General features: G+C 50.1%; 1 protein-coding gene across 1 annotated transcript; it reads left to right on the top strand.

The window, feature by feature from the left end:
• The first annotated feature begins 45,657 nt into the window (after positions 1 to 45,657).
• JAKMIP1 (janus kinase and microtubule interacting protein 1) lies at positions 45,658 to 118,601 on the top strand. The gene is made up of 20 exons (XM_052641718.1): positions 45,658 to 45,786; positions 54,114 to 54,608; positions 62,207 to 62,416; positions 63,264 to 63,383; positions 67,408 to 67,554; positions 68,465 to 68,605; positions 70,315 to 70,374; positions 84,000 to 84,128; positions 85,309 to 85,437; positions 86,788 to 86,871; positions 90,047 to 90,109; positions 92,020 to 92,118; positions 94,945 to 95,046; positions 95,785 to 95,838; positions 96,367 to 96,432; positions 103,468 to 103,536; positions 104,905 to 104,982; positions 108,387 to 108,590; positions 115,298 to 115,363; positions 118,551 to 118,601. The coding sequence occupies exons 1-20, from the start codon at positions 45,658 to 45,660 to the stop codon at positions 118,599 to 118,601; spliced, it is 2,496 nt and encodes an 831-aa protein (XP_052497678.1).
• Positions 118,602 to 121,896: the final 3,295 nt, after the last annotated feature.

Here is a 121,896-nt window from a genome sequence, read left to right on the forward strand (position 1 = left end):
TTCCCTCCTCTGAGTGCTGTTTCTTCTGAAGATTTTCTTTCTAAGCTGAGCCTAGGAATTGAGGTCCAGATCCCAGGCATCAGGGGGACTGCGCCATAAAGTCTTAGTAACTCAGGTTGGAAGGAGTCTCAGGGACCTTGGCACCAAACTCTGCTTGGGCTATATTGACGTTCTGAGTTGAACGGAGTTATTTTTTTCTTTATTTCTGAGATCCTCTGTCCATCCATCCATCCATCCATCCATCCATCCTTCCATCCATTCACCCTCCCGCCTCTTTAACCCCATCACCAGGGTATCCCACGTGGCACTCTGTGCTGAGGGATAGAGACTTGGGTGACCTGTCCCTGCCCCCAGGAAGCTCACAGCCCGCAGGAAATGAGGAGGCAGTCTAGATGACAGCCTCAAAGATGGAGAGGCAGAGGTTACGGGTGTTGGGGACAGAGAGAAGTCTGTTTATTTTAATGGAATTGACTGGAGTAGATAAAGTTGACGGTGAGGAGCCCTGGAGGGAGGTGACGCTGCAGTAGCCGGGACAAAGGAGGGAGGTTTGGGAAAAGATGGGAATGAGAAGGGGTCCAAGGCCAGAGAAGAAGCAGGTGTTGATTTTGGGAGTGCAAGCTTGAGAGTGACTGTCTGCTTCTCAGTTCAGCTTGCTCTGTCCCATATAGAAAAATACCATTTTCTCCTCTCTCCTGAACAGTCTGTACTTGTCATTCCTAGCTCATTTTGATTCAGTTACAAACGGAATTATCTTCCAGTTTTATCCATGAATTGGTTATTGCTGGTATATAGGAAAGAAAGCTATTTTTGTCAGTTAGACCTATTCCTCTACTCCGGGGGATTCTAAAAGTCGCATTAGTATATTTAGTCCCAATTGGATGTTTAGTATATTTCATCTTCTTGGTGCCATTGTCACTTCTCTGCAGCCTATTTTCTTCTCCCTCTCTTTTTCTTGGCCCAAACCGACCCTACCCCCGCTCCATTTCCTGGTTCTTCTCTCCCTCCCACCATTGACAGCAGCCTTCCACCTTGTCTTTCTAAGAATCCTCTTTGTTCACACAGCCGCCTTCCCCTGCCCCTAAATGGAAATACTTTCTTGGCTTATCCTGCTCATTAGAGCTGTGATGCCAGTGAGTGTCTCGACTGGGGGCTTTTCCCCTGAGAAAAGGGATCACTCGATTTGTGACCAGCTTTTCACACAAAGAAATCTTGCCACGGCCTCTGCTGCTTGGCTTTATTTAACGAGTCTCTTTTTATTCCCATATTTATGGATTATCTCCCTGTCTGATTGTTCCCTTAGGAAAGATTCTAGAAGTGAAGCTACTAAGCGAAAGCAATCCGTATTTAAAATTTTTCACAGGGGTTGCCAAATGGCACTCTAGAAGAGTTGTGCCAGTTTGTACTCACAGGAGTGAATGGGAATAGCCATGTCCCAGGACCTTGCCAACAGTGCAGACCTTTGCCAGCGTGATAAGTGAGAATTTTCATTCCTAGTCTCGTTTTTGGATTTCAGGAGGCTGAGCATCTTGTCGCCTGTGTGCTGGCCACGTGCTTTTCTTTTTGGAGAATCGCTTCTTCATTGTTTATACTTAGTTCTCTGTTGGCACGTCGCTTAAAGCAGATTTGATTTGTAAAGCTTCAAAACCTAAAGGGGATATTAACCCCTGGTCTTTAATATGTTGCAATAATTTTTTTCCCATCTTGGGCTCTGATGTTTTCACTCTGGGATGCTTTTCCCCACCAGAAGTTTAGCCTTAGTGCCCTCTGTGGACGCTTAAACTGTTGGCCTCCTCTAATACTTGTTTTCAGGAGATTTCTTTGTTCTGTGGTTTCTTTAAACAAAACAAACAAAATGTATTTTTATTTTATTTTATTTTTATTTTTGAAGTTTTGAAAACTTTTATTTTATATACAAAGAGCTAGTATTATTTCCGCCTAAGGATGATGTGCTGGATGAGCCATCTAAGGAAGTTCGGTTAGTCCAACTTAATGAAGCCGATGTCCTTCGCATACTGGCGGGAACACTGGCAGCACATATTGAGGCTGTATTTTCGGATCAGACTGTGCCGGTTTGAGCAGACCCGGCAAGAGGGAGAACCCTGGCTGAATTTTCTCGGATGGCTCCAGTAGAGCTGCTGGTGACCCATGTTGCTTTCACGGCTGCAACGAGGTAAAAGGCCAAAATGTATTTTTAAATTGAAGTATGTTTGATTTACAATGTTTCAAGTGTGAAACAAAGTGATTCAGATACACACACACACACACACACACACACACACATCTAATCTTTCAAATTCTTTTCCATTATAGATTGTTACAAGATACTGAATATAGTTCCCTGTGCTATACAATAGGACCTTGCTGTTTATCTATTTTATACATAGTAGTGTAAATATCTGTTAATTCCTAATTTATCCTTCCCCCTTCCATCTTTCCCCACTGGTAACCATAAGTTTGTTTTCTAAGTCTGTAAGTCTGTTCCTGTTTTGTAAATAAGTTCATTTGTATTAAGTTTTTAGATTCCACATGTAAGTGATATCATATGATATCTGTCTTTCTCTGTCCAACTTACTTCACTAGTATGATAATCTCTAGGTCCGTCCATGTTGCTGCAAATGACGTTACGTCATTCTTTTTTATGGATGAGTAGTATTCCACTGTGTATATGTAAATATATGTATGTGCATATATATCTATACATATAAGATGTGGTATACGTATATGGGTATGTGTATATACACATATGTATATGTATACATCCGTGTATACCACATCTTCTTAATCCATTCATCTGTTACTGAAGCTTTGTTTTTATCTCAATGTGTAATCCACATGAAAGTTGTTTTACTTTAAGGATCTAGATAGATACCCAGTTTTCTTTGTTCCCAAATAGCTTGTCCTCTATCCCAGTCCAGTGGTAGGGCATTAGCTGTTCTCTCTCTCCCCATTTATGTGGGTTAAATTCCTGTGTCTGTCCTTGGATCTGTATTTTGAACTTTCTCTCCCATCTCACCGATCTGTCGATCAGCCCACATGGTATCCCTCAGGAAAGAGGCACAGACTCCCAGCTTGAAGTTTTCAAACCAGGTTTTCCTTTCCTTCAAAAAAGATAGATTTCCTGTCTGAGGATGACAATTCTGTGGGTGTGTGTGTGAAAGTCGCTCAGTCGTGTCCGACTCTTTGTGACCCCATGGACTGTACCCCGCCAGGCTCCTCTGTCCATGGAATGCTCCAGGCAAGATTACTGAAGTGGGTTGCCACTCCCTTCTCCAGGGGATCTTCCTGACCCAGGGATCAAACCCAGGTCTCCTGCACTGCAGGCAGATTCTTTACCACTGAGCCAATCTGGGGAAGCCCAGAAAACCCTGAGAAGTGATCACCCCTACACCTCCGACCCTCTGGAATGTTCTCATACCTTCTTCTGCCTGATCATATCTCATCAGCGGCTCCAAAACTAAATTTTTATTTAACTTACAAACACTGGCTTGCCACCTCCTCTGCCAGACCCTGTACTGGGTTAGCCACATGAATTAAGCAGGGGCTTCAGAAGCCACGGCCCCTGCTTGCTTTCTTCACCCAGCACAAAGCCTCTGTGGATCTGTGTTCACTCGCAGCACCTGTGACATTTCCTACCTGGCAGCTGGTGGGCAGGCAGACACCACAGCTCCACTGCCATCCTGGTGCTGGAAGGTTCTTGGCCTTCAAGGGCTTCATGTTTGAGGTTGTGGGAAGCTGGCAGATGCCCGGGGTTAGCTGGGGTGTCTGGAGCACTCCCTCTGTGCTATCTTTGTCCACAGTCCTGAGAGCATCCCTGGGAGGTGCTCCACCCTCATCATCCTCGCTTTCCAGGTTGCGGGCTGGAGACGGTGAGGCGAGGGCAGAGGAACCCGGCCAGGGTCCCCCACAGAGGAAGGGGTGGAGCCAGCCTCCAACTGGGGTCCTGCCTCGTAGCGCTGTTCTCTGTTGGCTTAGCCCTGGAAATGTGGCCCAAATAACTCCCGAAGCTGTAGAAGCTTAGTTAGCTCTTGTTCTTTGGGTTGAAAGAGAGTGTTCGTCACTTAGTTGTGTCTGACTCTTTGCAACCCATGGACTGCAGCCCACCAGGCTCCTCTGTCGATGGGATTTTCCACTCAAGGATACTGGAGTGGTTTGCCATTTCCTTCTCCGGGGGATCTTCCCAACGCAGGGATCGAACCTGGGTCTCCCGCGTTGCAGGCAGATTCTTTACCGACTGAGCTTTGTTCTTTGGGGGAATAAAATGCTCCATAGAAGAAAATCTGTGCCAACCTAGTGCTGTTGCTTTAAGTGAGGACATCCTGGGAGTGGAATCCCTCATGCAGACGCACTGTGGGAGGCTCCGTGCCGGGTGCTTTACAGAGAGGCACCTCTAACTGCACAGGGAAAGGGACGGTGTAGACAGCGAGCCCCAGTCTATGCACGAGGAGGGGGCGCCTCAGGGAGCTTAGGTGGCGTGTCCAGGGCAGCCCAGGGGGACAAGGTGGTGTTCTGGTTCGAGTTCCTGGCCCTTCACTGCTCTGACAGTTTGTGCCACTGGCTCATTAAAAAGGTCTAGATAATGGTAGATTTTAGTCAAAGGAAGGCAGGTGTTACAATGGAAAGTAGGTGCTAAAGTTTCATCTCTAAGTTTGAGATGTTCTACACATTTGTATCTTTCTAAATGTCATGAATCACCTGGTATAGACATTGCTACTCTCCAGAGCATTTTCAAATGAACCTCATTTGGTTCTCAGAACAACCCTGTGCAGTGGGCCAGATTCGCATCCCCATCCCTCTTTTTGCACATGAGGGTAACCAGCCTGGGGGACCCGGCTCTCTTCTAACTGTGGGACCAGATACAGCACGTGCAGGGCTGTAGAGCATTAGCCAAGGGGTGTCAGTCCTCCAAGTGCCGAGAAGTCACAAGAGGACCAGTAGCTGTTGCAGACAGACCACGTGCCAGGATGAACCTCTGGGGAGTGGTGGGGCTGGGATGAACACAAGTATGGGCCAGAACCATCCTCTGGCACATCCTGTGGCCTCCAGGTATGTAGAGAAGGCTTCCAAATGATGCTGTCAGAGGTTTCCCAGGTGAAGACAGGTGAGAGACTGTCATTCACATCAGATGATGGGTTTGCACCTCAGCAGCAAAGGGTTGGATGACCAGGACTACTGGGGCCTCCTGCAGCCAAAAGCTCAGGACAGATGGCATTGGGCTGATTTTTGCAAATCATAAGAGAGGGAATGCACAGCAATCTGTTAGCCGTATTGGCATCTGACTTGAATTTTTTTTGAAATCAGAATGATGTACTCAGTTCTCGTATTTGAATAAATCTAAGATGACACCAACTGAGAGGTGCTTTATTGTTTTTTTGTACCACTAAGGAAAGGGAAGAAACAATGCTGCCAGCTAAACTGTGACAGAGCTAGGTCGTAAGACACATTCCGTGTCTAGAGTGAGAGAGCATGCAGCTCAGAAGCAAGGCACACGTCAGTGTTCATGTGTTCACATGCTGGTGGATCTTGTCGGAGGGCTGACTTTGTGCTGGGTACAGCAAGGTGAAATTATGTGCACAGGACCCCTATTGTAGGTCCTCTGAGGCACACAGACTGGTCAGATACTTAGATCTGCCAACAGCTCATGGCAGAATCGCTTATGGATTGATGGGTTCATTCAGTCACCAAAGATTTCAGGAGCATCTGCTGTGTGCCAGACACTGTTCTAGGCACTGGAAACCCTGAGGTGAACAAAACTGCTCACGGAGCTGACCCTTTAAATGACAGTGGATATTCATGTCCAGCAGTGGTTCTCAAATGTTACCATGCAGAAAAGCCTGCACATGAAGATTCTGATTGCCAGGCCCCACTTCCAGACACGGTCTGGCACGAGGTCCAGGATGTGTGTGCGCTCAGTCGTGTCCGACTCTGTGCGACCCCATGGACTGTAGCCTTCCAGGCTCCTTGTGTCCAGGGGACTTTCCGGGCAAGAATCTGCTGGAGGAGGTTGCCATTTCCTTCTCCAGGGGATCTTCCCCGACCCAGAGATCAAACTCAACATCTCTGTGTCTCCTGCATTGACAGGCGGGTTCTTTACCACTGAGCCACCTGGGGGGCCCTCAGGTCCAGGAGAGACCCAGGAACTGCATTTTCAGAGGCACCCTGGGAGATCCAGGGACAGGAGGACTTCAAACCGAAATGTGAGAAATAGAGTTTACAACTCTTATCAGCACATTGAGGACTTCATAGCAGCCCACTGCGAAATGCTCCACAGTAGCTCAGGGTATTTGCTAATATTTGGATGTTTGGCAGATACTTAGTTTGTTTCTTGGTTTTCCTCTGGTGAACAAAACATCCATGAATGTCCTTGCAGCTAGTTTCTTTCGGGAACATCGGGTACTGTGGCTGACTTTCTAAGGATGAGGTATGGGTCTGCTGTAGTTCTCCTAGCCACCATATCTGGCTCTGGCCTGACTGTCTGGCTTCCTGTCCCACTTGTTAGCTGGGCACTTCTGAGCAGCTTCCTGAATCTTCCCCTGATTTTCTCATCCCTAAAACAGGGCAATAATAGTAGCTACATTTTAGGGCTATTGTAAGGAGTCAGTGTAGGTGCTTAGAGCAGGGCTGATAAATGGAAAGGCTATGTTATGTGCATCTGAGCTATGGTGGTGGTGATACCACGTTGGTGTGTGGGAGGGGTCCTGCTTTCTCTGCCCCTGTCTGTGCACAGCAGTGACTCTGGAAGGAAGCTCTGGATACCAGCAGCCAACCAGCTACGATTTGATGCTGGAGACTCACTTTGTCATCATGGATCCAACTTCAATCTGTCTCCCACATTGTCACCAGAAATTTCCTACCACGTTGGTCTGGATGTGTTTTTCTGCTCATAGCTCCTCCCTGACTTCCCACCCTGTGTGAGAATGAACTGTAAATTCCTTCCACACTGGACAAGGATGGAAGGCCCTGTAGAACTTTGCCCCAGCCCCAAAGAACACCCCCACCCTACCCCGTCCCATATACTCTGTGCTGTCCTGAGGAGGGAGAGACTCTCTGAGGGGAGACTTCCTGTGGGAGGTGATGGTTGAACTTGGCCATTATTCCTGGGCCTTTGAGGAATGAATAGGAGTTTTCCAGGTGGAGAAAGGAAGAAGGGCTATCCTGACTGCTGAACCAGCACATGCAAAAGTGTAGCTGAATGTTTGGGGTGATGTCAGTAGATCACTGCGGCCAGGTGTGGGGTGTTGGGATGGGGCTGGGTAGTCAGTATATTGAGAAGGTTGCAGCTGTGAGCTGTATCGGAAGGCGCTCCCAGTGCTGGGTTGCAGAGTTGGGGCACAGTTCCTACATGCAGTGGGCCTGCCATGCCAGGGCTCTTGAAATCATGCTAAGTTTCCCTGCCTACCTTTTCGTTAGTGCCTTTTTCTGAGCTGCGATTCACCTCTCCGTTCATCTTCTATTTCTAGTATTTAAAGGGCTGTAAACATCTGACAGACGCCTTGCTCAGTTGCTAAGGACGCAGAAGGCTTCCCTTCAATTATTTAGCTCGTCGTGAAACTGGGGCTTTGGAAGGCGACCAGTCTCTCTCTGCGCTCTTTGTGGTAAATCCCTTCTGGGAATGCAGATGCGACATCTTGGAGGGCTTTTCTAGCAAAAGGTTTTGCTGTGAAAGCGACTGAGTTATTAAAATAACTTCGTGGGCTAAAACCATGCAAGCAGAGGGTGGAGACTTAGGAGCAGCTTCCCCGAACGCAGCCTCGGCACTTTCACTGACTTGCTTTTCTTCCTCACCCGCCTGGTTTTTGGCTCTGCATCTGCCCCCCTCTCCCTCTGGGGTGGCCATCTCTCTGAATGCAGCATTTATCAGCTCTGAGGAATGCCAGCTGCTGCCTCCCACCGGGGGTGGTGGATGTCGGTCACGTCGGTCAGAGATGGAAGAGAGATGGGCCGTGGATTGTCCCTTGAGTCGAGCAGCCAGTATTTAGCCTGCATGCTGTGACTTAGCATGCATGCATGCATGCTGTGGAGCTAGTGGTAAAGAATCCACCTGCCAATGCAGGAGACGCAAGAGACTTGGGTTCGATCCTGGGTTGGAACGATTCCCCCGGAGAAGGAAATGGCAACCCATGCCAGTATTTTTGCCTGGGAAATCCCATGGACAGAGGAGACTGGTGGCCCCCAGTCCATGGGGTGGCAAAGAGTCGAACGTGACTGAACAACTGAGCATGCATGCATGCCTGCATGCCTGCATTCTGTATACAGGACACGAAGCCAGGCTTGGTGACAGGAGATGGAATCCAGACTTTCAGAGCTAAAGAGGCCTCGGGAGGGAGTGGTCATTTCATTGAGTATTTCTCCGTGGGGCACACATGGCTCTGTAGGTGTGCGAGATTTTAGGTGGCACTTGGGTATTTTTTTTCAAGATTTTTTTTTGGCGTGGACCATTTTTAAAGTCTTTATTGACTTTATTACAGTATTGCTTCTGCTGTATGTTTTGGCCAAGAGGCAGGTAGGATCTTAGCTCCCCAACTAGGGGTCGAACCTGCACCCCCTGTATTGGAAGGTGAAGTCTCAACCACCTGGCTGCAAGGGGAGTCCTGACATTTTATTTTAGTAGGAATTATTTTTGTGTGTATAACAGAAAATATACCTAGCCCATCAAGCTTGTGATTTTGTGGATATTATTGCTTAGAATCAAGCTGAAGCAGTGTTATGTTTTTAAAACGTCAGTCATTGTAAAGAAAAATATTAAGCAATTAAAGGGAAGTTGCAAAGGGGCATGAGGGAATTTTGGCAGAGGTTCCCCCAAATATTCTCTGTCTCAATTGCAAAAGCCCTCTGAGGTATCCACTTAAAGCTGATTTTTAAAAAGTAGTACACGTTGTATGTGTTTTATGCAAAAAGTACAGCAGCTGCAACTGGACGACTTGAAACAATGTCCAGCCCAAATGTGCATTTTTCAAAGGATGAAGTTGAGGCCCAGAGAGAGGCGATTCATGGCCCAAGGTCACACAGCACTTTGAAGAAAGTGTAAGTTGCTCGGTTGTGTCTGACTCTTTGTGGCCCCATGGACTGTAGCCCACCAGGCTCCTCTGTCTGGAATTCTCCAGGCAAGAATACCAGACTGGGTTGCCATGTGCTTCTCCAGGGGATTTTCCCAATCTAGGGACTGAACCCAGGTCTCCCTGCATTGCAGGCAGATTCTTTACTGTCTGAGCCACCAGAGGCCTATGAGGGAAGAATGGGAATCAAAACCCAGGGGTGATGGCAGTCAGCTCAGAGGCGCCCTTTCTCACCTCAGATCCACCTTGCCTCCAAGGCCTGTGTTAATAGGAGGCTGGAGTGCAGCAAGGTCCGGAGTGGAGGCTGCCCTGGAGGGGGAATCTGAGTGCTGGGGACGTGGACCAGGTGTCTGGGCCAGGTGCACAACTTCCTGGGTGGGGCTCGAGTTTGAGACCTGGTGGCTGCATTTGCCTGCTTATTTGTCAAGGAAGGCGGGAGTGGTGGATGTGCCTGGGTGTGGCTGGTTACAGCAAAACAGATGGTCCTCAGATGGGCAGGTCGGTGGTGTGGGTTATTAGAGTTGCTTAGGAATAACCACTTCTTGAAGAAGATTCTGAAGACATCCCCATGGCAAGAGTGAAGGTCAAATAACCAGAGTTTAGATTAACTCGGGAGTTAAAGCGTCACTAAACACTGTCAGGTCTCAGATGTTATGACTCTCTTGTTGACCTCCTGTGTTTTGAGGTCTGACCCAGCTCGTCCGGTGCCTGGTCTTACCTTTTCATTCATGGCACACAGAGCAGCTCTGAGATTCCTCAGCAGGTTAGAGGGAGGGTGGGTGCGGTGGGGGTGGGGGGACACTGAGAACAGAGGCTCCAGGCTCAGGTAATGCAGCTTTCTCCAAGGAGGATGAAAGTCAGGCTTGGATAAGGTGTGTGTGTGCTTAGTCACTCAGTCGTGTCCGACTCTGCGCGACCCCGTGGACTGTAACCCGCCAGGCTCCTCTGTCCCTGGGATTCTCCAGGCAAGAACACTGGAGAGGGTTGCCATTTCCTTCTCCAGTGATGAAAGTGAAAAGTGAAAGTGAAGTTGCTCAGTCGTGTCCGACTCTGTGCGACCCCATGGACTATAACCCGCCAGGCTCCTCTGTCCCTGGGATTCTCCAGGCAAGAATAGTGGAGTGGGTTGCCATTTCTTCCTCTAGGGGATCTTCCTGACCTAGGGATCGAACCCGCGGCTCTCGTGTCTCTTGCGTTGCAAGCAGATTCTTTACCCTCTCAGCCATCAGGCTTAGGATAGTTCATCAGAGCAGCTGTGGGGTGTCATGGCCAGAATTCAAAGAAATTTGGCTTTTTTTGCTGCCCTTTAGGGCACCGTCTGTTGGTTATGTGGTTCTATTCCAGGTAGAATGATTGGTCTCGTTCTTCCTTCCTCCTTCCTTCCCTTCCTCTCTAAAGTGGTTCACGGTCTATCAGCCAGAGTGGCGAGGACTATAATGGGTACCGTGTCATCACAGTAATGTCAGCTCATGTTTGTGAGTGTGTGTCAGGCGCCCAGTGCTGTGTTAAGCTTTTACTTATATTATTCCATTTACTTCTCACAACAACAGTGAGAGTTGGGTATGGTTATTTAAGATCCCATCTTCCAGGTGTGCATCCCCTTGAGCTCACCAAAAGACCATCTGCTTGAGGTGGCGATGGGTGTCTTCTGTCTGGAGGCACGACTACCCTGCTAAAACAGAGGAACATGAGTCTGGGGTGTAGACAAACAGGAACCTGTCACTGTTCCCTAACCATTGCTGTCTAGGGAGCTAGTTTTAGAGACCGGCATTTTCAAAGGTGCTTTGCAACGATTTTGCTTCTTATCAGCAGCATCAGGGCCATTTTCTGGGACCCAGATGGAGCCTGTTGGGTTTCAGGGAGGAAGCCAGGCAGATGCTAATCCAGGTGCTGCCGGTTCCCTGGGTTATTCATCACCAGAGAGAGGCCGTTTTGGGGAACGCTGCTCAGAAGCCAGGAGTAGAAGCATGTGTCTATTCCTGGACGCGGAAACCACTCAGTTCAGCAAGCAGGGCTGTGTCCCTGCTGCATCAGGAGCTGGGCAGGGCCTTGGAGACGCAGAGGTGGGTGAGTGCACACGCTGCCCTTGAGGTTCAGGGCACGACAGTCAAGGTTTAGGTGGACCGAACCCTGATGGGTGGATGGGGCTTCCCAGCCCGTGATCTTGGGCGGGTTACTTCATTTCTCTGGGTCCCAGTTTCCCCTTCTCTGAAATGAGGGGTGCGGTGGGGAGAATGAGAGCATCTCTTTCAAAGAATTATGGTGATCACTGAGGATGTAGCAGGAGCCTGCTCTTGGGAGCTACTCCTCTCTCTCTCTCTCCAGAATGTTCTGCGCTGTAGAAGCAGCGTGGGGGACCGTCGCCATCTCACTCACCTGTTAACCTCCAGAGCTGGGCATACAGCAAACTTTGTAGTATGTTTATTGAAAGAATGAATGTGATTATGGCCTTGGAGAGTTTGGCATTTAGGCGAGTGGAGACCTGGGAAAATGAGGTGTATTCGGGACAAGCAGGGTTCTGAATGGAGGGGGCAGAGCTGCAGGGGTTGGGAGACCCGAGGCCTGGGCGGAGGGTGAGGAGAGCAGCCTGGCTGGAGAACAGGTTTCTGCAGGGAGAGCTGGGAGTGGAGTGGGAGAGGTCAGCTGGGCCGCGCTGCAAGTCTTGACCACCAGCTGGATACTGTCTGAGGTTCTGAGTCGGTCTTTTGAGCCTGAGGAAGAGATGTTTGGGCTTCCCAGGTGACTCAGTGGTAAAGAATCCACCTGTCAATGTAGGAGACGCAGGTCAGCGTCTCGGGTCCAGAAGATCTCCTGGGGAAGAGACAGGCTTCCCACTCCAGTATTCTTGCCTAGAGAATTCCATGAACAGAGAAGCCTGGCAGGTTACAGCTCATGGGGTCACAAAGAGTCGGACACGACTGAGTGACTAACGCAGACAAGAAATGTTTGGACTCCCCAGGTAAAGAATCCACCTGTCAATGTGGGTTCGATCCCGAGGTCAGAAAGATCCCCTGGAGGAGCAAATGGCAACACATGCCAGTATTCTTGCCTAGGAAATCCCATGGATAGAGGAGCCTGGCAGGCAACACTCCATGGGGTCAGACATGATTTAGTGGCTGAACAGCAACAACAAGAGATGTGTATCCTCACCTTCTCCAGGCCTGGTGGCAAATGGAGGCCTGCTCCATGCTGGTTGGGAGCTGAGAGGTGCAGCCTCGCCCCGCTCCCCAAGTTTACAGCCTGGTCAGGAGAAAAAGACCCCACAGGTAGAAAGAGAACTTGATATCATTTGGACTTTGTGAGCAGATATATAAATATTGAATTTTAAGTTAGGTGATTGTTTTTTTTTGCCATATTGTTTTAATTTGGAGGAGAGATGAAGTGAACTTTCCTTCCATCCTGAGCACAAACAGTGCTTCGCAGTCAGTTATGGTTTCAGATCCTGGACTCAGCGTTTCTTACCTGGGTGGCTTTGGGCCATGTCACAATTTCATGGAAACGCTCTTCTCTCATCTGTAGAGTGTGAGAGTCATTCTGTGAACAGAAGACTTGAGGGTCCAGTGGGATGGCCCCACAGAGCCGGGCCTGGATGTGCCCGTTCACTGCTGGTCCTTCCCTTCTGGGAAGAAAAGCTGCAAAGACACCATGTGTTGGGGAGAGGATGGGATTGTAAATTAATTTTGTTTTCTTTTCTGAACCCTTCAATTTTTTTTCTTTGATTAGCATGATTTTGCTTTTATAATTAAGAATATGACTTACAAAGAAAAGCCATAACAGGCAATCTGCTCAGTTGGACCTTTGCCTCTGCAGACTGGCCCTGTGCCCAGTGATGGCAGGTGTGGGACTCAGGAGGCCCTGTGCCCATGGTGCCACTCCAAAGCTTTGAAACTTCCCGGGCAGCCAGGAAAGGAAGACAGTTGGTTGGACCCTGGCACCTTTGCAAACCTTCCCTAGTGGCTCACTGGTAAAAAATTTGCCCGCAGTGCAGGAGACCGGGGTTTGAACCCTGGGTCAGGAACATCCCCTGGAGGAGGAAATGGCAACCCATTCCAGCATTCTTGCCTGGAAAATCCCATGGATGGAGGAGCTTCGGGGGCTGCAGTCCATGGGGTTGCAAAGGGTTGGGCACGACTGAGTGAATGATCAGGCTCTCATCTTTGCAAAACCATGTGTTCACATGCTTTTCCTGCAGTCCAGGAGCTGAAGCTTGAAAACCCTCATTTGCTCAGGGAGAAACAAATGCAAAGTGGCACCAGTCTTCTGCTCCAGAAACATCTGCTGGGCGTGAGCCAGCACTGGGGGCAGTAAGTCAGTCGGCTGCGTGGAGTATCTCATCAGGAAACACACCGGCCCTGGCACACTGTGGCCATCACATCATCGCACTCCACTCCAGCCTGCATTCAACTTGGAATATGCCATAGAGTTCAGTTAGCATGTACATGTTACCCAACCCACAGCAGTTCCCGAAAGCTGTTCTGCGATGAAAATCCTGCCTGACCTGTCTCGCTGTTCTCTGAGCTCCTCGTCTGCCCACGTGCACTGTGGTCAATCCTGGAGCACAGAGCTGACCTGACCAGGTCCTAGCACCTAAGGAGTGGATGTTCAGAGGAGGTCAGCTCTGCGAGGGCAGGGATTTCTGTCTGTTTCACAGTCTCAGTGCTGAGAACCTCGTCCTTCAGAGTAGAGACTCAATAATCCTTTGTCAACCAGATGAATAATTATGTGGGAACAAGCAGTAGCTGACGCCAGCCCAGCATGGCCAGACGAGCCCTGTCAGAAGAAAGCACAGGAGCTGTGGGTGCCCTGAAGCAGATTACGGAAGCTTCTAGGGGAGGAGACTTGTGAGCTCAGGGGAAGATAGTGTCCAGACTGAAACAAGACCCCTGGTCAGAGGGAGGCACAGAGGCAGAAGCCACGCCTGGTGGGACCTAGGAGCTTTGGGGTGAACTGTGTGGAAAGGTGGGCATTTGGAGAGCTGACCACATGGCATCAGAGGAAGTAGAGGCAGGAGGTGGAGTCTTGGGATTAGGCTGAACCCATTGGGGTTAGGCTGAACCCCAAACCTGGAGGACCCTGTGAAGCCATCTAGGCAGAGGGATGACGTGATGGGAACCTGGAGGACAGTTGGAGCCCCCAGAGCCTGGGAAACAGCTGTCAGTTCACCATAGCGTTGCCCAGACGTCCTTTCATGTTTCTGTGACTGGCTGAAATCTGTTCTCTGTGGACAGCCAGTCTGTGTTTCTTTGTGACTTACTGATGTGCACTTTAACTCTAAATTAGGCCCCTTCAGTGAATGAGTTTTAAGAGTTGATCCTTGCAGAATCCCGACAACATTATTTAAGTAAAGTGTCATTTTCTCACATTACTTCTAGCTTATGTTGGGAAGAGCTCAGACCAGGGTTCAAATCCTGCTCCCGTGATGTGCTGGCTGTGTGACCTGGGTTGGTGGGTGGGGGGCATTGCTGACCTTTCTGCGGTTCAGTGTCCTGAGCTGTGAGATATGGGAGGTGGTGGGTGAGGTGACATTTATAAGGGATAATGCGTGGAGCGTGTCCACCGTAAGCCCCGCTCATCAGAGATGATACATCTGATCCGATGGAGTCAGTGTTGCCTGTATTGATCAGACTTTTCTAATTAAGGTTGGCTTCAGGGAAGAGGTTACCCAGTAATTGAAGGTCATTTCCTTCACATGTAGTGGACTGCCATATGCACAGAGGGCAGCTGGGTCTAGTGGGCAGGGCCAGGCTTTGGCATGAATCAGTCCCGTGTTTGAATCCCTGCGCTGCCACGTATGAGCCATGTGATGTCTCTGGGCCTGAGTTTCTAGTTTCTTAGCCTGGGAACTGGGCATAGTGATAATTTCCATCGCGTGAGTGTCGAGGCAGAGATGAGAAGTCCAAAGTGGAAAACTGGACGGGAGTCTTCTGATTGCGGGTCTTGCAACCTCCACCTTATTTACCTGGACTGGGTTTTCAGGATTACAATTGTGTGTCTTTTAGATGTTCCATTTATGCTAACGCTTAAAAGCCAAGAATGACTGCTTATAACAGTCAGCGCACAGATTTGTTAGTTAAGTTTTTACAAGTTACAAGGTGCCAAATGTGTGCCTAAGTTGAACTTGTCCAAGCTGCCTCCCTACGTGAATTCTAGGTTTTCCATCTAGGAGGAAGCATACTTGCTGCCCTGGGGCAGCCTGTGTCTTTCAGGTGGGGTCAAGTGGGGCTTCCCTTGTGGCTCAGCTGGTAAAGAATCCACCTGCAATGTAGGAGACCTGGGTTTGATCCCTGGGTTGGGAAGATCCCCTGGAGAAGGGAAAGGCTACCCACTCCAGTATCCTGGACTGGAGAATTACATGGACTGTATGGTCCATGGGGTCGCAAAGAGCCAGCCACAACTGAGTGACTTTCACTTTCACTTTTTCACTTTCAAGTGCGAGAAGACCCTGGAGAAACCACCACTGCTGTGGATGTCCAGAGCAGAGCCTCAACCCTGGCATCCAAGCTGCATGTTGGAATCTCCTTGAAAGCTTAGAAAAATGCCCATGTCTGTGCCCTACCCAGTCAGTCAGTCAGTCAGTCAGTTCAGTTACTCAGTTGTGTTCGACTCTTTGCGACCCCATGAACTGCAGCATGCCAGGCTTCCCTGTCCATCACCAGCTCCCCAAGCTCGTTCAAACTCATGTCCATTGCATCAGTGATGCCATCCAACCATCTCATCCTCTGATGTCCCCTTCTCCTCCTGCCTTCAATCTTTCCCACCATCGGGGTCTTTTCCAAGATCAGTTCAATCAGATTCTTTCCGGTGGGGTCAGGGATGGTATTTTTGAGTCCTGGGAGATTCTGATGTGCCAGGGGCTCTGTGTGGGAACCACTGGGGCATAAGGGCTGTGGGCGTCTGGCACAGGGACAAGACATGAGCTTCATAGTCAAACTGCCTGGTGCCTCCTCTCTCCAGCTAGGTGACTTTGGGCAGGTCCCTCCACCTCTCTGACCCGCAAGTTCCTCATCAGTCAAATGAGGAAAACACCATTTGCAGGGGTGTGAGAGTGGAAGGAGATTCTGCATGGGAAGAGCCTGGCTTAGCGCCCGGGATGGAGCAGGCACTCGTGCTGTCGTGGCTGCTTTTACGATTGTTAACAATCGTGCCAGGCCAGTGGGATGCACAGTTACACCTGTGTCTTCTGGACAGTGTTATGCCCAAGTCGTTTAATCTCCCAATGATTACCAGGAAGCCGATATCTGATGCAAAAGCAAGAGAGTTTTTATTACCAAGCTCGTGCTGGGGCTCCTACCGTTACCGACGCAGTGGCTAAGGAGAGGAGCCCCGAACTCTGGGTTACATTGCTTATATAGGGTATTCTTGCGCGAAAAATTTGAAAAACGGGAGTTTCCGGGTTGGGAGACGTCTAATTGGTTACCTTCTGTGGAAGGGTTAGGTGTTGGGTTCTGATTGGTTTTCTTATTTCCATGGTAAATCATCACAAATGTAACTCATTACTTCCAAGGTAAATCACAAATGTAACTCATTACTTCCAAGGTAAATCACAAAGGTAAATCATTACTTCCAGGGTAAATCACAAATTCTTGAACTTAAAGTCAGGAGGTTGAACCTAAGGGCTGATTGGCTCGCGCACAGTGGGGCAAGTTTAGGCAATATCCAAAGTCTAAGTCTGTTTGCCCGGTACCTTTACAAAATGGAGTTCTTTTACAAGATGGAATAGCTTAGGCTCTTCAGACAGTAACTGTTTTCTTAATTGTGTTTTCTCATGGTTCATGGCTAATGTGTAGAAATGCAATTAATTGTTGAATACTGATCCTGTATCCTGCCACCTTGCTGAGCTTGTGTGTTAGTTCTAAGAGTTTTGTGGGGAGGTTTTTGTAGATTCCTTAGGATTTCCTGTACAGAAGTTCATGTCATTTACAAGTAGGGGTAGTTCTAATTTTTCTTTTCTAATATGGATGCCTTTTATTTCTTTCTTCTGGCCTTATTGCCCTGGATAAATCTCTAGTGCAGTGTTAAATAGAAGTGATGAGAATAGACATCCTTGACTTGTCCTTGAACCTAGAGGCAAAGCTTTTAGTCTTTCACCGTTGAGTGTAATTTAGACTCTGGGTTTTGGGTATGGTGGATGCTTTTTATTTGGTTGAGGAAGTTCTCTTCTGTTCTCGGGTTGTTGAGTGTTTTGATCATGACAGGGTGATAGATTGTGCCACATGCCTTTTATGCATTGAGATGGTCATGAGGATTTTGTCCTTTATTCTATTAATATAGTTATTAAATGGATTCATTTGGATGTTACACCAACTTTGCTTTCTTGGGATTAATCTCACTTAGTCATGGTATATAGTTCTTATCTGTTGCTGGGTTTATTTTTCCAATATTTTGTTGAAAAATTTTGCATCTGTATTTACAAGGGATATTAGTTTGTTGTAATGTTTTCTTGTGGGGCTTCCCTGGTGGCTCAGATGGTAATTTGCTCACAATGTGGGAGACCCACGTTTGATCCCTGGGTCAGGAAGATCCCCTGGAGAAGGAGCTTGTTTTCTTGTAATGTTTTTGCCTGGTTTTGGTATCAGGGTAATGCTGTCCTCATATAATGAATTGGGAACTGTTCATTCCTCTTCTACTTTTTGGAAGAGTTTAGTATTGGAGCCGGAAATGGCAACCCACTCCACTGTTCTTGCCTGGAAAATCCCATGGACAGAGGAGGCTGGCGGCTACAGTCCATTGGATCACAAAGAGTCTTGCATGACTGAGCATGCATGCAAAGTATTGATTCTTCTTTAGCGTTGGGTGAAGTTCTCCCATGAAGCCATCTAGGCCTGGGCTTGCTTTGTATCTGGGTGTAAAGTATGTCTAATATATAATAGTTTTCATCTTTATCACGGCGTTACAGTGTTCTCTGAGTTGGAAAGCAGTGGCTAACACGGCTAGGGCTACTTTGCTGTTGTTGTTTAGTCGCTCAGTTGCGTCCGACTCTTTGCGACTCCGTGGACTGTAGCCTGCCAGACTTAACTGTCCAGAGCTTTAAAGGATAAATTTGCATCAGATTTTCACTCTTTAGCACTTCCCTGATAGCTCAGATGATAATCTGCCTGTAATGCAAGAGACCTGTGTTTGATTTCTGGGTCGGAAAGATCCCCTGGGGAAAGGTATTCTTGCCTGGAGAATCTCATGGCAGGCTACAGTCCATGGGGTCACAAAGAGCTGGGCGCAGCTGAGTGACTGAGCACGCACGCACGCTTTATAAAAATGCATAGGCAGAAGTAGTGGATGTTTTGCCCCAGTCAGACCTTTGCTGGCATCATGATAAAGCTCCTTCCTCTCGAGCCTGTCCACCCACGCCAGCCTCTGAACCTGGGTCAACATCTCCCCTGTAATCTAATGGGTGTGTGAAGTGATGCTGTGGTCCCGTGTTCCAGATGAGGAGACTGCGTGGAAGGGAAGGTACTGGCCCAGATCCATGAGTCAGTAAGTAGCCAGGGAGCAAGGCTAGCCTGGCTCCACATCTGCAGGCTTTCTGTTGTCCTCTGATGACTGGAAAGAATCACTGTGAGAGTATTCTTTTTCTTCTCCATTTTAATTAAAAATAATAAATAATGCTTGCTGTTCCAGAGCAGCAAGCGTTAGAATATTCTGGAGGGCATGTTAAAACTCACATTGCTGGGTCCACCCCTAGTTTCTGATTCGGTAGGTCTGAGTTGGGGTTGAAGGCTTTTTATTCCTAACAAGCTTCCAGTTGATGCTGCTCCTGGTCCAAGGACCACGCTTTGAGAACTGCTTTTCTAGGGGAGGCATCCTAAGTTAATATTAAAAAAAAAAAATTATCCTTCAGCCATAGGTGAAACTCTAAGAGGCTAAGTGGGACCTGGGGTGGATACAGCAGGCCTGCCTCTAGTCTTTGTTTTGGAGTTTGAGGGGGCTGACCCCTGAGGGGCTCTGGTCACTCTGATCAGCCTGAGTTCAGAGAGGGCCCCAAATGGAGTCTGTGGCAGCTGAGCCTCGTGCCTTAGTGATGGCAAAAGGAGGTCTCCCGCTTCCAGATCCACATTCAGACGGGAGGCCACAAAGCCCCTAAGTCTGTTCAGAAAGCTTTCAGAACATATCCAAACATATCCAACATATCCAAATAGAAACAGAATACTAAAAACTTAACATTTTCTGCAAACTCCATCAGGTGTCAGGGTGCTGTGCAAAGTGCCTTACATGTGTTAATTCCTCTAATCCTTTAAGGTGAGAGCTGTCACCGTCTGTACAAATGGGCCACTAAGGCTCAGAGAGGTTAAATAACTTGCCCACAGTCACCCAGCCAGACATGGCCAGAATGTGTGCTGAACCCAAGTCTCCCAGAGCCCCTAGAAGTCATCAGGGTAGTTTTTCTCTTTATGTTGATAGTGTGGTCTCAGACAGGAGGCCACACGTGCACATGTATGTGTGCACACAAACACACGTGCACACACACACAGTGCTGGACCGAGGGAACCAGGATCCCAGGTTAACCTCTGTCACTTCCCACTGCGCCATTTAACTTCTCCATCCTCAGTGTCCTCAGTGGACAGTGAAGTTAAGTTATTATCTCCAGGGTCACTCCCATGGTGTCATTTGTCACTTCACAGAAACATTGCACTGGGAGTATTTAGAAAAATGTGTCTCTTGGTGGTTTAGTCATAGGTTAATCTCAGCCCCTGCGGATTGAATGCTGATTGTGGCCCATGCTCTGTGCTAGGAGCTTTCCATCGTCATTTCCTGGAACCCTTGTGTCAGAGTCCAGAAGCCATGAATTTGACCCCTACACCAGCTGCTTTCTAAGTCTAAGGGCAATGACTCGGGATATATTTTAAGAATTTAAGATTAGAATGTGGATAGCAACATTTTGCTATGTTAGTTTAAAAAATACCAATAATACGAAATAAAATCAAAGTATACAACTTTTTAGTATCACCAAGTCTACCTGGAACTTTCATTGTGTGACAGATCAGTGCAATGCTCTGGCTGAAGTTGCAAAAAAAATGTCACGCCGAAAGCTCTAGACTAAGAAAAAGCAGAATCTGAGAAACCTCCTGAGAAATCTGTATGCAGGTCAAAAAGCAACAGTTAGAACTAGACATGGAACAACAGACTGGTTCCAAATCAGGAAAGGAGTACATCAAGGCTGTATATTGTCACCCTGCTTATTTAGCTTATATGCAGAGTATATCATATGAAATGCCAGGCTGGGTGAAGCACAAGCTGAAATCAAGATTGCTGGGAGAAATATCAATAACTTCAGATACGCAAATGACACCACCCTTATGGCAGAAAGGGAAGAAGATCTAAAGAGCCTCTTGATGAAAGTGAAAGAGAGTGAAAAAGTTGGCTTAAAACTCAGTATTCAGAAAAGTAAGATCATGGCATCCAGTCCCATCACTTCATGGCAAATAGATGGGGAAACAATGGAAACAGTGAGAGCCTTTATTTTGGGAGGCTCCAAAATCACTGCAGATGGTGACTGCAGCCAGGAAATTAAAAGACACTTGCTTCTTGGAAGAAAAGCTATGACCAACCTAGACAGTATATTAAAAAATAGAGACTTTACTTTGCCAACAAAGGTCTATCTAATCAAAGCTATGATTTTTCCAGTAGTCATATATGGATGTGAGAGTTGGACTATAAAGAAAGCTGAGCGCTGAAGAATTGATGCTTTTGAACTGTGGTGTTGAAGAGGACTCTTGAGAGTCCCTGGTTGGATGAGGAGATCCAACCAGTCCATCCTAAAGGAAATCAGTCTTGAATATTCATTGGAAGGACTGATGCTGAAGCTGAAACTCCAATACTTTGGCCACATGATGTGAAGAACTGATTCCTTGGAAAAGACCCTGATTCTGGGAGTGATTGAAGGCAGGAGGAGAAAGGGATGACAGAGGATGAGATGGTTGGATGGCATCCCCTATTCGATGGACATGAGTTTGAGCAAGCCCTGGGAGTTTGTGATGGACAGGGAAGGCTGGTGTGCTGCAGTCCATGGGGTTGCAAAGAGTCAGACACGACTGAGTGATTAAACTGAACCATTATGAAAACATAGGACTCCCATGTTGGGCTGGCTAACGTTGCTTGTGCAGGTCTAAATGGGTTCAAGCCCCCTGGAAAGTTTGCAAGGTTTGGCCACAGAACCCACTCCTGGGATGGGAATAATTCTAAATATTTACAGAGTGCCTGCAAAGGGAGGTTCAGTGCAGCTCCTCTCAACAAAGAAGCATCAGCAATAACTCAGTGTCCAAAAATCAGAATGGATACACTCTATGGTGTTGCCTGGAAAAGGCAATGGCAACCCTCTCCAGTACTCTTGCCTGGAAAATCCCATGGATGGAGGAGCCTGGTAGGCTGCAGTCCATGGGGTCACGAAGAGTCGGACACTTACTGAGCGACTTCACTTTCATGCATTGGAGAAGGAAATGGAAACCCACTCCAGTGTTCTTGCCTGGAGAATCCCAGGGACGGGGGAGCCTGGTGGGCTGCGGTCTCTGGGGTCGCACAGAGTCGGACAGGACTGAAGCGACTTAGCAGCAGCAGCAGCAGCATGGTGTTGCCACTTTCCAGAGTCTCACACAAATGCTTATTTTATGATGTGAAGTGGTGAAGACAAGATAGAAAATGATCGGTGGACATAAGTTTGAAAAATAAGTGAACAGTAAACACTACATCTAGAAAAACAAGACAGACTGGGAGGAAGACATCAAAATGCTACCAGTGCTCAGGGTGGGTTTTGGGGATAAAAAGAAGTTTCTTTTCTTCTTTCTCTGTGTTTTCCCACATCCCTTAAGTGGAGTAGTGTGCTCAGTCAGTTGTGTCTGACTCTTTGCGACCCCATGGACCATAGCCTGCCCGGCTCCTCTGTCGTGGAATTTTCAAGGCAAGAATACTGGAGTGGGTTGCCCCTTCTTCCTCTAGGGAATCTTCCTGACCCAGGGATCAAAGCCATGTCTCCTGTGTCTCCTTCATTAGCAGATGATTTCTTTACCAATGCACCACCTGGGCATGCTTTTTTAAGTGGAGTAGACAGACTTTTAAAGTGAACGGAAAAGCTGACCAGCACTGTTTGAAAGCCTAAAGTACTTTAGATGCCTCAAAGGCTGGGTGTTCCCTCTCAGAGCCTGGAGCGGTTTCCCCATCGGGCAGGCCTCTCAGTGGTTTCCAAGGTCACCTAGAGCCATGATGGTCAATAACAGTTCTCAGCATCCATGTCCTGGGGGACTTTTCATTCGGTGCACAAATAGCTCCTAGCAAGTTAAGAGGAAGGAGACTCGTGAATAGCGGGTCAGGGGACTTGCAGGCCAGGCACTGACCTTGTGGAGCGGTTGTGAGGACCGTGACCAGTATTTGTTCTGTGTACTGTTGGGAAGGATTTAGTGTATATACCACATTTGACCTGGGAGCTGTTTCTCATTCTACGTGATGTGATTAGGATGGTCGAGACTGAGGCTGAGAGAGTCGATTCCTACGCAGGTTGATAAGAAGACCAGGGGTCCCCAAGGAGAAAGGGGTCTGGGGTTCTCGAGGAGAAGATAGGGGTCTGGAATTCTCAAGGAGGGGGAAAATAAAAACTTTTTTTTCCCTCTACATTCCTTAGTCTCAGTCACATAAAACCATTTTTATCTTTAAGCCTCTAACGGATAATTACACAACAAACAACTCAGTTTAAACTCTGTACTAAGGATTATATAACAAGAATGTATCCTGCTTGAGGGCAGTTTCTCCTTCCTGAAAAACTTCTGGCTAATCCTATTATCTCAAAAGATCTTCCCTCGTGGCTCAGAGGGTAAAGCCTCTGCCTGAGACCCGGGTTCGATCCCTGAGTCAGGAATATCCCGGGAGAAGGAAATGGCAATCCACTCCAGTATTCTTGTCTGGAAAATCCCATGGACAGAGGAGCCTGGTAGGCTACAGTCCATGGGGTCCCAAAGAGTCGGACATGACTGAGCAACTTCACTTATTATCTTAAAATGTAAATTATGGGAGTGGGTCTAGTAAGATCTTTACAACCGGCAGACATTCTTTTGATTCATTGTAATAACTAATTTAAAAGTATATAACTCCCTTGCTAACACTAGCAAGGCAGGCGGGGCACTCTTCCTGGCCTCTTCTGATGTCTATGTCAGAAGCTTTCTCTCTTTTCAGTTCAGTTCAGTTCAGTTCAGTCACTCAGTTGTGTCCGACTCTTTGGGACCCCATGAATCGCAGCAGGCCAGGCTTCCCTGTTCATCACCATCTCCCGGAGTTCACTCAGACTAATGTCCATCGAGTCCGTGATGCCATCCAGCCATCTCATCCTCGGTCGTCCCTTTCTCCTACTGCCCCCAATCCTTCCCAGCATCAGAGTCTTTTCCAATGAGTCAGCTCTTCGCATGAGGTGGCCAAAGTACTGGAGTTTCAGCTTCAGCATCATTCCCTCCAAAGAAATCCCAGGGTTGATCTCCTTCAGAATGGACTGGTTGGATCTCCTTGCAGTCCAAGGGACTCTCAAGAGTCTTCTCCAACACCACAGTTCAAAAGCATCAATTCTTCGGCACTCAGCCTTCTTCACAGTCCAATAAAACTTTATTACACAAAAGCTCTGAGCAATCAAGCCTCGTCTCTGGCCCTGGATTGAATTCTTCTCCTCCAGAGGCCAAGAATCCCGGTGTCTTTCGTGGTTCAGCATCAACCTTTCGAGGCGGGGAGGCACCCTCCATTCAGGAATGTTCATCTCGCTGTGAGTGCTGGGCTCCGTGCACACGCTGTGCTGGGATTACGGCTCCACGCCTCCGGCTCCCTCATGGCTCAGCTCTGGGCTCTTGGGAAAGCACTTCACCCTCTCAAACCCTCAGTTCCTGATTCTGTGAAGGGTGGGGAAGAAGGACACTGTTTTGGAGTGTCTGCTACAGCACAGGCATTGAAGTGCTTCTCACTGGTGCCCTCTTAAAGTGTTTTCAGTTGACATTAATTATCTTGATTGCAGTTCTTATTTAATTACGTCTTTCTCAGTGCCCAAAGGATACCTTCCATCATATCTGAGAAATGCCATTCTATCAAGTTGTCTGAGCATTTTTTTTTTAAAGGGAGGAGGTATGACTGGTCATTGCAAACTCCTTTGAAGTTAACTACTCAATTTTATTTTTGGCTGCACTGGGTCTTCGTTGCTGTATGTGGGCTTTCTCTAGTTGCGGTGCCCGGGCTTCTCATTGCAGAGCCGGGGTTCTGGGTGCAAGGGCTTACAGTAATTGTGGCACAGAGGCTTAATTCCCCTGCTGCAGGTGGGATCTTACCAGACCAGGGGTCGAACCCATGTCCCCTACGTTGGCAGGCAGATTTCCAACCCCTGGACTACCAGGGAAGTCCATGTCGGAGCATTTTTTTTTCTTTTAAAGAACTTATTGTTTTATTGAAGGATAACTGCTTTACAGAATTTTGCTGTTTTCTGTCAGACCTCAACATAAATCAGCCATAGGTATCCATATTTTTTAACCCCCTTTTTATATATAAGCATTGCATGTTCATGTGGGAAATTTGGAGGAGATAGACAAAGAGATTAAAAGTCACTGATTTCCCCGCAAAGTGACTGTCAAGTCTGTTCTCTTACAGCAGCAGGAGGGCTCGTCTCTGACCCAGGAGAGCAGTCTGAGAAAGGCCAGTCTGTGCCCATGGAACAGCCTAAAATTGACCCGGGGAGACTGGACGTCTGTCAGGCCCCGTGCAGGCCCTCGGTACACGCTCCAGCGATGCCCCTCGGTACAGCCTTTCGGGCTGCACCCCCACAGCTGAGCCTTCCACTCCATGGGGGGAGGCGTGTGTGGAAGGCTGTCTGTCTCTCAACAAGCCCCTCCCCCACAAATAAAGGAGAGGAACAGCAGGGGACAAGCTCAAAGTCCAGCTGAAGGACCATCATTCACCGTTATCCTACTCCCGCCAGTCTTTTCTCCCTGCGTGTACTAAGTGGTTCCCTTAAACACTGGGACAGCAGTTCACATGCAGATGCCACTACTTAGTAAACAGTCTGCATTAGTTTCCTGCTGGCTGAAGGGCCCACACGCTGGGCGGCTGAGATGACACAAGCTTACTGCCTCCCAGGTCTGGAGGCTGCAGTCTGCTCCCTCTGAGGCTGTGAGCAAGGATCTGTTCCGGGCCTCTTCCCAGCTCCTGGGGCCTTGCTGGCCCTTCTTGGGGTTCCTAGGCTTATAGCTCCATCCCCCCGATCTCTGCCTTCATCTTCACACGCTGTCCTTCTGTGTGCCTGTCTTTCCAAATGTGCCTTTCTGCACGGCACCAGTCATATTGGATTAGGGCCCACCCTGATGACGTCACTTTAACCTGATTACTTTGTTAAAGACCTTTTTTTCCCAATAAGGTCACATTCTGAGATCCTGGGCGGTTAAGACTTCAACATCCAGATTTTTACAGGAGGGTGAGGAGTTTAACCTGTAACATACATCAAGAATATTTCTCAGTATCATGAAATATTCTGACATTGTGGTTTTCAAATGTTTTTGTACTTAGTGTGGAACCCTTTCAACAATGAAATGTTGAAGTCCCTGTGACACCCTTAAACTCATGTTAAAGTTGGGGAGGGACAGAGGTACTCAGGTTTCAGAGGAGTCCAGAGGTGAGTAGGGCTGGCCTCTACTGTAGTGTGTGTGTGTGTGTGTGTGTGTGTGTGTATCTGCATGTGTGTGTATGTGCGGGTGTGTGTCAGAGTATTAATTATTAATATTAACTGATGAAACGGTTAATAGTTAATAATTAATTGTCCCCACTGTTCCCAGAGGGGTGGGGAAATAAGTGATTTTTAATTTTGTCTTTGTCTTCTTCACATTTTCCACAATGAACATGTAATACTTATTAACTATTTATACTCATTAATATTAATCACAATAAAAATTAAATTGTGACTTAATTAACAAGTTAATGCAGTTCATGCTGTACTCGCAACAACCCAGCCCCCTGAGGTGGGCGTTATTACTTTCCTCATACTCCTGGGTGGAGAAACTGAAGCTCAGAGAGGGCAGGTAACATGCTCAGAGACACACAGCTAATGAGGACTATAGCTTGCTCAGTCTGATGCCAGAGCCAGCCCTTGGGAACCCTCCACTCCACTGCCATCCTGAGGTTCTAGAAAGAGATGTTGTGTTGGTGGAGTGTAAGGGAGGTGGAGTGAGGCAGGGTCTATTCGTAGTGAGCATGAACGAAGTATTGGATTTTCCACTGTGTCATTTAACACTGCTCTGTGTCTTCCTCTTTCATTTTAACTCAGCTTTCTGGGGCACCCCCATTTCCATCTCTGTTCAGTTGCAACTCTGTCGGGCTCCTCTAAATAGGGGTGTGGAACAGGGCAGTGGGTGCTGATGGCACGGCTGGAAGGTGAAGAAACTTTCTGGTGCGATTCGGACCTGCTGCCCTGTGGGCTCCAATCAGATGACCACAGTGGAGGGGAAGCACACCTGATTTGTTTGTTTGTTTTTTTCCTGGGCTGATCATTTCTTGGAAATCTAGATTCTTTACCTTAGTTTGGCTATTAACTAGTTTTAAGCACCATCAAAAGGAAGAAAAACAAGCAAGAAAGGGGTAAAAGGTGGAGTGGTGACGGCAGGGGCCCTTTCTGGCTGTGTGAGCATGAGCAGAGGCTGAGCCCCTCTGGGCCTGAGCTGTCTTGTGTACAAAGTATTCCACATAAGCCTCCCTCTCGGGCTCGCGAGGCTTGATGGGGTGACTCTGTGCCCACACTTAGCACAATCTCCTTGGTCCCTAATTGGCACCCTCATTGCCAGAAGAGATATTATCACTGGGGTGCTGAAATAGGATATTTCAAAAGTGCTTAAATATTCTCATGGTTCTTTGGGTGTCAGTCAGTCAGTCATTTCAGTCGCTCAGTCATGTCTAACTCTTTGCAATCCCATGGACTGCAGCACACCAACCTTTCCTGTCCATCACCAAATCCCGAAGCTTACTCAAACTGATGTCCATCAAGTCGGTGATGCCATCCAACCATCTCATCCTCTGTCATCCCCTTCTCCCACCTTCAGTCTTTCCCAGGATCAAGGTCTTTTCCAATGAGTCAGCTCTTCACATCTGATAGCCAAAGTATTGGAGTTTCAGCTTCAGCATCAGTCCTTCCAATGAATATTCAGGACTGATTTCCTTTAGGATGGACTGGTTGGATCTCCTTGCAGTCCAAGGGACTCTCAAGAGTCCTCTCCAACACCACAGTTCAAAAGCATCAATTCTTCGGTGCTCAGCTTTCTTTATAGTCCAACTCTCACATCCATACATGACCACTGGAAAAACCCTAGCTTTGACTAGACAGACCCTTGTTGGTGATGTCTCTGCTTTTTAATATGCTATCTAGGTTTGTCATAGCTTTTCTTCCAAAGAGCAAGTGTCTTTTAATTTCCTGGCTGCAGTCACCATCTGCAGTGATTTTGGAGCCCCCCAAAATAAAGTCTGTCACTGTTTCCATTGTTTCCCCATCTATTTGCCATGAAGTGATGGGACTTGATGCCATGATCTTTTTGTGAATGTTGTGAATTCATTTTGTGAATGTTGAGCTTTAAACCAATTTTTTCACTCTCCTCTTTCACTTTCATCAGAGGCTTTTAAGTTCTTCTCTTTCTGCCATAAGGGTGGTATCATCTGCATATCTGAGGTTATTGATATTTCTCCTGGCAATCTTGATTTCAGCTTGTGCTTCACCCAGCCTGGCATTTCATATGATATACTCTGCATATAAGCTAAATAAGCAGGGTGACGATATACAGCCTTGATGTACTCCTTTTCCTATTTGGAAACAGTCTCTTGTTCCATGTCCAGTTCTAACTGTTGCTTCCTGACCTGCATATAGGTTTCTCAAGAGGCAGGTCAGGTGGTCTGGTATTCCCATCTCTTGAAGAATTTTCCACAGTTAATTGTGTTCCACACAGTCGAAGGCTTTGGGATAGTCAGTAAACCAAAAGTAGATGTTTTTCTGGAACTCTCTTGTGTTTTCGATGATCCAGCAGATGTTGGCAATTTGATCTCTGGTTCCTCTGCCTTTTCTAAATCCAGCTTGAACATCTAGAAGTTCATGGTTCATGTACTTTTGAAGCCTGGGTTGGAGAATTGTGAGCATTACCTTGCTAGTGTGTGAGATGAGTGCAGTTGTGTGGTAGTTTGAACATTCTTTGGCATTGCCTTTCTTTGGGGATTAAAATGAAAACTGACCTTTTCCAGTCCTCTGGCCAATGCTGAGTTTCCCAGATTTGCTGGCATATTGAATGCAGCACTTTCACAGCATCATCTTTTAGGATTTGAAATAGCTCAACTGGAATTCCATCACCTCCACTAGCTTTGTTCGTAGTGATGCTTCCTAAGGCCCACTTGACTTCACATTCCAAGATGAGTGATCACACCCTCATTGTTATCTGGGTCAAGATCTTTTTTGTACAATTCTTCTGTATATTCTTGCCACCTCTTCTTAATATCTTATGCTTCTGTAGGTCCCATACCATTTCTGTCCTTTATCGAGCCCATCTTTGCATGAAATGTTCCCTTGGTATCTCGAATTTTCTTGAAGAGATCTCTAGTCTTTCCCATTTTATTGTTTTCCTTTATTTCTTTGCATTGATCGCTGAGGATGCTTTCTTATCTCTCGTTGCTATTCTTTGGAACTCTGCATTCAAATGGGTATATCTTTCCTTTTCTTCTTTGCCTTTCACTTCTCTTCTTTTCTCATCTATTTGTAAGGCCTCCTCAGACAACCATTTTGCCTGTTTGCATTTCTTTTTCTTGGGGATGGTCTTGATCCCTGTCTCCTGTACAGTGTCACGAACTTCCATCCATAGTTCTTCAGGCACTCTGTCTATCAGATCTAATCCCTTGAATCTATTTCTCACTTTCATGTATAATCGTAAGGGATTTGACTTAGGTTATACCTGAATGGTCTGGTGATTTTCCCTACTTTCTTCAGTTTAAGTCTGAATTTGGCAATAAGGTGTTCATGATCTGAGCCACAGTCAGCTCCTGGTCTTGTTTTTGCTGACTTCTCCATCTTTGGCTGCAAAGAATATAATCAGTCTCATTTTGGTATTGACCATCTGGTGATGTCCATGTGTAGAGTCTTCTCTTGTGTTGTTGGAAGGGGGTGTTTGCTATGATCAGTGTGTTCTCTTGGCAAAACTCTGTTAGCCTTAGACCTGCTTTGTTTTGTACTCAAAGGCCAAATTTGCCTGTTACTCCAGGTAGTTCTTGACTTCCTACTTTTGCATTCCAGTCTCCTATAATGAAGAGGACATCTTTTTTGGTTGTAGGTTCTAGAAGGTCTTGTAGGTCTTCGTCGAACCATTCAACTTCAGCTTCTTCAGCATTACTGGTCGGGCATAGACTTGGATTACTGTGATATTGAATGGTTTTCCTTGGAAACAAACAGATCATTTTGTCTTTTTTGAGACTGCACCCAAGTACTGCATTTTGGGCTCTTTCGTTGACTATCATGGCTACTCCATTCTTGTACGGGATTTTTGCCCACAGTAGTAGATACAATGGTCATCTGAGTTAAATTCACCCATTCTGTTTATTTGGGTGTAAAGAGACTTAACTATGGATTCACAGGCGCCTGCTGGAAGCCAGAACAGTTCCATAAGTGCTGAAGGAGTGGTCCATTCACTATATAATCCTCCCCCTCCCATTATTTCTTTATCCTCAAGACCCCAGTCTCTATCAAGGAGTTAGGTGGTGATTTGAAAACATTTGTAAGCATTTTTGTGGGAGCCAGTAGTTCTACTGGGCAAGTGCTATGGGGAGGAACTTGGCTGTCAAGTGTTTAGATTCAAATCCAGGCAGGCTGTGGGTTTGAGATCCTCTCCTTCCATGTAAAAGGGGGCCATAAATGACTTCCCAGAGGGTTTGTGAGGGTTTTAATGCAGTGATTATTAAGGGCACTAGAGTGTTTCACTCTGCATAGCGCTTTGTTCATGATGGCATTTTTATTGAGGATGGGCCAGGCTGCGTCTGGGAAGTGCCCATCCATGGAGTGGGGTGGGTCAGCTCTGGTGACCTCCCTCAGCTGGGGGATGGGGAGGAGGGGTTCCCGAGGAGCCTGAGCCACCCAGCCCGAGCCCCCAGACTCTAAGCAAATGGGCCTGCATCTTTCATCTCCCTCTGCCCAGGTCCTGCTGTCTGGCTGGGGCCAGCTCAAGATGTTGCCTCCATCACCCAGCCCCCAGCTGGAAACCATGTCTCTTGCCTCTGGGTCTCCCCAGAAGGTTATCCCGCATTATCATTTTCTGTTTGGGGCTGCGATCATTTATGGACACATCACCCCTTCCCTGCTGGACTTGAAGTTCTGGTAGGAGGGGGGATGAGATTTATCTTTCTACCCCTGGGCCATATGTGGTGTGCCTGAGGAGGGCCCTGCAATGTCACCTGTGTGAACGTGCAATCTCCTGTTTCACGGGCACTCGCCAGCTGCTCCAAGGCAAACGCCAAGGTCTCACTGCCGCAGAGTGCCTAGTCTGATGGTGAAGACGGTGCCAACGCAGTGTGGTCAAGGCTGTGAGGAAGAGAAGCCCAGGGGACTCTGGGTGTGAAGAGGAAGCCCCCTACCCTTCGGGGGGTGGGTAGGAAGTGGCATCCATGGAAGGTCCCTGGGGGAGGTGATGCCCCTGCTGAATTTTTAAGAAGATGGACAGGTGGAAAGGAAGGGGATGGGCATTTCAGGAGGAGAGTATCAACGAGGTTTATGAGGCCGTGCTGCAGTAACAAAAGAACCCTGAAAGTTCAGTTCTAGGTCACCCATGCGCTGGGGCAGGTCCACTGGAGCTCTCCTCCAACAGTGATTCAGGGATCCAGCCCTCCCCATCTGGTCAGGCCACCATCTCCACACATGACTTCTGAGGTCTGTGCAGCAGGAAGAGAGAGAAGAGGAAACACACTGGCTCTTATGTGCCTTCGCACAGAAGGGAGAGAGGTCATTGCTCCCCACACATCATTGACCAGGCAGTCATGTGACCCTCACATGTTGTAGGGAAGTCTGAGAAATGGAGGGAAGTGAATGGGGATTTGCTGAGCATGCAGGGACCCCACTGCCAGAGGTGCCAGGGCCTCAGAGAATGTGGTTCCAGCCCCAGAGCTTAAGCTCTGCAAGAAACTCGATAAAACTAACCCCTCCCCCACCCATATTGAGTATTTATATCATGGTTGCAAAAGAGACCAGTGGACAGAACAAGAGTTCAGAAGGTAAAGGGAATCTGATTACAAAATACAAGGATTAATTTGTTTGTAGACTTTCAATACATTTTTTAAGGAGTTGGGTGTGTAACATTGGCCCCGTCTCTCGCTTGCTCTCCCTCTCTCCCTCTCAAAACATAAAAAAGCTTTTTCATATGGAAACAAAATCTTTGTATTTAGGAGTCTCCTAAGCCTTACATAAGACGACAGATGGTTGCACGGCATCACCGACTCAATGGACATGAGTTGGAGCAAGCTCGGGGAGTTGGTGATGGACAAGGAAGCCTGGTGTGTTGCAGTCCATGGGGTCACAAAGAGTCAGACATGACTGAGCGACTGAACTGAACTGAAGCCTTACAAAGAAATTGTGAGCTGGGTTACAGTCCCATTTATGGTGGGAGATGCTGGGGGTGAGATTTTCTCATAAAATATTCAGGAGCACACGCTGAGATTCCTAAATAGGTAACTTCACGACTCTAATTGGCATGGGCTTTGTCTTTGTGATTTAATTTAGACCATCATTATGATTGCTGGTATTCCTTTGGGTCGTGTTATTTTATAATGTGCTTCTTGAGTATCATTTTTATAATATGATTTTAATCTCATTGAATGCATTACAAAGATCTTTCTTTAATTCAAAAGGGGTGAGTTGTACCTTTTTGGTTGTTGCTTGGAAATTGTGGCAACACTGAGAGATAAACACTGGGTGTCAATTTGAGCTTTCATTTCCTTTTGTTGACGATGAATGCGTAGAAGTTGACTGGCTTTTCGCATCCAAGCCCTACAAGGTCAGTGTTTCCTTGTAGAGAGCCCATAGTTGGGTCTTGTATTTTGAGCCCTTCTAACAGTTTCTGTCTTTTAATTGATGTACTTAGACCATTGATTATTTTTTATTGAGGTATAATTGGCATGTAACATTATAATAGCTTTAGGTGAGCAACAAATGATACAGTATTTATATGTATTGTAAATTGATCATGACAATAAATCTAGTCTTCATCTGTCACCAGGCAAGTTTACAAAAATTACTGTTTTTGTGATGAGAACTTTAAGATCCATTCTTTTAGCAACTTTAAAGTATGCAACACAATATTGTTAACTATGCTAGCCATAGTCACCTTGCTGTATATTGTGCCCCTGAGACCACTGATGTTTGGAGTGATTATTGATGTGGTTGTATTAATGTCTATCATATTTGTTATTGTTTTCTATTTTTGACCCTGTTTGTTTCTGTTTTTGTCTTCCCCTCTCTGCTTTCTTTTTAATTGAGCATTGTATATGTTTCCATTTTTTTTCTTTCCTTTGTTAGTATGTCAATTGTACCTCTTTAAAAAAGATTATTTTTTAGTGGTCACCCTTGAGTTTGCAGTACATATATATAACCAACCCAAGTCTAAAAATGGCACCATATTGCTTCATGTGTAGTATGAATACCTTATAATAAAGCATTCCTATTAAATTCTTATCCTTGCTCTCTTCTCTATATGTTATATTTTTCCCTCTGGATTCTTTCAAGGTTTTTCTTTATCTTTGATTTTCTACAGCTTCACTATGATATACCTAGGTGTAGGTTTTGGGTCATTTATTCTGTGTGGTGTTCTCTGAGCTTCTCAGATTTGTGATTGGAATCAGTAATTTTCAGAAATTCTCAGACATTATTGCTTCAAATATTTCTTCTCCTCCTTCTTCTTTCTTCCCCCATTATACATATGCTATACCTTTTGCAATTATACCACAGTTACAGGGTATTCTATTCATTTCAGTGTTTTTAAAAGTTTGCATTCCGTTTGGAAAGATTGTATTGATGTATCTTCAAACTCACTGATTCCTGAGCCATGACCTGTCTGCTAAGGAGCCCATCACAGGCATTCTTCGTCTCTGTTACAGTGTTTTTGATCTCCAGCGTTTTGGGTGCTTCTTTAGAATTTCCGTCTCTGCTGACATTAGTCATCTAGTCGTCGTGCATGTTGTCTGCTTTTTCCATTAGCGCCCTTAGCATATTGATCAGAATCATTTTAAAGCCTCAGTCTGACAATTCTAACATCACTGCCGTATATTAGTCTGGTTCTGATGCTCATTCTGTCTTTTCAAACTTCTTTTTTTTTTTGCCTTTTAGTACGCTTTGTCGTTTTGTTGTTACTGTTGTTAAAAGCTGGACAGGAAGTATTTGGTAAAAGGAACTGAACTGGTTCCCACAAAGATCTCTGTTCCTGGGTTACCTTTTTGGTAAGTTGTTTTTCTTTGTGTTTACCTATCGACAGCCATTTGCCCTATGATCTCAGTTCTCTGATGGAGACAAGAAAAGTGACTGATTCTCCATTTGTTCAGCTTTTTTTTTATATGAATGAGAGTGATGACTCCCAAGTTTCTTACACACCAGACCAGAAACTGGAAGTTTGATTCCGTTGTTTCTATGTCCTTCTTTCCTTCCTTCCCTCCCCCCCCATACTTTTTTTTCCATCTTTCCTCCCTTCCTTCCTCCTACGGTGGGCCCCCTCCACCCTCTTCCTTTGGCAAGACTTTGCTAAAGTGGCCACAGGGTGAATAACTGCAGTGTTACCTTACTATTCACTTTCTCTGGTATTTTGGGGAGGTGGCACCCACGAGTTTCGACGTGCCCTCTCTGGGTCCCTGGGCATGAGTCTTGCTGTTCCAGAGTCTCCCAAATTCAGATAGGCCTCCCTTCCCTGAACTTGGCTGCACTTTACTTCTTTGGGACATATTAAGATGGACATGTTAGAACCAGGTGACAGAGGCTGTCCAAAGATTCCTCGGCCCTCCTATCCTTGTCAAAGTTGGTGTCCTTTACTGTGAAGGCTGCAACTGTTCCCATGACCCTGACTTTTAAGGTGATCATGCTGATTCTGTGGCCGGGGTGACAACGACAAGTTGACGGTGGCAGGTGATGCTGCCATTAAAAGGAGGGGCGTTCTGACCTCCTGTTACTTTTCTAGGGATTGAAGAGTGGTGGTCCTTGGAGAAATTTCCCTCTAACGGTCTTTCGACCGTTTTAAGGTACAAAGGACAGGTCTCCTCCTATTCTGCATATGGAGATATGGAAAGCGTCAAGGGGTCTGAGAGAAGGGAGCTTTGGGCTGGAGAGGCCGTCAGCATCCCAAGGGCAGGGAGGGGAGGGCAGATACTCAGTATCGTGGTCCCATGCCCAGCACAGTGCCTGAATGTAGGAGGCAAGCCAAGAGCTTGTGCTGAGCAAATGAGGGAGTGATGTGTTCAACCTGCCAAGCCACTCTCAGCACCCAACATGGTTACCCAAGGGCAAGACCGAGGTCCTTGATGCTGTGAACTTGTGATTTTGCTGGGAACCATATCTGACTATGGGAGGGGGCGTGTGGATTCAGCTGGCAAGTGAGCCAAACCCACTGTCATGGGCACTCACATCTCTGTCCACACAGAAGTCAGTTCTTACACAGTGATGCTTGGCTTCATGGCTGGGGGATTATTTTTACCAAGGACTCAGGAACCCTGCATCCCTTGAAGGGTATGTCCTGCCTTAAATTTGTAGCTGTGAAGCCACGCCTGGGCTGGATGTGAAAGGAATGTATGTAATGCTTTCACAGTTCAGTAGACGTCCAGAAGGGGTCCTGATATCATCAAGCACCTCTCTGGGCAGGCACGTTGCTTGGTACTGGAGAGTCAAGTGAATAAGATGGTTTCACAGGAGTTGAGAATCCAGCCGGGCAAGCAGATGCGGAGGAGACGTAAGGAGACGCAGCTGTTGGGCCCAATGGCAGGATCCTCGCAAGGCATCCCTCACTATGTTCAGACTTTCCTTTGAGGCAGTGGGACCACAGCAGGTTGACATGGTGTGTTATAATTAATGTTGTTGTTTTGATCATTTTCTGGGTAGAGGGGCAAAGTTCTGTTTAGTTGAGTCATTCAGTCGTGTCCGACTCTTTGCGACCCCATGGACTGCAGGGTTCCCTGTCCATCACCAACTCCCAGAGCCTGCTCAAACTCAAGTCCATCAAGTCACTGATGCCATCCAACCATCTCAGCCTCTGTCGTTCCCTTCTCCTCCTGCCTTCAATCTTTCCCAACATCAGGATCTTTTCCAGGGATTCAGTTCTTTGGCATCAGGTAGCCAAAGTATTGGAAAGAGATGTAAAGCAGGCTGATTTTGTTTCAGGAGGCTTCCCCTTGTGGCCCTGGGTGGGTGACTGGGGTAGGGGAACTGGAGAGGCTGTTTTGAAGTCCACCAGGCTGCAGGTGGCACAGTAGTAAAGAATCCGCCTGCCAATGCCAGGAGATCATAAGAGACCCAGGTTCGATCCCTGGGTTGAGAAGATCCCCTGCAGAAGGAAATGGCAACCCACTCCAGGATTCTTGCCTGGAAAATTCCATGGAATGAGGAGCCTGGTGGGCTACAATCCACGGGGTCACAAAGAGTCAGACACGACCGAGCGACTGAACACACAGGCTGCAGGTGGCCGGTGCAGGGAACAGCAAGAACACTAGAAGGAATCTCCAGATGGCACCACGGGTCTGGGTGCTACCCGTGAAGGGTAGGCAGCAAAGTCAGTGGTGGGAGGAGGGGCCCGTGGCCTGTGTGTCCCCCGGAGCTGGGCTTTGTCCATAGGGAACATCCATTCTTTTCTCTCCACTTGAAGAAGCCCATTTGCCAACTAGGTGCCCTGCCATGGGGACAGACTCCAGGCCCCGGCTTCCCTTCACCCCCTCCTCCACCCTCATTCCTCTGAGCTCCATCCACCCCACCAACCGTGGTGCCCAGCTCGGGGACACGGAGCGCTATGTCTGCATGTTTGCAAAAACACACCCACAGGAAACTGGCATTGGCTGGCCCCAGCCCCACAGAGAGATGCCACTCACTGAGCACCTACTGTCTAGGACCTTCTCAACAGCGAGAAGAATGGCTCCGCTTCACAGAGCGGGGAACTGGGGCCAGGAGAACCCAGGTCAGGGACTGCAGACCAGAGGGACTGACCTGGGACTGGCATCCACATCTGCCTGCCTCTATTCCAACTGTGACGACTGCTGGCAACTTACTTAATTGTCTTTGGGTCTTTGGGCCTCAGTTTTTCCATCCACAAGTTCAGTTCAGTTCACTTCAGTTGCTCAGTCGTGTCCAACTCTTTGTGACTGCATGGACTGCAGCACGTCAGGCCTCCCTGTCCATCACCAGCTCCTGGAGTTTACTCAAACTCATGTCCATTGAGTTGGTGCTGCCATCCAACCATCTCATCCTCTGTTGTCCCCTTCTCCTCCTGCCCTCAGTCTTTCCCAGCATCAGGGTCTTTTCCAGTGAGTCAGCTCTTTGCATCAGGTGGCCAAAGTGTTGCAGTTTCAGCTTCAACATCAGTCCTTCCAATGACTATGCAGGACTGATTTCCTTTAGGATGGACTGGCTGGATCTCCTTGTAGTCCAAGGGACTCTCAAGAGAGATCCACAAGATGGGGTAATAATAGCACCTGCAGCATAATCGCTGGGAGACTTCAATGGGTTTGTCCTCTGAAAGGCTGACCATAGTGCCTGATGAGGGGTGCGGGTTGGCAGGATCGCCTTTCCCATCAGTGAGCACTCGCTCTTCTTATGCCTCATCACCTGGAGGAGAGGACGATGCGGGATGTGTGATGGGCATCTTCAGTCTCTAAAGAACCTTCTGTGTGTCCAGGGGAGTGGGCTCTTTTGGGGCAGCTTGCGGGTGCTGGAGGTGCTCACAGAAGAAGGTGGCCCTTTTGGTTTGTGTGTGTGTGGCTTGAAAAATTAAGTGATTTCTAAAGTAAGGTTGTCCTGGGGAGCAGATGATCCCATGGGGGCCTTCCTGTCCCTGGAAGAACTTTGGAGAGAAGCTGGAAGGCCATATGGGGTTCCTACAGAGGAATGACAGGCTCCAGGTTCCCCGCCCACTGGCCTCATCTTTGTTTACCTTATTTGTTCATAAAGATGCTAATCCTCTTCATGAGGGTTCCACTCTCCTGATCTAATTATTTCGCAAAGGTCCCCTTCCTAATATACCATCACATCAGACATTAGGATTTCGACCTATGAACATTGGAGACACACAAGCATTCAGTCATTATCTTGTGTGTGTGTACTCACTCCTCTGTGGTGTATGTGTGTGATGTGTACATTGCACGTATGTTTCAGGACAGCATGTACATTGTGGTATATGTGTGCTATGTGTGTGTGTATATGCAGTGTGCGTGCTTCTTTGCATGAATGTGTGGCCTGTATGTTGGGTGTGTGTTTCAGTATAATGTGTGCCTTGTGAGATGTATGTGTGTGTTTGCGTGATGTATGTAGAACATCAACAGAATCCACCCCTGCCTGTCGTTAGAGGGATCCTCAGAGGTTCCTTGGATGCAAAAGGTATAACCTGGACTAGCAAAGGAGGTCAGCCTGATGCAGGCCCCGTGGTGGGAGGGTTCGCAGCTGGGAGACTTGGTAGCAAGGGCCAAGAGTCCCAGCTCGGGGGGAGTGGGTGGCCCTGGGCGTAGGGAGAGTCTTGGTGGGGTGGAATCTTGGCTCCGGTGGCCCCTGGAATGAGGGGGTCCTAGGTGAAGGGTCAGCCAGCCTGGGAGTGGGGCACCCAGCTGCTGTGATGAATGACATCACTGGTACCCCCAGCTGTGGGGCCGTGGAAGCTGAGGGCACCTCAGTGTGCCCATGGTGACCACGTGGGTGGTACCCACCCGATAGCCTCTGAAGCACCTGGCAAGCTCTGCTCACCTTCTGGTGGGGCTGGAGGAGTGATGAGTTCTCCTCTCCCTGCTGGGCCCCCAATCCCAGTGACTCTGACCTGTCTGGGCCTCAGCTTCCTCATCTGTAGAATGGGTATGTTCTCCTGTGGTGATCCCCAAACCCGCTGGCCTCCTAGTCCAGGTGGTGACTGAGAGTCATCCTGATGAGGCTTGGGCTGCAAGGACACTCCAACCTTGCCTGCGGGGCCAAAGAGGGAGGAGGCCTGGCCCGAGTTGAGTCCTGGGGACAATTAGGAGGTGGCCGGGGGTGGCTCTGCCAGGCAGGGGGAGACATGTGCTGAGGACTGGAGGGGACGGCAGGTGTGGCCCACAGTGGCTTCCGCTGGCTCGGGCTGCATGGAGGGCTGCCCTCTGTGCCCGTGGGCCCTGTCCCCTGCAGGTGGTCAGCAGGGAGTGGTGGGGGAGGGTCACCCCACTGCCCCTGGGTGAGGGGGGCCGCGTGCAGACCAGGAGATGGGAAGCCACGGTCAGGCAGGAAGGGGTGAGGGCTGGCCAGAGCCATCGCAGGAGGGGACACCTCTGAGAACCGGGAGAACAAGGCTTGGTGGCCGGACACTTGAGGGTCAGGAGCCCTGGGGGCCAAGGTGAAGGCTGACTCCACCCAGAGGGTGTAGAACAGGGCCCAGGCGGCCAGGCGCTCCCGGATTGCTGGGGCTGGTGGCTGTTCTGTCATCACTTCTGAGGCCCGCCAGCTCCGGGGTCCTGGGGTGTGTGACGGGACACAGAGGCCCTGGAATCCTGGCTGCAGGAGGTCTGCCCTGGAGGGAGCCATGATGCCAGTCCCCACACACTGGGTGCGTGGCTCGTTCCACTTTGTGGCTGGAAAGTCCTAGGAAATGACAGAGGTTGGTGGCAGGGCTGGGCTGAGTGACTGAGCCCTGCTTCTCGTTCTGGGGGCCCCTTCCAGCCCTTCACACCTGAGCCCCGAAAACATGTCAGGACAGCCCTGACTTGGTTGACTTTACTTATCACTTCTTATAATTTTTTGAAACTTCCACTGACTATTTCATACCCGTGTTGAATAAGAAAAGAGTGTGGACAGTGTGCATGAGCACCTTATTAATTTGCTATAACTGGAGAACGAGATGTCCTCAGAATATTAATATTGTAGACCTTGCAGACTTTTTAAGTGTTAAAGGAATTATTATTTCCTCTATTTTTTGTGGGGTGGAGGGTGTGGCCAAAAAACTCTGCTCTCTAGAAAAATCTTTGCTCTCTTTTCATTTTCCTATCTGTTTGCCTCTTGCAGAATACCATCTGCCAGTTGTGTGGTGCGTTCTGCTGTTGTTTTGCCCTTCTGATGTCCTTGCTCTTTAATTTTTTTTTTATTGGAATGTAATTGCTTTACAATGTTGTATTAGTTTCTGCTGCACAGTGAAGCAAATTTGTTTCCCTTCTGCTCTGAGCTGGGCGGACAGACCTCTCAGCTTGCTAGCCTTGTGTGTAAATCATGAGATGGTAGGCTATGAGGGAGGGAAGGACAGGGGAGTTGCCTGTGGGGTGGTGTGTGCTGGCTTATGACTGATGTGAAAGGCAGCAGGGAAAGCAGCAGGGCTCAGCACTAAGAAGCTAAGTTATCTTAAGTGATTAAACAAAGTGTGCCCTGAGCTTTTCCCCCCTCGTTCCCAATGTATTGCTTTCCAGTGGCTGCCATAAAGAATTCCCACAAATAGAGTGGCTTAAAACAACAGAAGTTTACTTTCTTACATGTTTGGGAGGTCAGAAGTCCAAGGTCAAGGTCACCCTAATCTTAGATGCTCTCATCTTGGGATCTTCAACTTGATTACATCTACAGAGACCCTTTTTCTAAACCAGGGCAGGTTTCTGGCTGCCAGGAATAGGATGTGAACATATCTTTTGGGGGCCACCGTTCAGCCCACTCTAGACCTCATCAGCCAGAAGCTGACCCATGTTGCTTGGGACCTGCTGCCCAACCAAACACCCATAGAGTCACGCTTAAACTCCTTCCAAGGCCAGTGTCACCAGCGCACAGCGAGGTCATAGAGGCCGTCAGGGGGCCCACCTCTTGGTTTAATGCTCTGTGTCATCATCATGAAAGTCTGAATAGCTTTTGAACCCAGACCCTTGCATTTCCATTTCGCACTGGGCTGCACATTCTAAAGCTGGTCTTGGCCCGGTCTGTGATCTGCAGGTCCCAGGAGGCCTGACACATTTGCAGCCCTTGTCTCCTCCACTGATGACTTGAGTGATATTTGTTATAGGTTCCAATACCCTGGTTCCTCTTTCTTTTTAGCACCAGTCACAATCCCGGGTTATTTATGTGTTCATTTCCCTGGTTGTCTCCCTGGCTAGAAACTTGTGTGATGGCCAGGACCCCGTCTGGTCCTGCGTTGCCCCCCAGGGCTAGTGTGATTTCTGGAACGTACCTTCTTGGCTCCGCTCTCCTTCCCAGCGTGGCGCTGAGCAGTCACATCTCCTGGCCGAGACTCTTGGGCTCCTCTGTGAGGACTGGGCTGTGCCGGGCTCTGTGGGCCGCTGTGAGCTCTAAATGAAAAGCCGTGGCACAGAGTGGGCACCAGGCTCGTCTCAGGTGGAAGGAAGCATGACCCACAGTTGCTCCTGGGGGTCAAGGCCTTTGCAGAAGTCATTGCCTGTGGGCTGATCATAGTGACACTGTGTGGCACTCTAAGCCTTGGGCTGGACTGGCCTTGGGTGTGTTCTTGACGCAAGGCCAAGTTTGACTGGGCCCAGAACCCTGGGTACCTTCCCCTCTTGAGTCCCATTCAACATCACACTCAACATTTATTGAGGCCCTGGCCTGGCAGATGTTGAAGGTGGGTGTCGAGAGCAGTAGGCTTGGCCTTAGCTTACTGGAGTCTATTTGTCCTGGAAATACTGAGCTCAGACTTTGGGCTGAGCACAGGGTGAAGCAGACAAAGCTCCAAGTCAGGTCCTGTCCTTGAGCGGCTGATTGTCATGTAGGGCTGACAAATGAGCAAAGACATAGGGCAGCCCTCAGCCTGTAGTTTGGGGGCGCTCAGAGGAGGCACCTGACCAACATGGAGGGCATCTGGGGAAGCTTCCTGGAGGAGGCATAATGGGAGTTGGCCGTGAAAAGGGGTGGGGAATTGGCTTTCTCTGTCAGAGAACTGCATCACCACGGCCTGCTGGGGAGTGTATCCGGCCTGGAGTGTGAGGTGGCTACGGGAGAGGTGGTGGGGTTGGGGGTGTGGCGTGACTCAGACCCTGAAAGGCTTGCACCCCTTCAGGGGTCAGGGTTTTCTTCAGAGGCGGCCTGAGTCTTAGATGGCTTCTAAGCAGGAGAATCTCTGTGACTTTCCCTTTTGCGGCCTCAGTTTTCTCATCTGTAAAATGGGGGATGTGTGCTGAGCTTCTAATGAGATGACACACTTTTCCAAGGGGTGCTACGGTTGGGGTAAGAAACTGGGTCATCCCCAGGCATGGCCTCCTATCTCTGCCCTTTGCCTCTTCTGCTCTTGGGATCATGAAAGCCTGACCCAGGGGGCCTTGGGTCCAGCCAGTCCAGGGTCTGATAAAAAGGTGGTGTCTGGGACTGGCCCCGGAGACTTAATAGCCACTGTTCTCACAACCCCCAGATGCTCCTGGGTTTCCATTCCTGTTCCCATTGCTGTCCATGGCTGGATTGCCGTCCCAGGGTCTCACGGAGTGGTGGTCCAGTCTGGCTACCTGTGTCCAGCCTGCTGTGCTGCCTCGGGCAAGTGCTTTGCTTCCCTGGGCCCAGAGCCTCATCTGAAACCTCCCTTTTCCCAAGCATCTTCAGTGAGCATGGGAGGGGCTGCTGGGAAGGAAAGGGGCCTTCCCATTTGTCAGGCCACTGGCAGGCTGTGACAGTGTGATACCAGGTGGGCTGTGCCTTGATACCATGGCTTCTAGCAGTGCCCAGATCCAGCACAGATCACCTTGGCCTTCATGGAGACGACTGGAGGCTGGCATTGCTCTTCCTAATAGGTTTAGCTTTGTTTTGTTTAGTGACTATTTCACTGGGCCAGGCACCTTGCCAGCACTTCAAATTCTGGTCCCTATGAAGTGAGTGCTATGGGCCCCATTAAACAGATATGAAAACCGAGTCTTTGAGAAGTTCAGGGATTTGCCCAGGACCAGTGACTCAGATGGTAAAGAATCCACCTGCCAATGCAGGAGACCCAGGTTAGCTCTCTGGGTCAAAAAGATCCTCTGGAGAAGGGAATGGCAACCCACTCCAGTATTCTTGCCTGGAGAATCCCCATGGACAGAGGAGCCAGGTCACAAAGAGTCAGACACAACTGAGTGACTAACACTTTCACTTTCATGAAGTCAGTCACGTGGGTCCCATTAAACAAATGTGAAAACCAAGTCTTCTTAGAGAAGTTCAGTGATTCAGTCCCAGGTCTGCCTCATTCTAAACGATGGGCCTTTGCCCTTTTCTGGGGTGACAAGGGCATCCTGCAGAATGGTCAGCTGTGTCCTGGGGGTGTGGCCTTTGACCTTTCCTCTCGGGGAAGCATCTTTTCCTTCCGGGCAGCCGTGAGAGAGTCAGGTGGAGTCAGGTGGAGCTGGAACTGCGTCCCATTGCACCTGGAGGGCAGCTGGCAGCAGCAGCTTCTTTCTCCTGTCCTTCCCAGCTAGAGCCAGCTAGTTTCCTGAAACTTGCTCACTCACCTTCCTTTGGGGCTTCCCTCATAACGCAGTTGGTAAAGAATCCACCTGCAATGCAGGAGACCCGGGTTAGATTCCTGGGTCAGGAAGATCCGCTGCAGAAGGGATAGGCCACCCACTCCAGTCTTCTTGGGTGTCCCTGGTGGTTCAGCTGGTAAAGAATCTGCCTGTGATGCGGGAGACCTGAGTTTGATCCCTGGGTTGGGAAGATCCCCTGGAGCAGGGAAAGGCTACCCCCTCCAGTATTCCGGCCTGGAGAATTCTATGGACTGTACAGTCCATGGGGTCGCAAAGAGTCAGACACGACTGAGCTTCACTTCACCTCTCTTTCACTTTCACTTCACCTTCCTTAAAGAAAAACGGCATCATTTTTTCTGTAAAACAGTAATAGAAAATTCAATTTACTCGGAAGAGTATAAAGAGAAAAAGTAGCTGCTGGTGCATTGTCACTAGGCTGTCCCTGCCGACACCTGGGAGGTGCACCTACCTCCTCCTCACCCCTGTGTCACCAGAATGCAGGGCCTGCCGCCGGCAGCTGCTCAACACATAGCTGTGATCAAATGCAAAAGATGAACAAATACAGTTCAGAAAATTGCAATCGAAATCATATTTGTCCTTTGACGCTGCCTTTTTCACTCTTTACAACGCTGGCCTTTCTACCTGTGGGGTCTGCTCTCACCGCCTGGATGTAATTTACCTGACCCGTCTGTTGTGGCTGAGCGTTTCGTCGCTGGGAAGAACATCCGAGTGTTTGTCCGAGACCGAATCTCTGCTTAGCTAAAGTGCATTCCTAGAAGGGGTGTTGTGGGGCCACAGGATGGAACAGAGGAAGCAACCTCCCCTTTCCCGGGTGTCTGGAAGATGCTTCCTACTCCTCGGGCTGTAGGGGAGGCACACGGCAGAGGCCGATTTCTGAGAAGCGCTGCGGGTGCAAGAGCAGGCAGGTCAGAGGAGAGAGGAATGAATGTACCGTTCTGGAATCGATCCGGGGTCGGGGGGGAGGTTGATTACCCCAAATAAACCTCCATGGCACGCTGAGAGACAGTTCTGTCTCCTGTTCAAGTGTAACTGGCCTCCATTACTGCCTTCCCAGGTTCCTAGCTGGATGGACATCCCGGGCCCCCAGGGCTAGCAGGTCATGCTGGACTGGAGTTCATGGCCATTGCACGTCCCTAGCCCACCAGACCCACTGGCATTGACAAGACCCCCCCACCCAATCCCCGTCCCACACTTCCCCTGGCCCCCTCCGAACTCCCACCCCACCAATTAGCCCTGCCCAGGCCACGGACCCCATGTTGCTGAATCTGATGGCCACTTTCCAGTCTTCCCCTTCACTTCTCAGGAGCTGCCCCTGTCAGATCCTTCCTTCTTCTAGAAACACTTTCTTCCCTTAGCTTTCCTGGTTCTCCGTTTTTCTCCTTCAATCTGCAGACTTCTCGTTTACTGTTATCCTTGCTGATTTTGTATCTCCTCCCTGACCTCCCAAGGTTGGTCTTCCACCACTCTGGAATGCTCTCTTGTTTTCCTCTCTCCATTTTCTCCCAAGACTTCCCTGGTGGCTCAGACGATGAAGCGTCTGCCTACAATGTGGGAGACCCGGGTTTGATCCCTGGATCAGGAAGATCCCCTGGAGAAGGAAATGGCAACCCACTCCAGTACTCTTGCCTGGGAAATCCCATGGACAGAGAGGCCTAGTAGGCTACATCCATGGGGTTGCAAAGAGTCAGACACGACTGAGTGACTAAACTTTCTTTTCCACTTACTAGCTGTGTGGCCTTAGGTAGGTTACTTAGCTTCTCTGCGACTCACTTGTCTCATCTCTATGATGGGTCTGATAACTACCTACCTCTCCAGGTCCTGCAAGGATGATACGCTTCCCTTCTCTCATCACAGGATTTGGCACGTAGTAGGTGCCTTCTGTGGTCACTCATTCATTCTCTCATTCACTCAGCAAGTGTTGATGGGGTGCCTCTTGCGTGCTGGGCTCTACTCAGTGCGGAGAACATCGAGAGGACTAAACAGATGTAGGCCCTGCTTACTTGAAGCTCATATCCCGGCGTAGGGGAAACAGACAGGAAGTAGGTGAATGTCCGTTCGTCACATGGAAAGCAGTAACAAGGCAGAGCAAGGGGCAGGGACCCCAGAGTCAAGCTCACAGCGCAAAGCAGCCTGGGGTTGGCTGGGCACAGCGCTGGGAGCTGGGAGCCTGTACTGTCTTGCCCCAGGCTGGCTTGGGCACCTCCACTGGGCCCAGAGCTGGCTGTTCTAGGCAGCCAGTGCTGGGCTAGTCCTAGGAGTGCGGAGGGAACCGCTAACCATAAAGGTTAGACTCCATAAAGGAGTTTGAAAGCCCAGTTTTCAGAGTGCGGTCCTTATCCTGGCTCCGGCTTTGTGCTCTCAGAGCACACTGTGATACCAGGTGGGCTGTACCTTGATACCATGGGACCCCCTAGGGTCCTGCCTTAGGAAATGGCATCTGGTGACTGAGGCTCAGTGACATTTGCAGACCAAGGCTTACAGTTGCTTAGGTGGCATAGTCTCATCTTGACGAGGCCAGGACTGGACCAGATAGAGCTACTCAGTGAGGAGTGGTCACAAGGAACCTCCACCTAGGAGCATGGGAGACATGCAAATTGGCTTTCTGGGGGGTGATCCCAGGACCATAATAAGCTTCCAGGTGATTCTGATGCAGCCCTAGCTGGAGAAGTGCTTGGTCAGTTTTGAATGGCAGGGCATCCTTGGGTTAGCTGTGCAAGCTCTGGGAGGGAGGCCTCGGTGAATGCTGGCTGCACTCCTGTTAGAGTGCCCCAGGCGAGAGGCACACTACTTCCCTCCCCCGCCCCCACCACCTCTGCTGACCTGGCTTCTTTCTTTTCCCAGGATCCCAAGTGATGGTGGTTTACACGGAGGAGGAGCTGAGCCCTGCGAGACTGGTTAGCACGGCGGAGCTGGGAGCGGTGCCTGCTGGCTGGCGGGAGTGAACGCAAGATCTCAGCATCTCATCTTGAGAGGAAGCATGTCTAAGAAAGGCCGGAGCAAGGGCGAGAAGCCCGAGATGGAGATGGACCCGGTGCAGATGGCAAATGAGGAGCTGCGGGCCAAACTGACCAGCATTCAGATTGAGTTCCAGCAGGAAAAGAGCAAGGTGGGAGGGGCGCGGGTCTCCCGGCTCAGGTGAGGGGTGGGCTGTGAATTCCTGGTGGACAGACTGCCCTGGGAAGGTGTGTCCCAGGGCTGGGGTGAGAGTGGGCACTTCCACTCTCCAAGCCTCAACTTGCCCCTCAATAAAATGGGTATAACATCGGTACAGAGGCCATGTGGGTGCAAATCCTGTCCCATCCCCCACCTTTGGGCTCTGATCTCAGGCCAGTTACTTCACTCTCCATACCATAACTCCCCTCGCCTGCAGGATGGGATCATAATAAGGCCACCTGATGGGCCAACAGTCAGGAGTAAGGGTGTAAATACAGATACATGAAGGGCTCAGTATGGAGCCTTGCTCTGTGATGGGACCCTTTGCTCTGGTAAGGCAGGTATGAGCTTTGGAGCCAGTCAGTACAATACCCAGTTGAGTGCCAGTCAAAGGGCAGGCATGATGGGCAGCTAGTGACAGTGGGAGGAGCCCAGGCTGTCTAATCTTGCAGACCTGGCTTTAGACCTCACCTAGGCTCCTGACTGACTTCACAACCTTAGACAAGTGGCCTGAAGTCTCTGAACCTCCATTTTCTCATCTATAACATGGTATCATAGTGACTGCCCAATTTAAGGTTGTCTTGGGCTTTCATAGTAGCTGTCAGTAAAGAGTTTGCCTGCAGTGCAAGAGACCCAGGTTCAGTTCCTGGGTCAGGAAGATCCCCTGGAGGAGGGCATGGCAGTCTACTCCAGTATTCTTGCCTGGAAAATCCCATGAACAGAAGAGCCTGGCGGACCACAGTCCGTGGGGTTGCAAGAGTCAGACACAGCTTAGCGATTAAACTACTACCAAGATCTGTAAAGAAAGCTGAGCACTGAAGAATTGATGCTTTTGAACTGTGGTGATGGAGAAGACTCTTGAGAGTCCCTTGGACTGCAAGAAGATCCAACCAGTCCATCCTAAAGGAGATCAGTCCTGACTGTTCATTGGAAGGACTGATGCTGAAGCTGAAACTCCAATACTCTGGCCACCTGATAGGAAGAAATGACTCATTGAAAAAGACCCTGATGCTGGGAAAGATTGAAGGCGGGAGGAAAAGGGGACAACAGAGGATGAGATGGTTTGATGGCATCACCGACTTGATGGACATGAGTTTGAGTAAGCTCATGGACATGAGTTGGTGATGGACAGGGAAGCCTGGCATGCTGCAGTCCCTGAGGTTGCAAAGAGTCGGACACAACTGAGTGACTGAACTGACCTGAACTGAGAGATCTCAGGTGATGGAAACAAAGAAAGCCCACCTTGCACAGCCACGGTCCTTTATGCTGGTGTGGTTCTGACCCAGGTGGTTTGAGGGCAAAAGCAGGCAAGGTGGGAGGTGCTCTGCCAGCCCAGAGAGGAGCTGCCACTTGTGTGAGAAGAGAAAGAGGATGGGATTTGGGCTTGTTCCTGGGGGACCCATCTGAGGACCTTGTCTGGCTGGGGACACGGAGGTTGTACTCTCAGCCCCGCAGGGCCCCTCCTGCCCTGCCCCCAGACCTGAGGGCAGGGAGGGCCTGCCCCAGGAATAGCTGCAGGTGTCTGGTTGAGAGCTGGGACTCTGGCAGCAGCTGGAGTGCTGAGCAGGGTCCAGCTTCTGGGTGGGGAGGGGGCTGAGGCTTGGTCCTTGGCTCTGAGCCCAGCTCAAGATGGCTGCGTGGAGAACAGAGTCAGAGTCCTTGAGCTGGGGCGATGAAGACTGGGCTTCTGGAGCTTGGGGACACGTATGCCCCTTCCCGTGCCCAGACTCTCATGAGTTCCAGAGACAGTGCAGCTGCAGTCTTTCAGCACAGCTGCTGGCGGTGCAGCCTGTCCACGCCCTGCCCAACCCAGGAAGGATTCACCTGCCAGGATCCCCCGGGGTTATCTGCTGCCCAGCTGGGCCTGAGCAGCTGACTAGGAAGGAGCAACAGCAGCTGTGTCTGTGGGACCATTGTCATTTGACCAGGTCTCCATCCCACCTCCACCACCTAATCCACCTTGAGGTCTTGGGGCAAGCTGGGTAGCTGCCTTATGCCTCAGTTTCCCCATCTGTTAAATGGGGACATCTGATGTGTCTGCCTCTCTGGTTTGTTTAAGGAATGACTAAGAGTCACATCCAGGGCCCCGGGCACTGCCTGTCACGTTGTAGTTACTCAGGGGTTGGCAGACATTTCTTACATGTCTGCTATGCAGGCCACACCAGGTACCGTGGAGAGCCTCCTGACCCTCGCAGTGACCTGTGAGGTTAGATGAGGCTCTCCCCACTTTGTTGTCCTTTAGTTGCTAAATCGTGTCTGATTTTTTGTGACCCGTGGACTGTAGCCTGTCAGGCTTCTCTGGCCACGGGATTTCCCAGGCAAGAATACTGGAGTGGGTTGCCATTCCCTTCTCCAAGGGATCTTTCTGATTCAGGGATCAAACCCACATCTCCTGAATTGGCAAGCAGGTTCTTTACTGCTGAGCTACCTGGGAAGCCCCCTTCTCCCCCACTCTAAAGGTGAGCAGACTGAGGGTCAGGGAGGAGAGGGGCCGGGTTTTCATAAACAAAATACCACAGACTCGGAGGCTTTGACTACAGAGATTTATTTCCTCATAGTCCTGGAGGTTGGGAGTCTGAAATCAGGGTTCAGGCAGAGTTGGTTTCCTCCTGGGGCCTCTCTCCTCGGCTTGTAGATGGCCATCTTCTTCCTGCACCCTCAGATGGTCTTCTCCGCCTGGGTCTGTGTTCTAATCTCTTCTTTTAAGGGCACCAGTTATATTGGATCAGGACCTCACCCTCATGACCTTGGTGACCCTCATAACTTGGTGACCTCTTTTAAGACTGTCTTCAAATACAGTCACATTCTGAGGTTCTGGCGGGGGGGTGGGGGGTTGGTTAGAACAACCACATGGGAATTTGGTGGACACGATTCAGCCCATCACAGCAGGACAGTCCAGTCATAGGTGTTGGCACAAGGTTGGAAGCCTGGCCTACGAGAACCCCAGGTTGGGCCTCCCTGTCCCCAGCACCTCCTGCCACCACATGCCCTGGCTGCTGTGTTCTCAATCAAGCCACCTCGTGGCCCTTCCAAGGGTGTGCGGAGAGGGTTTCTATTCTTGGAGAATTCAGCAATGTGTTTACCGGCTGGAATGACACCTGTGAAAGTTGCTCAATTGTGTCCAACTCTTTGTGACCACATGGACTATACAGTCCATGGAATTCTCCAGGCCAGAATACTGGAGTAGGTAGCCTTTCCCTTCTTCAGGGGATCTTCCAGACCCAGGAATCGAACTGGGGTCTCCTGCATTGCAGGTGTATTCTTTACCAACTGAGCTATCATGATAAACATACATATAAACCTTACAATTGCATATAACTGTTACTTCTATATGATCTTGTGATATCCAGTTTTGATGTTGCATTTACAGTGTTGTTACTTCAGCAGAGGAACCCATAGAATCAAGGATTGTTGGGAACACACCTGTTGGTTCTTCAAGCCCCCCCTGGGCCTGTGCCCCAGGGCTGGGCTGGGCATTTGGAGATGACTCAGAAATGACCCCATTCACAGACAGGCTGTGTGCTAAGATGCTCAGGGAGCTAGGTGGATGACAGTACTTGGCTTGTGGCACCAGAGATTTTAGGAAACCATGCAGTGGTCAGAGGGGCCTGAAAAAGCTTTGCTTTCTCTCTTCAGAGGTGGTGTGGAGCCAGCTCTGAAGGATTTTGCTAGCTGGTGAGAAAGGGAGCAGGATTCACACCATCCCAAGTATCCAGCATCACCTGGGGGCTTCCTCAGTGTCACCTGGGGTGCCAGGCCACTGGAGGCAGAGTCCCTGGCTTGTTGAAGCCCACAGTCTGGGGTGGGTAGGGGCAGAGAGGGCAATGGTCAGCACATGGGCTCAGGACGGGCCATGGAGCTTCTAGCTGCTGCCCACCACTCAACAGCTGGTGATTCTTGCAGTGAGCAGCCCATCCTGGTCTTGATCTACCCTGGGTCAGGGACTAATCTAGCTACAGAAGCAAGTCAGGCCCCATCCTGCCCTTCAGGGGCTGGCCCAGTGGGTATGCTGGGAGGGTTGGAACTGGGGTGTGGTCTGTGTGGTGATGGAGGGAATCACACTCCAGGGACCCAGAGGAGGCCCTGACCCAATCGAGGAAGGCTTCCAGACCCTCCTGGGGAATGGAGGGAAGGCACCAGGCAGAGGGGCCAGCAAGCCTAGGAGCCGGGAGCCCCTGGGGAGTGGATGCTGTCACTGTTTATTTACAAACTGCCAGGCCCATCATCCTTTCATTCTTGGTTATTGAACTTCCACCACGTGCCATGCTCTGTCCCAGAAACTGCGCTGCCCTGGAGACCCTCTCCCTGAGCTGGTGTCTAGTGGGGGAGGTGGGGAGCAAAGGCCAGGAGATTAACGTGATATTTGTGCCATAGTGAAAAGTGTCAAGAAAGTAAGGCTGGAGAAGCAAGTGGAGAGTAGTGGGGTTGGAGCAGGGGCGGCTCTTCTGGGAGGTGGTCGGCAACAAAGGGGCGCTGCAGGTGGGGGAGGGCAGGCCCTGCAGAGACCTGGCCGGGAGCCCTCCAGCCAGAGGGAACAGCTCAGGAAAAGGCCTGCAGGCGGGAAGGTGTCTGTGTGTCTGAGGTGCAGTGGGCAGGGAGGTGGCCTGAGCTGGGCGGTCACGGAGGAGGACCAGAGAGCCATAAACCAGGGTCAGTCCTGCGGGCCGGGGAGGACTCAGGCCTGTGTGTTGCATGCCACAGAGCTCTCAAGGGTTTCTGTTTGTGTTCTTTTGCATTTTTTGTATGTATCTATTCAATCCTTTATGTCACTACGAACTCTGATTTTATATTTTGGGTTGTCATCCAATATTATTAGGTTGGCCAAAATGTTCGTTTGGTTAATGAATACATCGTTCAATGAAGTTCTTGGTGAAAATGAAAAATGTATTTTATTTTCACTTAAAACCGAGTGGACTTTTTAGTCAACCTGATACCTTATTTTGCTCAAACCGTTCCAGCTTTGGCCACTGGATCTCTTCTAGCGGGCTCCTGTGTCCCTTTGACACACCCCTGCCACTGTGGCCTTTGTTAATTTCTTCTCAGGCACACCCCTACTTTCTGGTCCTGTAAGGTCCTCCTGGTTCATTTTGGATGTTCCCTGCCCCATTCCTAGAGCCACTCACCAAGGCCCTCTGGTCGCTTTTATTGGAAAATGGTGTGAGAAACCGAGACCTGGGCACTGGGGGTGCTCACCACTGCTGGCATGCCATTACTTCTGGGCTTAGCTAGAAGAGCAAGGAAGCGTATGCATATATACTAACTATGTATGTATACATATCTAAGCTATTTCTTAATGTAACCTCTAAATGTATATTAAGTTAAAGGTGAGTTCTTACTGATGTCCCCAGCCTAATCCACTACCACTTGGATCCTCTGGCCTCCTCCCCTTGCTTATGGTGTCCTCTCTCCAACAGAGAGAGCCTGACTCCACCACCCACTTAGTTACTCAACACTCTGCACACACAGTGGTTTCAGAACAATTAACCTGCACCCTAAGAATTCAGAGGGCAGTGGAGGGAAATCATCTGAGTTCTGAGGCCTGTGCTGGCCACCAGGGGGCGACGCAGGGGCGCGTGCACAGGGGCAGACACAGGGCGACTGGTGAGGTGACTGCCCTGGTCTCTTACAGGGCTGCAGCTGCCAGCTTGAGCCAGCGTGGTCGCAGGGATGGGTTGAGGAGCAGGGGAGACAGCCAAGCGGAGGCTGACTTCACTGTGCCCACTGGAGGGTGGGGTGGGCAGCGTTCTTCCCACCAGCCCCACCTGCCTCGATGCATGCCCTTTCTCAGTCATTTTGTTCTTGTTGCATTTAGAGCCCAGGTGCTGGGACAAGGCTGGTAAGGTCCCCTCTCTCCTGCTGCCCCTCTCGACTTGGTGGGGTGGCTTAGAGGCGTCTGGCGAGTGAGATGACATGTGACTTCTGTCAACCTGCTCAGCTGGATGGAGTAAGGAGGGGGTGCTCTGTGCACACCTGGGGTGGCCCTCGCCTCACTGTGCTACACCTGGGTCCTTGCCTGGGCTCGACCTTGGGCTTTTCTAGGTAGAGCTGGTAGGACCAGCAGGGTCTTCTCCCCTGGCCCATCCACTGTGAGCATCCCTGGCCCCTCTGTTACTGTTAGTGTCAGCTGGCCCCTTCTGTCTCTCCCAGGGACAGGCCCAGCCTCCCCAACCCTCAGACTGCCCTGCACACACCTCTGTTCACACTGTCCACATCCCTCCTTCCTTTGTTTATGGGGGATCAAACTTCCCTTCATCTGCTCATCCACTTTCCTCTTCCCAAGAGTCTTCACAGGGCAGCTGTTAATGGACTTGTTTCACAGGGAAGGATCTGGGAGGTTTTATAGTCAGGGTTCTTCAGACAGAAAAAGAACCAATAGGAGAGAGAGATGGAGGGGGATTTTTTTTTTTTTTTTCAAGAAGGTGACTCACCTGGTCATGGAGGCTGACAAATCTGAAATCTGCAGAGCAGGCAGGCTGGAAATTTCAGGGAGCATGAATCTCACACTAATGAGGCAGGGTATTTCAGTCTTTTCTGTTAAGGCCATCAACTAATTTAAGGTCTTCAGTGAGGTCCACTCACATTATAGAGGACCATTTGCTTTACTCTGGGGCTGCTGATTTAAATATTAGTCATTAAAAATACCTTCACAGCAGCATCTAGACTCATGTTTGGCTGAATGACCTGGTAGCACAGCCCTGCCCAGTGGACACATTAACCATCTCGAGGTTAGGTAATTTGCCAAGGGAAATGCGTTCATCGGCACAGATTCAGAATCCGACAAGATCCCATCCTCTTGATTTCAGATCACTGTCAGTGTTAACCCAGGAAGTCAGGACAGAGTTGCTCCCTTGGAAGGAGCATGCTGCAAGTACTTAGTCCCTCCCTGGGAAATCATGTTCAGTATTTAAAGTTCTGGCATCCCGGCCCTTAGTCCCTTAGGAAGAGGCCCATTCTAACTCTCAGGCAAAATGGGCCTTCTGACTGGGTTCATGTTTAATTTCCGTGATTATGTTTGATGTAAGGAGACTTGTGTCTTTGCCTGGTGGGTTTGATTTGCTTTTTCCCTGCTGTTTTAAGTAAAGATTTGCCCACCCTACGTAACACTGTAAAACTCCTCACCTAAAATTAATTTCAGCATGTTGGTGTGCTATAAACAGTGTGGTCCAGGGGAAATTATGCCACTTTCCATGGAAACAGCCTGTCCATGAGAGACACATTTGTTTCGGTTCTTTGGAGATGGGTGTCATTTAGAAAGCAAATGGATTCTTGTGTAATGTATGTAATTGTGTGATATTTGAAATGGAAAGATCGAATAAAGCCTTTTGGGGTATTTGAAGAAAACACTCCCTTGGCACATCTTACAAATAAAGTTTTGTTTGCTGAATAGATGAATACGTTCTGGTGGGGCCGGCAGCCTGGCATCTGCAGAATCCCACTTTCTCTGGGGCCAGGGACCCGGGGGTAAAGCCTTGCCCGGCCCCTTGGCAGCCACTCACCCCAGGCAGGTCACTGGGACATCTCTTGGTTGCATACATGCTCAGTCATATCCAGCTCTTTGTCACCCTACGGACTATAGCTCGCCTGGCTCCTCTGTCCATGGGATTTCCCCAGGCAAGAATGCTGGAGTGGGTTGCCATTTCCTCCTACAGGGGATTTTCTCATCCAGGGATGGAACCCCTGTCTCCCACATCTCCTGGATCGGCAGGAAGATTCTTTACCGCTGAGCCACCTGGGAAGTCCAAACCTTGGCTGCTTCAGGCAAAACAGTTGCCCCCTTCCTGGGGTGGTGAGGGGTTCATGTTGCTGCGGCGCTGGAGCCCCCCGGTCCTGGCAGGAGAGTGAGGGCACCTCCGTCCCCCCCACTCCACCCCTTTCTACCTTCACCTGCTCCGTCTGAAACTCCAGAGCTCAGGGCAGGAGCACTGGAGATGTATTTCTGGTCTACACTTTGATGAGACAGATGATTACTGCAGGGCATATTTTGTGACTGATAAATTGTCCTTCCTCGGAAAAACTCCAAATCGGAGGGGATGTCAGAGTCTGACACTCCTCCAACACCTTCAGATGGTTTTCCACGGCTGGGGAAATCTCAGTAAAACAGTAGGGAAGAGTCTGGGTGGGGCTAATGGAGGTAGCGGCAGGGGGAACTGGAGGGTGGGGGCCCAGGAGGGTCTCAGGGGCCTGTCATACGAAAAGGGACTTGGGGAGGTGCCAGCGAGCCTGGCCGGCGCCCCCCGTCCTGGCCCTGACCCTGACCAAGTCTCCCCGCTCTGGCCGCAGGTGGGTAAGCTGCGCGAGCGGCTGCAGGAGGCCAAGCTGGAGCGTGAGCAGGAGCAGCGACGGCACACGGCTTACATCTCGGAGCTCAGGGCCAAGCTGCACGAGGAGAAGACCAAGGAGCTGCAGGCACTGCGCGAGGTGCTCATCCGCCAACATGAGCAGGAGGCGGCGCGCACGGCCAAGATCAAGGAGGGCGAGCTGCAGCGGCTGCAGGCCACGCTGAACGTGCTGCGCGATGGCGCGGCTGACAAGGTCAAGACGGCGCTGCTGGCCGACGCGCGCGAAGAGGCGCGCAGGGCCTTCGACGGCGAGCGCCTGCGGCTGCAGCAAGAGATCCTGGAGCTCAAGGCGGCGCGCAAGCAGGCGGAGGAGGCGCTGAGCAACTGCATGCAGGCCGACAAGACCAAGGCGGCCGACCTGCGCGCCGCCTACCAGGCGCACCAGGACGAGGTGCACCGCATCAAGCGCGAGTGCGAGCGCGACATCCGCCGGCTGGTACGTGTGCTGCCCCGCCCCGCCTTGCGTGCGCGCCGGTCCTGCAGTACACGCACCCACGCACTCCCCACGCATGCGCGCCCTGTCTCGCTTGTACCCAGGCACCTTTTCTGTTCTATATACAGGCGCCCTGTCCTCCCTGCCCACAGACAACCCCTCCTTCTGTGCACACGCGCCTCATTCTTCCCTGACTCATGCGTGAGGCCTCTCTGCAAGCACGTGCCTCATCTTCCCCTCTTGGAGCAGTAAACGGGGACCACTGTGCTCCCGGCCTGGCTCTAGGCCCTAGGGTTCCAGCAAAGTCCCTCCCATCCTGGGTGCGGGATGGAGGCTTCCGGCAGGGCTGTCCTGTCGGTGGGAGACACCGTAAGAAATTGAAGGACTGGAGGTGGAAGGACCATCCCTAGACTGGTCACCAGCCAATGACAGAGCATCAGTTCACATCTTAACAATCCAGTACCTGGACTGGCAGAAGAGTCGCACTGATTTTAAATTTCTAATGTATAGAAAATCTAAGCACATACCAGGACTGAGGTCTTAGAGGTGTTCCGCAGCCCCTTTCCCCTCCGTGTATGGGGGCGGTGTTGTCACTTAATAGGAAGAGAAGGCTTTGGAGAAGGTCTCTTCTGCGTGTGAATCCAGACTCCTCCTGTCAGCTGTGACCCCAGTCAGGTTGCATACGGTCGCTAAATCTCTGGTGCCTCATCTACAGAAGGAGGAATGATCACGTATCTGTTCCAGCGTGCTGAGAATTAAGTTAACTAAGTCTTTATCAACAGCCTATAGTTTCTGTAATAGGAGACATATAAAGTATGTTCCTCTGTCATAGGAAATGTATAAAAAAAGTGAAAGTGTTAGTCGCTCAGTCGTGTCCAACTCTTTGCAACGCCATGGAGCCTGCCAGGCTCCTCTGTCCATGGGATTATCCAGGCAAGAATACTGGAGTAGATTGCCATGCCCTCCTCCAGGGGATCTTCCCGACCCAGGGGTCGAACCCAGGTCTCCCACATTGCAGGCAGATTCTTTACTGGCTGAGCCACCATAGAAGCCCCAGGAAATGTATATTTAAGGGAAATAGAATGGGGAGAAAACAAGTATTTGCCCAAGAGATGGACTGAGCTTAATTTAAAATGTACCAAGGACTTGGTGTCTCTGTCTGTGTGTGTATTAGTCGCTCAGTTGTGTCCAATTCTTTGCGACTCCACAGACCGTAGTCTTCCAGGCTCCTCTGCCCATGGGATTCTCTAGACAAGAATACTGGAGTGGGTTGCCATTCCCTTCTCCAGGGGATCTTCCCAACCCAGGGATTGAATCTGGGTCTCCCACACTGCAGGCAAATTCTTTACCATTTGAGCCGTCAGAGAAGCCCCAGGACTTGGTATCTGTTTCCATTCCAGTGCCAAGTAGAACTATCCCCAGTTCAGGTTGTCTCAGTGTGTGGGGGCCACTTAGGAGAATAGAGTGAAAGGAATTAATGTCCATTTCTCCCGCTATCCCCCCACTTGATAAATGTCCCTCCTCAGACAGGCCTCTTGGCAAACTGTTCAAAAGGTGGCCTGCATTTTGTTTCTTTGTCAGCTGAATTGGATTAGAAATGCAGGAAGGCTTCCAGGCTTCCGCTTACACATTTAACATCCCTCTTAAGAAACAATTGAGGAGAAAAAGGCAGTTGTGGTCAGTGTGGGGCCATTGGACTCATTCCTTAGATCAGTTAGGATTAGGTCTGAGAACCCTGTTATACAGGGGCTTAAAATCTGGAATTTATTTCTCTGTTAATGTGCGAAGTCTGGAAAGGGCTTCACAGAGCAGTGCAGGCCACAGGGCCTCTCAGCTTTCCCCTCAGAAGGGGCTCTGCGAGGAGGCCCTGTTCCTCACGGCCCCTCCTGCCATGGAGTGCCAGCCATCACATCTTTATCCCGGGTTGGCAATAGGAGGACAGATGAAGGAGGGTGTAGTCGTCATCCGCCCTCAGGTGGTTGCTGGGAATTCTTGGCCTTCCTTGTTCATACTGTGTCACTGCAGCCTCTGCCACCACGTGGCCTTTGCCTCTCCACATGGCTGGGTCTTGTCCTCTTTCTATAAGGACGCCAGTTAGTGGATTGAGTTGTGTTGTTAGTTGCTCAGTTGTGTCTGACCCTTTGGGACCCCCAAGAACTGTAGCTTGTTAGGCTCCCCTGTTCATGGGATTTCCCAGGCAAGAACACTGGAGTGGGTTGTCATTCCCTTCTCCAGGGGATCGTCCCAAACCCAGGGATCGAACCCAGGTCTACCCGCATTGCAGGCAGATTCTTTACCATCTGAGCCACCAGGGAAGGCCCACCCCAATCTGTTATGACTTCATTTCGGCTTAACATCTTAGTTACATCTGTAAAGATCCTATTTCTAACAGGTTCATATTCCGATTTGCCAGGTAGATGTGAAATTAGATGGGGACACCATTCATCCACAGGTACCAAGGAGGAGAAGAGAATGGGTCTGGGGGTAGCAGCTTGATTCCTCAGACTTTGCAATGAAGAAGTGCTAACGAAATTATCCCCCAATCGATGGATTTGTTGGGAGCTGGCTAAACTGGGGTGTTTACTGAGACACGTGTGCTGTTGGATGTGCTTGCTGCGAAGTGGCTAGATTCTGTGCCTCTGGGGCAGAGAGACAGCATAGGGAGGACTCAAGAGAGGCTGGCTTGAATCTGATTCATGGATCTGCTGCTGCCTAGAGTGTGGGCACATTCACTGTTCTGGGCCTCAAGCTTATGTGTAAAATGGGATAATGTCTACATTGAGGGTCTTTTAAAAACTGAGAAAGAACATGTCTCTTAAGTATAAATGTCGTCCTGAGCTCCCAGTAGCATGTAAGTAAGACGTGATAGCCATCATCCAGAACTGTTGTGTTTTCCCCGTCAGTTAGAATCTTATGGCTGCAAGTGACAGAAACTCTACCTCAAACCAGTTTTCTTGACTAAAGTATCTGGACTAGCCTCTGGCACAGCCTCAGTGGGACTAATGATGTCACCCAGGACCTGAGTTTCTTAGGCTCTGCCCCGTCTTTTATCGTTCTCAGGCTTTAGACTCTCACTGTGCTGGTGAGATGCCATCATTGTGTCAGACTCCACGTCCTCACAAGAAACAGCCCAGAGAAAGTGAGAGAAGCTCTTTCTTAACTCCTAAGAAGAAATAGGAGGGTCCTAGCAACACCTTCTTCAGGCTGTTGGCTCTGAGTGGGTCATGTATCCATCCCTGAACCAATTACTATTAAGGGGCGGGGCCATGCAGGTGGTGTGAGCCAATCAGGGCCTGCCCTGAGAATTTGGAGTGGTGCAGCCCCGCCCCCTCTCTTGGTGATAGTGAGAATGTCGCAGAAGGGGAAATGGATGCAGGGACCAATCCAGGAATGTCCTGCACACTCAGGTGATGGGGTTCAGGGAAGCTCAAGAAGGTCACTGTCAGAAGTTCACACTTCCTCACCATCCTCAGGGTAGGGGGAAAGATCACTAAGATCAGGCTGGGAGCCAGACCGCAGTCAACAAATAAGAGTGCCTTCACAGCTATGTGAGCTGGCAGGTCTCCTAACCTCTGGAACCTCAGGACTCTGGCTGGGGAAATGTGACAACCTAGAAAATGTTGGCTCCAGAATCTATTTCACATCGTCCATCCATTCCTGGATGCCATCTCCACTAGTGGAGGCTGTTTTCTAGGAACCTGTTGCATGTGATTGGGTTTAAGCCCTTTGCTCACTTACTGGAATCAAGTAGGGAACCAGTGCTCTTCTAAGCTGAGAATTTCCAGAGACATCTTGCTTGTGATGCTCTGCCCTCTTGTGGAAGGGACTAGTGTGATGTGGTGGTGGAAGGGAGTGCTTCCTGGCCCCAGAGCAAAGCCAAAAGTGTGCAGCCAGAATGCTGAGGGGGACAGACTGGAACCCTACCTGTTAACTCGGAACGGCTCGCACCACTGATTCCCCTGGCTTTATTTTCTCTCCTAGCACTAAGCATGCTCTAGTCTACTCCAGTATTGACTTCTGCTTTCAGCTCCCCTCCCCTCTGGAATGAAAGCTCTGGAGGCAGGGACTCTGATCTGTTTTGCTCATCAGTGTTTCCCAGCATCCGTCAGTATTGTTGAATTCAGGAAAACAAGTTTAAGTGGTTAACTCCTTTCACATTGTTCTTACAGTTTCTGGGTTGAAATCGGCAGTGGCAACGTTTCCTGCATCACCAAGAGTTCTTCTACAGTGGGGGCGCTGTTCCCCACACCTTCAGATCAGGTTTAGTCAAAGCGGGGAGCTGCGGGAGATTGTCTTGGGGGACAGGGAGGGATGCAGAAGAAGGGGAGAAGCCTTTTTTTCCCAAAGAAAGGCCACTCAAAGAGCCTGTTAGAACTCTGGGACTTTGCTTGAAAACCTCACTCTGGGGTTTTAGGGGTGCCATTTTCCTCCTTTATAAATCTCAGTTATATTTTATCAGGTTTTCACAGTCTGCTGTTTAAATAAGATAGCTAGGAGCTAAAGTAGATTAATGATGGCAGCCAACATTGATTGTGTGCTTTTAAGATGCCAGGTTCTGTGATATCCAGGTTCTGTGATAAATTCTTTCCGCGGTTGATCTGAATCTCCCCCTAGTTAAACAGGGTGTTCTCATTGTCCCCACTTGACAGAGGCTGAGGCTAAGAGAGGTGACCCAGCCTGCCCAGAGTTACACAGCTGGTGGGGGTGGCGATTTGAACTTACTTCTGTCTGCCCAGGACAGGGCTCTTAATCAGTATTCTCTGCTTGAGCGATCTGTGTCTCAATTCAAGGTGTCTGATTCAGAGGCAGGAGTTTCAACTTCTGATTCAGGTTACAATCAACTTCAATGTGCACCCTCTGAGAGTGTGCTTAATGAGAAGGGCATTTGTATTTGTTTTCTGGAGCTGCCTTAACAAATGGCCACAGACGCACTGAAGTTTATTACCTCACTGCTCTGGACACCAGAAGTCCAAAGTCAAGGTGTCAGTAGGGCCGTGCCCCACTGAAGGCTCTCAGGGAGGGCCCTTCCTTGCTCTTCCAGCTTCTGGGGCCTGCACCACTCCAATCTCTGCCTCCCTGTTACACGGCTCGCCTCTGTGTTTTCCCTCTTCCTATGCATCTTCTCTTTGTCCTGTGGGGATGCTTGTCATTGGATTTAGGACCCACCCAGTTAATCCAGGATGATCTCATCTTAAGGTCCTTAATTACACCTGTAAAGACCCTTTTCCTAAACAAGTTTCTATTCACAGGTATCTGAAGTCAGGATGTGAATATACCCTTTTAGGAACCATAATTCAGACCACTGCAGTGTTCTTCATATTTGCACACCAAAGGAGATAAAAGTCTAGGAAGGACAGGAGCTACTACTTATTGAGACCTACTATGTGCCTGCAGCAGTTGTAATTAGAGTTGTTTACTTTATGCCTACCGTGTGTTAAGCACTTTCCATGTATTCATTTCACCCTCACAACATCCCCATGATTATCCCCATTTCACAGATGAGAAAACTGAGGCATAGGAAGAAATCAGGTAGCCAAACCAAGATAATAGAACCAGTGAGTGGTGGCCTTAGGGCCAGGACCCAGCAATCCAGTGGCCTTGCTCCTAAGCAGCCTGCCTGTCTGCTGTCCCCTTCAGTCCTCACAGTTCCCCTTCTAAGTGGAGCTGCCTACATCCCCATTTTACAAGTGAGCCTGAAGCCTGGAGAGATCAAATGCCTTGCCAGAGGTCACACAGTTCACCAGTGGGGGTTTAGTCTCCAGCTCATACCTTCTTACTCCATGCCTAGTACTTTTCCCTCTGTGGCAAGCTGTTTTATAGCATGTGGCTTTAACCTTTGTGTTGGGTAATCAAGGCAATATCCACGTTATATCACCTTACATACAGGCTTGCTCATGGCGGGCATGCACAGGTATGTGTTCAACAATACCATGTCATAAAGACTCTATCCAGAGCTTGTTGAAACCATTCTTACTAAAGCATTAGTATTCTTTTCAGAAGTTTTTTGTATACCTTATCTCAGAATTTATTCCTAAATTCAGTGATGATAATCACTGTAGTTGAAACTGCTGTGATTTTTGTCAATTAATGACACTCTAGTACTGGGAAATTTTCTCTTTTAACACCTGTATTAGTTTCCTAGGACTGCTGTTACAAAGTACCACAAACTGGGTGGCTTAAGCAACAGAAATGTATTCACTCACAGGTTTGGAGGCTAGAAGTCTGAAGTCAAGGTGTTGCAGGACTTTGTTCTCTGGAGGCTCTAGGGGAGGGTGCTTCCTGCTTCTTCCAGCTTCTGGTGGCTCCAGGTGTTCCGTGGCTGTGGCTGCATCAGCCCAGTCTCCGCAGTCATCTTCTCCCTTCTTTGTGTTTCTTTCCTCTTATAAGGACCCCAGTCATTAGAGCCCACCTGACTCCACTGTGACCTCACCTTAACTATATCTGCAGACTCTATTTCCAAATGAAGTCACATTCCAAGGTGGTAAGAAGGGCATGGATTTGGGGAGGGGGCACGCCAGCACAGCGCCCTTCCTGGGGCAGTTTCCCAGCTGTTGGCTTTTGTGTCCAGAAACAACTGAAGTGTATGGTATATGGCAGAAGCTTCCTCCTATAAGCTTTTTTTCTGCTTGGCTTCCTGTAGGGAATGAGGGATGAGGCTGGGTGAGCTGGGGCTCATGCCGAGGCTTGCACATGGGGAGACCGAGGCACTCTGGGGCCCCAAGAAGCAGCCAGTCGGTTCTCTGACTGTGGGACTCCTAGAGATGTCAGAGCAGGGGGAGGAGGATGGAGCGCCAGCCACGTACAGGGAGCTAGTGTCGTGCGTGAGGACTTGGCTGGTCGGGGAGAGGCTACAGATGGGAATAGGAAACTAATTGGAAACTACAGACTTCCATGGTGACCAGGGGAAGGTGAGTCTGTAAAGTAGATGGAGACAGTCCCATGGAGGGCAGGAGGGTGGGGGGAGTTGATGAAAAGGGAGTGGGTGAGAGTGTCAGATGGGGTGAGGAGAGAGGACAGAAAATTGTCTGGTGAGTTTGGGGGCCAGGAGAGGGTTGGAGACCTTAGCGAGAGCTGTTTGCAGCCCACTCCAGTATTCTTGCCTCGAGAATCCTGTGGACAGAGGAGCCTGGTGGGCTGCTGTCTGTGGGGTCGCACAGAGTCGGACACGACTGCAGCGACTTAGCAGCAGCAGCAGCAGGAGACACGGCCAGACGGGAGTGGGAGGCAGGAGGACAACCAGCTCTGACCAAGCTGAGCTGCATGGGGCAGGGTAGGGAGTGGCTGGGTGACCCTGGACGGTCAGGATTTGACTTTATGTCATGAAGGTAAGGAAAGAAACATAGATCAGTTTCGGGGTAAGTGTCTGGTTGATGATATAGGTTGAACCCTCAGCTCTGTGCTTCTCTGTGCTGGGGCCGGTGATCGACAGGGGAGCAGGGCCTGAGCCGTGCCCTGTGGTGTCTCTCTGTCCCGTGTTGCTGCGTCCAGCCGCCCTGGATCTGCGGAGCTGCTGAACCTTCCCCTGGGCCTGAGGCCAGCAAGGGAGAGCTCTCCTTGGTCACAAGCCCCTACAGTCAGCTGCCTGTTCTTTCTCTTTTCAGATGGATGAGATCAAGGGGAAAGACCGTGTGATTCTGGCCTTGGAGAAGGAGCTCGGCGTGCAGACTGGGCAGACCCAGAAGCTGCTGCTTCAGAAAGAGGCTTTGGATGAGCAGCTGGTTCAGGTCAGAGAGGCTGAGCGGTACCACGGTAGTCCAAAGAGAGAGCTCCCGCCCGGCATAGGGGACATGGCCGAGCTCATGGGCGTCCAGGTGAGGGGCTCATGACGCACCGGGGCCATCGAGCCGACCGCCTACCCATCACTCCTCCCACTGGTCATTCTTGGTGAACTCGCTTGCCTGCCTTCCCCCCATCCCTCCTCCTTCCTTCCCATCCATCTGCATACCCTTCCTTCTCTCCCTTACCCATCCCGCTACACATACAGACATTCACTGCGGCCAGGCCCAGTGCTCGGCACAGGGAGTGCAGAGGTGAAGAACAGGCCGCTCTTGCCTCTGGTGGTCTTAGAGTTCAACTAAAAAGAAAGAAATGAAAGCATGAATGCCGAGTATCCAGTAAGAGCTCAGAAAGGGACCCAGTGAGGACAATATGATTTAAAGGCAGAGCCCCCTGCCCAGGAGAGGGAGCTCAGCCAACAGACAGGGCACCTGGGGACAGCTGGTAGTTAAGAGGCACAGAGGAGGCCGAAGCTGCAGACATTCATTCATTCACTCATTCATTCATTCACTAAATACTGAAGTCTGTCAGGCAGGCTGTGTGCAGACACCCACATGAGGTCCTGGCATCTCAGTGGTGAGTGAGGTGGGCACAGTCAGTGCCTGGCATATTGGTGATGTGCCTTCATCAGAGAAGCTCGGAGAGCAGGGGCTGGGATGGAAGGTCCCCAGATCTTAGGGAGCCGCTGGAGGGTTTGCTGTCTCATCGCCTTGGAGCTGGTCTTTCCACATGTTGCTTGACCTGGGGGAGCCCCAGCACGGCTGACTGTCCCCCTGATGAGGAGCTCACCTTTGTCCTGAGAGTTTTCCGAGAAGGGTCCATGAAGCGCTCTGACTCAGTTAAGCTTTTTCAAAGTACATTCGTGTCTTGATTCTATTTTAGGATCAACATATGGATGAGCGAGACGTGCGGCGATTTCAGCTAAAAATTGCTGAACTGAATTCGGTGATACGGAAGCTGGAAGACAGAAATACCCTCTTGGCAGACGAGAGGAATGAACTGGTAATCAGCCCCCCACCCCCTCAGAGGCAGATGGCGCCTGCGGGGTTCGGGAGAGCAGTCCTGGGGCCACAAACCAGGCTCTAAACAAGAAGTTGATACCCAGGCCATCTGGTTTTCTCTACTTTCCCCTAATTTCTTCCTGGTTAAAAATCGAACACACGCTTGTTGAAGAGACCTGTTAGTATCCTTAGTTTCTGCAGGAATTTATCCTGAGCTGACAATCAGAAAAGTTCAGTGAGGGGTCCGTGGAGAGAGTGTTCATAGCAGTGATGTCTCTATACAGTAGCAACCAAAACTGAACCCAGACGAAACCAAACCCCACTTGTTCGATCCTCAAGTACTGATCAAAATAATCATGGAACATTTATGCAGTGAACTGTATGCAACTGCCATGGAAATTTGTCCACGATAAATTAAATGATAAAAGCGGTTTACAGAACAAAAACACATTATCATCATCCTGGATATGGGAAGTTGTTTTAGGTGGTATGATTATGGACAGTTTTTATTTTTTGCTTATCTGTTTACTTTCTTTTGCATAAAAGTTCACATAGTTCTATTTTTAAAGGTGGTGGATATGAACTTCTGGTTAAAAAAAAAAATCTCAAGGACCTTCCCTGGTGATCCAGAGGCTAAGACTCTGTGCTCCCAATACAGGGGGCCAGGGTTCAATCCCTGGTCAGGGACCTTGATCCCACATACTGCAGCTAAGGCCGGGAACAGCCAAAAAAACAAAAAGAACAAAATCTCAAGTAAAAATAGTAACTTCTTGAAAATGCAGGATAAACAGTTAAACTAATTTTTATGGAGTGGTAGTCTATATATAAACTTCTTGACAAATGCCTCATAGTATTTTTCTTTATTTTAAATTTTATTGTAAAAGTATCTGTATTTTTGAAACACATGGAAATAAAAAGTGTTAATAAGCGTCACTTCTTCATGGTTTTAACAGGATCAGAATAATTTCATTTCCTTCCAGTATTTTTAAAGGCATATTTTTATATAGCTTTCATCAGACAGTCCATCTCATATTATGTCTCCACCTATTGGGTAAATATTCATGGGCTTAAAAAAAATCCCTCATGAGAGGCAAAATAGTTTACTAAATGGATTAGAAAAAATACCTTGCTTGAAACAATTCAGACCTTCTGAAACATTTAAAGAAAGAATTGATAAGCCTGCCAGAACTGGGATCTTTTTTTAAAACTTATTTTTAATTGGAGGATAATTGCTTTTCAGTGTCGTGATGGTTTCTGCCGTATAACAGCGTGAATCAGCCATAAGTATACGTATGTCCCCTCCTTCTTTTAACCTCCTTTCCACTCTCAGCATTCAGCCCTTCTAGGTTGTCACAAAGTGCCAGGTTGAGCTCCCTGTGTTACATACCAACTTCCCGCTAGCTATCATTTTTATCTTCTTTTAAATCTATTTACACGCAGTACTGAAGCGACTTAGCAGCAGCAGCTGCAGTGTATATGTGCCGGTGCTACCTTCTCAGCTCGTCCCGCCCTCTCATTCTCCCACTATTTCCACGAGTCTGTTCTCTATGTAACCATCTCTATTTTTGCACGACAAATGGGTTCCTCAGTACCATCTTTCTAGAATCAATATATATTCATTAATATGCAATATTTATTTTCCTCTTTCCGACTGAACTTCACTCTGTATAACAAGCTCTAGGTTCAGCCACCTCACTGGAACTGACTCACACTCATTCCTTTTGATGACTGAGTAATATTCCATTTTACACACGTGTGTGCTACAGCTTCTTTATTCATTCATCCGTCAGAAGACATCCAGGTTGCTTGCATACTGTAAATAACAGTGCTGGGATCTTAAAATCATGAGATAGCTACTGTTAACAGTTTGAAGTGGTTCTGACATGCTTTTCATGTTTATGTGAATGTCTTGACACTTAGGAAGAGCCTTTGTTGTTATTTTATGGTTACACACAGGATAGTTTGCCTGTATATTGTTGTTATGCAACTTGGTTTTTCCCTTGATGTATCAGTTACCCCATTTCCCAGCAATGCGGTAGATCTTCCTTTGTCTTTGTAACAACTGTGTGGAACTCTGTCTGTGTGGCCAAACCATGCTTTATTCAGCCACTCCTCTACTGGTAAAGATTTAGGCTATTCCGTGACTTCGCATTCACTTTTCACTTTCATGCATTGGAGAAGGAAATGGCAACCCACTCCAGTGTTCTTGCCTGGAGAATCCCAGGGACGGGGGAGCCTGGTGGGCTGCCGTCTATGCGTTGCACAGAGTCAGACACGACTGAAGCGACTTAGCAGCAGCAGCAGCAGGTTTCTCTGCTGCTGTACACAATGCCACACAGAAGACACATTTTTGTTTTTACTCCTTTGAACCTTTATTTCTGTAGGATAGATTTCTAGCGGTACAATGTATAAGTCAAGGTACATTTTACATCTTAATGACTACCATCAGTGTTTCATCTTAACTTTCACATCCTAGTGACCCAAAGCAGAGGTCTGCAGTCAGTCCCTTGTGTTTGGTTCTTGGTTCTGGCAGTTTCTGTGTGACCTTGAGCACATCGCCCCACCTCTCTGTGGCCAGGTTCTTTGTCTGTGAAATGGGGATGGGAGGGAGCCCCTCCTGGGATCGAGGTGAGGGTTAATGGAGAGGGGATGCCTGGACACATGGTGAGTACCTGATGCAGTGGGTCTTGCAACTGTCATCATATTGATGAATATTTAAGTTGTTTCTAATTTTCATCCATTAAAATAACCCTGCAGAAGCTATACCCATGCATTTAGTTCTCGCAACAAGTGTCTGAGGCAGATACTACCATTGTTGGTCATTCACTCAGCTGAGCTGGGCTCTTTGTAACCCCATGGACTGCAGCACACCAGGCTTCCCTGTCCTTCACTGTCTCCCGGAGTCTGCTACTGTTATTCCCATCTTATAGATGAGAAAACTGAGGCTGAAAGTTTGGCTGTGGCCTTGCAGCTAGTGTGCGTCACCGAGGACACTGTGTACAGAAGGAAGAAGAGTGGATGCTTCTAGTTGTTCAGTCTCCCAGTCCCTGCTCCGTATCCCCCTCCACCAGCATTTCTCGTGTCTCTGTCTCATTGGACTGGCCTGCACACAGCAGTCAGAGTGATGGATTGTTCTAGAAGGCAGACCCGACCACAGAATGCTTGTGCCTCAAAGCCTTTGGCCAGAGGAGGGTGGGTGGGGAGGGCTGGCGAGCTGGGGGTGGAAACCATCCCCACATTCCGTGTTCCCACAGCCGTCCATGAAGCTCCTTGGACGCACCCTGATCTTGCCCCTTCTGACCGCTGACAGCGTGCCTCCCCTGTGTGGACCGTCCATGAGGACCTGTCTCACTGTGTTCTTACCTCTGCTACCATCTTTGCTCTCTTTTCCCATCTCTTGGATGGTCACCCCCATGGTGTCTTCCCTTTGACACAGCCCCCAGGACAGGACCCGGGCCCAAGAGGGGCCCTCCAGATGCTGACAAGATGAGAGGGTGGAGGGACACCCCATGGTCACAGGGACCATGCTCAGAGTACTCGGGGAGCAGCTCAGGGCCGGGTGCTACCCATCTATCTCATACCCGCAGCACTGCGCCAGGCCCAGGGATCCTCTGTTGTCTGAAGAGTGCTGAGCTTTCAGCTAAGTCTGTGCCCGGGGAGAAATGGTGGCCAGGAGGAGCTAGATGGCTGGACTGATCTTTATGCATGTGAACCTTGACCTCTGGGGGTTTTGCCTGGATGTAAAAGAAGTGTGGATGCAGTTCAGGCCACTTGCCAGCAGGGTGACCTGAGACAGATCTCTGAGTCTCTGTGTTGGGCTGTACCCCTTCCTCTTGCCTTGCCCGAGGCCTTCTGAGGCTCAGGTGGGAGCCTGTGTCTGGAAGCCAGGTATCTGTGGGCTCTTCCTGGTGTTTGCATCACGCAGGCGATGTGGTCCCCTCGGGCGGCTCCAGCCAGGTGGCATCTCCGTTGGCCTCCACAGCTGGGTCTTACGGCTGCTGCCCTCTGTGTCTGTCCAATCGCAGCTGAAACGCTCCCGCGAGACGGAGGTCCAGCTGAAGCCCCTGGTGGAGAAGAACAAGCGGATGAACAAGAAGAATGAGGACTTGCTGCAGAGCATCCAGAGGATGGAAGAGAAGATCAAGAACCTCACGCGGGAAAATGTGGAGATGGTGAGTCGCGGACCCGGAGCCCTTGTCTCGCCCGGGCTCCTCCAGCCCCTGACCCGAACAGTCCAAGTTCGCCGAGGCCATCTCCCACCCGACCCCAACCCCACCCCATCCCTCCTGCCTCCATTCCCCAGAATTTACAGTGCTGTGGGCATCTGTGCCCGAAGGAGCGTGTATCAGGTGGCCTGACAGCGGGTTTGCACCTCCCCTCTGCCATCTCCACCTGGGGTCCTTGGGCCCAGGCCTCTTCCTCATCCATGAAATGGGATTGCAAACATCAGTGCTGTAGGGTCAGGGACAGGATGGAGTGATGACACAGAAGGTTCTCACAGGAGACCTGGGACACTGGGGCAGCTCAGTAGGCCAACAATTACAGTTTTGCTCCAAGTGCTTTGAATCAGGGCCTTTCATTTGCTCCAGCAAGAATGATTGGTCTTTGTGGTCAGAGTGGTGTCTTACAGCTGATGGTTTAAGGAATACTCTGAGTTTCATTGTCCAAAGTAGCCTCAAGCATGCCTATTGTACAGCTGAGAAGACTGAGGCTCTGGGAGACGGAACACCCTCTTCCCTGTTCCCTGGAAGGTCCAGGTGTGAGTGTGGGTTGTTACCACGTGGCATGCTCTCTTTCCCCAGCACCCAAGCTTTCTAGGCTCAGGGCAGACGTCCACCTCTCCCACCCCTTTGCCTGCTAGCCCTTCCTGTCGGCAGCGGGCACAGTCAGCCCCTCCTCGAGCCTGGCTCTGGTCTGCAGCTGTCCGCTCCTCCAGAGTGGGGACCAGGGAGCAGTCATCCCTCCCTCCGTCTTTTCATCCCATATCCCCAAGCCCACACTCTGTGCCCTGACGCATGGTGGGTCCCTGACAAGGGTTACAGACGAGCAGCCCTGCAGTGTCCTCTCTTCCCTTGGCTGCAGAAAGAGAAACTGTCGGCCCAGGCGTCCCTGAAGAGGCACACTTCCTTGAACGACCTCAGTCTGACACGGGACGAGCAGGAGATCGAGTTCCTGAGGCTGCAGGTGCTGGAGCAGCAACACGTCATTGACGATCTCTCACTGGTATGTCTGCGCCTGCACCAGTGCCAAGCCCTCCGTGGGGTGCCAGGAGACATGGGCCTCCAGAATGGCATCAGGGCTGCAAGCAGTGTGGGGGCACAGAGGGGCAGGGGAGCGTCTCACAGAGCTCCTCCTGGTGGTGGGGCCTTCCTGCTCCATTCTTCCAGAAAGCAGCCTCCACTTGCTTTACACGACATCACCCGGTATCTGGGAGCGGTTTCCATGGTTACTCTTTTTGCTCAGCCCTTACGCTGAGTTTGCTGCCATTAAGAAGCAGCATCAGCCTCTTTTGAAAAGAGTCTCTGGCCTTTACAGAGTGGGTGTGATCGATCTGTCCTGGAGAAGTCTGATGTGTTTTTTTTTAGCCTATTATTGCAGACTGTGAACTTGAAAACCGGAACCTTATAATCAGACCGGAATTTGAAGAACTTGCTAAGAACGTGTGTGTGTGTGTGTGTGTGTGTGTGTGTGTGTGTGTGTGTGTGTTTGTAAGATCAAGAAGGGGGGAGTGTGAGTATGTCTTAAGGAGGTTGAGTGTGACATCCAGAGAGTTCTGCTGCTCTCTGTGGAAGGAGCTTAGGGACCGTGAAGGGAGCATCTATAGTGAGCTTTAGTTGCATCTTAGAAGCAAAGAGTATTTCAAAAAATAGAAAAGCCAGTGAGCAAAGCTCTAGAAAAGGCTTTGACTGTAAGTTGTCCAGTTCACTTTGCTTGCCTGTCTCTCCATCTCTGCTCCCTCCTTCCACTCACCCATCTATACTCCCTCCCCTCCTTCCATTCGCTTTCCCATCCTCCCCCTCTCCCGTCCATTCCTTCCTCTCTCCATCCTACCTTTATTCCACCCTCCCATTTATTCATTCAACCTTCCATTCATCTTTGCTTCATTACACATAAAAGTCTTTATGCCACATAAGGTGAAAAAAACACACCCAACAAAACGATGACAGGGTCGAAAGAGGAATAATAAACAGATAAGACGAGAGAAAATAAAGATGGCAGAGTCAGTCAAGATCAGGAGGGACACAGGGGTGGACCATAAGGGTTGTTGCCAGGCACCGTATTTGTCTCTGGGTTTCCTGACAGCCAAAGAGGATAGGAACATCCTATCAGAAAGGAGATAATCAGGAAGGAGAGAATTTGCTGGTTTCCTCTGGGGCAGAATGCTGCTACTCCTGCCACTACCCCTGTAGGTGCCATTTCTACTGACAGAAGCCACAGGTAATCACAGTCTCTTGCAGGGTAGGTTCTGGCACTTATAGCAAAGGAAGAAGCTGAGAATCAGAGAAATGAGGTGTGTGTCATCCCCATGGGGATTTGGCCATAGCTCTGTGTGAGATCGAAGCCACAAGATTACTTATTTTCTATTGGGGTCACTGACAGTAGGTAACTAGTCAGCATCGCCTGAAGTTTTATAGCTTCCAGCCCCAAAGGCAGCCAGGGTGGAGTTTTACAGTACTGGCCAACCTTGGCATTTCTTTTTTTCTGGGAGGGTCCAAGTCCAGTTCACGGTGTGGCTCTGTAGCTGTCAGTTCTGAGAAGCAGCCGTGCCTTGGGTGCTTAGGACCTGGGCCGACTCAGGCCTGGTGCAGACAGGTAGGCGCAACAGAGTTGTGAGTTATGCCCTTTGTGAGTTATGCCCTCTTGGAGCCAGTGGGTCGCTGGGCGTGATGTGAAGACTGGCTGAAGATGCAAACTGCTGTGTTTCCTTCTAGGAGAGAGAACGGCTCTTGCGGTCCAGAAGACATCGCGGGAAGGGCCTGAAGCCACCCAAGGTGAGCCAGCGGTGGCACAGCTGCCCTGCTCTGGCTCCATGCCAGGATCTGCAGGGCGGGTGGTCCAGGGATGGGGGAGGGGAGTGAGCAACCCATAGAGGGGCCCTGAAGGCAGGCACCCTCACATCTGTGCATGTTTGATGCAGAAAAACCTGTTATAGCTACTTCTCAAAGCAACATAAATAACTAGGCCATGGACCTGGTTACTGTCATTTATTCATGGAAAATTTACAGTTATATCCTGTATTTAGGCCTCTGGGGATGTGCACCCAAAATTAAAAACATAAATACTTAGACCTTTTGAAGGATTTAAAGGATACCTGGTCTTGGTTTATAACATCTATATATCCTGTTTTGAAGAATCAGGGGCTTCAGGCTTTTTTGAAATGATGCAGAATGCATTCTTCCTGGAAAATGTGGTTTTGCCCTTTTTATAGAGACATTGTCCAAATGTCCAGTGAGGTGAGCAGAGGCAGTCTTGGAAAACTCAGATGCCCACAGGGACCAAGCTGGAAAGTAAAAGAGCAAATTGGTATATTTTTTTTTAAAGATTTTTTTGATATGGACCATTTCTTAAGTCTTAACTGAATTTGTTACACTATTGCTTCTGTTTTATGTTCTGGTTTTTTGACAAGGGGGTATGTGGTATCTTAGTTCCCAGACCAGGTATAGAACCTACACTCCTGGATTGGAAGGTGAAGTCTTAACCTTTGAACTGCTGAAGAAGTCCTGCAAATTGCTATTTTTTAAAAGGCCTTAGTTTGTATTAACACCTGGAAACATTTTTCACTTCCATGAAGATATGGGCCTGGTCGCCTTCTTACTAAACCAGATGCCCCTCCTGGTTTATCTTTTGGTAGAGATATGGCTATGTAGAAATATTTCTCATCTATAAAGAAAACAGCCATGCAGACGTCTTACTGAATGACCACGGATATATGGCCTTGGTGTCAGTGGGACAATAGGGAGTGGTGGTGACTGTGAAAAACTGGGTCCAGAATATCAGCTGCTGTAGGAAAGTGAGCCAGGTGGTGCCAGATAATTCAGTCATTCAAGAGACGTGGAAATCTCTGCATTGGTTTCCTAGGACTTCTGTAACAAGGTACCACAAACTGGGTGTCTTAGAAGAACAGAAATGTATTAGCTCACGGTTTTGGAGTCTAGAAGTCTAAAATCAAGGTGTTGGCAGCATGATCCCAACCTTTAGGGAAGTCCTTCTTTGCTTCTGGTGACTTACTGGAAAATTGGTATTATTTGACAAGACTTGCCTCGTCTTCAGTTCAGTTCAGTTCGGTCACTCAACTGTGTCCGACTCTTTGCCACTGCATGGACTGCAGCACGCTAGGCTTCCCTGACCACCCCTCTCTGTTCCTTGGCTTAACGCTGCCCAGCTGCAGTCTCTACTTCTGTTGTGCTGTGCTGTTTTCCCTGTGTGTCTCTGTCTTTGCATAGCCATCTTCTCATAAGGACATTAATCACATTGGATTAGGGGTCCACCCCAATCCAGCGTGCCCTCATTTTAACTGATTATTACAATGATTCTATTTCCAAGTGAGGTCACACTCTGAAGTACTGGGGGGGTAGGGCCTTAATATAACCTTTTGCGGTCGGGGGGCTCAGTTCAACCCATAACACTGTTATGTAAAATCTCAGGATTGTGAATGTTGGTAAAAGTGAAGTCGCTCAGTCGTGTCTGACTCTTTGCGACCCCGTGGACTGTAGCCCACCAGGTTCCTCAGTCCATGGAATTTTCCAGGCAAGATTACTGGAGTGGGTTGCCATTTCCTTCTCCAGCGGATCTTCCCAACCCAGGGATCGAACCCGGGTCTCCCACATGGCAGGCAGACACTTTACCATCTGAGCCACCAGGGAGATCCTTGTGAATGTTGGTGCAAATTGTTTATAGTACACTCTGTGGGCCAAATAAAATATATCTTGAACCAAATTTGTACATTTGGGTAAATGTTTACTTATAGCATCTCATTTAATCGTCATAGCCACCCTGTGAGGTTGGTGTTATTTTTTTTAATTTTAAAATTCAGGAAGTATATAGGTATAAAATATAAAAATGAGTCAAAGAGGAAAAGTAACAGACTGACGTTTAAACTCAAGTCTGGGGCTCCAAGGCCCAAGCTTATGCCACCAAGTCAGGTTGAACGAGGTACAACTTTCTATGCACTGACATTAGACTCTCAGAAACGGGAAGCAGTTCAGCAGAACTGGGTTATATTTAAATACATATTTTTATTATGGAAGTAGTATAGCCACAGTATAGACTATCTGGAACATAGTGGTCCATCATGGCAGTGCCTCCCCAGTGCAATCAATGTTGGCATTTTAATGCAATCTCCTCCCCCCATCCTTGTTCTGCTTCAAATTTTTTAGATAATGTAGCTGTAATTGTAGCATACATTTTTGCACCCTGGGTTTTGACTTACCATTATACTATAAAGCATTTTTCCATGTTATGGTGCCGTCATCATAAATATGAATTTTTGAGACTACATAATCTGTTGAGTGGATGGGCCATAAATTTGTTTAACGTTCTGTGTCCACCAGGCGTGTCTGCTTCCAGCTCCTCACGGTTGAGAATAATGCTGCAGTAAATGTGTCTATGCTTAGCAGACTGCTCTTCACCAGCCAGTTCTGCTAGATTCTCTGAGTGTTGAACCTTTCATTGAGTGACCACCCTTTCCGTCTTCTTGGACTCCCCGCTTCTGTAAATGTAACCACAGTGGACTCCTTTTGTCCAGAAAACTGTGTCCACAGTCTGGATAGTTCCCATGGATAGATTGCCAGTAGCCTACATGTGGGTCAGAGGGTGTGAAGGCTTCAATCAAGAACATTCACCCTTCTGTCTGCTCTACAGAAGGGTTGTGTCATTTTGCCCAGTTGTCAGTAGTGTACATGATGGCCATTTTCACTACAAGACATGTTTAAGAAGCAACCGTCTAAAGGAATTCAGTTTGTTGCATGAACTGGCTGTGTTGTGCCCTCATGTACCCCAGAAAGGGTTTCAGGAAACCCAGTTTTGTCCCATGACTATATTTTTCACATGTTGTCAGAATATCCAGAGCAAGAGATTATTTCCCCTTTTCCTGTTTCTGAATGTGTCTATGGGAAGAGAACTTTACAAAGGCCTAGACTGGACTTTGGATAAGGCAATGGCACCCCACTCCAGTACTCTTGCCTGGAAAATCCCATGGACGGAGGAGCCTGGTGGGCTGCAGTCCATGGGGTCGCTGAGAGTCGAACACGACTGAGCAACTTCACTTTCACTTTTCACTTTCATGCATTGGAGAAGGAAATGGCAACCCACTCCAGTGTTCTTGCCTGGAGAATCCCAGGGATGGGGGAGCCTGGTGGGCTGCCATCTCTGAGGTCACACAGAGTCGGACACGACTGAAGCGACTTAGCAGTAGCAGCAGCAGACTGGACTTAGGATTTGCTAGGCTTGCATGTACTGCAGGCAAGGTGGGCAGGAGCTGTGTCCTGCTCACTGTGTCCTGGTCATTGCCTGGCACAGAGTGGGTGTCCCTAAATAGTTGTTGACTGAATAAACAAATTGCTCTTACTGGAAAAAAACGCATTTACCTAACACTGGATCATTCCAGGATGTGGAAGTTTGGTCACTGTAATTACAAGAGTTTGATGCCACTAGAAGGCAGAGTCTTGGAACCTCTAGGGAAATTTCCTGACCTGGCTTGGGGTCTTTCCCACTTACTGTGACCCACCAGTATTTTCCTTTTTCTCGGGATTCAATGTACAGCTGTTTCCCTTTGCTCCTGCTTAATCCTAGCTAGTCCAGGGCTGGACGGGATGGATGTGTGGATTCATCGGGGACCTGGGCAGGTTTTTAGTCCCCAGGGCTTGCCCCTCAGGCCTGGGCAGCTTCCCTTCCTTCTTTCCCACATGTCAGCAGGGATCAGTACATTCTTTTCTCTCCTTAAATAATCTTCATTGCACTGTGTCCCTCATGCATACATGCACTTTATCACTTTGTCCGGGTCTTTACATGCCAGAGTGTCTTGGTGAATGCATCGAAGGTTCCAGAACTTTCCATCCCTGCTCTCCAGCTGTTGCAAGCCTCCTTGGACTCTGTAGTTCCCTGCAAAGGGGCTCCTCCATTTCCATACCACAGCCCAGCTGCTGCAGATGCTCTGAGGGCATAGCAGTCATCTTCCAGGGAGGCCAGCATGTCCCCAAGGGCTCCTGACCTGTCTCATTGGGCTCCTGGGGACAAGACTGGTGTTGGCTGTCCCTGCCTGGGGACTCTGCTGTTGATTTTTCAGCCCGGGGTGGGGGTTTCAGGAGAAGGATCCTAAGTGGTTCCTTGGGCCCTGTCCAGGGTTCAGGGCTTGCTCTGCGGAAGGTGTGATCAGGACCTAACTGGAAACAGAGCCCCTGCCCTGAAGTGGCAGGAGGTAGTGGGTCAGCCATTGGAATGTGCAGCCTAGCAAGGAAGAGATGTGTCTTAGGAGAGAGCTGGGCACATTAAGAATGGCTAAAATGAGTACAGTTTGCTCACTTGCCTTGAAAATAGAGCTGAGATCTTGGATTAGGCTCAGGAACCATAGCCTGGAGCGGCAGGGAGTCAGGCCAGCTCCTAGCTATGTAGCCTTGAAATCTGAGAACCTCAGTTTCCTGGTTCTTACAACACGCATCTTTTCTATGGGATCAAATGGAGCATCTGGCTCCAGACCTGAAGAGTAGACAGGAATCAGTAAATTATATTATCCTTTTTCTTTCTCCCTTCATGTTAAATGAGTAGCTTTCCTTTGGAGGGCCTGTTAGATGCATGCAGGCCCTGCATGAGGGGTTAGATGTGAGGCCCTGCCTCACCCCCTCGCCCCCTCTAATTCATGGCCCCCATTTTTAAAAGAGGGGGCTTCCCTATAGCTTAGACGGTAAAGAATTTGCCTGCAATGTAGGAGACCTGGATTAGATCCCTGGGTCAGGAAGATCCCCTGGAGAAGGAAATGGCAACCCACTCCAGTACTCTTGCCTGGAGAATCCCATGGACAGAGGAGCCTGGCGGGCTACAGTCCACGGGGTCGCAAAGAGTCGGACACGACTGAGCGACTAACGCTACTACTACTGCATTTTTAAAAAGAGAGAGGTAGTCTCAGGTAGCAGTGAGGTGACATCCCCATCCTTTGAGGGAGGATGGGAAACATCAAAGCCCCACTGGACAGTAGGCCCTTCCTGGGATCCAAGCATCAGGTCTGTGGCCCCCTCTCCCGAATGGACCAGGCAGGCATCTGCTGTCACCAGGACGCAGGTCACTCCTGGTCCGCGGCTCCTGCATTCACTCTGACAGTACACCTGAAACCTATCCAAACTTGACCTTGTGCCCTGAGGCTTGTGGGAGGAAGAACTTGGGCATCCAAAGCTGCCCTGGGACATAAGCCGGGGTGCCATGCCTTAGCCTGGCCACACACCTGAGTGCTTTCTGTCACGTGCATGCTTTCTCCATTTTTAAGTAGCCAAAGAAACCCTTTTTCCCCTCTCTGGTCATTTCCGCTTGACTTTGTTCCTGGACCGCCTTTCCTCCACGGCTCCGTCATCAGCCTTTCAGCATGGGGAGGGCTGGCTCTTGCCTCGTTTCCCGGGTTATGAGCCGCCCTTAGCACAGCGCCCGGCCGGAACCGTGGGGCTCGATCGCATGGACTAAAGGGGCTGTTCATCCTTGCAGTCTTGCTGGGGATCCCCTCCAAGCAGCAGGCAGCCAAGGGCTTTCGCTCCATGTTTTGGTCCCTGGAAGGGATGAGGGCTTGGCCCTTCCAGCCTGGGCAGCAGCCCATCATCTGGTTCCCTCCTCAACGGCCAGGCAGGTGGCTAAGCTTCACATCAGAAGCACGTGAAGCCCCGCGGGAGCTGCTCCAAGGGCTGCCTGCTGGGTTTGTGGACCCTTTGGTAAAGGACTCGGGAAACGATTGGGGCCCTGGTGATGGATCACGGGCACGATTTGGAAGGTGCAGGGCCACATTCAGGCAGCTGAGTGGCTCAGCCACAGACGCAGTCTGTACTGTCCTACCTGGGCAACATCGCAGGTCGGTGGGCAATGGAGAGAGGGAGAGCAGAGCTAGGAGCTTGACTTGGCCATTTCACCTGCCCAGGGCACCTCATCTAGCACAGCAATGCCCATGGGGACTTCCAGATCACTTCCAAAGACTTCGGAACAGACAGGAAGTAATGGTGGTCATAGGCAACATATTCTAGCAGGACAGGATACCCCAACACCAGGAGTGAGCCTGGGGGTGAGACTCAGTTTCCAGAGAGGACTGGGCTAGAAGGCAGGTCTGCAGCTCCTGGCCCCCTGCCTGGAGTTAGGAGGGGACCCTAGATCCAGTGTGGAAGGGCTTGAGGCAAAGGCTCCCTGACTCCAGACCCTCCCCTCCAGGCCCTTGCTTCTTCATCTGTCTTCACCTCCTTCCTTTGTGTCCTCATCTGCTGTTCTGAGGCCATTGCTACAGCTCTCTGGCTGCTGCTCTGCTTCCAGCATCTTCCTCCCACCAGAACTGTCTTTTTAAGGCACAGGTCTTACCCTGCCACCTTCTTCCTTAAAAAAACCCTCCACTGGTTCTCCGTTTCTTAGGAGATGAAGCTAGAGCTCTTTGGCTGGGCCCTTGACCTGGTCCTGCTCTCCTCCTGCCCCGACCCTGTGGCAGCTCATGTCCAGCCAAAGAAGAACAGCTCTCAGCCTCTCCCATCCCCCTATCCCTCTCACCATTGTCTTCGTGCATCTTGTTGCCTTGGGCATAAGAGAGCATCAGGTGATGGGTACAGAGGAATTTTCACTCTTGAGGAATTTCTGGCAAAGTGGGTCTAAGTAGATCCAGGAGGCAGCCCACGGTACACATGTCATGGTTTCCGCAGAGCCAGGAATCCTTCTGCCAGGCAGAGGCTGTCTTTGGTTTTTCTTGAGGGTCCAAGTGCAGAGCAGCTTAGAGAGAAACCAAGTCTGTAGGCTTGTTGCAGAACTCAACAGTTTGCATATGGCTTGACTTCTAGGATTATCTCCCTCCTCCCCATTAGCCGAGATTTTTTTTTCTATTGCTAGCGCCAAAAATTCAAAGTCGTTCAAGCAAATAAATGAATTTATGTAACTGAGAAGTCTACAGGTCCAGTTTCAGGTACGGCTGGATCCAGGTGCGGCTGGATCCAGGTGCGGCTGGATCCAGGTGCTCACGTGCAATTATCAAGGACTTGTCCATCTCCATTTTCAAGTGTGCTTTCCTCTGGACTGTCCTCTTTCTCAAGCAGACTCTCCCATGTGGTGGCCCAAACAGCTTTAGCAGCTTCAGGTTGGCATTATACCTGACAACCAACCTTTGTGGTCAGAGGATATCTCTCCTCAGTGGTTCCAGCAAAAGTCCCAGGACTGGTGCGCCTTGGTTCAGCCTGGTCACAGGTCCATTCCTGACCCAGTTCCAACTCTGGTGGCACCTCATTTGGAAAGACAACTTAAAGACTTAGCACCAAATTGCATAGTGTGACCTGGTTACATAGCTCATATCATGGCTACTTTGAAAGGGTCAAACATTATTGAAGTGGAAATATATATGAACTTGGCTATACGTATTTTTTTCTCTTGTGAATTGGGGCTTCCACAGTGGTGCTAGTGGTAAACAACCTGCCTATCAGTGCAGGAAACTAAAAGACTTGGGTTCGATCAGTCCCTGGGTTGGGAATATTCCCTGGAGGAGGGCATGGCAGCCCACTCCAGTATACTTGCCTGGAGAACCCCATGGACAGAGGAACCTGGCAGGCTGTAGTCCATGGGGTTACAAAGAGTCAGACATGACTGAAGCATCTTAGCACGCACTTTTGTGAATTATTCTTTGCCTCTTAATGTTGCTTTGTGCTTAGGTGCTCCATCGTGTCTGACTCTTTGCAACAGGCTCCTCTGTCCATGGGGATTCTCCAGGCAAGATTACTGGAGTGGGTTGCCATGCCCTCCTCCAGGGTTGCTTTAATACCTTTCAAATAAAAAGGTTTACTTTTAATGGTGAAATCTACCCTTTTTTCCCTCTAGGAGGGTTTTTACATTTGATCTTGTGGCTAGAGAAGCTTCTGCAAGAAGGTGCCCTCATAGGTGCTACATGGGTGTGGGAACTGAGGACCACTCTGGTTGCCATTTTTCTATTGGATGGTGGTTTGCTTCGGTTCATATAAATGGTAAAACAAATGCTTATGGAAGAATTGCTAAGAACCCATGAGTTCAGCTAGTCTGGGTCACGCACAGGGTGAGGGGATGAACAGAGAAATTTCCTAAGCACACGAGGCAGGAGGCACCTCCCCGTTTTGTGATCTGGTCCTGAAGAAGGCTCTCTCGGCATCACGGTTGCTAGGGCTGTTCCCAGGGGCCCTGACAACAGGGAGACTCGGGGAGCCCCAGGCTGGGAGGAAAGCCCCCAGAGAATCAGCCAGCCTGAAGGCTGTCTGCTGTGACTGATTCACCCAGGCCCCGCCCCTGGAAACTGGCTCCTCTCAGCCCACGATCTGCCCCAGAGCCGGCATCCCTTTTGATAAAGGCACACCTTCTGGAGCATCGCGGTTGTTCTCAGAACGGTGCAGCGGAGAAGGAAGGCAGTGGACCTAGTGTGGTCGAGGAAACGAGAGTGCTCTGCAGAAGAATCGGTGCTTCCTCCCAGGACTCGAGAGAGGCCTGGAATCTGGTGGCAGTGATGTGGCTTCCAGCTCCCCTGACGCACACAGGCTAGTGGGTCCCAGACTCTCCCCGGCCCCCGCGTCCCCACCATGGAGTACGTCCTCTTCGTGCTGTATTTCTCCTTTTTCCTCTGTCTCTGCACCCTGGTGTGTCTGTACTTTTCTGGCTGCCAGGAGATGACCTACAAGCATGAAGGTAAGCGGCCAGCTCTGGGGGTCAGTTGCGGTCATGTGACTGTCAGCGGCTGTGATCAGAAAGCTCCTTCCTGTGCCTGGGATTATTGGGAATGACATGGATGAGGAGAGAGGATGCCATGAGAAGCTGGGCTCAGCCAAGGGATTGTTTATTTGAGGTGGTGCCTCCCTTTTCCCTCTCTGTTCACGTGATCTGCTAAGAATGAGCACCTCTCTATATTCAGCATGTCAGTGGAAAAGGAATGTTTATTTTCCAGTCATAGTTGCCCAAACTGCATTTCAAGCTTTTGGGTTGGTTTATAGAAAGATGTCAGCAAGGCAAGGCTTTGGTGGCAAAGAAAATAGAAGTCTGGAGAGGTGGGCCCTTTTCCATAGAAGATGCATTTGGAGTGAGCAAAGATGGAAATCTTATGCTCCTGAAGTTATTTTTTCCTTAGAAATATCCCAGGGAATTTTTGAATGATGGAGGCTCCAAAAAATCGACAGTTTCTATTGTGCTTGACTCTGTAAAATCCCCATTATGAGCTGAGGGTTTGAGAAACAGTATTTCCAGGTGATTTTCCTTTCATTCCTTGGAGTCTTGTATGTAATTTCGTGTATATGAACATGCAGTGGAAGGCAGGGTTGCTTGGTCTCCAGAGAAGACAGCCACCAGATTTTCACTTGAAACGTTAAGATATCTTTTTTATTTTTAAAGCTTATTTTGTAATTAATAAAGGCATAAATTTATGTGGTGCATTTTGGCTTCCCATATAATACAATCAATTAAAAAAAAAAACAAAACTAACTCTCAGGAAACAAACCAACCCAACCCATATGTCACACAAGGTGGGGGTGACTTGTGGTGACCTCCCCACTACCTTGGAATTTGTCTCCTTTGTGGTTATGGGATTATATATTTTTAATTTTTTAATTAGAGGAAAGTTGCTTTACCGTGGTATGTTGGTTTCTGCCAGACAGCAACGTGAATCAGTCCTAATTTTATATATATGTCCCCTCCCTCTGGAGCCTCCCTCCCCTCCCAGCCCTCCCCTCTAGGTCATCACAGAGTGTCAGGCTGGGCTCCCTGTGTTTTGCAGCAACTTCCCACTAAGTGTCTACTTTACACAGGACAGTGTGTATTGGTCAGTGCTCCTTCCTCAATTTGTTCCTCCCTCTCCTTCCCCTCCTGTGCCCATAAGTCAGTTCTCTGTATTGTACTTTGAATGTCCTTGTGTGTTTCATCCCGCCTTCAGAGCTGTTTCTTCCTTCCCTCCCTGCAGCGTGCTTCCTCGGGTTCTGTCTCTGGAGCCACATGATACTTCAAGGCGCTCCACTGGGGTGTAGGGAGGTCAATTTTAAATGCACAGCTACAGCATCTGTAGTTAATACCCTGCGTTGTTATTTGTCATTGTTTAGTCACTAAATCATATCCGACTCTTTTGCAACCCCACGGACTGTAGCTTGCTAGGCTCCTCTGTCCATGGGATTTTCCAGGCAAGAATACTGTGGTGGATTGCCATTTTCTTCTCCAGGGGCGTCTTCCTGGCCCAGTGACCAAGCTCACATCTCCTGCTTCTCTTGTACTGCAGGCGGATTCTTAACCATTGAGCCACCTGGGAAGCCCAATACTCTGTTTTAGGGCTCAGTAATTCCCAGGTGGTACCAGTGGTAAAGAACCTGCCTGCCAATGCACAAGACATAAGAGACATGGGTTTGATCCCTGAGTCAGGAAGATCCCCTGGAGGGGGTCATGGCAACCCACTCCAGTATTCTTGCCTGGAGAATCCGCATGGACAAAGGAGTCTGGTGGGCTTCCGTCCTTAGGATCGCAAAGAATCGGACACAGCTGAAGTGACTTAGCACGCACGCAATGGAGTATTTAACTCTCAGTCCCACCAAGTTTCAAAAAGCAGGTCACCCTAGGTAATGGAGCACTGAGTCATCACCCCCCTAGAATAGTCTGCAATGCCTGCAGTTGGTAACCGCCGTCTGGCCTCGTGTCTTGGCCGTGTGGAGACCGTGAGGCTTACTGTTTCCTGGGGCTGCATCCATGTACCCGGCAGGGCCCTCGCTGCGTCACTGCTCACTGCTGATCAGCACAACGGGCCTGTCCCTGGAGGCCTTGCAATTAGCAGTGTTTACAAGAAATAAGGTCAGCTGAGTGGCTTCCCAGAGAAACAAGGAGCCTGGGGCTCAGGTGAACCGCGTGTGTGCAGAGGAACTGAGTGCTATGAATGTGTCCACTGTCGAAAGTCATGGCCACGGCTCCCTGGAGGTGTGGCGTCTGGAGCATCATTGACACAAACTCGGGGGATTTCTCAACCCGGGGGCCTGGGAGTGTGCCTTTGAGCATAGAATTGTCTCCTCCAACCTCCACTCAGAGAGGATTGCATTTGACGATGACGGAGTCTAGCAGGGACTCATGTTCCTACCTGATGCACTCGCCTGGGGTGCACAGCCAGGTGGTTGCCCACCCATACTGGCTGTAGGAGCGAAAGGAAGGGACACCACGTGCAAACCCAAAACTACTTGTGGGTGAACATTTGTTTACTGTTGAGTTCTTTGCAAATACTCATTGAGCAACCAGTATTTCTTGAGTGTGTCAGACCTTGACATCAGCACAATGTATCTTATGTTAGGCAGTGATGAGCATTATGGAGAAAAATAAAGGAAGAAGAACAGAGAGGCGGGGGTGGGGATAGTTAAGACTTTGATGTGGTGGTCAGGGAAGTCTTTTGATAGTTATGTTTGTGCAAAAACTGGAGGGAAGGGAAGGAGAGAGTCATGTGGGTTCTGGGGGGCAGAATCTTGGCAGTGCAAAGGCCCTGCGGCAGGCATGTGGAAGGGGTGGAGATGTGCTCGGCAGTGTGGCTGGAGCACAGTGGGGAGGAGGGGATGAGGCCGGAGCAGAGCGGGGGCAGGCGCAAGGCCTGTGGACTGCACTGTCGATGTTGGCCTCCACTTAAGCATAGTGCAGGGCCCGTGGGCTTTGAACAAAGGACCAACACAACAGGATTCTTGTTACAAAATAGTCCCTCTGGCCACCAATTTATGGGACAAAGGCAGAAGCCAGAAGACCAGTAGTGAGTGGTGATGGTGGCTTGGACCAGGAGGGAGGTGCTGGTTCATGAAGGGTTCGATTGTGGGTTGAAGATCGAGCCAGCAGGGTTTCTCTCAGAGGCGTGGAGCATGGAGTGGAGAAAGGGGTTGGGTTTTGGCCTGAGGAACTGGAGGTGGAGTTGCCAGCGGTAAACACAGGTCAGTCCGAACATGGAGACAGCAGGTTTGGGAGTGTTAGGTCAGTGTTCTCCATCCTCGCTGGGACTGTCAAGGAGGTGGCTGACGTGTGACCCGGGAGTTCAGGGGGCAGTACGTGCCCGACCTGTGCTAAATAAGCAAAAAGCGTAAGGCAAAAGCAGTTTGCAGAAACACAGATGCCAAATGCGAGGCCGTCGTTGGTGACAGCCGTGGCCGGGTGCCTCCCTCAAAGCCTCATGAGAGATGCTAAACTGTACAGGATGACAAAGGAGCCTCCCTTCCCCTTGCTTCCTGGTTCTGAATTAGTTCCTAATCCTGTTAGTGGCACCAGCCACATTTTTATGACATCTGGACCCAAGAGCTTGTACTCAAGCATTGGCTCTGACAGAGTGGGAGGTGCCTGAGCATGTGGGGAGTGCCTCTGTGTGTTGACGGGTGGGAGAACCTGGTTCAGATTAACGAGTGGGAGCCTGGAGCTTGGCTCTGATTTAGGTATGGTTCTTTCTTCACGGTCAAGAGCATCCACTGATTTGTAAAAACAAAAATCCTTCTCAAGGGCTATTTAAGCGGGGGAGAAAGCCAGTGTTTCTAGGACAAGGGATGTTGATCTGGTGATTGTGGATTGGCGTCTGAGGTCCCAAGGGACCGAAGCTCTTTGGGGCAGGGACCAGGCCTGGTTTTGATCGGTTGTGGCCCCCCAGGCCCCACCCAGGATCTGACCTATAGAAGGCACTTAGTCAGGTGTTCACTTAAGGAATGAATGAATAAGTGAGTGAATGAAAGGCCATCTCTTGTGATATTTGGGGTGAGAGAGTGCTGGACAGGGTAGCTGGAAGCCCAGCACACAGAGCCTCAAAACTGCCTCTGAATCTGAGTACTGGGTGTATATGGGTCCATTAGGCCATTCCTTCTAATTTTGTAAGTGTGCTTGTTAAAATAAACTAAAATTGCCTCTTGGGGCACGTCTGGTGAGGACCTGGGCCCCCTGCCCCCCAAGTTGCCCAGCCAGTCAGAACCCCAGGTCCACCTGTGGACACTCTGCCCCTTTCACCATTCCGTGTCTGACCTAGAGCCCGACATCGCACGTGGCCTGCCCCCGCACTCCCCTCCCCCACTCAGTATAGCAAGGATGCTACTCACCATGTGTTACCATGCTGGGCACGTTGCTCAGTGACCTCACTTTGTGCTCAGGGATGAGGTGGGGGTCCTGTGTCCTTCTGATGGAGAGGGAAGCTGGCTCTCAGACAGGCTATGTGGCCCCCTTGCGAAAGGTCATCAGCTCGTGAGCCTGGAGCCAGGGCCGGGCCAGCACCCTCTGCGGCCACCCTCCACCCTCTGACCACCTCTGGCCTCCTCCTTCCCCCTCAGCAGTCATGCCCCCCCCCAACCTCACCTCTCCTGGGATGCCCCAGTGGCCCTGATGTGCACTGTCGCCCCTCTGCCCGCGGACGACGGGGTGGGGGTATCGAGGCGACTCTTGAGTCCCTCTCTCATGCTGTGCAAATTGCCTTTCACAGAAGCATGTTGTGGAGACATTTTTTGGATTTGACGAGGAGTCTGTGGACTCGGAAACGCTGTCAGAGACGTCCTGCAACACGGACAGGACGGACAGGGCTCCGGCCACACCCGAGGAGGACTTGGACGATGTAAGCGGGCCTCACCCCCGGATGCTTGTAAGGGGGTGCCTCCCACCTCACCTGGCCTCTGTAGCCGCACTCCCTCCCTGTGAGACGAACCTCGCAGGACCTGTGTGATCGCAGCCTGTGGCCAGGGAGGGTGGTCCCCACTTTGATGGGTTCTGAGAATGGTGACGGCGGGGTGCCTGCAGCCTGGGGGGGGACCCTTTCCCTTCCCAGCACAGATTTCACACCAGAGACCTGTAGCCATGGCATTGCCGCTTGCCCTTTGTCATTAAAACTGCTGTGTGGTGGTCTGCCCCTCGCCACCCCCCAGGGTTGTACACACACACACACACACACACACACACACACACACATACACACATGCACACACACACACACCTGTGTATATAAAGATGGCGTGTCACTATAGGAGAGGATGCCAGCAGCACAGAAAAGAGCAGAGGGAAGCCCACCTGGAGCCTCTCACCCTGGCTCCTCTCACGCTTTCCTGACCCTCTGTCTCCGCACATCCACCTTCCTGCCCTCTGCCCCAGGGAGCCTGAGTCACACAGCAGCAAAGAGCAGCCCCCGTCTCCCCACCCCGCCCCACCCGCTGGGATTCATTCAGGAAACCCCAGTCAAATACGATCTCGTCGGACACACGCTTTTTGATTTGCCTTTTTCACCAAGAGTGTGAAACAGGCATCTTTCAGCACCAGATGCTGTGTTAGTCATCGCCCTCCATCTGGAGTGGATCCTCACAGATCCGCACGTGTGTCCAGCCTACCGGGCTCCTGATGAGAGGTGTTACGGGGATTCCAGTTTTTCACAACTGCAGTGATGCTCTTTGGGTGGTTGTCTCCTTAGAAGAAATCCCCAGAATGAGACTTGTGGGGTGAGAGAGGCCCCTTTTACCACATAGACGCACACCGTGCAGTCGGGACTGGCTCACCCCTGTTCCCCTGCACACAATTCAGTGATTCCCGGGGTTCAGGGAGCTCCAGGGAAGATGGCAGAGAAGGCATCTTCTCCCCAGCGCTCTCTCCAGAGCCCTCCAGTTAGGTCCTGGCTGTGGCCGGTCCGCTAAGTAACAGCTGGCAGCAGTCGTGACATCTGCAAATTGTCTTTGCCTGACTTGCCCCTGGCACCGCCGTTCACATCAAGTCACGGGCTTCCTCACGCTTTTCTCTTCTATGACGTGAAGACGACAACCCGAGAAGAGGCTGACCTGAGGTTCTGCCAGCTGACCAGGGAGTACCAGGCTCTGCAGCGAGCCTACGCCCTGCTTCAGGAGCAGGTGGGCGGGACACTGGACGCCGAGCGAGAGGCCCGGGTAGGTGCCAGGGGGAGGCGTTGAGGGGTCGGACAGAGGCTGGGTGTCCCGTGCGTGCCCTTGCCAGCAGCCAGATTCTGTTGTGAGGGGATAGGGGTTGCCTGGCAGCCTCCGCTGTGGTGACATTCCAGCATTTGGCAAATCCAGCAGGAGCTACCTGCTCGTCCTTAGTGCGGGAGCAGCATTTGCAGAAGAAATGCTGCTGTCTCAGTGTCCTGTGCCCCTTCCGCTGGCAAGAAGGGTTTCAGAAGTTTGACTCAGTGATGAAATCAGACTCACTGTGAAACAGACATCTCTCTTTCCCGGCTGAAAAACCCCCAGGAATGTTCCTAAGGTGCACAGGCAGGGCTGCCTGGTTGCTCAAAGCCCACCCAGCGCTTGCTCTGGTCCCTGCTGGCCACCCAGGTCTGGACCATACCAGCCCTCATGGCTGGGCTGACCTCCACCTTCTAGTACTGTCCACTGACTGGCCATTAGCCATCTTCAGGAGTCGCACAGACCAGTCTCGGCCAGCCCTTCCCTCTGAAGGCGCACACCTGTTTCCTTCCCACAACAGCCCCATGAGGTAAGGGGTGGCAAATGAGGCTGTGGAGGGAAGCTCTTTGGCTCTAATAGTGTCAGCCTGTAACCTGTAGGTCAGAGGAAGTACACTGCTGCAGGTGGTTTGGACTGAAGCATGGGTTTCTTATTTTAAAAACTTCACCTCCTTGCACCATTCAAAAGTTGAGAGATTTCACATAGAAATCCGGGTTCCTGGCTTCTCTTGAGAGCTCAGAGCCTCTGGCAGCACCAGTCTTCCCATTCCGTGTAGTCACCTTTGGCTGCAGCTGCTGAGTGGCAGTGCCCCCCTCTGAGTTGAGACATGTGCCCCTGGTTTGCCACAGTCCCCACCACTCCCTAGTACCCCTCACCCAGTCGGTCTCTCTTATTTATACTACCCGCCTGGTCCTCGGGGTATCTGGTTTTCAGCCCTCACTGTCGGTGACACCTTTGTCAGGAGATGGGCTGAGCAAGGGTGAAGGTGTGGCTGAAAGTACGGCCACGGCACTGGGTCAGGAAGCTGGGCTGGGAGCTGATGTGCTGGCCCCTCACTCGCCCTCGTGTGGAAGCTGGCTGTGTCTCCAGGCTGCAGGCTCGTCTCTCAACAGGGGTAGCGCTGACGGCCTCTCAAGGCCTTGTAGTTCTTCCGGGTGTCACACCCGTGGGTGACAGAGGAACCAGGCAGGCCAGTCGGTGCCTGTGCTTCTAAAAAAAGGACCCGTTTCTCAGGACCAGATGCCACTTTGTCGTTTCCTCTTCTCTGTCATCATCCGGGGGGACCTGCTCACTTCCTGGTCTTTTGCATTTCAGACTCGGGAACAGCTCCAAGCTGATCTGCTGAGGTGTCAGGCGAAAATTGAGGATCTGGAGAAGTTACTGGTTGAGAAGGGCCAGGTGAGCAGAAACGGTCACGTGACCTGTAGCTCTTTGCATTTCTGTCCCCTTGGTGGTGTCACTGGGGTCTTGGTGCCCAGGGGGATGGTCTGTCGAGCTATATCATTTGCCCTGGAGATGTGAGAGGAAAAAAAAATGCTAGCAGAGTTCAGATGGGACTATCCCAGCTCATTTGTCTCTTTACCAAGTTTTTAAAAATCCAATATGTTCTGAGAGTCTAACTTGGCTTTTTCTTTGCTTGTTTGCCAAGTGTACAAGAATAGGAGACAACTCCAAACATAAAGCGATCAGCAGAATGTTTTCTGACTTGAATCTGGAAGACACTGCCTATGAGGATTCAGTTGTGCAAATGAACCTGCAGCTAGCTCTCAGTGATGGCAGAGGTGGCCTTGGGAGCCAGTCCAAAACTCTCCACGAGGCAGGAGAGCAGTGCAGAACATACACTGCAGCCAACAGGCCACAGGCCAGCCCTGCCCCTGACCTGTTTCACAGACCTGGGGAAATTACGTGATCTCTTGTGCCTCAGTTTCCTCATCTTTAAAATGGGGCTAATAATAGTACTTAAATAGGGAATGGGGGAGGAGGGAGACTCAACAGCAGCCTGGGTGGAGTCCAGGTGAAAGATGAGGCTGTTTTCACACTTCTGTCCTCACCTGCCATTGACCTCAGCTTCCCTCTTTCAGGCTGAGCTCACAGGTTGCAACTCGCCCAACCACAGTCTATGATTAAATTAACCTCCCACCTGAGGCGCTAGGCCCTGTTTTTGGGCGTGCTCTGCCCCCAGTTCCTGCTAAATAATGGGGCCAGTCTGAGACAAAACACACGGCCATTCATTCAGGGAGCACTTTACCAGAGCCTTGCCCTGTGCTAGGCTCTGTGCTCGGCGTGTGGGATAATGTATCAGTTTGCTGCTGCTGCTGAGTCGCTTCAGTCGTGTCCGACTCTGTGTGACCTCAGAGATGGCAGCCTACCAGGCTCCGCCGTCCCTGGGATTCTCCAGGCAAGAACACTGGAGTGGGTTGCCATTTCCTTCTCCAATGCATGAAAGTGAAAAGTGAAAGTGAAGTTGCTTAGTCGTGTCCGACTTAGCGACCCCATGGACTGCAGCCTTCCAGGCTCTTCCGTCCATGGGGTTTTCCAGGCAAGAGTACTGGAGTGGGTTGCCATTGCCTCCTCAATCAGTTTGCTATTGCTGCCTAAAAAATCACCCCAAAACTGAGTTGTTTACAAATAATAGAAATTTTGTGTGCTTACAGTTCTGTGGGTCAGCAGTTTGGGTGGTTCTTCTGCTGGTCTCCCCTGGGGTCACTCTAGAGGCTTCATTTTGCAGGTGATTGGGGCTAGATGGCATTAGTGCCAGCTGTTGGCCAGGCTCCCATGGTCTCTCTTCCTCAAGGAAGCTGGCTCCTTTAAGTAAAGGTCTTGGAGCAGGAAGGAAGGGCAGCCTCCAAAGCACAAGTATAGGCCATGCCTCTGCCTGCATCACATTGGTTAATATCCCAGTCACCAAAGAATGCTGTAGCCATACCCAGTGATGAGTTTGCTCTTTGGGAGGAGCTGCAGAGTCACCTTGAAAAGGGGCAGAGCCATGGGAGGGACATTGCCAACAACCTCCCACAGGAGAAGAGATGAATGGACCCAGCTCTGGACTCAGCCTCGTGGGCCTACATGTGTGTCTATCCTGGGAAGACACGGTGATACACGATGGGTAGAAGGAAGGGAGGGAGAAAGTTCTCTCGTTTATACCTTCATCCATCCCCTGGCATTTACTGAGCATCGGCTGTGTGCTGGGCACTGTGTTAGGTGCTGGAGATCCTGGTATAAAGACAGACTTAGCCCCCCGGCTCATGGAACGTTCCTGGACAGAACTTGTCCAGACAAAGATGTGGTTAGGCAGAGGGTCTCAGATGAGCAGAAGTGTGTTACTGTGATGACACCAGGTCCACAGGCACATCCATGGGGCTGTGTGTGGCCTGGACACTCGCCCTCGAGCCTAAGAGAATAAGCCCTGAAAGGGTCTGCTAGGACCAGCTCAGTTGTGCTCCAGGTGTTTTTCTGTCAGTGATAACAGATGTTCAGTTAAGTCACTCAGTTGTGTCCAACTTTTTGCAACCCCATGGACTACAGCACGCCAGGCTTCCCTGTCCATCAACAACTCCCAGAGCTTGCTCAAACTCATGTCCATTGAGTCAGTGATGCCATCCAACCATCTCATCCTCTGTCTTCCCCTTCTCTTCCTGCCTTCAGTCTTTCCTAGCATCAGGATCTTTCCTAAAGAGTCGGTTCTTCACATCAGGTGACCAAAGTATTGGAGCTTCAGCTTCAGCTTCAGCATCAGTCCTTCCAAGGAATATTCAGGACTGATTTCCTTTAGGATGGACTGGTTGGATCTCCTTGCTGTCCAAGGGACTCTCAAGAGTCTTCTCCAACATCACAGCTCAAAAGCATCAGTTCTTTGGTGCTCAGCTTTCTTTATGGCCCAACTCTCACATCCATACATGGCTACTGGAAAAACCAGTAGCTTTGATACAGATGAGCTCCCTGAAATTTAGGGAACAGGAGTGGAGGAGGAATGCACTGCAGACCTGCCAATTCTCTTTTTCAGGATTAAACGTTTAGAGCAGTGGTCCCCAACCTTTTTGGCACCAGGGACCAATTTTATGGAAGACAGTTTTCCTGACCAAGGTTGGGGGGTGTTGGTTTCAGGATGATTCAGCACCTTCCATTTGTTGTGCTCTCTATTTCGAATCTGATTCACTAGAAAAGACCCTGATGCTGGGAAAGATTGAAGGTGGGAGGAGAAGGGGACGACAGAGAATGAGATGGTTGGATGGCATCACTGACTCGACGGACATAAGTTTGAGTAACCTCTGGGAGTTGGTGATGGACAGGGAAGCCTGGCATGATTCCATGGGGTTGCAGAGTCAGACACGACTGAGTGACTGGACTGACTGATTTCTAATCTAACGCTTCCACTGATCTGACAAGAGGTCTGGTTCCCCTGCCCGGAGGTTGGGGACCCCTGGTTTAGAGGGACAATGAGATCATTCTAACTGCTCTCCTTCTCTCTGGCCTTTTCATAGAAAGGTTCTTATGAAGTCACCTTTCCCACTGATGCTTTGTTACTTAGCTGTCTGCTTCAATGAGTATGAACATATTTAGTACTTTTCCTTAGGATTCCAAATGGGTTGAAGAGAAGCAGCTACTCATCAGAACAAACCAAGACTTGCTGGAAAAGGTACGTGGCACCAACACCCTGAGCTCTGCCCCAGGGGATCATGGAGCCCGAGGCCTGCTCCGGCCGCCGGAGTCTCACCCACGCCCGTCCTGAGGGCTTCTACCCACTGGTCCTATCTCTGTCCTCTGGGTCGGGGCCCACAGAGCTGGTTTGCAGACGTGGTGAGGCCTGCCAGCCCCGCTTATGCTGGGCTTCCAGGCCGCCTCTGCCGTTATCTTGGATTCCAGACCACTCCCAACCCCCCCAACCCCCACCACCTGCTCCCCAGGCAGGGGTCAGTGGGCAGATCCTCGGGCAGTCATGGTCCAGTTCATCGACTGGAGGCCGTGGTGCTGGCAGAGCCAAGCTTGTCCTTCCCTCTGTGGTCATGGAACTTGTAGGGAATCGGCTTAAGTGGTAAATCTAATGCTTTGGGACGAGACCTCAGCTTCGTCTTTTTCTTATTTGTGAACAATTCAGTGATTTTTTTTTTTTTAAAGTAAATTTACTGAGTTGTGCACCCAGCCCCACCATGCAATTTTTAGAACATTTTCAGCCTCCCTTAAAGATCCCTCTTGCTCCCTTTGTAGTCACCCCTGTCTCTCACCCCGCAGCCCCTGGAAACCTGCTTTCTGTCCCAGCGGATTTGCTTGTTCTGCACCTTCTGTACTGGTGGGAGTGGACTGTGTTAGACCTTAGCTTCTAAACATCCTCAAATGTCCCAACCGGACAAGCCCAGCCTTGCCCCCTTGGGGGGCGGTGGGGTCCTGTCCCAGCTCTGTACTGACCTGTCCTGTGGCCATTCATTGTCCCATGTCCCTCCACAGCATCTGGGGCATTGGGACAGAGCTGGTCATTTCCTGTGAGGCAGCTCCAGGCTTTGGGAGAGATTTCGGATCCCTGGTCCTTCTGGCTAAATTCTGAGAGGCCCGGAAAACTCTTATGCTGTTTCCAGATGTCCCCCTGGGGGCAGTACCGCCCCATTAGAGGTGGGGAGGCAGGAGTAAAGGGTGACCAAGACCCACCAGTGAAAGTGCAAGTCGCTCAGTCGTGTCCGACTCTTGGCGACTCCATGACCACACAGCCCATGGAATCCTCCAGGCCAGAATATTGGAAGTGGGTAGCCTTTCCCTTCTCCAGGGGATTGTCCCAACCCAGGGATCAAACCCAGGTCTCCTGCATTGTGGGCGGATTGTTGGTAGCCCAAGAAGACTGGAGTGGGTAGCCTATCCGTTCTCCAGCGGATCCTCCCGACCTAGGAATCCAACTGGGGTCTCCTGCTTTGCAGGTGGATTCTTTACCAACTGAACCATCAGGACCTTCATTGCCATGCATTGTCTGGGTCCTCACTGCAGGCCACCAAGTGGGGGCTGCTGTGTACCTCCGTGTCATCCAAGGAGCTACATAGCTGGCCCAGAGTCTCCCAGTGGGTTTGGGACCCAGGCAGCCCCTCTTCCCAGACTTTCAGATCTCCTACTCATCGGAGCCCTCTGGAGAGTCCAGGGAACCTTCCTACTGCAACTAGCCAGACCCTGGGTGGGCTGACTCTGGGAGATTGGGATAGAAGGAATTCAGACAGGCTTTGGGATCACTGTTGCTTCCCCAGGACTGACCTTTGGGAAGGGACTCAACTGCTCTGTGGCTTAGTTTCTCCACCATTTGTGTAGTCAGCAAATACCTGGCCCCCATGCCCGGCCAAGCTTGGGCTGCAGGGACGAAGCAGGCACAGCCTCTGATCTGGGCCATCCCAGTCCCTGGAGCAGAAAGGGCCCACCTTGCACACCCACTGAGACCCTCCCCTTCCTACCCTACCCCTGGTGATGGCCCCTGTGTCCCCAGGCCAACACCCTGGGGTCCGTGATACGTTCTCACGGCCCCTGATGAGAAACAGTGCTTCTCCCGCCATTAACCCGCAGGTGTCTCTGGTCTAGATTTACAGGCTGGAAATGGAAGAGAACCAGCTGAAGAATGAAATGCAAGACGCAAAGGATCAGAACGAGCTGTTAGAATTCAGAGTGCTAGAACTCGAAGTAAGAGACTCTATCTGTTGTAAACTCTCAAACGGAGCAGACATTCTCTTTGAGCCCAAACTGAAATTCATGTAAAGTCCCAGATGTTTTTCAAGCATGTGTAAGGGGACGTGTGACACTTGTTTTCTTTTCTTTCTTTTTCTTTTTTTTTTTTTTAATCTGTACATTGAGAATAATTTCACTGCCTTAATATGTTCTGAAGAGAATGCTCACCGAAGTCCTTGGACATGTACCAGAGCTAATCTATTTATTGCCTACGGCTTGTTTTTGCACTTAATAAAATAATTTGTTTTTGCAATATTTTGCCTTTTTTATTTGTGTTTCATTTCCATAACTACTTCTTTCCTGCATGCATAGTCACCTGGTATGCCTTCTGCAAACGCGGACAGAAGCACTGTTGCAGTTGATAACACACCTTTTTAAAGTGACCTTGCATGCATGAATCTCACCTTTTAAAAGAGCGGGGTCTGACCTGGCCTGCGGCTGACTCCATAATGTGTTTACTGCTAGTTTGGCCTGTTTTCTCTTTGCCAAGGTAAACACAAGGTAAGTAAACAGGGTAAGAGGAGATATTTGCAATAGGTAGTTGAGAAAGCTTGTAACATTACTCCAACTCCTTGACGCAGTGAGCACCAACCTGGGCATCGCGAGCAATACTGGACTAAATATATCTGTAACTCAAACTGCAACTCAGAATGATTCCCTTAGTGTGAAGGGAGATTGACTGTTGTCCACAGGTAGAAATCCTGTTGCAAACCTTCAGTGACTTCCCAGATACACAGGGCTGGATCCAGGCTGAGGACATGGATGGGTTTATTGCTTCCACCTGGAACCCTGCCTCAGCTATGTTACTGTGTTGCCTTGCTACCACCTGACTTCATAATCCTTTTTCGTTTGTTTGTTTCCATTTCAAACGCATCTACATGTGACACATCGCCTGAGTTTGTGACTGGTTTTCTCTAAGCATCTGTGGTGACACAGCTGTCCTTTCCCTCGGCTGAAGCCTTTGCATGTCCTGAATCCTCGGTAAAAGTGAGCTCCTTAGCGATGTTGGTGTCTCTCAGATTTCGTTTTCTCCTCTCAGCTTCAGTTAAAATTCTGCTTTCTCTAGAACAGGGCTTCCCTATGGCTCAGCTGGTAAAGAATCCCCCTGCAATGCGGGAAACCTGGGTTCAATCCCTGGGTTGGGAAGATCCCCTGGAGAAGGGAAAGGCTACCCACTCCAGTATTCTGGCCTGGAGAATCCCATGGAATAGTCCATGGAGTCGCAAAGAGTCGGACCCGACTGAGCCACTTTCACTTCACTTCACTTCCCTAGGGCATCTCATCCTGTACTTTGTTGTGCTAGCATGGACCATGGCCTGACTGTCTCAGAGCCAGGTGTTGCCGTGTGATTCAGCTCTTGTCTAAACATAAACTGAGTCCTTTGTTCAGGCAGCAGAAGGAGAAGTTAAGAAAGATTATGGTGAATACTTCTACCACTGTCAGAAAACCTTTCACGGCTCTTTGCTACCCGCCATTTCTCATGAGAATTCCATAAGCATTGGCACTTTTCTAGAACTTTCAAGCGTTTCCACCATCCTTTGGAGGAGTCATTAGAAATCAGTTTTCTGACTTTCATTCATATAAAACATGAGCTTTCTTATGTCAGCTCTTCTATGGAGACCCCCTGTAAGTAAGTATTACAGGTAGAAGAGACATCTATAGCATGGAACCATTGTGAATGTGGCTGTTCTAGTCTAATGAGGGAAATAAGGTTTTCTATCTAAACTGTTTCAAACCAGGTTAGCCTGATTGGGGCTTCGTGGAAATTAACTGAATTAATGGCCCCGCCCTTCCCCTCTACTTTAGAGGATCTGCTTAGGGACCTGCCATCCAGGGCTGCCTTGGCTACATTTCTTAGTTAACGGCTAAAGTAACTCTTTGGTTCTGTGGCTTGATTCTGCAGCTGTGGTCCAAAGCAAGCTTACTGACTATAATTTTGAGGAAATAAAAGCAGTTTGATTTCAAGGTATCATTTGGCGAGGCCTTGGCTGCTGGCTGACCTGTCCATTGCTCGGGGTTTAAAGACAGCTCTGTGTAGGAAACACATTTGAGACCAGAGTACTGTTTTGCTGCTGTCCTTTATTTCTGTAAGTAACTGGGCATCTCAGTTCCTTTTTAAAAATCTGTCGCTTTACCTATGATTAATGTACTACTTCTGGGAAAATGCTTGCTCTCCTTTCTTAGTAGTTGAGATTTGACTTATCACTATAAGGCAAGGGTAGAATGATCATTGGAAGGTTAGTGCAGATCAGAAAAAAAATTTGTAAACAAAGTCAGAAGATCGTATTGAAAAAGATACGAAGCCAGGGTCTGGGGTCTGGCCTTGTCACTCAATCGCATGGGACCTCGGAGGGGTCCTGTCTCACAGCCTCCTTCTCTCTGTCCACAAAACGGAAGCGTTCACGGCTGCCTCCTGGGGTTATGTGACGATGAAGTGAGCTAACAATGACTTCTATTGAAATTTCCCACGATTGTTCTTCATCAAGTATTTAATGATTGTGTGACTTCTTGGGCTTTGATCAACAGGTCCACTCAGGACACTCTGCTAAACATTTCTTCCCAGCTGACTAGGTTAAGAAGTAACCCAGTGTCCGCAGGGGATCCGCTGCGGGGCAGACAGGACAGCGTCTCCACCACAGACGAGACCGTAGCCTGAGTGTGCACTTACTAGGAACAACTTTGCCAACTGGAATTCCTTGGTTTTTTGCTGAATAACGTGGGAAAATGACGTGGTGAAATAATACAATAAAGTTCTGTTTTTAAACCAAATCTTTTCCCCAGGAGAGAGAGCGGAGGTCGCCAGCATTTAACCTCCAAATCACCACCTTTCCCGAGAACAACAGCAGCGCCCTCCAGCTGTTCTGTCGCCAGGAAGGAGTTAAGGTAGCGTGCCCGGGGGGGTGCCTGCACTCTATTACGGCCATGGCCCGCTCGCCCGAAAGCCAGGCTCAGCTGGAAAGGGGGTTGTGTGCCTGTGCCAGGGCTAGAATTAATTTTAATAATAGACCCCCTGTCGCTCCACTCAGTTTTGAAAGTCAGAGTTCATTACTCTAGGTGGGTCACCAAATTTATATTCACGTTAAAAAGAGCAGAGCCATGGGATACAGGCTTGAAAGCAAACCCCACCTTGGCCACTTCCTGGCTCTGGCCCAGAGCCTGTCTGACCCTCAGTCTCTTCATTTAGGAGATCTGAGTGGCAACACCCACCCCGTGAAAGGGGTGTGACAGTTTTTAAGCTAGATAATGAACCTGAAGACTCAGTGAAGTGCTCAGAGCACGCTGAGTGTTCTAGATTCGGGAGCTGGTGGTGGTTCTTACAACCCTTGGCCGTGACCCTGGAATCCTAGGCCCGCGGGCACAGAGAGGTCCTTTCGACCTACAGGATCCCATGAGAATTTCCAGAAAGCAGTGTTTGTGCTGGGGTAAAACTCAGCCAATATACGGCAGTTAGCAGCCCTCTCTGCTTGAAGGGACCACCAAGAATAACTCTCCGCCGGGCCTTATATACTAAGAGCCAAGGAAGGGAATGGTGTCTTACAAGGAGTGAGGGCTGTGGCCCCAGAGATTGGTGTGGATGGCTTTTGTAGCTCACACAAAATGAACGTTGGACATCTTTTCCAGGATGTGAATATTTCTGACCTTATGAAGAAATTAGATATCCTTGGCGATAACGGGGTAACTATGAGCGATCGGTTTCCGGTTTCGTGTCCTTGTTTTGATTCGGGTGTACTCTGTTGTGGCTTTTGTTTCCGTTTTTGTTTTAATTTCTTCCTGATTTAAGAGATCGACTAAGTACAATGTAAGGCTTTTGTATGGCCATGTTCCTGCGTGGGTGGCTGGGTCCGCATCCGTCAGAAGTGGGGTTCAGAAGTTAGGTCATCCTGACAGCGTGTGAGTAATGAGGGTTAAAAAGGCCTAAAAATAAATGCCCGGAAAGAAAGTGGAAGCACTCAAGATCTCTGAAATCCCAAAGTGAGACTTTTGCCTTCTTAAAAGACTGGGCTTGAGCGAGGCCCTGTTTCTAAAAGGCTCGGGGACGCTGTGTGAGGTGTCCCCACCCCCGAAGGGCCGGTCCTCAGACCTGTCACTTCTATGAGTTTGGGGCTGACCCTGGGGAGGCCGCTTTCAGAGTCGCGTAGGGCTGACTGTTTGCACGGGATGTGGGAGCAGTGTAAAACGCCCTTGCCCATTTTTGTGTTTTAGAATTTGAGAAATGAAGAACAGGTTGCAATAATCCAGGCTGGAACTGTGCTTGCCCTGTGTGAAAAGGTAGAGCCCAGCGGCATTTCTGTCCATACACCTTGTCCAAGCTTCCTGGCACCATACAAGAAACTGTACATTGGCGTCTCGCTTTGTTCTGGAAGCATGGTTCTGGTTTCCTGTCTGCGTTTGCATGCGCACGTGCACGCCTGTTCGTTTTCCAGGGGAAAGTCACTCATGCTTATGGTAGAAAGCTTAGAGACTGAGAAAGAAAATCAAACTCCCCTCGAGGAACCCCGTCTGCGACAGTTGGTTTTATTTCCTTCCAGTTTTTTTCCCCCCTGCGCCCCCTTTTTTAAAAAAAAGAAACAAACTTTGGGATCATACTTGACTATAGCTTTTAATCCTGCTTCATAAGCTTTCCCCGATGAGATCGAACGGCCTTGCATCATTCTACCTACAGCCACGCCCTCAGTTAAATATTCTTCCGCTGTTAACATATTGGAGTATTTCTGCTCTTTTTTTTTTTTCTGTTTATCATCATGCAGCGATGAGCAAGCATCTTTAATCATAAGTTTCTATCTATGTTTTAAAACACTTCCACAGGATAGATTCTAGAAGTGGGATCACTGGGCCGATGGGTAAGAGGGTTTTTAAGAGCTTTGACACTGTCCAGTCGTTTCCAGGAAAATGGTACCAAGTCGCCTTCTACATGAACCTGTTTCTTGTTCAGCAAGGCATATGTGGCCACTAAGAATTCTGCTGATAGGACAGGCAAAAATCATATGATGTCATTACTTTAATTTTCATTTGTTCACGTGCTAGTGATAATGAATTTTTTGTGTATTATCCATTTTCTTGTTCCTTGAGAATTGTAATTACATTCCATTCTGTTTGTTTGTCATTCACTCATAGCTTCATTCAATCATGCCTTCATCTATTCACTTTTTTAATATGAATTTGGTCGTAATAATGGTTTTTCTTACTGACTTCTCTGTGAGGTTTACATGCTAAAGATAATAACTTTTGCCATATTTATTTAAAAAATACATTCCTGGTTTGCCTTTTACATTAATTTAGGGTGTTTTAAGACATACCCGACTTTTCAATGTGGTCTTGTCTGTGGATCTTTCTCTTGTAAACACAAGTTAAATTTTAAAATGCTATTTTTATAATGAAGTCTTAATGATTTTAATCAGGATTCCTTCTGGAATCTTTGGGAGGACATTTAAAATGTAAATAGTTTTTTTTTTTTTTTTCCCCCTGAGAACCTGTCCAGCCTTCCCTGTGCACAGGGCCTTAAATGTTGGCAACAGACTTACGGCAAAGCCTTGCTGAGGTCACACAGCTGGTAAGTGGAGATGCCCACGTCACTGTCACAGTCACCTGGCTGAGTCTGTGTCCTCAGGTGAGCGGGGTGAGGAGGACTCACACCTGGCTGGCTGTTGGCTCCTCAGATCCAGGTGATGGTAGGTGACAGTGACATGGAGTGCATTCCGAAAAGATCCTCTCAAGAGGAGAGCCAAACGTGACAGTGTAGTCTCCTGGGGTCATGGAGAGAACCCGGCAAGCGCTTTCAGTTTATTCCATGTTCATTCCAACATGCACTACCTAGCACGCCTGAGGATGTGCCCAGGGCTCCCTTCTGGTTCCCCAGAGGCCCCTCCCAGGCTGGCTGTCAGCCCCACACCCGCTAACTGCAGGGGCTGCTGCAGGCCGGCCCCTCCATCTCCCTGAGCCCCGAGCCTTGCTGGTGAACGTCAAGACTCCCGGACACGGCACTTTTAACTGGGACCAGGCACCGCTGCCAAGCACCTGGGGCCAGGCTGGGTACTGGGAGGTGACTGATCGATGTATAAGGATGGTGAGCAAAGAGCAGGCAACGCCAGGGACCAGGGTGGGGCTGGAGCAGTGGGCCCGGGGAGGGAGTCTCCCTCTCTTCTACCCCGCTGAGCCTCTTGGAGGGTGGCAGGCTGTCTGGAGTCCCTAGCCCTGCTGAGAACAGCCTCTGCCAGGTACCAAATTCTCCCACCTGTACCCTTCCCAATAAGCTCCTCCCCACATGCAGCAAACAGAGGTCTTTATAGACTCACAGCCTTGGCCCCGCCTCAGACCTTCGGGGCTCCTCTACAGTTGTGCAAGGTGAGTGGCATAGATCCCTTGTACACTGAGAACACGGGACCTGCCTGGCATGCGGCTGCTATCTACTTTGACCCTGTCGCCCACTCCTTGCCCACCTATAGCAGCCCCTGCTGGTCGCTGACCGTAGAGTCCCAAGTTGGACGGCCAGCGCCATGCTCTGCTTCCTAAATGCAGAGACCTGTGCCAGGCGGCCTTGCCTACCAGCACCCCCTGACACCCCACAAGGGTGGTGGCAGGAGTGATGGTGCCCAGGGTTGGCACAATATTCAGGACTGGTGCTTAGAAGTTGGACTCTGTGCCAGTGAGAGGGGCCCAGCTCCTCATTTGGGACAGTCCATGGAGACTGGACTTAGAGACAGATGTCCTCTCATTTTTTCAGGGGCATGTCTCATTTTCTGTGCTGTGTGTCTGTGATTGAAGACCCAGTGTTTGGGAGGTGCTGTGTCTCCCTCTCAGGGAGAAATGGCGCTGAGCGTGCACAGCCAGAGGAGAAGTGGATCAGTGGGACCCTGGAGGCACCTACAGGTCAGCCAGGATGCCCAAGTGTCCTGTTTGCCTGGGATGTGGGATTTCAGTGCTGAGACGGGGACAGTCCCAGGCAAACAGGGTCAAGCTGGACACCCTGGAGCTGACAGGTGCTGTAGGAAAGCTGGCAGTGGGACCCAGAGCCCCAGTGACATCCTCAGCCAGCCCCCCTCAACCAAGTCATACATCATTTTGAAAATTGCCATTCAATTCTGGTATCCGACCAAACTGAGGTACACTTCAATTTTCTCTCTAAGAGCATGAAACCCCTTTCATAGCCTGTGAGTGAAGTCCCACTCAAACCAGTTTGCATGGCCCTGGGCATTCAGGTCCTGGTGCTAGGTGCTAAGTTGCTTCAGTCGTGTCTGACTCTTTGCGACCCCATGGACTGTAGCCCACCAGGCTCCTCTGTCCATGGGATTCTCCAGGCAAGAATACTGGAGTGGGGCACCATTCCTCCTCCAGGAAATCTTCCCAATCCAGGGATCAAACCCATATCGCTTCTGTCCCCTGCACTGGCAGATGGACACCAGAGCCACCTGGGTGTGCAAATGGGGTCCTGCCTGGGCAGCTCACCCTTCTCCCATCACCACCTGGGGAAGCCCTTCTCCTCCTAGAAGGTCTGGCCCATCTCAGCACCCGCCAGACCCACCTCTGGTCAGCAGAGTCCAAGATCAGGGGTATTGCCTTGCTGCCCGCCGCCCACCACCACACAGAGGCTGAGCAGAGAACACGGGATGTTCAGGGGCATACAAGCAATCACAAATCACTTCTCTGCTCCCACAAGGTCAAAATCAGTCAAAGATGGAAGTTTTTAAAAATCCGGGCTCTCACTGGTAACAACAGATTGGAGAAATATAGCTTAGGCCACAGGCAGGTTTTCTAGTAGTTGGCCCAGAATCAAGGCCTTAGGACCCTTCTCTGAAAGGAGGGTTGGGTCTTACGAGGAGGAAGTTCCCCACCCCTGGGAAGTTCCCCACCCCTCAGAGTCCTGCACTGGTTGGCAAAGTGCCAACGTGGGGGTGGGGGGCGGTGTGCACTGGCCATGCCTACTGTGAGAGGCCCTCTCCCCGTGCCCCGTGGGCTGTCTCACTTCTCCTTCAGGGTTTTGGGGGCAGCAGGTGCCCTGTCCCCACGCCTCTCCCTCTTGGAGGATGGCTCAGCCCTGAACATCCAAGTTCCCTCCCAGAGCGAGGCCCCATAGACATCTGGTGGGACTCTGATATGAAATCCGTGCCCTCACATGCCTGGGTGCCCAGGGCCAGCGCTTTCTGTCCTCACTTTACACCCCCAGTGGCTGAAAAGGACCTGTCAAGTTTTTCTGTGTGTGTGCCTGTTGTGAGTGGGCTTCCCTGGTGGCTCAGCTGGTAAAGACTCCGCCTGCAATGCAGGAGACCCTGGTTTGATTCCTGGGTCAGGGAGATCCCCTGGAGAAGGGATAGGCTACCCACTCCAGTATTTATGGGCTTCCCTAGTAGCTCAGCTGGGAAAGAATCTGCCTGCAATGCAGGAGACCCTGGTTTGATTCTTGGGTCAGGGAGATCCTCTGGAGAAGAGAGAGGCTACCCACTCCAGTATTCTTGGGCTTCCCTGTTGGCTCAGACAGTAAAGAATCTGCCTACAATGTGGGAGATCTGGGTTCCATCTCTGGGTCAGGAAGATCCCCTGGAGGAGAGCATGGCAACTCACTCCGATATTCTTGCCTGGAAAATCCCCATGGACAGAGGAACCTGGCAGGCTACAGACCATGGGGTCAGAAAGAGTTGGACACGACTAAGCGACTAAGTACAGACAGCTAATATACAAAGCAAAATGTTTTAGGTTTTTTTTGAATGCATAATGTGCATAGCAAATCTTTTTTCTTAGCAATAAGAAAAAAACTAGACATCATATTCTATAAAAGCGAAGAGCAGCTTGTTGTAAGGATTCGAAACTGGACTCTCCATTTTAGTTTATTCATTTTATGATTGCTTGCCTTAGGATAGTACAAAGAAAGTCTTTTTCATTCCTTGTCGAAAATATGTTTCCCAGTTTCTAAGACACTGCACACCCGCTCAGCCTAGTCTAAGGAAATGCTGCGTTGGGCACCTGCTCCCACGGCTGCCTCTGTAGCCACCCTTGGGGGCACAGCAAACGTGAACTCTAGGGGGAGGCTCTGTGGGTGCAGCTTTATCTAGGCTTGTTCCTGCTATGGAGCCAGCATGCGCCCCACACACCTCCTCAGCCCCGCATCCCCCTTCGTTCTGCAAGTGACTGTCGGAGCTTGCTTCAGGCCAGGCCCCGGGCTGGGTGAGGAAACTTAACAGAGCACACCCCATGTGGTGGGACAAGGGAAGCAGCAATCTGTCAGCTGAGAGCTGTGCCGGGATTCGTGGAAGGCCTCGGATCCCACAAACTCAGGAAGCAGGGCAGGCTTCCCGGAGGAAAGAAAGAAAGAAAGTGAAGTCGCTCAGTCGTGTCTGACTCTTTGCGACCCCATGAACCGTAGCCCACCTGGCTCCTCCGTCCATGGAATTTTCCAGGCAAGAACACTGGAGTGGGTTGCTATTTCCTTCTCCAGGGGATCTTCCTGACCCAGGGATCTAACCCATGTCTCCTGCATTGTGGGCAAATTACTGTCTGAGCCAACAGGGAAGCCTTCCTGGAGGAAGCGACACCTAACACAGGTCCACAGGCTGAGTAGATGTTACCTCTATACAGACCTGGGCGGAGGCTGGGGATGGAAGTGGTGACGTTCCGGGCAGAGAGAGGAGGTGGGCAGAGGCCCTGAGGTGAGGGAAGGCGGGGCTGTTCCCCCAGCGTTGTCAGGAGTGCCAGGCTCTCCTGGGAGGCTTTAAGTGGGAGCAGGGAAGGTCCGCAAGTAGATGCTAAGTGTTTCTGAGGGAAGGCACTGGCCGAAGGGGATTTGGAGTTGGACGCAAGCTTGGGGGCGGAGAGGGGGCCTGCTTTGGGCAGTTGCAATGGAGAGTGGTGGGCGGGGTTTTAAACCAAGAGGAGGTAGAACCAACAACGGGAAGTGAAGGGGGTGGAGCTATGGCTGCTCTCAGCTTTCCCTTCCGGGGTCAAGGTGAAGAGCTATGGCTGCTCTCAGTTCCCTTCCAGGGTCAAGATGAGACGGGGCTCCTCCCTGTAGAGGGGGGCCAGTGAGCCCTTTCTCAGGGGCTTGAGGCGTCGGGCTGTGGGAGACATGTCTGGGCTAAAGGGGGCATTTCAGAGACATTTCAAAGAGGGAGAACCCATAAAGGAGGTGAGAACCCCTAAAGGAGGACCCCTCGAGGAGAGAGGATGACCAAGGACAGGGGCTCTGAGGGCCCTGAGAGTCCAGGAGGGGCAGCCATGTCCAGAGGAGGAGGAGGACAAGGGGTCTAGGGCGTCGGGACGGGCCCGTCCCCAGGTGCTTGGCTTCCGGGCCCCACGGCAAGGAGGTCGTCTGTTGGCTTTAGCAATGAGGAGACAAGGGGTCTGGGGCGTCGGGACGGGGCCCGACCACAGGCGAGTAGCACGCAAGCCCCATGGCAAGGAGTTCGTCTGTGGGCTTTAGCAACGAGGAGGTGAATATTCATACATGGTGTCAAACCCTACCCTCCTGGACACCCTAAAACATCCTCCACAGGGTGTCACCCAGTTACCTGGACCTCCCCCCCACCCCCCGCCCCGGCTCTCAGGTGGATTCCTCATAAAGAGACACCTGCATGCCCACACTTAAGGGGCAGCTGCCTGTGCCCGCTTACCCCCAGCCCAGACCTGAGAATGGGCAGACACAACCCCATCACCAGCCCATCCAGGTGCCCCCACGGGTTCTCTCAGGCCATCACAGCCTGCCTGGTCAGAACCCCCTTCATTCCTAAACCTCATGGTGCCCCTGGCTGTTCAGACATGCCCCAGGTGGCTGCAGGGGGCAGCTGTGGGGTGCAGACCTGTGGGCAGGGTACAAAACCCCGCTTCTCACCTGTGTGACCTTAGACAAGTGACTTAATTCAGCTGCCATGTCCTCACCCGCAATGTGGAGTGACACTGCCTTCTCCACAGGGTGGTCGTGAGGGGGCTGGGTGAGGTCCCAGGTGGGAAGCCACCAGTACACAGCAGGGAAGAACCCAGGGAGGCTTGCCCGCCCACCTGGGGGGCTCTCAGGGCACATGCTCGCAGCCTTCCACACGGATCCACCGTGCATACCCACCACCTCCTCTACATACAGGCTCACCTGGACACACGCCTCACACCCATCTTCACGTACATATGCACACACGTGTACCCATGATTCCTGAGCAAACATCTGTTGAAGCTGAAACATCTGTGCAGACTATGAAATTCCATTTCAAGGACCACCATGGGACATGTGGGGGGACCCCTCTGGGCCAGGAGCCTCCTCGAGGAGGGCGGCCCGATGATGGGCACTGGTTCTGACTAGCTGCGCTCTCTGTCCCTGCTGTTTTCCAGTGGCTGAAGCAAATAGAGGGAACGGAGGCAGCCCTGACCCAGAAGATGCTAGACTTGGAGAAGGAGAAGGTAAAGGACATGCCCCGACCCTGGGAGGGAGGGGGTTGACAGAGTGCAGATAACTCGCTTCCCGGGAAGGATTTACGTGTGTTTTGTGTTGATTTGCATGCATTTCTAAATTTTGCTTTTGCTTTCATCCCTATCCGGTGTGGTCATCATCTATTCACTCAGTTATTCACTTGATACATATTTTTGGAGCCTCTGTGATCCTGGAAACTATGACAGTTTTAGGGGTTCAGTAATGAATAGCAGGGTCCCTGCCTTGAGGGTCTAGCCCAAAAGCCCATGGGGACATGTGCGTGGGAGTGGACAGCCACGGTGCAGCATGAGAGCCTTAGGAGAGGCAGGTCAGTGAGATGGAAGCAGATGGACCAGGGGCTCCGGAGACACAAAGAAGGGGCTCCCGTCTTCACTTGCCCCTTCCTGGACTTGAGTTTGGGAGAGACACCCTGGACCTCCTTTTTCTTATGGCTAATGGGGTTTTCTATCTCCATCTCGGTGAGCTGGAGGGATGAGTGATGTTGGACTCATAGCCCATTATCACAGTGCTTGGCACCTGTGGGCACCTGATTAACAGTGATGGTGGCTATTCACCAGGGGTCCTGGGCATAGAGCAGGATCTGTCATACCCAGTCTGGGGATGTTGGAGAAGGCTGCCAGAAGAGATGGTTCTTGAACTTTCAAAGACCAATTTCCCCAAGTAGAAGTGAGGGGAATAAGGAAGAGCCTGAGGCCTGGAGGCAGTGTGTGGCATGGGAAGAGCCCTGAGCTGAATCCCCAGGCCTGGGTGTCTAGTCCACCTCCATCACCAGTGAACCGTGGCATCTAGAACAAGGCACTGGTCCTCTTTGGCCCTCTGTTTCCTCCTCTACAGAACCAAGTGGCTGCAACAGCTGAGCTCTAACCCTGAAACCCTCCAGTCAGTAACAGGAAGATATTGGGGTTCTGGAGAACTCATGCTTGGGGGGACTGAGTGATGGAGGGTGAGGAGGACATGTCCAGCAGGGAGAGTACCCAGGAGATGGGTGATGCTGCTGGTGGGGGGAGAAAGAGCCACATCAGAGAACTATTGAAATGGTCTTCAGAAGGATTCCTACAACCTGGGTTTGGGAACCAGCCCAGGCACCCAAGAGGAAGGAAGCTGGGGGTATGGGGAAAGGCTTGATGGGGGTTCCTGGGCCTGGGAGGCTCCTGCTGGGGGTTCACACAGAAGCGACGAGGGCAGATCTGACCCCCCCTTCTCACTCGAGCACCTGATGGGTCCCCACCTCGGTGGGACTGTCACTCCCCAGCGAGTGTGAGTAGGCTGGCTCTGAAGAGCTGCCTGGTGATGAGTCCTTGTGCTGATCTTGACCCTGGGCACCTCCTCTTTTTCAGGATCTGTTCAGCAGGCAGAAGGGCTACCTGGAGGAGGAGCTGGATTATAGGAAGCAAGCCCTCGACCAGGCTTACCTGGTAGGACCGGAAGTGGGTTGGATGTTCTGGTTCTTTAGACTCAGCACTACAGGCTGCTCTCCCTTGGGGGCTGATGGTGAATGTGGGGTCCGTGTGATGCTGCGTGGGCAAGATCCCAATGCCGCCTCCACGTTTTGGTTTCAACCTGAACAACTGTACAGATAAATGGTCACTTTTTCCAAGTCAGTCATGATTTTTCCAAAATATTTACTTAGCTTGATCAATTTCTCTGGGCATACTTATTCAGTTCTGGGCTTTTCTGGTGGCTCAGCCAGTTAAGAATCTGCCTGCAATGTGCGAGACCTGGGTTCACTTCCTGGGTTAGGAGGATCCCCTGGAGGAGGGCATGGCAACCCATTCCAGTATTCCTGCCTGGAGAATCCCCATGGCCAGAGAAGCCTGGCAGGCTACAGTCCACTGGGTCGCAAAGAGTTGGACACCACTGAACAACTCAGCACACACACTCAGTTCTAGTAACCATTTGAGATGAAGGAAAAGAAACTTTCTGCTTATTTATATTTTTATTAATATTTATTTACATGCTTAAAGCCCAGAGCAAGCTTTCCCATAAGTAGCAAAAAGAGACGGTCACAAAGGAACACAGAAGTGGGACTTCCCAGGCAGTTCAGTGGCTAAGACTCAACGCTTGCACTGCAGGGGCATGGGTTTCGATCCCTGGTTGGGGAACTAAGATCCCACATGCCGCATGGCATGGCAAAAAAAATTTTTTTTTAAAAAGAACACAGGTAAAGCAGTGAGTGGAGGGCAGGTGATCATCAGAACAAGAATTATTTGTCGTGAGGTTCTGTGCAACATCAAGCCTGGGTCACAGAACCAGTTGTGGGCTTCCAGGTGACGAGTGTAAGGAGGGACCATGTTCAGGTTCATAGGTCATATGACTTTGAGGGGGCATTTCCTGAATGTTCCCCACATCAGAGAGAACTCTGAGCTCAAGGCTGCTTTTTCAGGAAGAAGCAGTGAGTAGCAACATCTGGAGCAAGACTTTGCCTAGATCATTTGTAGCTAAATCTTGACAAAGAGGGTTTCCACCTAACAAACGCAGAATCAATAACTAAACATTAACTTGCAATCCCCACTTCCATAAATACAGAGAGCAGGAGGCTGGGCTTAGCACAGGCAGGACATTCTGGATGTGAAGGCTGGTCCGCCTCCCCTTGACACTTCACGTCCAGGCTCCGGAGGCTTGAACCCCTAGGGAAGGGAGCTGCAGATGGTGAAGGTCCGGAAGGTTTCAGCCTCATCAAGACAAGGCATTTTCCTCTCGATTGTCATTTCTGGGCATACAATGTTGTAATGGTGGTCAGAGCAACTGAAAAATGAGAACATGTTCATTCTTTTTTCCCCCTCTTTCACTTTTTTGGGTTTTCTTTGATTCTATCAATTGTATCTTGATTCCATCCTTTTGCAAATACCCTTTCTTGCTGCATTATACACCATCTCTGTCCTCCCCTGGGCTTCCCTAGTAAGTTCCAAGGAATACTATTTCAGAGGATAACATGGAAACCTGTGGCCAAAAAAAAGAGGGAGAGTAATTCTGTTGACCTCTGGCTCCTTAATATGCTTAAGGATGGGCTGAGACTCCAAGAGGAACAGAGGAAGTCATATGTCAAGTTCACAGGTTCTCGGACTCTCTTCTCAAGGGACATCTTGCAAGGCTGGTGTTCCCCAGCACACTCTGGGAAACTCGGTGTCCACCCTTGGCTGTCAAAGTGCTGTGTGCAGAAAGGCCCTGGGGGACCCTGAGAACCTGAGTCCTGGTTCTGTAGAGGAGACCCCTGGGCAGGCTGATCCTGTTGCTGGGTAGAAGCAACATTCTTACCCAAAGAACATTCCAGGAGCTTCTCTGACGATCCAGTGGTTAAGACTTCGCCTTTTAATGCAGGGGGTGTGGGTTCTATAGGGGGTGTGGGTTCTATCCCTGGTCAGAGGGCTAAGATCCCATATGCCTCAAGGCCAGAAAATCAGAATAAACCACAGGGGCAAAATTGTAACAAATTCAATAAAGATTTTAAAAATGATCCACATCAAAAAAAAAAAAAAAGGAAAAAGACTATTCCAGAGCCTCAAGTGGGATTTCAGGCACATGTTGAGGTTGGAGCTGTGATCAGTGTGAGGCTGACCTGAAGAGTCAGGGAAGTAAAATGCTCCCGAGGGTGGCAGTGCCATGTACCCAGGCAGAAGCGAGGACAGCAGGTGCCAGACACACACCTGTGTTCCTTTGTCATCGTGCAGAGTGAGATGGCACAGGGCCACAGTAGAGCTTCTGGAATTGGATGGTGAGATCCTGGCTGGAAACTGGCCACTTGGGGGCCTCCTAGGAGTTCAGCTGCTGAAGGGGGGCAGCCAGCAGACACAGGCAAGCTCCCACTCCATGGGGACCCCTTAGCTGTGTCAGTGGACACATTCCCACCTTCTAGTTTCCTGGGGTGATCACTGGAATTGGGAGAGAGGAAGCCAATGCCTATTGGCTAAAATTGGTCTGGTGGGCCTGGAATTCCCTTGCAGAGTTGGCACAGCTGTGCTGAAATGGGGGAGGCTACAGGAGCAAATGGCCACAGGCACAGAGGGCTACCTGTGTTGACCCTCTACTTCATACCACCTCCTGCCTCTTCCTGGCAGTTTCCATTAAAACTGGTTGTTGGTCGGTAGCATCTTGGGAAAAGAAGGAGCTGCTCCTAGCAAGGGATTCAGGTGGGGATTTAGGGAAAAAGAGAAGGAAATACTTCTTTCTCTCTTTCATCCCTAGATATTCCTATAAGGTAACTGTATTTAAGTGTCTCACCGTGAAGTTGAAAAGAAATAACATCCTCAGGATGAAAACTCCAAGCTTTCACAAAGATCTCCTCCATTGGCTACTAATCTCTCATGTGCTTTGCTAACCAAGGGAGTCTTGCTTTTTGCCGGGAGGAGGGAGCAATGAGGACATTGCCCCCAGTTGCTTGGGGTTGAAATCGCTTTTCTAATGAGCCAGCTGAACAACAAGTGCCTGCAATTTGGAACACATTTTCCCACGCTACTCCAGATAAAAGAGATTTGTTTCCCAAGCTGGAGGCAGTAAATTGGAAGCCAAGGATAAAAATAAAGATGAGTCCAATCAAACCTCTCTTTGAATCAGATATTTTAAGGAGAGGTTATGACTATTTTTTCTTTATCTGTAGAGAGCAGAACATCTTGATTGAATAGAGTAAGACATGTTCTCAAAACTGTGTGCAGGGGGCTGGAAGGGGCTCCCTCACCCCACCCCACTCTGCTCCGCCCGCCTGCCTGCCTCCCCACCCCGCCCAAGATCCCCCAGCTCAGCCTCGCTCAGCTGCAGGGTCCTGGGGTTTCCTGTCCCCCTCACCTTGTGACCTCCCACTGTCTGTGTCATGTGGGTCGCTCAGAAAATCCAGGAGCTGGAGGCCACGCTGTACGATGCGCTGCAACAGGAGCCGGGGCGGAGGGCCAGCGAGGCGCTGAGCGAGGGCCAGCGGGAGGACCTGCAGGCCGCCGTGGAGAAGCTGCGCCGGCAGATCCTGCGGCAGAGCCGGGAGTTCGACAGTCAGATCCTGCGGGAGCGCATGGAGCTGCTGCAGCAGGCCCAGCAGGTAGGGGAGGGGCCGGCAGGGAGAGGGGCCTAGCTGGTAGGGGTGGGGCAGGCAAGTGGGGGAGGGACTGGTAGGGGGAGGGGCCCAGCAGATGGGGGAGGGGCCGACAGGTAAGGCAAAAGACAGGCAGGGAGGGGAAGGCCCAGTTGGTAGGGAGACGGCCCAACAGGTAGGGGAAAGGACAGTCAGGTAGGGGGAGGGGCCAGCAGGTGGTGGGGCGGGGCAGTAGGGAGAGGGGCCCAGCAGGTAGGGAGAGGGGAGGGGCGGGCAGGTAGGGGCGGGGGCAGGCAGGTAGGGGGGGCAGGCAGGTAGCGGGAGGAGCCCAGCAGGTAGGGAGAGGGGTCAGTTGGTAGGGGGAGGGGTCCAGCAGGTAGGGGTGGGGATGGCCATGTAAGAGGAGGGACCTAGCAGGTACGGGGAGGGGCAGACAGGTAGGGGCGGGGGCCGGCAGGTAGTGACAAGGACCTGGCAGGTAGGAGCAGGCGTCCCGCCGGGCACCACTGTCCACCGTCCCCACTTCTCCACCCCTCCTGTCCCCTGTCGGCACACTGACTCCTCTGAGGGCCCATTCGCTGGAGAGCTGGCCGTAAAGCAGGTTTCCGTGAAGTGGGGGTGTCTTCCCGTGGACGCCCTCATAACCCGGTGAACTCTCAGTGATTGGGGGGGGGTTGCTCACGGGCACACTATACAGCCCACTGTTTCTAATCATACATTTGAACAAGGTCCCCACCCTGCCAAATGGTAACGCAAACCAAAGCGAGGCGTCCCCACTTCCTCCAGCATCTGTCTTCTGTTTAAACTCAGGTTCTTGTAACCAGGGGCGCCGGCGGGCCAGTTTACTTTAGGGCTGTATTTTGTGATGACGACTGCTTTGAGGACTGGACCTGGAAGCTGTATCACTTGTTACCTCTGAACACCGAATGTATTCGCAAGTGTGTGCGGCGTCCTGTGTGAGCTTCTTGTGCTGCTGAGCACACGGGGGCCTGATTCCCAGGACCCGTCGTGCTGCTGGAGCTGAGGCGGCCCCAGGGTCTGGCCGTCCTTGGAGGCTCACTGCTTTAGATCTCTTACCCCACGGCACTCCTGCGGGTGGGACGATTACCTCCGTTTCCCTGATGCGAAAGCCGAGACTCAGGAAGGTTAAGTCATGTGCCTGAAGGCCCTACAGCTCATAAGGAATCTTGCCAGTGAGGAAGGATCTAGATAACCAGTGGGAGTCAATAGCACCGAAGGAGGAGGAGACAGAGAATTGGAAGGAGCCGGTGGAGAAGTGCCTTCTGTCCCAGGCAGTAAGAAGCGAGGATTCCCGTTGAGTGCGAAAAGGGCGGGGCAGGCACAGCTGACTGCATTTGGTTGAGGAGTGAAAGGGTAACTGGAGGTATGAACGCGAGCTCTTCATTCCATTCTTGATTTGGGCAAAGAGACTCCGGGCAGCCCCTGCAGGAGCCGCTGGGCTCCTGTGCTGCTGTGATCTGCTCGCCAGCTACTGAGCTAGCCAGCTCTGATGGGCGTGGCTCCTGAGCGACCCGCCTCTGATGGGCGTGGACCCGAGCCAGTCTGATGTCTGCAGCACACACAACACATACAACAGACAACTTTCAGCGCTCGACACAACATAGCACATATAACACACGACACAACATAGCACAGCACAGCACAGCACAGCACCGTCAGGGGCTCTGGCAGCACTCGGCCGTATCTGACCCAGCCTGGGGCACCGGATGCCTGGTGTGACCAGAAGGACACGTCCCAGTTTGCCGTGGGCTGCACCGGTCCGTCTTGCCTGCATCTAGCCCATGGGATTCAGTGACGTCACCAGTGTGACTCCTGTGGATGTTTTATTTTTCAAGCGCTGTTAACTAAGGGGAAAAGTGGATGCAGAGGGCAAAAAATCAATCAGCACATGGCCCCTTTCCCAACAGACGCATTTGGCCCATTTGCACCATGTTCCGCTGTAGTGAAGATGGGAGTTAATCCACTCATGCCAACTTGCTTTGTCCTATCCCTCCCCAGCCCCACAACCTCTGTCCACTGCACCCCAGAAGGCTTCCTAACACAGTGCAGTACCACCCTTGCCCAAAGACCCACTCTGGTTCCTCAGTGCCCAGAGGATGAAGCCTGGGTTGCGTAACCTGACCTCCTGACACCCCTGGGCCCCGTGCTCACCTCTACAAATGCATCGACTGCCTCTCACCAGCTTTTCCTGCTCCATGTCACTGTTTCCATTTGTAACTTTTCTGACATCTGCTTACCATGCATTGTTCTCGGGACTGGGGACACAGCACTTGCCCTCTTGAGGCTTATATTCCAAAGAGGGGAGACAGACCAGTGCTGGCACTTAGAGGAGGCTCCATAAATGTTGGTTCATTGAGGGTCACACCAGCCCTCTGAGTGGGGGCCGTTGATACAGTTTCACAGGTGAAGTGAGTGAGGCTCAGAGAGGGTAAGCAACTTGCCCAAAGTCACACAGCCAGGAAGTGGCAGAGCTGGGATGTAAATCCATGTCCTTAGATGGCAAAACTCTTGCCCCTTCCAGCCTCCCATAACCAGGTGAGAGGCCGACCCTGGTTGTTTTTTTTAAAAAGTCATGAAAGACTAGAATGAGATTCAGCTTCTCAGGCTGACTTTTTAGATAAAGGTAATTTTTTTCACTTAATCTTTTTTTTTTAATTTTTACTTTATATTGTGGGTATTCAGTTCAGTTCAGTTGCTCAGTCGTGTCTGACTCTTTGCGACCCCAGGAACCACAGCATGCCAGGCCTCCCTATCCATCACCAACTCACGGAGTCCACCCAAACCCATGTCCATTGTATTGGTGATGCCATCCAACCATCTCATCCTCTGTCATCCCCTTCTCCTCCTGCCCTCAATCTTTCCCAGAATCAGGGTCTTTTCAAATGAGTCAGCTCTCTGCATCAGGTGGCCAAAGTATTGAAGCTTCAGCTTCAACATCAGTCCCTCCAATGAACACCCAGAACTAATCACCTTTAGGATGGACTGGTTGGATTTCCTTGCAGTCCAAGGGACTCTCAAGAGTCTTCTCCAACACCACAGTTCAAAAGCATCAATTCTTCAGCGCTCAGCTTTCTTTATAGTCCAACTCTCACATCCGTACGTGACTACTGAGGGGTATAGTTGGTTTATATTGTTGTATTAGTTTCAGAAGTACAGCAAACTGATTCGGTTTTACATATACATATATCCACTTTTTTCAGATTATTTTATTATATAAGTTATTACATAATGTTGAGTAGAGTTCCCTGTGCTATACAGTAGGTCTTTGTTGATAATATATTTCATATGCATATGTTAATCTCAAACTCCTCATTTATCCCTCCCACCCCAATTTTTCCCTTTGGTAACTATAAGTTTGTTTTCAAAGTCTGTGAGTCTGTTTCTGTTTTGTAAGTAAGTTCAAAAAATGGACAGATGATTAAATAGACATTTCTCCAAAGAAGACATACAGATGGCGAAAGAGCACATGAAAAGATGCTCAGCATCACTAATGGTTAGAGAAATGCAAATCAGAATTACAATGAGGTATCACCTCACACTTGTCAGAATGGCCATTGTCAAAAACTCTATAATAAATCTGGGGAGAATATGGAGAAAAGGGAACCCTCCTACACTGTTGGTGGGAATGTACATTGTACAGCCACTATGGACAACAGTATGGAAGTTCCTTCAAAAACTATACATAGAATTACCATGTGACCCAGCAATTCCAATTCTGGACATATATCCATAGAAAACCATACTTTGGAAAGATACATGCACGCCAGTGTTCATGGCAGCACTGTTTACAATAGCCAGGACATGGAGGCAACCTAAGTGTCCATCAGCAGAGGAATGGATAAAGAAGATGTGGTCCATACATATAATGGAATATTACTCAGCCATTAAAAGAATGAAATAATGCCATTTGCAGCAGCATGGATGGACCTAGAGATTACCCTACAGAAGTAATAGCTCTCTGTCTGAAGTAACTCAGACAGAGAGAGACAAATGCCACATGACATCACTTATATGTGGGATCTAAAAAAATGATACAAAGGAACTCAGACTGATTTTCAAAGCCCAGGAGTTGTTCCTGGGCCATTTTTGCAAATCCTTCGAAAACTATAAGAGGTTGTCCCCCCTCCATGTGGCACTGTGATTTCCAAGGCACTGTTTCCTGGGTGCCCATTTCACCCCCAGAGTCACAGGGTCACCGTGCAGTTATTACAGAAGAGGGATTCCACAGAGAGATTAATTGGTGACATGACACCCCAAAGTCCACCAGCTGATAAATTTGGGGCCCGGAATCCAAACCAGAGTCTAGTTGAGTTTGTGCTCATTTTTAGACCATCCCCGCCTTGCAAGAGAATCTCTGAGGAGCGGTCACTGTCTCCCTCAGGTGAAAGAAGGTTAGGCACATATCCGGTCTCCTTTATAGAGCGCATACTCTGCCAGCTTTACTCTAAGCATTTTGCAGATGCATTTGCTAAATCCTCAGATGTGGGCAACACTATTACTCCCAATTTACAGATAAGGAAACCAAGGCCAGAGAGGCTGAATTACTTGCCCAAGGTCACATATCTAAGGGAAGGTTTTTTGTGTGTCTTTTCCTTATCAATCCGGGCCTCCCTTGTGGCTCAGCTGGTAAAGAATCCACCTGCAATGCAGGACACCTGGGTTTGATCCCTGGGTTGGGAAGATCCCCTGGAGAAGGGAAAGGCTACCCACTCTAGTATTTTGGCCTGGAGAATTCCATGGACTGTATAGTCCATGGGGTCGCAGAGTCGAGATGACTGAGTGACTTTCACTTTCTTTTTTTATCAGTTCACTCTATTTTGCTGCCAGTGTGATCTTTCCAAAATCAAAATCTCATCATTTCCCTACTTAAAACCCTTCACAGACTCCCCATGACACCCCTAAATCTGCCAGCTCCTCACCGGAAAGCTTCTCACTGGAACATTCAGACCCTCTGCCCCCTGGCACCCCCAGCTCCCTGCACACACATGTCATTCCTTCTGCCTGGATTCCTTCCCCTTTCCTGCATCTGGAAAACCACCGTGGGCTGGGTTCTGTGCCTCCTCAGGGCCCCCCAGCCCACACCTCAGTTTCTTACCCCCCTCACCTCTCTGCTCAAGCTTGACCTTCCCTGAGACCCCATGTAAATAACACCCCTTCAAGCTTGACCTTCCCTGAGACCCCATGTAAATAACACCCCTTCCCTTTCCCTACCCCACTTGACTTTCTCTGTGATGTCTGTATTTATCCAGGGCATCATCCATGTATTTGCATAATTCCATTGGCTGAACCTGATGGACCACAAACCCCTCAAGGCCCCAGGCCTATTGAGCCATTCCTGCTGAGTGGGCACAGGGCCTATTGAGCCAAACCTGCTGAGTGGGCACATGTGCCCACAGTGGTGATTCTCAGAGTTGGATCCCCAGACTAGCAGCATTCCCATCACCTGGGAGTCTGTGGGGAAACACAGCTTCTCAGGCCCCACCCTGGAATTGATGAGTCAGCAACTCTGGGGCAGGGCCCCTGGGATCCACAGGGCCTCCAGGTGATGCTGATCTGAGTCTAGGAATCTGGGCAGAAGGTTTCTCCAGGTTTGAGGATGGGTCTACATGCTTAATTCAGGCTGATGTGAATTGCCTGGCCTTCAGTCCGACAGCCTTCTCCCAAGGAATGAGGTGTCCGTCTGCATTCAGGACTGGTGAGGCTAGTAGCTATCCTGGCCTATCAACCCTATTGGGTGATGAAGCCCTATTGGACACGTGACAAACTGGAAAAGGTCATACCTGCCAGACCTCCTGGTGAGATGCTGCGTGGAACTGGAAGAAACAGATTGATAAATTGCTGAGCACTGGTGGGTGTGCACCCCAGGGAGCAGAGCCAGGCAGGTGGCCATCTTTCCCTGTTGGCTCAGGACTGATGAGTTTCTCAAGACTCTGGACATTCAGTGCTAAAACCAGGAGTGGCCCAGGCTCATGGGGACAGTTTGTCATCCTTAAACCTAAGAACCTGGGTGGATGCTGCAGCCATGCCCCCCATCAACACTCATCTCCTCTGCCCCTGCTCCCAGGCTCCAGCTAAATAAATCTTGGACATGTCATTTGGTGCTGCTTCAAATCCATGAGCTTTATTGACCTGCCCAAAAGGCACCTCCGTGTCTTGGTCTGATCTTGATGTTTATGTTTTCAAAAGATCCTGCCCTAAGAGTGCAATCTGTTTCCATGCATTTCAAGAACAGGCAAAAATCTACTTTTAGTGAGAGGTCAGAATAGAGTCTCTTGGGGGCCAGGGAGCCTCCTGAGTGCTGAAGAGGCCCTCAGTCTTGATTCAGGAGGTGGAGAGACAAGGCTGTTCAACATATAAAAGTCGAGTTGCCCACTTACTGTTTGTATATCAAGCAGCTTATTGTTGTTCAGTTGCTAAGTTGTGTCTGACTCTTTTTGACCCCATGGACTGCAGCATGCCTGGCTTTCCTGTCCTCCACTATCTCCCAGAGTTGGCTCAAACTCATGTCCATTGAGTCAGTGATACTATCTAACCATCTCATCCTCTGCTGCCCTCTTCTCCTTTTGCCTTCAATCATTCCCGACTCATTTCCAACGAGTCACTGCTTACACTTTACACTAGGCAAACAATGAAGAGTGAGAGTTGAACCTGGAAAATTTACTTTTTCTGATCCAGAACTTAATGTGTTGCAGAGAGTGCGAGAACTGGAGGATAAGCTGGAGATCCAGAAGCGACACCTGAAAGAACTGGAGGAAAAGGTAGGTGGTGTGAGCTCGCACCAGCCCCGGGCTTCCTTCCATGAACCGCTCACGTGGAATATTCTGAAGAACAGGCTCTGTCTTCAGCCCTCTCTTCTCTGCCCGTGTCCCCCATACTGGCAGTCCAAGAAATAAGTACTTTTCTAGGGAAGAAAGTCTGAACCCCTCTGACACTACCTCACTGGGAAGGGGGAGGTCACTTTCTTCATGGACTCATTCTCCTTAAATGACATTTATGCCTAGAACCAATGAGTGTTCTTCCCTTCAGGGAAGTCTCTTCCTTCCAGCAGGAAGTGAGGCTGATGCCCAGTCCCACTGGCCCCTATGGTTGTCACCACTTTACGGGTGAGGACACTGAGCCTGAGAAAGATTCAAACACTTGTCCACAGTCCCACAGCTGGGATAACCCGGGTCTCAGGAATTCCACAGTCACCCCACCAGCGCCCCTGCCACATACTGCTGGTCCAGACGGTTGAATGAGTCCATATACATGGCATCTTTGTCAGGGCACTTACCACGTCCTATTCGTCTGCCCAGTGGCCGGGACTTCCTTGAGTTCAGGGACCAGCTTTTATTTACCTCTTTATCCAAGACAGTTCTTGCCATGAAATAGGGCATCATCAAATGTTTGCAGGATGAGTAATAGATGAGTAGAAAACCCAGACTTCCCTGATGGCTTAGACAGTAAAGAATCTGCCTGCCATTTGGGAGACCTGGGTTTGATCCCTGGGTTATCGGGAAGATCCCCTGGAGAAGGGAATGGCTACCCACTCCAGTATTCTTGCCTGGGAAATTCCATGGACAGAGAGCCTGGCAGGCTATAGTCCATGAAAACCCACAATTGCACATTTTATGTTGTAGAGGTAAGCTCGTGTTTGGGAGTAGGTGATGGACTCTGACCCCAACTTGGGGCGGGGGGTGTCTGTTGGGGACAACATGCGCCAGAAAAGCTTGAGGGATGATGTGCTGCCACCCTGGAAAAGAAGATGGAGAAAGGATATTTCTGGGCTTCAGGTGTCTGAGGCTGATCTTTGGAGAGAGGAAGCTGACTCATTCCATGGACAGAGCAGGGCCAAAGTCACGAAAGCCACCAGAGGGCAGATTCAGGGCTGTCTGCAAATGGGACGACAGCCCACTCTTTCTAGAGGGAATCAAACACAATGGCCCAAAGAGATATAGCAGCTCTTCAGATGCTACATCAGCTTTCTCTCCTAAAAGTCAGCTTTTACACAGATTAACTCACCTTGCTAGCGTCTTCTCTCCTGTACCTGGAACCCCAGGGCCTCCCAGCCTGCACAACCGGCAGTGTCCTCACGGGGGCAGCAGAGGGTAATGGCTGGAGGATCTGGGCCGGTTCTCCTGCGTGCCCTGGAAACCCCGTAGGAATTTGGTTTAAGGAGACCCCTAGAGTCCCCATCGGGCTTCCCTGGTGGCTCAGCTGTAAAGAATCTGCCTGCAATGCAGGAGACTCGAGTTCAATCCCTGGGTCAGGAAGATTCCCTGGAGGAGGGCATGGCAACCCACTCTGGTATTCTTGCCAGGAGAGAATCCCCATGGACAGAGGAGCCTGGCAGCTACGGTCCATGGGGGTTGCACAGGGTCGGACACGACTGACGCAACTTAGCAGCAGCAGAATCCCCATCAAACAGCTGCTCACCACTCCCCCCTCCCCAATACAGAACTTCTGAGGTTATTTTGAGCAGCCAGTAAACGCAAAAGCCTTAGTTGCTCAGTCGTGTCGGACTCTGTGACCCCAGGGACTGTAGCCCACCAGGCTCCTCTGTCCATGGGATTTTCCAGGCAAGAATACTGGAATGAGCTGACATTCCCATTTCCAGGTATCTTCCCAACCCAGGGATTGAACCAGAATCTCCTGCATTGCAGGCAGATTCTTTTCCACTAGTGCCTCCTGGGAAGCCCTAACGGTAAGTTGAAATGAAAGTATTAGCTGCTCAGTCTGTCGGACTCTTTGTGACCCCATGGACTGGAGCAGCCCAGGGGGTCTCAAGGATACCTCAAGGATTTCCCCATGGACACTATTGGCCTGGGCTGGTGGAAAAATAACTCCAGCCACCTTGGTCAGAGGTCAGGAACTCTTTCCCCACCACATGCTACAGGGTGGTCTCGGCAAGGACCTCGCCATCCTCAGGTCTCAGTTTCCCCATGTAGAAAATCAAGAGCTAGATGATTCTAAATGTTCCTTCTAGCTTTAACTTCCAGTGATCCTAAAATGTGTTTAAAATTTGTTGGCTGTCTGGATGTTCATTTTTTCAATAACAGTTTAGGGGAGCTATTACCTTGAGATTTGGGGGGAAAAAACCAATGAATTATTTTCAAACACCTCAGATAATATTCAGACATGTTTCTCCTAACCTAATCTCCAAAAAGAATCACCAGCAGTTCTTTTTGAATAAATCAAGTTGTAAATAAGCTAAGGAAGATCTCTATTTTCAAACTGATCTGTACAATTTTTCACTCCTTTAGGGCCACTTTTTTCTTCTGCTGATTTTTTTTTTTCTTTTTAAAGCAGAAAAACCAATGACATAAAAGATTTTAAACAATGAATCTCTTGGAAGAGTGGGCCCTGGCAGGGCTGGGGGAGGGGGAGGGGTTCTGTTTGTCTTCTGGTGGGACTGGGTGACCTGGGACCTGGGTGGAGTCTTCCTTATCTTTGTATGCATGTCATGCCCCGCCTTTGGTGAGACCATCAACCAGGACCATCAGAGGGTTCTTCCTGGATATATGCTATCCTGCCACATTCTTCAAGAAAGTCACACCCCAGCACCAAAAATTCCTGGTCTGGGAATATCAGTCCACTCCCTTATTCTTGCCTGGAGAGTCCCATAGACAGAGGAGCCTGGCAAGCTACACAGTCCATGGGGTCACAAAGAGTCAGACATGACTGAGCAACTAACACTTTAACTACAGTGTACATCTCCCGCGTCTGTATTAGCCAGATGTTTGCGGACTGTGTGGGGATAACCCACCCTGGGCAAGGAATCCCACAGAATGGGTTTCTCAGGTGGTATCAGCTTCTAAAGCCCACTGACTTCCTGGGTCTCTTTCCAAACCCAACCCCAGGGCCCTGGTTCTTGTGAAATGCTGTCATTGAGTTCCATACTACATATCTTACATCTTTCTTTCTTTTCTTCCCCCCTCCTCATTTTCTTTTGGTCTTATTTTATAGTTTTTGTTCCTTTTTTTGTTTTTCTCACTAGCATTCATTCTGTGGCCTTGATGACTTCAGTGAGCCAAGAACTCGGGTTGGTATCCTTTCATTTTCACTCATGTTTTCTAAAAAGGATATTTCTTCCCAACTCTGACCATAACATTCCTTTAGGTGACGTGGAAGGTGGCCTTGTGATAGATTGCTCAATGTCAGGCCCACTGGGCTAGAGGCATCCAGGGGCTGCTGGCACGTTCCACCCCTGGGAGGGAGATTGGGGAGTTCTCAGTGAATAAGGTTGGACAGTGGAAACCTGGTTGTCACCTTATTGTTATTTCATCTTGAAAAGATGGTTACAGTTTTGTCCAAAGGTCCTCTCTGTTTTGGCTTTGGTTTTTGGTTCTCTCTATTGCCCGTGAACCAATAAATCCACCGTATGGTCCACTATAGGCTCTCTATTTCCCATGGGCCAGTAAATTCACCAAAGAGTTGGCTTCTGGGGTCAGGGGTCTGCAGGAGTCCATGGCCTGCAGGCAAAATGCCCAGGAAGCCTGTGTAAAGATCCCAAGCCCCTTGCCTCTCCCCCTGCCCTGCCCTTGACTGCAGATCTGGTTTTGATGCCATCCCAGCAGCTGGTCCTTCTCTAATCATTGGACCCTGCCTGTCTCACACTGAGTTCCTGCTTTGACACCCAGGCCTACCCCCTTTCTCCCTGTTCTGGGTGCCCACCATGGACTAGGGACTGCCAAGGCCCCTAGAATCTAGAGTTCCGCCCCCTGAGTCCAGCCCAGGTGAAGGCCTTGTTAGCTCCAGGGATGCCCACAGCCCACCAGCTGCCTGGACCCCCAGACTGAGCTCAGACACTGTGTCCCTGCCCAATGCCCAACCCTTGCACCTGAGGACTTTTCCTCGGGTCCTCTGTGCCCAGTCCTAGGACAGCACTTGGTATGTGGTTGATGTTCATTCAGTGCTTGTGTGGCAAGTAAAAGAAAGACCCCAGGTCTCATCAGACCAGAGTGGGGGTCACTATAATAGGTTGGGGTGGGTGCAGGAGGACAGGCTATCTGAACCCCATTTCCTCTTTTCCCGGATTGTCGGGGAAAGTCCCTCAGGGGGCTCGGCTAGAAGGTTCGGAACAATGGTGGGGAAAGGTGAGGGCAGATAAGCAGGGACTTCTCTAGCCATCCTAACCCTGGGTTCTTGTGTCATTTCCAATTATTTTTTAATTTTCCAGGATAGAAAAAAAGCTTATGGAATAAACTGAGTCCTGTGGCAACCCCGACCCCACTCAAACCAAAATTTGACAGCAAAACAAGTTATTCCAAGCCCAGAGACTGAAACCAGAATTTGTGGATACTTGATGACAGTCCAAAGGGGAGGCATTTAGGATCTACGGCTAGGTCCTGGGTGGGTCGGCTGTAGGAGCTCTGCAGGGACCAAGGGGAATTTGTCAAGCTCAGGGCCACATCTGAGTCCCTGCTGTGGTACCTTCAAGAGCCCGAAGGGCAGAGACCCGAATACCAGGAAACTAAGTGCAATTACTAGAAACTGTTTGATTGGAGAGCCGCTGCACTGTCTCGGGACAGACCGCGTCCTTGTCCCCACACGGCATGCCTCCCCAGCCGTGGTGTATGTGTCCGGCTAGACACTGACTGTATACATATGTCTCCATGAGCTGTGCCCTGTGCATCCCAGAGTCTGTCAGCCAGAGTGACTCGAAAATGTCCCTGTGATCTGAATGCAAAGTCAAGACCCGTTCACCAAAGCCCTCCAGGTCCATGTGCAGCTGGATTCAGCAGCTGAAGGCCAGAGAGAGACAGCTGGAGCCTCACCCACTGGGGATGGTGGATTCCAGGACCTCAGATTTACACGGGGGAAGCCACAGGCTCTATCACTCTTGTGGGTATAACACAGTGAAAGTTTCAGAGCCTGACTGCACTTGGGGTCATGGTGGAACAAGGACTGAGAGGTGGATAGAGCCCCCACCCAGACCACCCTTGGGCTGTCTCGCACCTGGGTTGTCATTTGCAAGGGGTTGGCAAGGAAGAAATGCTGTGTTATGAAGTGATTCCGTGGAGATCCTGTGAGAACTGAGGCTCCTTCTGCCATGGTCTGAGACCAAGTCTGTTCTCTTACAACCAGAGAGAAGGAGGCAGCCCTGCCTGATTTCAGGAGACCCACCTCTGCATCAAGCCTCTCAGGAGAACAGATGGAGTGGGGCAGCTCAGGAGGGCAGGACACCAGTTAGTGGGAGCCAAGTCTAGGAGGGAATCCCAGAGAAGAGAAGTCCCTTTTGGATGTTGTTGCAGTGAGTGGGTGGGTGCGGAAGCGTCTCCAGGAGAAGACACCTGCTCATATGACTGCCCCCTCCCAAACTCTTGGAAGGAAAACTTTTGGAATCAAAATAGATAAAGTGAAATAGAAGGTAATGGCTGTGAAGGAGAGGATAGCTGTGTCTTATTGAAAGAAGCACCTGAAGGCAAGGATGGTTTGATCCCAAGGATGGAAAGATTCACTATTCTGTGTTTGTTGGACTACAGCTGCAATCCTGTAATTTCCAGTGAGAATAACCTTTGGAGAAAACTTAAATGACCAAAATTCAGGCCACTGGAGGAATTGAGGAGGGGAGGAGAATCTAAGAAAAGAGCTGAAAGTTCTCAGAAGGACAGACCCAAGGATGGAGAACATGGATCTCAGTACAGAGGGGCATCCAGCCGGACAGAGAGGGATGTTCAAACAAAACCAAAGGATTAGGGGGCTCTAAGCAGACAGACACCCAAGACAGCTGAGAAGCGACCATTCCTCTTTTGAAATCTAAACCCAAAGCACCACCACACCAGCCCCATGACTTTCCAGCATCTGACATCCAAAAGCAAATGAACTGATGTCTCTGCTTGGAAAAAGCAGGCATCTGAGCACTCCAGGTAGCAATGGGAATGTAGAACCACACAAGGAACAAAAATGAAAAAGCACACCTGCTTTCTCTGGAGCCAAAGAAGCACAGAGAAGCCTTGCTTTGCTAACTTAGCAGCTCAAGTCCGGGAGGCGTGCAGGGTCCCTGGGAAGCTGGACCCACAGCACAGAGCACCTATCACCTCCCTGCTGCAGGAGTGTGGGGTCTTCTGTCCTCCTGCCCCACACTTCTGTCTACTCAGCTCTCCCACTCAGACAAGAGGATACGAACGATGGTGGCTTTGATGTCAGGCCCATCCGGGTCCACTCCCAGACCTGCCACTCCCCTGCAGTGGACATTTGGCAAAATACTTGCCCCTCATTCTTAATTTTTTCTATCTGTGGAATGGGGGTGATATTCCCACACAGCACCTCACAAAAGGTTTTCTTTGGGTACAACTAGACAGACCCAAAG

This window comes from Budorcas taxicolor, chromosome 6, assembly GCF_023091745.1.
Source record: "Budorcas taxicolor isolate Tak-1 chromosome 6, Takin1.1, whole genome shotgun sequence".
Lineage (NCBI taxonomy): Eukaryota > Metazoa > Chordata > Mammalia > Artiodactyla > Bovidae > Budorcas > Budorcas taxicolor.

Bases quoted from the DNA above. Each gene is read 5' to 3' on its own strand.
- JAKMIP1 (XM_052641718.1), top strand. From the start codon at position 45,658: ATGTCTAAGAAAGGCCGGAGCAAGGGCGAGAAGCCCGAGATGGAGATG. The intron at 95,839-96,366 runs GTAACTATGAGC...TTTGTGTTTTAG, and splicing joins ATATCCTTGGCGATAACGGG to AATTTGAGAAATGAAGAACA. The intron at 96,433-103,467 runs GTAGAGCCCAGC...GCTGTTTTCCAG, and splicing joins TGCTTGCCCTGTGTGAAAAG to TGGCTGAAGCAAATAGAGGG.